This window comes from Boleophthalmus pectinirostris, unplaced genomic scaffold (assembly GCF_026225935.1).
Source record: "Boleophthalmus pectinirostris isolate CB_2022bp ecotype Guang Dong unplaced genomic scaffold, ASM2622593v1 HiC_scaffold_22, whole genome shotgun sequence".
Lineage (NCBI taxonomy): Eukaryota > Metazoa > Chordata > Actinopteri > Gobiiformes > Gobiidae > Boleophthalmus > Boleophthalmus pectinirostris.
The window spans coordinates 29986708-30118648 of record NW_026571190.1 but is presented as its reverse complement, the minus strand read 5'-3'; the positions used below and the strand labels follow the sequence as shown (position 1 = coordinate 30118648).

Sequence of the window (131941 nt, the reverse complement as noted above, 5' to 3'; positions counted from 1 at the left end):
ATACTACAATATTAATACTACTACAAAAATATGAGGAAAAAGTGCTCTAGCAGCAAAGAATAGAATTTTCTATTTTTTATTGAACGATAAGTTGATAATGAAATTAAGGATGTAACAGTTAATTCAATATTTTGATAATCATTCAATTGTGGGATGTTTCATTGTATTTTAATCCATGTTTGAATCAAATTTATTAATCTAAGGTGTGTAAATGTCATTTTTAAAAGTAATGCAAGTAATGTTTCATTGTAAATTACATGTGGAAATAACTGTTATTAAACACGTAATTCTTTGGATTGTGACCAAAGGCTTGTCAAGGCATTTTAAAAGGAAAAAGTAGCATATTCACAATTGTGTTTGCCTCCACAAAATATTTGCAATTAATACACCTTATTAATGAGATGTATACTATGAAAATATTGCACTTAGAGATTTGGATATCGTTACATCCCTAAATAATAATCATCGTGACTAGCTGCAGTTTGTTGAGTTTGGATGTTTTTTCTTGAGAGGGACCATCTGTGTCCCGAGAGGCAGCAGAGACAGAGACTTTCCCACTGTGGCCTCATCCAGGGCCTCTGCTCTGCACATCTGCATGACCTCCGGGTTCACAGGCTCTGACCCTGCTTCACAGACACAAACTAAGGCTGGTGCTGCTACAACTGGAATATTCATTAGGAACTGACCATCAGAGAGTTTGATTCTCGCCAATGTTGATACTGAAGAATACAGTAGAATCCAGAGAAGATGACTGAGACTGATAAGCATTATTATTATTTTGGGAAGATATATACAGCCACTTTTGTTTATTTGCCCCAACTACACACTATCAGTCAAAAGTTTAGACACACCTTCTCATTTTTCTAGGTTTTATATGTTTACTACTTTGTACATTTTATATAAATACAGAACACATCAAATATGTGAAGCAACGTATGGCATTATGTAGTGAAGAAAAATTGTTTATTATTTATTTATATATTATTTTATATTCAAATCCTCAAAGTGTCCACCCATAGACAGTGGCTGCAAACCCTTGGCCTTCTCTCACTGAGCTTCATGATGAATTCTCCTAACATGATTTTCACTTCACAGTTGTGCCTCGTTAGGGTCAACAAATACAAAAAGTACAAAACAGGGTTCAAAGCAAAGGGTGACTATTTTCTATTTTAGTTTAATCTAAAACAAGTTTTGAGTTGTATGTTTTTATTTATTAAACAGCAATTTTAAATTTGCCAAAGTAAAATGAGTTCCTTATGTTTATTGGTTCTGATAATTGAATAAGGAAGTGGCGGGTCCTAGAAAATGCAGTGTGGAGGCAGACGTTGAGACTGTTTGTTCTGTAACAAGATACTTAAAAAAAATGAGCTTTTGTCCTTATCTGACCCAGTTTTTATTCTTAGATTTTATATAGTTTAAGGGCTGTGCAATTAATAAAATTTTAATTGAAGTCCTCTAATTTTTAATTGCCAGTTACATACATGTTTTTAATAGATTAAGGGGTTCACAATCCTCTGTCAGTAAAAGCATCAACTTAGCTAAGACTATTTCTCATGTTTTGTTAAAATTATGTATTGTTTGATATAAGATATATTGAAAAAAAAAAAAAAAAAAAAAAAAAAAATATATATATATATATATATATATATATATATATATATATATATATATATATATATATTATATATATATATATATATATATATATATATATATATATATAGGCCAGTGTAAATGCTGTAGGTTAAAATCAAATTGAAAACTGTGATTGAACAAATTGAGGAGGAAGAATTTATTTACTTTATGGTTGTCATATCTCCAACCCTAGTTATCATACAGAATTAGTGACTGATTATTGTTATTTCTTATCTGTGCTGTTTGTGCTTAATACTGTGCAGTGATTCACCAGTGATTTGGACTTTTTACTCTATGACTGCAAACCAAACACACTCTTAAATTCTCCTTTGTCCATTTATTTTACCAAAATTAACTTTTCCTTTTGTTTTAGTACACTGGAAAGACTGAATAAAGGTCCTATATTACCCAAAGTTGACTCATGCAAGCTTTTAGTCACATTGTATTGTTTTTACCAATTCAAAAACATACATTGAGTTGTGTTTGAGTAACCCTTTATTATTAGTCTGTGTACATCTCTAAAGCTCAAAATGCTCTGTTTCACCTTGTGATGTCACGTAGCTGTAGTTTTCATGTTATCAGCTACTTTTTACCTTTAATTCAGTAGAAATTTGCAATTCCAAATGATCCAAATGATTCTAGTGAAGATGTATGGAGTTTAAAAACATAATGAAGCACCTCCTGTATTAACGCATGACATCACAAGGTAAAAAGAGTGTTTTCGGTGTGAGAGAAAAAGTCAGCCTAAATATGCAGGGTTTGTGCGTTAAACATGTGAATGAAACTCCAGGTATGTCTTTGATGAGGAAACAACATTATAACATGGATCAGAAAATAGTGTAATATGAACCCTTTAGGAATGCTTGCAAGGTTAACCAAGTGACAAATCTGAAGCAAAAGCATGCCTCAGATAAAGCTGCCAAAACACAGTGCAGTCTGCTCTGGCTGTGTGTCAGAGGTCTTACGAGGCAGCCTGTTCCTAATCAAATCCAACTAGAGCCGAGAGCCATTCCCAGCGCTCCGAAAAGGTGATGAAGAACTCCAGCTACAGAGAGAGAAGATTCTACCAACAGTGAGCGGAGAAAGTCCACGAGGCAACGGCACTGAAGGCATACAGTGTGTGGTAGGACAGGGGGAGGGGGCTCCTTGGATGTGAGTCAGACGTCCTGTCCACAGAGCTGGGAGGGGACCACGCTGAGGAAGAGCTCCAGCAGAGGAAAGCAGAGGTGGAGAGGGGGAGAGAGGAGAAAGCCAGCCCCTCTAGCACAGCCACCCTTCGCTCTGTGCTCTCAGCGTCAGCAAAAACCTTAATGTGATCAAGATGGAAGTGGTGCGTGGACTCTTCACCGCTCCCCGGCTTCTCCCCTGCCACTGGCTTCTAACATCAAGGCGGACACAGCTCACAAGATAGTCTACAAACTGAGAGGACGACCAGCCACTGACACCAAGACTAACCTTTTGGATACAACATGGATTAATCCTTACTTCTTACTTCTTAATCAGATGAATGGAAAGACAACCTGAAGCTGCATTTGTTGCCAAAGAGGTGGATTACAACTTCATGTCTAATAACTGTAATTCTGTTTTTAGATTATAGGGCTGCACAACGCACTCATCGTTGGAAAATTTACAAGGCATTTATCAAAATGTATTCAGCTTGTCATTATAACATTAGCAGGGTACATTTTTACAAGGTAAGAAATAAAGTTTAGATTAGCTGCCATAAAATTTTACTTGGCGATATCCAAGGCAGACTTTATTGTGTTTGGTATAGGCTTAAGGTTGTTGTCATTTGAAAATTCACCTTTGACCTCTTTTCGTCATACAGTGGTGCCATAGCTTTGTCAGAGTGGCAGATGTTTAGCTCACTAAGGGGACATCCTGCATGTTTGGTCTTTATGTTCTCAGTGTTTGTGCTGTATGGTAAAACAGAACAGGAAAAGTCCCACAGTGTTGGAGTAACTGCTATAGTGTTTAAGACTAAATTCTACTTTGCGCTTTATGCTTTTACTAAAGGTGCACTGTGTAACTTTTCTGGTTACCATTAATTTTTTTATTAAAACTTACTAACTTACATTCTTACTGTGAGTGGGCTTGCCTCTCCGCAGATTTGACATGTAACTTGGCCCTATGTTGTCAACTCCTGTATCCGTAGAGATAAATAAGTGTAAATGCCATACTGTGGAACATTTCAGGAAGTATCTCTATGAAAAGTAGTAGGTGATGAACCAAAAATGTTACATAGTGCACCTTTAATCACCTTTAAATACAGACATTTATAAGATATTAGATACTGCAAAATCAAATTCATATCATTCATAATTTTTTTATGCTGTCAGTAATTAGGAATCAGATTTGTGCAAAATAATGTAATCTATGTAATGTTTAAAACTGTCCACACTTATTCTTACAGATCCTCCGTCGTCAACTACTAAAGACTACGCATAGAGGCAGTGTGTATGTGTGTATGTGTAGAAAGAGAGATGTAAGATATGACAGGATTGCTGAATCAAGATTGAGCTACATTATTTGCACAAATCTGATTCCTAATTACTGACAGCATAAAAAAATTATGAATGATATGAATTTGATTTTGCAGTATCTAATATCTTATAAATGTCTGTACTTAAAGGTGATTAAAGGTGCACTATGTAACATTTTTGGTTCATCACCTACTACTTTTCATAGAGATACTTCCTGAAATGTTCCACAGTATGGCATTACACTTATTTATCTCTACGGATGCAGGAGTTGACAACATAGGGCCAAGTTACATGTCAAATCTGCGGAGAGGCAAGCCCACTCACAGTAAGAATGTAAGTTAGTAAGTTTTAATTAAAAAATTAATGGTAACCAGAAAAGTTACACAGTGCACCTTTAGTAAAAGCATAAAGCGCAAAGTAGAATTTAGTCTTAAACACTATAGCAGTTACTCCAACACTGTGGGACTTTTCCTGTTCTGTTTTACCATACAGCACAAACACTGAGAACATAAAGACCAAACATGCAGGATGTCCCCTTAGTGAGCTAAACATCTGCCACTCTGACAAAGCTATGGCACCACTGTATGACGAAAAGAGGTCAAAGGTGAATTTTCAAATGACAACAACCTTAAGCCTATACCAAACACAATAAAGTCTGCCTTGGATATCGCCAAGTAAAATTTTATGGCAGCTAATCTAAACTTTATTTCTTACCTTGTAAAAATGTACCCTGCTAATGTTATAATGACAAGCTGAATACATTTTGATAAATGCCTTGTAAATTTTCCAACGATGAGTGCGTTGTGCAGCCCTATAATCTAAAAACAGAATTACAGTTATTAGACATGAAGTTGTAATCCACCTCTTTGGCAACAAATGCAGCTTCAGGTTGTCTTTCCATTCATCTGATTAAGAAGTAAGAAGTAAGGATTAATCCATGTTGTATCCAAAAGGTTAGTCTTGGTGTCAGTGGCTGGTCGTCCTCTCAGTTTGTAGACTATCTTGTGAGCTGTGTCCGCCTTGATGTTAGAAGCCAGTGGCAGGGGAGAAGCCGGGAGCGCGGTGAAGAGTCCACGCACCACTTCCATCTTGATCACATTAAGGTTTTTGCTGACGCTGAGAGCACAGAGCGAAGGGTGGCTGTGCTAGAGGGGCTGGCTTTCTCCTCTCTCCCCCTCTCCACCTCTGCTTTCCTCTGCTGGAGCTCTTCCTCAGCGTGGTCCCCTCCCAGCTCTGTGGACAGGACGTCTGACTCACATCCAAGGAGCCCCCTCCCCCTGTCCTACCACACACTGTATGCCTTCAGTGCCGTTGCCTCGTGGACTTTCTCCGCTCACTGTTGGTAGAATCTTCTCTCTCTGTAGCTGGAGTTCTTCATCACCTTTTCGGAGCGCTGGGAATGGCTCTCGGCTCTAGTTGGATTTGATTAGGAACAGGCTGCCTCGTAAGACCTCTGACACACAGCCAGAGCAGACTGCACTGTGTTTTGGCAGCTTTATCTGAGGCATGCTTTTGCTTCAGATTTGTCACTTGGTTAACCTTGCAAGTATTCCTAAAGGGTTCATATTACACTATTTTCTGATCCATGTTATAATGTTGTTTCCTCATCAAAGACATACCTGGAGTTTCATTCACATGTTTAACGCACAAACCCTGCATATTTAGGCTGACTTTTTCTCTCACACCGAAAACACTCTTTTTACCTTGTGATGTCATGTGTTAATACAGGAGGTGCTTCATTATGTTTTTAAACTCCATACATCTTCACTAGAATAATTTGGATCATTTGGAATTGCAAATTTCTACTGAATTAAAGGTAAAAAGTAGCTGATAACATGAAAACTACAGCTACGTGACATCACAAGGTGAAACAGAGCATTTTGAGCCTTAGAGATGTACACAGACTAATAATAAAGGGTTACTCAAACAGAACTCAATGTATGTTTTTGAATTGGTAAAAACAATACAATGTGACTAAAAGCTTGCATGAGTCAACTTTGGGTAATATAGGACCTTTATTCAGTCTTTCCAGTGTACTAAAACAAAAGGAAAAGTTAATTTTGGTAAAATAAATGGACAAAGGAGAATTTAAGAGTGTGTTTGGTTTGCAGTCATAGAGTAAAAAGTCCAAATCACTGGTGAATCACTGCACAGTATTAAGCACAAACAGCACAGATAAGAAATAACAATAATCAGTCACTAATTCTGTATGATAACTAGGGTTGGAGATATGACAACCATAAAGTAAATAAATTCTTCCTCCTCAATTTGTTCAATCACAGTTTTCAATTTGATTTTAACCTACAGCATTTACACTGGCCTATATATATATATATATATATATATATATATATATATATATATATATATATATTATATATATATATATATATATATATATATATTTTTTTTTTTTTATTTTTTATTTTTTTTTTTTTTCAATATATCTTATATCAAACAATACATAATTTTAACAAAACATGAGAAATAGTCTTTACTGACAGAGGATTGTGAACCCCTTAATCTATTAAAAACATGTATGTAACTGGCAATTAAAAATTAGAGGACTTCAATTAAAATTTGATTAATTGCACAGCCCTTAAACTATATAAAATCTAAGAATAAAAACTGGGTCAGATAAGGACAAAAGCTCATTTTTTTAAGTATCTTGTTACAAAACAAACAGTCTCAACGTCTGCCTCCACACTGCATTTTCTAGGACCCGCCACTTCCTTATTCAATTATCAGAACCAATAAACATAAGGAACTCATTTTACTTTGGCAAATTTAAAATTGCTGTTTAATAAATAAAAACATACAACTCAAAACTTGTTTTAGATTAAACTAAAATAGAAAATAGTCACCCTTTGCTTTGAACCCTGTTTTGTACTTTTTGTATTTGTTGACCCTAACGAGGCACAACTGTGAAGTGAAAATCATGTTAGGAGAATTCATCATGAAGCTCAGTGAGAGAAGGCCAAGGGTTTGCAGCCCTGTCTATGGGTGGACACTTTGAGGATTTGAATATAAAATAATATATAAATAAATAATAACAAATTTTTTCTTCACTACATAATGCCATACGTTGCTTCACATATTTGATGTGTTCTGTATTTATATAAAATGTACAAAGTAGTAAACATATAAAACCTAGAAAAATTAGAAGGTGTGTCTAAACTTTTGACTGATAGTGTAGTTGGGGCAAATAAACAAAAGTGGCTGTATATATCTTCCCAAAATAATAATAATGCTTATCAGTCTCAGTCATCTTCTCTGGATTCTACTGTATTCTTCAGTATCAACATTGGCGAGAATCAAACTCTCTGATGGTCAGTTCCTAATGAATATTCCAGTTGTAGCAGCACCAGCCTTAGTTTGTGTCTGTGAAGCAGGGTCAGAGCCTGTGAACCCGGAGGTCATGCAGATGTGCAGAGCAGAGGCCCTGGATGAGGCCACAGTGGGAAAGTCTCTGTCTCTGCTGCCTCTCGGGACACAGATGGTCCCTCTCAACAAAAAACATCCAAACTCAACAAACTGCAGCTAGTCACGATGATTATTATTAGGGATGTAACGATATCCAAATCTCTAAGTGCAATATTTTCATAGTATACATCTCATTAATAAGGTGTATTAATTGCAATATTTTGTGGAGGCAAACACAATTGTGAATATGCTACTTTTTCCTTTTAAAATGCCTTGACAAGCCTTTGGTCACAATCCAAAGAATTACGTGTTTAATAACATGTAATTTACAATGAAACATTACTTGCATTACTTTTAAAAATGACATTTACACACCTTAGATTAATCAATTTGATTCAAACATGGATTAAAATACAATGAAACATCCCACAATTGAATGATTATCAAAATATTGAATTAACTGTTACATCCTTAATTTCATTATCAACTTATCGTTCAATAAAAAATAGAAAATTCTATTCTTTGCTGCTAGAGCACTTTTTCCTCATATTTTTGTAGTAGTATTAATATTGTAGTATTGTTGTATTAAATCTGAGCTGTAAATAATCTATCTGTGACACATAGGTACAAAAACTAACTACGAATTTAAGTGTTTTTACTTGTACATATACATTTATATAATTATGCCTTGTTTGACACCAGTCTCTTGCTATTTTTGTAACTTATTTAGAATTTATTACACAGTTTCTATTTGTTATTATAAATATTCTGTGAGCTACTGTGTTGAAAAAATTTCCCTTGTGGACCAATAAAGTTTATGTAAGTCTAAGTCTAAGTCTATTTATGTTTTGCTGGCCACATTTACCATCCTGCTTTAGCGCTTTGGCTTCAGTGGTAGTGACAGACCCAACTGCAGCCTCACAGTATCACATGGGGCTCTCCACTGTAATGAAAAGCAGATCCGGACAGTCCCAGCTTCCACGTGCACCGAGAGGGTACAGGGCATGACTCAGGATATCCACTCATTACCACGGCGACGCAGCCAACATGAGTCTATAATTTAAGCCCCTGCTCCAGCCCCCTCAATCAGCGAGCATGGGGTAAAGCTCTCTACGTCACAGGGCCCTTCTTGTTGGTGTAGGATGACGTCCAAAACACAAGTTCAATCAGCAACATGTGTGAGAATATGTCCGGAGGCGATCTATGGAAGTCTTAGTTGTGAGCTGCAAACATTATAATGGCTGCAATAAAACAACGTGGGACTTGTTCTGAAAGGCCTCGAGCTTTTAGTTTACTACGGTTCAAATCCATTACTAAAAATTATACTGATTTAAAGCAAATGCGAACATATACATAGGGATCATGAGACTAGCCTCGACGTACAAAGATGAGTATTGTAAAACGTTTGAGAATGATTTGTGAGGAGAAGAAAAATAGAAGGAAAAATTCAATGGCAAAAACACATAGGGCTGAAACAAGTGTATCAATTAATTGCAACTAATCAAATATTTAAATACTTATCAACTGATTTTAAACTGAAAAATGTTTTGTAGTACTAAATTTGAGCTGTAGTTATTTAATTAAATGTCCCAATTTACATAAAATTGACTACTGGGAGCTTTAAGCCATGCCAGAATGTTGTTACCGCTTTAAAAACATAACCAAAACAAAAGTTGTGTTTTGTTTTATTCACAAATGTCTGAGTAATTATTATTAGTCTGTCTATATCACCAAAGCTCTAAATGCTGTTCCACCTTGTGATGTCATGAAGTGGTGGTTTTCAAGTTAATAGCAACACTTTTATCTTTTGTTTGGCAGAGGTTGGGGATTCCAGGGCTGAAATTATCCAAATGATTCTAGTGAAAGTGTATGGACTTTAAAAACACTGACTAAACATTGAAATAATCAGTGTTTGGTCAGTTGGAGTTTCAGTGTCTCCTGAAACTCCAACTAATTTAGTAATTGAATAATTATTATCTGGGCTATTGGGTTGTACTCCAAACACGCTATGTCGTGAGAGATTAGTTTTTATAACAGTGATGACACTGGAAATGGAAACATTTAGTTTATTTTTATATGTCTGTAATTGTACTCAAGTGGCATCACTTAGCAGGGTTGAATTTAGTAAATATACCACATTCACAGGCCTTTTGTGATTTAAACAACTAACCGACTACTGGAAAGTAAAAAATCACTAGATCAGTTAGCAAAATAATCATTAGTTGTAGTCCTACAAAAACAGTTACTACTGCTTTCAAATTTGCACATAAATTATATAAAGCAATGTTGAGTGAATTTTATCAAGAATGAATGAAATCAACTTTTTTATTGCATTGAATACATTTGGGTTATAATTACACTGTTCTACGAGAGGGGCGTCCTAACTTCTGTTGCCCCTCAAGTCTCCAGCTGAATTGGCTCAAATGGTAATAAACAGAACTTTTTACTGCACATATAAGTATTTTTATCACTGCAACTTCAACATTTCAATGCATTATAGTACTGTGGCTTTGTCAAACCTACAGTATGTAAAATGCATCAATCGAAAGACTTGCTGTACTGAACACCAGTGTGTGCTCCTTCACCACCAATATGTATCTACTATATTTGCGGCCCTGAAAAAAGTTTGGACACCCTTGCTAAACATTGGTAAAATCCAAGCCTCAGATGATTTAGTTTTTAAATAGAACTTCGGACATGAATGAACTCCATATTTCCTGTACAGATATAAACAAAATGATTAATAAGACAGAAACTCTTATGCAACAATACACAAGAGGCCATGCACTACCATGCAGGATCAGGAGCAAATGCTACTTTTCTTAAAGGTGCACTATGTAAATTTTTGGTTGGGGGTCTGTCACCTGCTTGTTTCTATGGATACCTCACTGCTCTACCTGGAATGTTCCACAGTATGACATTAAACATTTCTACCTTACATTTATTAAATTACAGTTGGTTTTCTAGATCAAAAATACCTAGAAAAGCAGGTACTCTGACTTTGAGCGGGTTTTCCTCTCCATAGATCTGACCTGAAGATCGAAAAATGTAATGCCATACTGTGAAACATCCCCGAGAACATAATAACATCTCCACGGGGAAAAGCATTTGACAGACCCTCCACCAAGAAATTTACGCAATGCACGTTTAACCAAATCATCACAAAATATTACTCAATCTTATATCTTGTATCTTCTGTAAACGCCTACATTTTGTGACAGGATGCAAAAATTATTTCACAACACTGAACATTTGAGACATGTGACTGATTCCAATGCAAAAAGATGAAAAGTGAAAGTGTCTCTAGTCACATGTCTTGAGCAATCACATAGAGGAAGCATAAAAGCCCTATTCATGATGCACCCTATAATTCCCCACTGTTCAAACTCATATGTCATTCATTCTTAAGGGGAGCGATGTGGGCCCAAAGGAAACAGCCTCACATTCCTTACTGATATAGTTTATTATTGGAAAAATAAGCCAGCCTAAATCATGGGCACTGAAGAACACATAATGTTTGCCCATGGAAAATAAGTAGGCGACGCTTAAGTGAGTCATTTAAGTCCGCATATACACGTGAATTGCTTTAAAAAATATTTAGCTGAACCTTAAAAGACTTCAAACAGCAATTTTCTCAAATACAGTAGTTATGTGAATCACTAGAAATTGTAATTTGCATTTATATGAACATTTTAAACTGTTGCATCCCATTCGGAGTCTTAAAAATAACATTAGCAAACCACATCATGAGCCTCAAATCCTTCTCTGTCACTTACTCTGCTTTGTGGTTAACAGCTTCTTTTGAAAGGCCAAGAGTCATGGTGCTTTAAATAACACTGCTTCAGCCTTAGTGGAAACATAAGCTACCCCAATTTAGAAGAATTAACAAGCCGATGTAGACAACGGAGTTTGGGATTCCAATACGGAGCCAAATGATGTAGTTTTAATTGAAGGAAATCCATGAAGCATCGGCTCATTTGTGCTCGCTTTGATTGTGTGGATCAAAATGTAATAAATGGCCATGGGAGACGCTGAGGGGGCCTGGGATGGTGACTGCTACTGTGGGAACAGGAAGTGACTTATTGAAGATACAGCTCTTAATAATCCCCAAGATAATGTAATCTGTCTAATCTTCTTATATGAGGAGGTTTGTGCGCCCTTTGGTGAAGAGTTTTTACATTGTGTAACTCCAATTTGAAATACATTTGTTTACTAGATCTTGACAACCCCAGAGCAGAGGACAATTTTTCCTCGAAGTAGGATTGTCAAAAGTAAAACCAGCATCGAAACTAGATCCTCATTTAAGCAGATATCAATACTAAAAACTGTCACATTCATAGGGCAAAAATTAACCTTTCCTGAATATCTTTAGAATCATCTTGAGCTGTATCAGAACAAATATAAGAGCACACAGACTAGAATACGCCCATGGACCACTACCTGGAACCTACCAGGACCCAGAGGTTGGGACTTGCAAGTCGGGACTTGGACTCGAGTCAGACTTGAGTCACTATTTTTAGGATTTGAGATTTGACTTGATAAAATGGGCTAAGACTTGGGACTCAACTTGGACTTATTTATTTATTTGATGAGACAGGGACAGTGCACAATTTTTACATAAAAATTAACAGGAGAGATGCATTGTACCAGGTTGTAGCACCAGTGATAATTTCCGCCTGTAGTCCCTGGGCAGGTTCACTGATTGATTGTATTTAACTGACCTTGGCTATCAACTTTACTTCATGGAGACCTGTGTAGCATGTTTTGGGACTTTGGGACTTGAAGGTCAATGACTTGGGACTTGACTCGGATTTGAGAAGACTTGAGAAACACTTTTAAATCTGAATTCTTTCTATTCTGACTGTAATGATTAACTCTGAGATCTTGTCAAGACATTTAAAAAGGAAAAAATTGCATTTCTACTACTCTTATATACTCTCTAAATACACATATATACCATGACTTTTTCTAATTTAGTTTAAAATCCAAATAATTAGCAAAAATCTAAGCTATCTTTGGTACTTTGCTTTAAAGACTTGAAATGACTTGAAGCTCAAAGCAGATGACTTGGACTTGACTTGGATTTACGGGCCAGTGACTCGAGATTCGACTTGGACTTGCCTGTATTTAACTTGGGACTTGACTCAGACTTGAGGTCAAAGACTTGAGACTTACTTAAGACTTGCAAAACAATAACTTGGTCCCACCTCTGCCTAAACCACTGAGAAATTACACAGATATATAAGGCCACATGAAAATATAAAAGGAAGTACTATTATCTAATGGTGAAAATGACATTCTGTTATCCAAAAAAAGTGTTTTTATAATCATCATGGTATCAGAATCAGTATTGAGTTTTGAGTATCAAGTCTATTCATTAGTATCAAAATTAAGTCTGAAATTTTCATGACAACACTACCAGAAGGGACAATAAAGTGTATCATACTTTAACAAAAAGAATATTTAGTTTTTTGTATATATATTTTCAGTATTTTAACTCAAAACACAAAGTGCAGACTGTTCAAAGTATAATGACAAACAAAACTCGTTAAACTGAATATAAAAAAGAATGAGGTAGGCATAATTTTAGATTTAAGATTCCAACAAAAGTAATGAATCTACAGAAGAAAAGGGAAAGAGAAAGAGAAGAAATAAGTAGTGTTGGAACAGTTGCTTGGGTGATAAAGTTTTAACAGTGGTATAAAGTTAAAGGAAACTATGTAAACTATTTAATGAACTGAGATGTAGATTAAATGCATTTTAACAAATTATTTTGTTGGCCATCCTTTGCATTCTCTTTTTATACAAATTTCCTTAAGTGCCCAAATGTTTATAGATCAGCTTTGTTGAAGTTTATCTTTGTTTATTTTATGACCATTGTAATACGTTGCTTGCACTGCCAGCGTTAATCTGACTCATTTGGGGTCTTACATTTTAAATCCAAACTGTTGATAAACACTGAAGATCTTTTCATTGTGTCCCATCTGGTCTTCATTTCTTAGCGTCCGTGGACAGCATGTGAAGGGGCCGTTACGCAGATGACAGCTAGAGGGCAGCGTTTTAATGTCAACAGTGCAGTAGAGGTCTTGGAGGTTATCATTCATAACATTGCACTACACATATTTCACACAACTCTACACCGCTGGGACCAATAAGTCGGCGGCGTTGAAAACATCTCCATATGAGTCGGGGCAAAAGAGACCACAGCTGGAATACATTTGAGTGCCTCTGGTTTTAAAGCGCATGCCACAAAAGCCTATAAATACATGCATCCAGGCGCATTCTCACACCTCTGTGCTCCACATTAGCTCCAGAAAATACGCAAGCAAACAGAATGCTTTTGGTATTTCTATTTACAGCAGGGGACTGAGGATGGAAATTAGCTTTGGCTAGAATCCTTTACAGTTACATCATTTTTAAAGATTTTTATTTTGCATTATGTTGTGTTTTAACATGCATTGTCACTTTAATAAATATAAACAAAATACAAATTTCAGAAGCAATGTAAAACAGAAGTGGAAATAAAAAATAAGTGGATGCCTTTAGCTAAGATATTCTACTCTCTATGCACAGATTTTTTAGAATATTTCATAAAATAAATTGCTCTGTATTATCTTTAAAGTGCCCATATTTCACTATTTTCTGGTCTATGTTGTTTCCTCATCAAAAATATACAGTAACTGGAGTTGTGTTTTGTTTCATTCACATGGTTAAAACCGAAATCCTGCCTATTTAGTCTGAGTTCTTCTCTCAAACACTCTGTTCCACCTTGTGATGTCATGTGGTAATACAGGAAGTGCTCCACTGTGTTTTTAAACTCCCTACACCGGGGGCCTCCAACCTTTTTTCTCCAGTGAGCTACCTTTACGAAACAAAAATGAAAGAGCTATCAACTTCAGCAGTCGCAAAGAAACTAAGTAAATATAAGAACGATGGCGAGCCTTAGATTAGGAACATTTAGATGGTTATAAAACATAAACCATTATCCATTTATCAGTGCACCAAGTTAGGCATCAAAATGACATATAATGGTGATTAATTCAATTTTACTTATTATCCACAATACATATAACTCAGAAATTGCTTGGCAAGCTACTTGGGAGGGGGTGGAGAGCTCCTGGCAGCTCCCGAGCTACATGTTGGCGACTCCTGCTCTATGCGTTGATTTTTAGAATATTTAATAAAATAAATTGTTCTGTATTATCTTTAAAGTGCTCATATTACACTATTTTCTGGTGTTTGTTGTAATGTTGTTTCCTCATCAAAAATATACGTGGAGTTTTGTCTTGTTTCATTCACATGGTTAACCCTGAACACAAAACACTCATTTGGTAATACAGGAACTGCTCCATTGTGTTTTTAAACTCCATACACTTTCACTAGAATCATTCGGAACTGCCAATGTTTACTGAACTAAAGGTAAAAGGCAGCTGTTAACTTGAAAACTATACCACTATGACATGACATCACAAGGTGGAGCAGAGCATTTTAAGCTTGGAGATGTAGACAGACTAATAATAAAGGATTACTCCAACATGTGTGACTGAAACAAAACACATGTATGTTTTTGATGAGGTAACAACATTTGAACTTGGCTCAAAACTTACAAAAATCTACTTTGTATAATATAAGAAGGACCTTTAAGTATTTTAAGTTGATCATATTAGTTGTCATAATAGCTGTGTTTCCAGTCATTACAGAGGCATTAGAAGAGGTAGTAGCCAAATAAACCAAGATTTTCTAAAAGATTTATTATTACAAGCCAAGAAATCCACTACTTAGACTGAGTTCGTCTCTCAAATTGAATTATTTGGATAATTTCAGCCCTGGAATTGCTTATCTCTCCTGAACTAAAGGTAAAAGGAGCTGTTGACGTGAAAACTGTACCACTATGACATGACATCACAAGGTGGAACAGAGCATTTTGAGCTTGGAGATGTAGACACACTAATAGTAAAGGATTACTCAATGGGTGAATGAAAACACATGTATATTTTTGATGAGGTAACAACATTCAAACTTGGCTCAAAACTCACAAGAATCCATTTTGTGTAATATAGGAAGTTTAAGTATTTTAAGTTGATCATATTAGTAGTCATAATAGCTGTGTTTCCAGTCATTACAGAGGCATTACAAGAGGTAGCAGGTTTTAGTAGCAGCCAAATAAACCAAGATTTTCTAAAAGATTTATTATTACAAGCCAAGAAATCCACTAGTTGTTTGTGTGCAAATAGCAACAGATCAGAAACTGTAATCACCAAAATGATCTATGATGTAGTTGCATAATTTCTTCATGTAAATACTCAATTGTCTCTAGAGAACTATAATGAGCAAAATAACCACTTTGCCCCATGCTTAAAGAACCCCAAATTACACTGTTTTCTGATCTTTGTTATACTGCTGTTTCCTCATCACAGACGTACATTATGTGGAGTTGTGTTTTGTTTCTTTCACGCATGTTTAACACACAGACCCTGCATATTTAGGCTGAGAATTTGGATTATTTCAGTCCTGAAATTTCCCATCTATACTGTTAGTAGCTGTTAAAACTACAACTACACAACATTGTGAAGTGGAAAAGAGCATTTTGAGCTTTAGATAGGCAGAATAAAAGGTTACTCAAACATGTGTGAATGAAAAAAACACAACTCTAGGTACATTTTTGATGAGTTAACAATATTCTAACATAGCTTAAGCTCACAAGAATCAATTTAGTGTAATATAGGACTTTTAAGTTTTTTAAGTGAGCAAGTTGATGTTGCGTTAGTCATATTAGTTTTCACAATAGCTGTGTTTTTAATCATTACAGTGACTTTACGAGAGGTAGCAGGCCCATTGTCTTTATGTTTTATGATTTCTACTACTTGTTTGTGTGCAAATAGAAACAGATCAGATAATGTAATCACAAAAATGATCTATGATGTAGTTGCATAATTTCTTCATGTAAATACTCAATTGTCTCTAGGTCTCTAGAGAACTATAATGAGCACTTTGTCCCATGCTTGAAGAACCCCAAATTACACTGTTTTCTGATCTTTGTTATACTGCTGTTTCCTCATCACAGACTTACAGTATGTGGAGTTGCGTTTTGTTTCTTTCACGCATGTTTAACACACAAACCCTGCATATTTAGGCTGAGTTCTTCTCTCAAAAATAATTATTTGGATAATTTCAGCCCTGAAATTAACTTGAAACTACCACTACATAACTTTGTGAGGTGGAAAAGAGCATTTTGAGCTTTGGAGATGTAGACAGAGTAATAATAAAGGATTACTCAAACATGTGTGAATGAAACAAAACAGAGGTACATTTTTGATGAGTTAACAACATTCTAACATGACTTAAGCTCACAAGAATTAATTTTGAGTCATATAGGACTTTTAACTTTCTTAAGTGAGTAAGTTAGTGTTGCGTTAGTCATAATAATTGTCGTAATAGCCATGTTTTTAAATATTATACTGCCTTTAGAAGAGGAAGTAGGTCCATTGTCTTTATGTTTTATGATTTCTACTACTTGTTAGTGTGGAAATGGCAACAGATCAGATAATGTAATCACCAAAATGATCCATGATATAGTTGCATAATTTCTCCATGTAAATACTCAACTGTCTGTAGAGAACTATAATGAGAAATATTACCACTTTGCTCCATGCTTAAAGAACCTCAAATTACACTGTCTTCTGATCTTTGTTATACTGCTGTTTCCTCATCACAGACGTACAGTAAGTGGAGTTGCGTTTTGTTTCTTTCACGCATGTTTAACACACAAACCCTGTATATTTAGGCTGAGAATTTGGATAATTTCAGCTCTGGAATTGCTTATCTTTACTGAACTAAAGGTAGAAGGTAGCTGTTAATCTGAAAACTACAACTACACGACATGGCAAGGTGGAGCATTTTGAGCTTTGGAGAATGAAACAGAACACAACTCCAGGTACATTTTTGATGAGTTAACAACATTCAAACATGGTTTAAGCTCAGAAGAATCATTTTAGTGTAATAACTTTAACTTTCTTTAATCATTATAGTGCCTTTAGAAGAAGTAGCAGGCCCATTGTCTTGATGTTTTATGATTTCTACAACTTGTTAGTGAGAGATTAGTACATCATGGATCATTCTGGTAACGCAATTACCAAAATGATCCATGATGCAGCTGCGTAATTTCTTCATATAAACACTCAATTTTCTAGAGAATTACAATGAGCAAAACAGTCACTTTGCCCCATGCTTAAGTGTCGCAACATCTTACATTACATATGTGTTTTCCTCCCCAAACAAAAACAACTGACTATCTTTTTCTCTTGGACCACATTAACACCCCCCACCCACATCTCTGCTGACCATATGCTGTGCTGGCGTTGAGCATCGCATTATAAGACCCATGTAATCTGTTGTCGTTAGATACGGTTGCCATAGCACACTCGTCACTTGGACCACCACTCGTTGATGTGAAATGGCCAAAAAGTGGTGTCATGACTTGATCAGAAGAAGACATGCTTCCGATCTGTGTTCATTTACAATTCGAGTCCAACTAAAACCACCCAACATCTGCGTTCACTCTTGCTCACAAGTAACATTCGCATCAGATTAAGGTGCAAATGGGCGCCATGTGTTGAGCAATGTTTTATCCCAGTTTTTGAAGTTTACTTTCGTCCTTAGCAATGAAATAAATGCTACTTAAATACTGAAATAACTCGTTATAAAAAACACAATAGATAATAAAACACAATCCTCTCTTTGGAAAACACGGAAAAGGCCTGAAAATGTCAAACTAGACCAAAATAGATTTTATATGATACTGTTCATTGTGTTTCAGATGATTTAGGGTGTTTCTTATAGGTTTTGTTTTATTCTAACAGTTTAATCTAATTCAATTTGTGAAGTATAAATATCACTTAGTGCCTATATTTAATCTTTTTTGAGCAATGATGTTTCAAGTTTATGATGATACAATGAGCAACAAAGTCTAATGTGACTGTGACGATACATAATCCAGGTTATTTTAGTCTACAGGGGAATATTTAAGTCAAAGGGAGAAGGTTTGTGTGTTTTAATACTTAGAATTTCACTTACGTGGTTATTCTTCCATTGATGTGGGTCATACTGAGGACATTTTTGGAGAGCAGTCATCTGTAACCGTCTTTCCGCTATAAATAATCATAAGACTATACTCAGGAAATTCGTAGGAAATGTTTTTGCATTACATTTTAGAGGAAAAAAAACCTCACATGACTGCACGATTCAACCAAAGTGGCTCAGCTTCATACATTCAGTTGCACAATCCTTAAAGAGCCTGTATTATGCTATTTTCTGATCTGTTATAATGTTGTTTCCTCATAAAAAACAGACCTGGAATTGTGTTTCGTTTCATTCACACATTTAACACACAAAACCTGTACATTTAAACTCTGTTCTTCTCTCGAACAGAAAGTACTCTGTTCCACTTTGTGATGTCATGTGGTAATACAGGAAGTGCTCCACTGTGTTTTTAAGCTTCATACACCTTAACTAGAATAATTTTGATCTTTTGACCCTTGGCATTAACAATCTGGTAAAAGGTAACATGAAACATAACATAAAAACTACTACTTCATGACATTATAGGGTGGAACAGAGCATTTTGAGCTTTGGAGATGTAGACAGAGTAATGATAAAGTTACTCAAACGTGTAAATGAAACAAAACACAGATCCGGGTCTGTTATTGAGGAGGTAACAACTTTATGACATAAAAGTTTGCAGAAATCAGTTTTTACATAATATAGGACCTTTAACATAAATTTGGGCTCTCTGAATTAAGCATATTCTTCTGAGGCACCTGTTGAATGAATCATGAGCTATGCATGAGCTAAGTGTATTATTACGTTACACAAACAGATGGTGGCGACAAACCCCCATAATGATTTGTGTAATGCTAGTAATGCATTTAAAAAAAAAAAAAAAGTTGTTATTTTCTGTCAATATGTTGTCACCATAGACTATGGTTGTCACTTTGCTTGGATACAATAGGTATGATCATTTCTTAATCGGATATAAACATAGCAACATTATTAACAATAAATTGCCATGCATAACGCGAAAATAAACAACATATCTTACCTTATTGTCTGATGAACAAATTGTGCAACATCACCAAAATAACATAACATTTTGTGCATTTGTGCATGTGCAAATTCTACTTTTTTTACCTTTATGAAATCAACTTTTCAGTAAAAATCAGAGGCAAGTCTTCATGTGACCAGTGCAGGGCGACAAATCCAACACGTGTTAAGCAAGTTAGCCAACTTTCAGAATTTTAAGGAGACTTATTTTTTACGTTTTTATTTATTAAGATGTGTACTTTTCTAGAAAAAAATGGCGTAACTTTCTCTGAAATTGCACGATTATTGTAAATTATCTTAAAAATGCCGAACCAAAAAATGTTAAATAATATATATAGTGCGTTTTGAGTGCTGTTTAGTATTTTCCCATGACACTAGAAGGCAGCACCAGAACATTTCCTTCTTCCGCGTTTACCTGCCCTCGCCCCGAGACTCTAATGGGCGTAGATTATAACTTTAGCGCGGTATAAACAAAGTTGGATTAAGCTAATTTCTAAAACAATTATCACTTTCGGAATCCGGTGAGTGAAAGAGAAGGGCATGCGTCTAAGTCGAGTCTGAAGTTTCGTTTACTTGTGAGGAGTTGTCCCACTTTTGTTGCGCATAATGGGATGTTGTCAGAGTAAAGAGGTAAATTAGTGCAAAAAACTACTAGTTGTATTCGCTTTTGTGCACGATTATTGTTGTTATGTAGGAGGGATCTGATTTTCTTGGCGTGTTTAGGGCAAACGAGACTGGAAACCGCTGGAAGATCGCAGCTGCACAGACATACCATGGCTGCTCCTGTTCATGCTTTTCTGTTTGGGGATGGTGAGTGTTTACAGCCGGAGAAGTAGAATAACAACAGGCTTATGTGAGCTGGAGCTACTTTATTTAACATTTTATAATTAAAGAAAGCACAGCATATAGTCTCCATACTTGGAAAGACATTCAAAACATATACATTTACTTAAGAAAGGAGAAAAATTGTTAAAAAGCATAGTGTATTTAATCCTACCCCTATTTTACAATATTCCATCTACATGATATTCTTTTGTTTGTCATCACTTGTAAAATATTGTCAGCAATCACCATATAGTTAAACCTTCACCGTACATTATAGTGTATCTACAAATATTAGAGAAATTAGATTTTTTTTTAAAGAAATATCATACTTCTCTTAGCACTTTTGTTTGTTTGTTTACTTGCAAAGTAATGTCAGCTTTCACCATGTAGTTAAACCTTCACCATACATTATAATGTATCTCTACAAATATGAGAGAAATTTGGGTTTAAAAATATATCTTGTCTTAGCACTTTTGTTTGTCATCACTTGTAAAGTAATGTCAGCATTTTCCATATAGTTAAGTACATTATAGTGTATCTTTACAAGTATTAGAGAAATTCGATTTGAAATATTTAAATATCTTACTTCTCTTAGCCCTGGCAAAGGAGAAATTCAATTTGTCAGTTGGACAAAAGTTCATTTGGTTTATTTTGTCCAGCTGACAAATTGAATTTCTCCTTTGCCATGGATTCTATCTGGACGACTGAGGGATTTTTCACACTTCTCTTAGCAGTTTTGTTTGTCATCACTTGCAAAGTAATGTCAGCATTCACCATATACTTAAACCGTCACCATACAGTTAAGTACATAATAGCGTCTCTTTACAAATATTACAGAGATTAGATTTTTTTTTAAATGAAATATCTTACTTTTTCATCTTGTTCTAGAACATAACAAAACTAAAATTAAAACTTTAACTTGCTTACTCACTTTTTCTGCATGTACAGATAAGTAATAAGAGTAATGCAGTGTTTCTCTTAATGTTTAAGATTATGGTGGTATTTTCATATGTTTTGTCTCATTCAATTTCTCAGGTATAAATGTCACTTACTGCCAGTATTTTAGATAGTCACATTTGACCACCATAGTCTCTTTTTATTTTTGTTATGCCAATGTAGCCTAAGTTTGTTTTTAGATTATGAGGAAGAATATTAGACTATGGGGAAGCGCTGCAGTTTCCTTTATTAATGGGGAAACTCTGGTAATGGCATATTAAATCTATATACTTTATATATACATATTCACTACAATTTTACTTGTTCTTGCGTAGGTTAGTTACTTTGAAGTATCGTGTTGTATCGTTTTCTTTTCCATTTTCCTCCTCTTCAGTATCAGCTATGGAGATCTTCCATGGTGCCATTATCACTGATCCAAAAAATGTCCAAACAAAACACATTTTTTCTTTTCTTTCTCCTCTTTTGCAGTTGTGTATATGTGGTTTTGCTATTTTTACCGGAGCGGCCTCCAGACTTATCTCCGGATATGACAGTTATGGTAACACCTGTGGACAGAAGAACACCAAGATCGAAGGAGTGGAGCTGAGCGGTCAAGACATGAGAGAAAAAAAGTGAGTTTTAATAACATGCAATATCCCTGTACACTTTACAATAACAATATGCATTTTTAATCATTGAAAACAGTGCAAGCTATTTAATTACATAGACTTAGATAATCTTTTTAATCCAGTGAGCGTTACTTGGATACAGTAGGACACACATTACAATATTATAACAAATGCAAAATAAAAACAATAATAATTAGGTTATCCTGGTAACTAATGAATATTTTAAGACATCAGGAATAAAATATTATGAGTTAAACTAAGCTAACAGTATAAAAACAAGCCCTGATGAAGCTACCTGGTCTTCAAAAGTAAAAGTATGTCCATTTGGTTTAGTTTAACTTGCTGGTGTTATTCTGTCAACTATAGAGAACCCACAATATCGTTCTAATATTTCAGTAATTGATAATCATTATGAAAAGCCTTGTTTTGAGAGTAGATTTTATTGTGCTATAGCCTGGTTCTGCTGAAACAATGGGTCATGTTTTAAAGATGGGCCGATTGCGCATGAACGCTTTGAACAAAAGACGTTTCTGCCACAAAGACGGGTCTGTGAGTCTGGGGAGTAAATGTCACCAGGCTTTATTTTGGTGCAGACTGCCATGGTAAACACAGAGCAGCTGATGTATGGTTGAACAGGCTTTAGTTATTATTTGGAGAAATTAATACTTTTTTTTTTTTCTTTCAGTTATGTTTTCTTCCTAGAGCCATGCAACTTTGATTTGATCAACAGAAAGATCAAGTCTATAGCCCTGTGTGTCTTCCAATGCCCTTCCATTCAGCTAAAGACCTACTATGATATAAAACAGTTTGCACTCCAAAATGGTAAGAAATGAAAAAAAATCACATATATATGTTCTCAAGATTTGCTTCAATTTATAATTAACGTCATTTGTTATTACACTCTACATCTCCTCTGTACAGATAAACATGTTGAATCATCATTTAATCTTTCTGTGCAACGTCACTTTTAACTGTCACTGTAATCTAATCATGTATTTAGTGGGTCACTGCGCTCTTTTATCATTTATAGCATTATTACAGTAATTGTATATATTTATTTACTTTAAAGGATTGTATGTAGCCTCCACTCTTAGTTTTAAAATCTTACTACCATCACAACCTGCCTTAACCCAGTTGCCACTGGCAACCGAAATGACTCATGTGAGGCTCATTCTGCTTTCTGAATGGATAATTATCTTGAGAACCAAAACAACAAATTATAACCTAAACAACTTGGCCATCATGTCCAATGTTTCTGTAAGCAACAATAAATCATTGTTACAGTTGTTATCAGAAAAAGTGATTTTGGATTTTAACATGTTTACCTCACATTAGGCCATGTTTAGTGAACCAAAGTCTTACATACAATGTTATTCCACGAAAACACATTTTTGTGTCTTCTGGATTTGTCTAATTGCGCATTTTCTTACTAGGTTCACTTCTAAGTATTACAAATAACTTTTTTTTTTTACATTTTATTACAAGTACATTCCTCTACAAAACTAAAATGTTTTTCTAAATATATATTTTCTCTGTTCACAGGATCAGAACTTTGCACCTATGACATTACTCCTGCACGATACACGAGTCACTCAGAACGGGCGACTAAGTGTCCCAAACTCCCAGTACATGCAAGGTTTTTTACTTATTGATTTATTAAACATAAATTATGTGTCTGTATTGTATGTGTTGACATTTTTCTCTTCTTTCCATTTGCAGTAAATCAGTCCCACTCTTTCATCGGTGTATTCCTGTGGAGATTGACTGTTACGCAGAGTTCATCCAGGCGTTTGTCACATTCGTCAGTGACAACAGCGTTTTACACCGGATTACAGCCGGGGTGATGGCCAGCAAGGAGATCATTATGGGGCTTTGTTTGTTGGCATTGGGTATGAACTCTCCTTTTCTTATATTCGCATTTCTCACTTCCTTTGTCCAGGCTTTAGGACGGCAATCTGGAGAACAAGCTATTTTTATCCTGAGAATAACAGGAAATGTCTGTTGAGTCACTTTAATATGTAACAACAGGCCAGATAAGCAGGCGTTTAGTTTGAAACCATATGAAACTCATTTGTAAATAGAATATCTTAGAATAGGGGTGGGCGATATATCGATATTTTAAATATATCGAGATAGTTTTTAAACTCGATATGAATTCTGACATATCGTATATATCGATATAATGCTTATATTAAATTCTGATTTCGCCGCTTCACTTGTTTACCTTCTCTCTCGTCGCCCGCGCGCCGCCGCCTCCCTAATTTTGTTCGCTCGTGTCTCCTTCACTTCTCACTACCGCCATGAACGCCGAAAGTTGGTGCCAGTGAAAAACTTCAAGCACCACGAACCTTTTCCACGATTTGCAGACAAAACCATCAGCAGCACATCCTCATATTCCACCGAGTCGCGACCTTTAGCCCGAAAGAAGCTAAACGAGCTGAGCTGCATGAGAAGTGCGCTGTTTATGCAAATGAGCCATGCGCTTAAGTTTCGTTTCTGTAAAATGTAAACACACGTGCGCAAAACTGCATTAAACACATTATTATCGCAAACGGGCTGATGTGGCTCTATATTCGTTATGCTTTATATATTGTAAAGTTTAGCAATGTAAAGTTTATTTATGCAGAATATTTTAATTAATAATCTGCTGCAGTGTCACTTGTACAATAGTGTTTGGAAACGTTGGGTTTGATCTGCAGTGGATTGTGGGATTAAACCTCAGAGCTCCTCACTGCTGGATAATAACATGGATCTATTGAAATAAGGAACATCCTGAGCTTCTTCTGCTAAATGAGCTCATGGTTCTGGTTCTGGTTTGGATAACAGAGTTAATGCAAAGATGAGCTTGTTTTGAGTTGTTTTATTTATGAATGAAAAGAAGGAAATATGTATTATTTCTTTTATTTTACAGTTAAATTATTATTTATGTAATTAGGTTTTTTTTGTAATCTTAAATGTTCCTATATGAACTGCTGACCTCTTACACTTCAATTTAAAAAAAAAAAAGGACCTTGTGGAATTTGGCAGATTTGTTTTTGCAGTTTTCAGTTTTAGGGGGTTATTTTTTCTTGAACATATATCGAGATATATATCGTATATCGAGATATAGCAAAATATATCGAGATATATTTTTTGATCCATATCGCCCAGCCCTATCTTAGAATATACTTTTTTAAATGTCATATATACATTCAGTCTCTTTATTAGTTTTCAAACAAAATGTAAGGACAAGAACGTCAATGTCAAATATAAAAGTAATTGTTTATATGTTTGTTTGTTTTTATACTTCTATGTAACTTCACGGCAACAAACAAAAATATGAATCAAATTTACTTTATTTGTTGCTTTTATTTTTACATCAAATGCATTTTCTTGTCTGTAGCGTTGTCCTTGGCCATGATGGTCGTGATTCGATACATCTCCAGAGTGCTGGTGTGGATCTTAACAATCCTGGTCATTATTTGCTCCATAGGTAATTTTTATCCCATAATGTTTATTAAGGATGGGACAAGATCTCACAAGACAAAACTGACAAAACATGATGAAAATGATCTTGTGAGATTTTCTTTCCATGCATCCACATTTCGACTGGACAAAAACATTACATGCTCGTCACTTACACATACTTGAGAGATATAGTTCAAAACATAACACTGTAATGACAACAAACGTAAGTAATCTTTGGCCAAAATTCTGAACTGGATTGGACGATTTATTTATTACAAATATTTCAAAAGCTCGCCTTGTCTCATTCTCCTGGACCCAATCTCGTGTCTCGTTTTGTCTTGTGGGAATTGTCTCATCCTATGCCTATATTTTTTTAATGTCATAAAATACAATATAATCGATAACTGTACATTTGCAGGTGGCGTTGGTGTTCTCTGGTGGTTGTATGCCGACCACAGAAAAGCTCTTAATAGTAATACAACAAATGTATTTGGGAAAGAAGTGGAAGCAGACAATGTGAAAGCCCTGCTCATCTACGCCATCGGAGCTACAGTTTTCACGGTAAGACAGGACAACTGCTCATTCGGCATAAATCTTGAAGGTCTTATATTACGCAAAAATTGACTCCTGTGAGCTTTATGCCATGTTAGAATACTGTTACTTCATCGAAAACATACATGCAGTTGTGCTTAGTTTCATTCACACATGTTTGAGTAACTTTTTCTTATTAGTCTGTCTATATCTCAAAAGCTCAAAATGCTCTATTCCACCTTGTGATGTCATGAAGCAGTAGTGGTCAAGTTAACAACTGCCTTTTACTTTTAGTGTAGTGGAGACAGGAAATTCCAGGGCTGAAGTCATCCAAATGATTCTAGGGAAGTCGTAAGGAGCACTTCCTGTATTATCACATGTCATCACAAGATAGAACAGAGCCTTTTCAGTTGAGTGAGAGAAGAACTCAGCCTAAATATGCAGGGTTTGTGTGTTAAACATGTGTGAAGGAAACGAAACACACCTCCAGGTCTGTTTATGATGTGGGAACATTATAACATAGATCAGATAATAGTGTAATATGGGCCCTTTAATACAAAGACTGTATTACATGAGGCTGTTTGTCTCCTCCAGGTTGTGCTCTTGCTTGTGATGTTCTTCATGAGGAAGAGAGTTTCGCTCACTATCGCCCTCTTCCACGTGGCGGGGAAAGTGTTCATCCACCTGCCTCTGTTGGTGCTGCAGCCTTTCTGGACCTTCCTCTGCCTCATGCTCTTTTGGGTTTACTGGATCACTGTGCTGCTGTTTCTCGGGACAGCAGGTCAGATTATTGTTCTACAGAAATATTTTACACCAAGGTTTCAATGTAGTGGTTTATTGCTTATGCTTATATCAAAGAAGGCCTGTTGTGTTTGTGTCTGCTCTATATTTTTAATTGATTACACCTGTAAAGCATTATGCATTAATTTGGACATTATTCATCTCAAACTTGCGCTTTAGAAAATTGTGGTGCCCAGTGGGAGTGAGAGCTGTGCAGCTGTAGCCATTTATTTTTCATTTGTACCAAAATGACTACGTAACGCTGACAAATCCTACGCATATCACCAGTTTAAGAAAATAACAAAGTTGGTACAGAGCAGTGGGCATATGCTGTTGGCGGTGAAAACAGGGGTTGATCCACAAAATGACGTCTTGAAAAGAAGAGATTAAAGATTGCTCTAGTATGCACGAATCACTCCAAATACAACTTCAGATGAGGAAATGGTGAGGGAAAACAACTATAACATTGTTAAAAGCTCACAGTTTTTTTCTGCTTTAAATAGTTTCCAAAATGAAGATTGCATCTGTTTCTTGTGACATTGTGACGTTTCTCAAAGCTTGATTTGTCTCCCACTTTTGGAATATTTTGCTTGCCTCGTGATGGGGGGAGGATGCCGTCAGTGAACAACTTCTCTCTTCAGCTCCCACTTCTGTTTTTCGGCAGCAAATTCTTTGAAGTTTCTTTTTTTTAGAATTAACTTACAGGATTGTTTAAATATATTTATATTATGTGTATATTATATATTTTATATATGTATCCTTGTAAGCTTTAAGCCAAGTTATACTGTTTGCATATCAAGGACATGATGAGTGTTTTGTTTCATTCAAACATGTTTGGGTGATCTTCTTATTATTAGTTTGAAACCAGATCTCAATATACTCTGTTCCACGTTGTGATGTCATGTAGTGGTAATTTTCATGTAAACAGCTACCAGAATGGCAAACAGAGATTGGCCATTCAGGAACTGAAATTATCCAAATGATTGTAGTGAAGTGGTATGGAGTTTAAAAACACAGTAGAGCACATCACAAAGTAGAACAGAGTGTTTTCAGTTTTGAGAGAAGAACTCACCTCAGGATTTTTGTGTTAAACATGTGTCAATGAAACAGTAAAACTCCAGGTCTGTTTTTGATGAGGAAACATCATTATAACATAGAAGTGAAAATCGTGTAAAATGGGCCCTTTAATGATGTGCAGTGCCAGTGTTATGAATTTTTTTGCACCCCAAAAATAAGCATAGCTCTGGTATTTTATAACGTGTGAAATATTTTTTCTTCCTTAGGAACACCGAATTAAGAACAATTCTACCAACCTTGTTGAGTATAAATTGGCGGGCCCTCTTCAGTACATGGTGTGGTATCATGCGGTGGGTCTCATCTGGATCAGTGAGTTCATTCTGGCCTTTCAGCAGATGACCGTAGCTGGAGCTGTGGTCACCTACTACTTCACCAGGTACTAGCAGCCAACAGCACTGCAAGTATAAATGTGTACTGTATTGGTACTTTGCAGCTGATGTCATCAACTTTCCCTGGGGTGTGATGCTAACCGGAAGCACTAGTCTGTTAAGGAAGTTACACTTAATCTGAGCAGAACAGAATCGGACCACTAAAGGCCGACTTGGTTGGAGCTAAACAGGTGAAATTTAAACAAGTCTCTCACACAGAAAATTAGTCAAACAGTTTATTCTCTCCTTTTTTATTGAAAATCAAACACCTGAACAGGACCATGAACGCTCGTATTGACCAGAGGCTCCTGAAAATTTAGTGTAAATACTCATGAAAAAGTCCTGTCTAATCTGTCTTAAAAACATTTTTTTGTTGGCTAATATGTGCATTGTTTCACCATGGTAACTGCTGAACATTCCGCCATTAGAGATACATGTAGAACACCTCCAGCATGATGTCACTACAAAGCATCAATATGTCTACAGTTGCTATAATATTTATGAAGTATTGCGTGTGAGCTCCAGTCTTTAAATATCATTTTAAAATTGTTTTTAAAGGAACAAATCCCAGATGACGTCCATCCCAATTCTCAAAGCAATGGGCCGTACACTTCGGTATCACCTGGGAACGCTGGCCAAAGGTTCATTCATCATCACTCTAGTTAAGATCCCTCGTCTCATCCTCACATATATCCACACCCAGCTCAAAGGAAAGGTGAGGACCATGTTGTGTTAAAGGTGCATTGTGGAACTTTTCTGGTTGAGGGTCCGTCAGATACTTTTCTTTCTTGAAATGTTGTTGCTTTGTCTGAAACATGTCTTCATGGAGACCAAACCAGACCAAGTTAGGCAGAGAAAAGAGATATCCATAGAAACAAGCAGGTGACGGACCCCCAACCAAAAAGTTACATACTGCAGCTTTTAAAGTGGATAATTATACATGCCTGACATCACACTAAATGGAAATTATGTTCTTAGGAAAATGCCTGTGCTCGCTGTATGGTGAAATGTTGCGTCTGCTGCTTGTGGTGTCTCGAGAAGTGCCTCGCATACCTGAATCAAGTAAGTATTATTCCATCTTTGTGTTGTTTTCTCCTTACAAATAGATCTCTCAGCTATATACAAGAGGTCGCATTATTATATTTATGTTCTTTTCTTTTTTGTTTTATATTTACATAATTATGCCATATTTGACATCAGTATCTTGTTATTTTTGCTACAAATTTATTACTACCATTGATATTTATTTTTTATTTTCTCTTTGTTATTATAATATATTGAGATGTGTGAGCTGCTGTGTTCAAATTAATTTCCCTTGTGGATCAATAAACGTTGTCTAAGTTGAAGTTGTAGATCAAGGACACATCCGTCTTGGACATTATTCATTATTACATTTCTTTCCTGTTACAGAATGCTTACACTGCTACAGCAATTAACAGCACAAACTTCTGCACTTCGGCCCGTGATGCTTTTGTGATCCTGGTGGAAAACGCCCTCCGTGTGGCAACTATAAACACTGTGGGAGACTTTGTTCTCTTCTTAGGCAAGGTAAAGCAAACATAATGATGGTTGTGAATATAGGTGTGTCAGAGGTATTGAAAATCAGATCCTAATCAATATTAAAACTAGTATCGAAACTAGATATTCATTGGAGCTGCTTCAGTACTAAAAAGTTACATTCACAGGATAGAAATGAACCTTTTTTTTAATCGCTTTAAAATGATCTTGAGCTGTATCAGAACAAATATATAAGAGCACGTCTACCTGGACCACTGAGGAATTATACAAATATATGGTCAAATGGTATTATAAAAGAAAATACAATTATTTAATATTGAAAATTATATTCTGTTGTCTTAAGAGTCTTTATTATCATTGGGGTGTTGAAATCTGTATTGAGTACCAAGTCTATTCCTTAGTATCGAAATCCAGTTTGAAATTTGACTATCCTGACAATATTGACACAAAGATTAAGATGTAAGTTTATTTATATAACACTTTTCACAGTAACACAAAGATGCTTCGTAATAAAGTAACACTAAACCAAGGACAGGGCAGATAAAACAGTAATGAGTCACGTGTGGGGGTTATAGACAAGAGGAAATGGTGTGTATTGAGCAAGTTAAGACCACAAAGTGCTTTACGGGGAGCAGGTACATAAAATCAGCAAGTAAAATGGGATCATAAGACTGAGTTAACCAAAAACTGTCAGCTGCTTTCGGTCACACGGAGAGAAATGGACTGAGCGTTTCATAATTTTGGATGTAAATTGGCCAATAACTCTTAGGGATGCAACAATATCGTCAGAGGTTTCAAAATAATATCGAGGTCCGTCACAGTATATCGAATTACAAGTGTCTTTTCTTAAATTAATAGTTATGGTGCAGCAATTGCTAAAAAAAAAACAGAACTACATAGACTAGGGATGGACATTCGATGAAATTTTCTTAATCGATCGTCGGAAGAATTAAGGATCGATTATCGATTAATCATTAACGTTTTTATATTAAAATTATCATCATTATTACTATCTGCACTACTAATCTGCATAAATAAATTCAACTTTACGACATATAAACATAACGACTCTAGAGCCACATCAGTCCATTTGACATTATAATGTGTTTAATTCAGTTTTGCGCAACTGTCACAGAAACGAAACTTAAAACCGCATCGCTGATTTGCATAAACTAAGCAAGACTAAGATAAAACTACAGCTCTTGTGTCGCTGATGTGGTCAGTTTCTGTCGGATTAAAAGACACGACTCAGTGGAATACAGGTTAGTGTGACCATATTCAAAACCAGGACACCGTACAGGGGGAGGGAGGTGGTTCCTCGTCATCGACATTGCGCTACTCTCACCTGGCAAATCTTTTTCCCACTGGACACCGAAACATATGTTCCTGCTTTGTACACTGTGCACATGGACTCACACTTGTCCCGAACGCAACGGAAAGCGTGGAATTTCTTGTACAAATCATCGTTAAATACACATTTGTGCTTCGGTACATTGCAGGCGTGCTGACTGTTTGTGTTTGCTCGCTCCTTCTGAGTGTCAGAGAGCTACATGTACGGACCCCTGTTTGGTCACGCTACGCACAGCAACCTACATTCGGTTTGTCGATTAAAATGAACGTAATCGATGAAATTCTTAATGATCAATTATCGATTAATCATGCCTATCCCTAACATAGACCATGATCCTTTGCTCCGTTTCAGTGCAGACTAGATGAAGAAATAACCGTTCTAAGCACTTTTTAAATCTTAGTTCTTTGGATTAAGTTTTTTTAGCCTTCAGAAAATATCACAATTCATATCATACTGTGCGATGTCCGTCCATCCATTTTCTTCTGCTTTATCCGTGGCCGTGTCGCTGAGGCAACAGTCTAAGCAGGGACTCCCAGCCTTTCCTTTCCACACACACACTTCATCTAGCTCCTCCGGGGGGACTCTAAGTCAGCATTCCTAGGCCAGCCGAGAGACATAGTCCCTCCAGTGTGTCCTGGGTCTTCCCCAAGGCACAGAACAGGCACCCAGGAGGCATCCAGAGCAGATAATAGTAATAATAATAATGTATCAGTTTTACAGAGCTTTACAGAGCATTATTCATTCATGGGGGTCGAGTGTAAAGAGGACTAGGCGGTGGTCGAGTTCAGAGGCCTCGACAGCCTAGTCCAGAGGCACAGAAACATGTGAGATATATAAAGTGAAAATAACATAACGAGAGATTTGGATATTGTTACATCCCTAGTATCTGTACACTGTATTTTGTCATCACTCATGTTTTGTTTTGTTTTCATATCTCTGTGTCTTCCAGGTGCTTATAGTATCGTGCACAGCCTTTGCCGGGGTCCTGGCTTTAAACTACCAGAGAGAGTACACAGTTTGGGTCCTTCCTCTGCTCATAGTTTGTCTGTTTGCGTTCTTGGTGGCGCACTGTTTCCTGTCTGTTTTTGAGAATGTTGTGGATGTGCTTTTCCTCTGCTTCGCCGTGGACACCAAATACAATGACGGCAGCCCTGGTCATGAATATTACATGGACAAAGCCCTAATGGTGAGTCACTTATACAAGAGTACACTAATGCAGTGGCTTTAAAGGTGCAGTGTGTAACTTTTCTCATGGAGGGTCTGTCTAATGCTTTTCTCCGTGGACATGTCATTGATCTGCCTGAAATGTTCCACAGTATGACATTAAAGAGATGTACCTTACATTTATTCAATTACAGGTCATTTTATTGCTCAAAAATATGTTCAAAAAGGCATTCAGACTGTGAGCGGGGTTGCCTCTCCACAGATCTGACCTGTAATTTGGTCTGGTTTGATTTCCATAGAAACGTTTAATACCATACTGTGAAACATCTCCACAGACACCAGCATTTGATGGACCCTCCACCAGAAAAGTTCCACAATGTACTTTTAAGATAATAATAGAAGTTTCAACTATCATCTTCTTTATTTACAGGAGTTTATTGAGAATAGTAAAACGGGGCGCTACAAATCAGGTGGTAATGCAAAAGAAATGGAGTCTATGGTAAGTTAATTATTTGCTTTATACTGGCTAATTAAATACAGTTATTTTAAAGGGGCAAACACTAACCAAGTGACCTGTTTTTCCTTTTATTTGTAGACGCATAGAGGAGGGACGGTGGCCTAACCACAGAGTCAAGAAAGTCATTGAAAAAACAAACATACTGAACCATTGAAAGTATTTTATATATGCTTAGAGCTAACAAAATAATGCAGGGATAAAACAAGTCTGGGCGCACAGTCAGCCCTTACTGTAACTATTTGTGCCTTTACATAAAAATGGTGCAGCAGAACAAGTTTAACACTAAGAGCTGTTTTTTTACTATTGTCTTTAACGTATTGTGTGTAACAGTGTGAAGATGTTTGGTTTTATAATATAATAGAAGCTTTAGTCAATATTTTATTAATATCTTGAAGTTTTCAATAAATGAAAATGTCTTTTGAGAAACATTGGTTCAGTGTGTGTGTTTGCATGTTTAGCCACCAGAGGGCAGCAAATCCCACAACATGAATCAGTGGCCCTAGATCCACTTAGGTGTTGGCAAACAGCTGAAATAAATTAGAAATAATAAAATAAACTGCATATAATATGTGCCTCGTAAACCTTAGGCATCAATAACCCGACACAACCTTAACCTTCAGAACATAAAACGAGGTGAAATGGGCTAATTAAGGACATGACGTACACTTCACACTACAAGCATAGACAGAGACTCGTCTTTTCAGATGTAGGTAACAATACTAACATTATCTTTTTTTTTTTTTTTTTTTTTTTTTTTAAAGTAGTTAAACCGCCACCCGCCCGAATTTAATTAAAATATAATTTTTCGTCACGTCATCCGCGGTACCCGCGGATTAACCGCGGATTCCGCGGTTGTAACCGCAATCCGCGCATCTCTAGTGGCTGGTGACTCAAACTCAAGATAATTATCAGACTTTTAGAGCTAAAAATTATTAAAATGAAATGTAAACAGCAAAGTCATTTGATTTTCTGTCTCATCATGATCTCTCTAATTACTCAAATCAAATTGTGCAGTTTGCATGTCCTTTAAGTCATTTTAAAGGTTTGCAAATCAGATATTAATCAGATTTGTTGAGCTTGTAACTGCAGCCACTGTCTAATTCACAGTGTTGTACAGTCTTGTAATCAAATTGAGCACTCCTGAGTCTTAAGGGTCCATATTGAGCTATTTTCTGATCTGTTACAATGTTTCTCATCGAAAACAGACCTGGAGATTTGTTTTGCTTCATTTACACATGTTTAACACACAAACCCTGCATATTTAGGCTGAGTTCTTTGCTCAAACAGAAAACACAACTCCATGTATGTTTTTGATGAGGTAACAACATCTTAAAACTTAAAGCTCACAAGACTCCATTTTGTGTAATACAGGACCTTAAACAATTTCACATTTTGTTCAGTTTAAATGCATTTGTATATTATACGCAGATTTTGTTTTGCCATTTTATTTTATTCAAATGCCTTTTCACTATATTTGAGCCTTCACCTTGTGTTTAAGTGTGTTTTTGTCTTATATAAAAGCTTTTGAACACACAAAGCGTTGCAACTGGCTCATCACTATGGCGACAGGCTGACATGCCATAAACTTGTCCAGTGAGTGTACTACCGTGTGCTGGTGTATAGATCTGTTTTACCCCCCGCAGTTTCTTTCCTGTCAGCCATTGACCGGACAAGCGCCCAGCCACTAAGCAGTTAGAGCTTATTGATGAGAAAGCTCTGCACTGTTTGCGGCCATAAAACTGAGGAATCCGGAGAAAAGCTGCTCTGTGGCTGGCCACACCTCACCATTTCCACAGTACTTAAGAAAATATGTTCCTGGAATCCTTTGTGCTTGGACAAAAAGATGGGAAAACGCTATGCCCATTTTTACAGGAAGTTGTAAGCTTTGTTCATTATCACAGGTTGACATGGATTTGAATTTGTGTTGAATTTGTTCAGTGTTAAAGACTGAAAGAAAGATGCACTGTGTAACTTTTTGGTTAGGGTTTCATCACCTGCTTGTTTCTATGGATATGTCATTGCTCTGCCTTGAATATTCCACAGTATTTACCTTACATTTATTAAATTACAAGTGTTTTTATGGCTCAAAAATACTTAAAAAACAGGCATTCTGACTGTGAGCGGGTTGCCTTTCCACAGATCTGACTTGTACCTAGGTCTGGTTTGGTTTTCATGAAGATAGGCAGGTTTAATGCTGTACTGTGGAACATTTCAGACAGAGTAATAACATCTTCCATTTAAAAAAGCATTTGACAGACCCTCCAACAGAAAAATTACACAATTTAACCTTTAAAAGAGGAAAAAATTATAATATAAAGTGCCAAAAACAAGTGTTCCCTGCCAGTCACTCATCACAAGAAGGGAGGAGTGATTAGTTTGTCCAGTCTCATAACTCTGTGTCCTTGTAGATAACTATGCGCACAGGAAACTCACAAAAATCACAACAATTAAACACACTTAAAGGACTTAACATGGACTAAAGTTTAAAATGTGACACTAGGTCCTACAGTGTGCAAAATTTCCTCCTGTGAGCTTTAAGTCATGTTCTAATGTTGTTACATCATAAAAAAAACATACCTTGAGTTGTGTTTTGTTTCAATCATGTCCGAGTAATCCTGTATTATTGATATTATTAGTCTGTCTGCATCTCCAAAACTCAAATTGCTCTGTTCTGCCTTGTGATGTCATAAAGTGGTACTTTAAACATAACAGCTCCTTTTTTTTTTACCTTTTGTTCTGTAGAAATGGGCAGATCCAGGGTTGAAATCGTCTAAATGATTCTAGTGAAGGTGTATGGAGTTTAAAAACACAGCAGAGCATTTCCTGTATTACCACGTGACATCACAAGGTGGAGCAGGGTGTTTTCTGTTGTGAAGAACTGAACCTAAATAAGTAGGTGTTGTGTATTAAATGTGTGAATGAAACAAAACACAACTCCGGGTCTGTTTGTGATGACGAAACAACATTATAACATAGACTTTTTTGTATATATTTTTTTTTAAATTGGCATAATGTAGGCCTTTTAATGTGTTTTTAAAGCTCTATTCTGTAACTTTTACATCTGAAAGTGTCTCTCTCTGCCCTTATATGGACTGTTCACGCTGCCTGTAATGAATTTTAAATGAGCACACAATCTCTGACTCACCGTGCTCTATAGGTGGATATTTGTGTTGTGTTTTCATTTATTTATTTGATTCAATATTTATGTGAAGGGCATGAAATAATGATCAGGGGCTCTTCATCAGACCCGGTTGGAGCTGGACGATGGGAGACACAGGGTCATAAAACTATATGGCGTTGCTGTGTGGATGTCTGTGTTTGAGCTGACTCAGGACCCTGACCCTCTTCCTCCTCTGAGTGAGTAGCTGTAAGTACTGATGAGCGCAGGGCTTTGTCTCTGCACTATTACGAATCCTGTAAGCAGAAATGATGCTGTGAAGTCAAATATAAACTCTATAAATGTCTAGTTTATATGTGTGAGTCAGTGTTGGGAAGTGCAATGATGATTAATGATTTTGCTTTATTTGAGTAGTTTCATCTTGACAAGATAAGTGTGTTTTTCTTAATTCCAGCAACATTTTGTATCTTATTTAATGGGTATTTTCTTTTCTTAAGCGCAGCAAGACATTTTTCAAATTACGAAAAGTCTTATTATTATTTATGTATTTATTTTGGGCAAGCAGAGATTTTCATTCTTATACAATGGAACATATACCATAAGTAAAATCATAATAGAAGTAAAAATAACCAGAATACGTATTTTTGGTTTTATGTATTCCTTACTTACTTAATCTAAAATCTATCCAGGTTAAAACTTTCTTAATTCAAGTAATCTTATTGTAACGTATCCCTCTGATTGAAAACTCACACTTGAACTGGCCATTTTTAGATTTAATGGAAATAAATCCTCCAATCTGCAGTAAGAGCTAAAAGGAATACAAAATAGAGTGTAAATACGCATACACAAAACTCAATGCAAGTTTGATTATTATTTACATTCATCTTGACAACATCAATCAACAATGATAAAAACTAGAGACACAAAGTTATTCAAAAATATATATATTTATATCAATAACATACCTTTGTACCTCTTCAAAGAAAATACAAAAAAAAATACGTGTATACATTTGCTCCGTATGACGTTTTTCCCTTCTCGTTGTCAATTAAATGAAACTAAACCCTTCAAAATAAAAGCACTAAACATAAACACGTAAGTTAATGATTAACAACAGAAAATAGTGCAATATAAAAATAATAATTAAAAATGTCACAAGAGATTTTAACCAAGACAAATGATACTCAAGGTTATTTACACTTCTCATGATTTCAGTAAATTTCACTTGACAAGTAAAATTATCTAGGGACATTTTTTTTGTTGTGGTTATTTTTATTTCTATTATGATTTCACTTATGTTATATGTTCCACTGTATAAGAAGGTAAATCTCTACTTGCCCAAAGTAAATACATAAATAGTAATATTTTTTTTAAAAAGTCTATCAATGGAACAAGACTTTTCGTAATTTGAAAAACACGTCTTGCTGCGTTTAAGATAAGAAAAACTCTTTGCACAATAAGAAACAAAATCTAATGTTGTTAGAATTAAGAAAAACACACTTATCTTGTCAAGTTGATGTAGTAAGTACATGTACCAAAAATACATATTCTAAATAATTCAGAGTTATTGTATTCAGGTATAATTACTTTTTCATTTGATAATATTCAGAATACAGTTACTTTTCTAAAATCAAAGGAATACATTACGTTATTTGATCATGTAATTTTGACTTCAAACTGCAGACAGCAACAGAATCAGTGAGAAAAATATAAAACTCTGCTCTTGTGGTGAGGCATGTGTGATTATTACTATTTTTTTTTTTAAAGCAGTGAGGCGAATATAAAGCTGTTTACTATGTTGTGCCTTAATTTAAAAGCAACATGATGCAAAAGTGTTCAGAATACAATACTCTGATTGGCCCATGTATCAGAATATGTTACAAAATCCAATATTCTGTAACAAAATACATTTTCAAAGTATCCTTCCCGTCACTGGTGTTAGTGTCACGATACTAACATTTCAAACTCAATTTCAGTGCTAAAGAATAGACCTGATACTCAGTACTGATTTCGATACCTAAACGATCATTTAAAAAGCTCTTTTTTTCCAACAATACTGCATTTTTTTATTCAGTAATTGATATTTTGCAGATGGTGTCAACAATATTCCCTGGTGATATGAAGCTCACTGAAGGCAAAGGCTCTTTTCAGAAGCTCTATGAGACTTTAATCTGAACAGGTGAGATCATTTGGGCTGTTAAACAACTCTTCCACACATATAATTGCACTCACAAGTTTAGTTTTTCATTTAGTTACTCTCACCTTTTCTCTTGAAAATCATGCACCTTAACAGGAACACTCATTTTGATCACAGGCTCCTGGATTTAAAATGTTGTTCAAATCCATTTAGCATTTTTTTCATGAGTTTTCAGGTCTTAAAACTTTTTGTCAGTGCTTAATAATTGTGTCTCCATGGTAACTGCTGAACATTCTACCATAGAGAAACACACATAACACAACTATCATGATACCACTGCAAAGTATCGTAGTATTTGTTTATTGTTGCACTAGTTCTGATAAAAACTTAAGTTCAAACTGTCCAGGAAAGATCAAATTTTTCTTTTTTTTTTTTTTTTTCAATATTGATACTTACTTAAATGAGTATCTAGTTTCAAGATTAGTTTTAGTTTTGATTTTAGTACAGATTTTTTAATACTTTTGACTATTGCTGTCATGCGATTAAAAAAATTTAGAGATTAATTAATTATGATCTGTAATTAATTAATCTAATTAATCTCATTTTAATCTCACCTAAAAATTGCTGAGAAAAGCTTCAATTTGAGGTATTTTCATTTAAATTCATTATTACATTATTGTGGCAGATCAAAAGACTGATATAGATTTAAAAAAGTGACTTTATAAAAGTCATTTATTGTTTAACAAATCTCTCCAAATTGGCTGTTGAGCCCAAGTCTCCATGAATAAGAAACTGTTTGTTGTAAAGTAGCAAAGACGAGGAAATCTGAACATAATAACTTTTGTCGACTTAAAGACAATAAAAAGTCCAGTCTTTCCTTAACCATGTTAAAAAAATTATTATTGATAGAGAAATGCTTTATATATGAGATCACTGGTTTTAGTCCTGGTTTAGACCTGCTTTAGACCTACTTTAGTCCTAGTTTAGTCCTGGAATGGATTAATCCTGGTTTTAGTCCTGGTTTAGTCCTGGTTTAGACCTGGTTTAGTCCTGGTGTTAGTCCTGGTTTAGTCCTGGTTTAGTCCTGGTTTAGACCTGGTTTAGACCTGGTTTAGTTCTGGGTTTAGTCCTGGTTTAGTCCTGGTTTAGTCCTGGTTTAGACCTGGTTTAGACCTGGTTTAGTCCTGGTTTAGTCCTGGTTTAGTCCTGGTTTAGACCTGGTTTAGACCTGGTTTAGTCCCGGTTTTAGTCTTGGTGTTAGTTCTGGTTTAGAGGCGCACAGGAGGAAGCGCGGTTTACGCCGCGTACGCGAGAAAACACGATCCACACGCGGCTCACGGGAGCACAGCGGTGTCCACGCAGTAACTACGGAAGGAAACGTGGTCCGCGCGTTCTCAGGTTAATGACGATGATGAAGGTGTGTGTTTGTTTGTGTTTGTGTGTGTTTGTTTGTGTGTGTTTGTGTGCGTGTCCCCTCATGTGGCAGGTCACTATAGGACAGTAGTGCAGACATCATGAGCCTATGCAGGTTGTTTTCAGGCGATATTATATTTGTTATTTTCTTTTATATTTCACGTCGGGAGAATAATTTCCAAGACACGAATGCGTTTTTACCTGTGCACTGCTGCCTCTGTTCTACTGGCTCTTCGACCTCGTCCATTGTGCGACTGACGCCGCCAACGTTAACATGATGTTTACATCGCTCTTACTGCGTTTTGTGTGGGTTTCCGGCAATGAGTGGAATTACCGAAATAAAAAAATGTATAAATGTGTTTTGTGTGTGTGTGTGTTGTTGTCCCAACAACACATAAAAACAGGTTTTATAATAAAGAAACTCACATACAGAAACAGTAAAGTTAGAGATTAAAAATGAGATTAACGCGATTAAAAAACATAACGCGCTAAATATGACTGTAATTAATTAATCACAATTAACGCGATAATTTGACACCCCTACTTTTGACAACAATGTGTGTATTATGTATTGTGATATTGAATGTTTTCTGGTTTACATAGTGGATTAGAGCATTTTTTAGCTTTGAAGATGTACACAACTTAATAGAAAAAGGATTAAATGTGTGTGTGAATGAAACAAAACACAACTCCAGGTCTGTTTTTGAGGAAGTAACAACATTCAAATATGGCTTAAAACTCACAAGACTCTATTTTGCATAATATAGGCTCTTTAAATAAATGAACATTAACCTAAAAACTACACATGCTCTACAAAATTAGACTAAAATATTATAAACTGCTACTTATTAGTCTATAATTTATTAGAAAAAAATGTCTTTCTTATCAACAAACCCTCACTTCCAAAACATCACAACTGCTTCCTGTTTAAAAGGTCAGGGTTAGGTTGTCTCACAATTGCACATTATTATTTGTTTGTTTAGATACTCGTCCTTCTGCACTCGGCTTAAAACGAGACCACACGGAGCTGTTATCTTCACACCATGCCCGGCTCGTGCAGGAAGAGGAAAGCAGCCGGATACATTAAACATATTTACCCAGTCACTTCCTTCTTTCCGAAGATAAGAGAATTTTTGGCCCAAGCTCAATTGATAGTTCGCAGTGACATCAGGCTGGGAGTGTTTTACATGTGTCTCTATGGTGGAATTTTCAGCTGTTACCATGGAGACACAATACACATTAGCAAACAGTGACAAAAAAGTTTTAAAATATAGTCTGAAAGCTCAAAAAAAAAAAAAAAAAAAAAAAAAAAAAGCACACACACACACAAAATGGATTTAAACAACACATTTTGAGGAGCTTGTGATCAATATCAGTGTACGAGCTGTTTAGGTGTTTGATTTTCAACAAAACAGTGAGGAAAAACTGTGTTCAAAGGCCCATATTTTGCTTTTTTTCTGGTGTTATAATGTTGTTACCTTATCATAAACATACCTGGAGTTGTGTTTTGTTTCATTCACACATGTTTAACACAAACCCTGCATATTAAGGCAGAAATAAACACTCTATTCACTCATGTGGTACTACAAGAAGTGCTCCACTGTGTTTTTAAACCCCATACACCTTCATAACAATCACTACATAATTTCAGCACTGGAAATACTCATCGCTAGCCAGGCTGGCACCACCTAATGCCTCCACTCAATTTCATTTCTCTCCAGCGACTAGGTCAGGAATGAGAATTACACTAGACGGTTCACAAAAAACCCGGAAGTGTGAGTCCGGGTATCAGCCAATCAGCAAAGAGCCATACATTTTGTGTTGGCAATGATTCCCGAGATCGAGAATTTAAAACCGGAACAAAGAGAATGTTCTGGTGAATTTTATCAAGGGGAAAGACATTATTGCCCTTCTTCCTACAGGATTTGGGAAAAGCTTAATACAGCAGTTAGCCCCGTTAATGGAGCATTACATATGTCACGACCAAATAGCAGCAATTGGTTAAATGAAAAAAAGTACCTGCCTACCGTCGAGTGAACACATTTTAACACTGCAAGGTCAGACAGCTTTCATTAAGTGAAACTGGCTGATGAATCAGGCTTACTCTTCGCTACTATTGTAGAAGTTTTCAGCTTGTCCAAGAAAGTGTGGAAGTAAAAGGCTGGAGACCAACTGGATGTCTAAAGCAGGAGAAGCTTATTTACCATCAATAATACAGGCCCGGGGGGGACGTGAAAAGTCAACCTAGTATGATTTCCAAAGGGGACATTGTATGATCTTTGAGTGTTCAAGCCCCTTGACTTTGCTTCCAAAGGAGGAGGTTTATAAAGCAAGTGTGGTGAGACTATGAAAGCCAGTAGGCACCAGTTAGACAGCAATATACCACAATTTACATCAAGGGTGTCAAACTCAAATTCACAGAGGGTCAAAATTAAAAACTGGGACTAAGTCATGGGTCAAACTAAATATTTACTGAAAATTTTCAACAACAGCTGCATGTTTCCTCTTCTTTTGAGATATGTAATGTTAAACCTTTTCTCGTTAAAACAAATGTTTAATAATAGTTTAAGCATAATATAAAATAATAACAAAATTTGAAATAAATGATGTCTCTATAGCCTATCTGTAGCCACCAGGCCAGATCTAATACATATTTGATATAATCATGAGGGCCAAATATAATTATATCGCAGACCAAATTTGGCTCCTGGGGCTGACTTTGACATGTCTGATTTAGATAATGGTATGCCAAGGGAATATGAACATGGTGTAAATATAGCTTTTGTGAGTCAATGTTAAACTAAGAGATGTACGTGGAGGATAAAATACTTAAATTCTCTTACAGCTACAAAAAAAAGGGTAAAACATAGCTGTTAACTACCGCTTCATGACACTACAAGGTGGAACAAAGCATTTTGAGCTTTGGAGATGTAGACAGACTGATAATATAAGAATTACTCATGCATTAATGAAACAAAACACAGCTCTAGGCATGTTTGTGATGAGGAAACAACATTATAACACCAGAAAATAGCGTAATATGGGCATTTTAACACAGTTTTTAGTTAGTCATTCTCACCTTTTTATTGAAAATCAAACACCTAAACACCTCGTACACTCATATTGAGGACAGGCTCCGCAAGATGTGTTGTTAAAATCCATTTTGAGTGATGCGTTTGTTTTTTTTTAGACTATATCTTTTTTGTCACTGTTTGTGTCTTTATGCTAACTTTAAATTCCACCATAGAGACACATGTAGAACACCCCCAGCATGATGTCACTGCAGTTACGCACGTTAGAACATGGCTTAAAGCTCACAAGAGTCAATTTTGTGTAGTATAGGATGTTTAAACTAAAGCTCTGATTAAAGTCTACCACGAGTAACAGGCTTTTAACAGAGCAGTGCTTCCGGTTAGCTTCACACCCTGGAGAATGTGAATGACATCAGCTGCACAGTATCAATACACAAATACACAAACGCGACCTCCTGCAGCCATTTGTGACAGTGTTTCTCCCGCACAAAAGAGCCTCAGTGTGCAGAACTAATTCACTCCGTTAATTCGTTTAGTCAGCCGTGTTCGGTCATATGCAAAGTCGTTATGTGGGCGTGATCAGGGCTCATGAAATATGCATGATTTCAGCCTCTAAATAATGCAGCAGTGTTTTTGTACAATCCACCCCCAACAAACAAACAGCAGGGACCTCTCAGACTCGGATCAGGTGAAATTTAGGCTAACACGAATTCAGAAATACAGATACAAGTACAGTATACACTCATATTCAGCCAATATTTAAGTATTTGTAGTAATAGTGGTTCAAATTTGTAGCCTAGTAGTAGATTATTTGGTCATTTTGCAGCACTACAAAAGAAAACAAAACAAAACATAGACTACAACCCCATGGATTATGACTGAAAGGGTATAAGCTTAAGTAAAAAGTACTTATAAAGCCAAACCCTATTAAACAATGACAGACTTTCAAGAAAGAAAAGCAGCGTATGAACAGCAAGTTTACATTTACAATTCACTTAAGACTTGCTGTTTATATAAGAGACAAAAAATCTATTAGACTCTTAAAATCAAAAAAATTGTATGCATAATTCATTGATTCCAGAGTGCTATATCTTTTAAAACACAGTGCTTTATTTTCTTTTAAATCATCACTCAGATTGTTTCATATACTAACCCCTCAAACAGAAATACAATCACTTTTTTCTTAGTTCTTATCTTCATTTTTTTAAAGATGCAAGTTTTTTTGTTTAGTTTTTTCATTTATGGTCATACAAACTAATAATGATGATAAAGAAGGCACAAAATGTATCGTTTATGATCGTATCAAAATAAAAGGTGATGTTAAAAAAAATGTAAGGATTTTTTGTTTTCGTTTGCGGTCGTACAAACTAATAATGACGATAAAGAAGGCATGAAATGTATCGTGTAAGATCGTATCAGAATAAAAGGCGATGTTGATCATTTCTATAATATATTTAGAAAAAGAGAAAGGGGACTGTAATTGACGTGCTGTGTCAATGTACGATATATTTTGTTCCTTTGTTTCCAATAAACTTTAATGCAAAAGAAAAAATAATAATAAAAAGTGATGTTAAAAAAAAAAAAATTCAAGAAAAGCATGGATGCCAATGATAAACCACAGTCCTATATTACGCAAAATTGAGTCCTGTGTGTTATTACCTCCTCAAAAACAAACCTGGAGTTGTGTTTTGTTTCATTCACACACACACGTTTAAGTAATCCTGGTTTATTACTCTGTCAACATCTCAAACGCATACATTTTGATCAATAGATTGGAAACTAAAATTATCTAAATTATTCTAGTGAAGGTGTATGGAGTTTAGAAACACGGTGGTGCGCTTCCTGTATTACCACATGACATCACAAGGTGGAACCGAGTGTTTTTCTACGTAGGATTTCAACGCCAGGTATGTTTTTGATGAGGAAAAAACATAATATGGAACCTTTAAATCACATAACAATTGGACTGTGTAATGTAGCCAGTCCATTACTTAGTTAAAAGGTAAAATGAGGAACTGAAACAAAGTTTTAGAAATGTTTATTGAAAATTTATGTGCAGATTGAAGTTACCTGTAAAAGAAAAGGAAAAAAGTAAAAGTGCATTTAAATCGAAGTAATTGTACTTACCCTCTGGTGTGGTCTGCCTCAGGTGCTCCGGCCAAAAGAGTCCCCGGGGAGCCAGAGCACCTTAAGAAGGTTCCGGGGCAGCCAACCATGTGTTTGGAGGAGGGGAGCACAAATTTTTAACTGGTTCTATTTAGTATTTTAAAACATTGAACACTGCTAATTTAAATAAAGATATATATATTTTGGTAGTTGATGTAATTGGATGTTATTTGGGCACTGTTTTGATAGTTGGTTTTTAGATATTAAATGTACAAATTATTGGTGCTTACCTGATCGTTAAAGTGGGCTCACCCAATTAGGACAGGGCCTTTAAAAGAAGCCAGCCTCACCTTGTTCAGGGAGAGGTGCTGTGTGAGCGCAGGTAACCGCTATGCCTGGTTTTTAACCTTTTTGGAACTTTTGTAAATAGTTTTTTTGTTTTGTCTTTAATAAATGTACTGGGATCTGCACTGTAAACTGGCTCAACTTGACTCTGTTCCTCCTAAAACCGCTAAGGTTGCCACCAGGCTATTACAGACTGCAAAGTAACAAGAGTTTTCTATTATACTAATACTATGTTTATTTTCTCATTGAGAGTTAATTGAGTTATGTTTGAGCTTTTTCTTTGTCCTGCTTTGGGAAAACAAATTGAGTTGTTTCACTAATGTGTGTGCGTGTCCTCCTATTTCAACACATCCAATTCAGAGCTTGTTTGCAGTCGTGTGTAACAGTAGTAGTGGTGTTACAGTAGAATACCTCATAGCACTTAGTAAGAAGATCCCATGTTTATTAAGGCTACACAGTATATCACAGTTGTATTGACACTGCAATTTGAGGAGCTGTTATTAAATTAAACCAAATTATCAACTTATTTCTATAGATGTCCTCTCCAAAGAACCAAAATATCCAGGAAAAATCTTGTTGTGCGTGTAGTTTAGACCTCTAGAAGCTTGTTCTAATGAAGTAAGTAGGATTCTTATTAGTTTATTTTGTTCATATTTCAGTCTTCTTAAATGTTCATGCTCCTGGAGTTGACTCGCAATTGCACTTGAAACAGGATCTGACCTTTTGCGCATAATTTGCAAATCGAACCACATTTGTATTATTATTACTATTATTTTATTTTATTTTTTTCACAAGTCCTAACATATACTTTTCTATCTCTGTGTTTCTTTTCTGGAATTTCATACTTTTCTTCTAGGTTGATACTTTGCAGTGTCACCACGCTGGGGTGTTTTGTATGGATATCTATGGTGGTATGTTCGGCACAAACACAGCCTGATTTTTTTCAGAGGAATAGTAAAAAAAACCAAGATACAAAATGGATTTAAACAACACATTTTCTATGAGGAGCTCTGTGATCAATTCGAGCGTTTATGGTCCTGTTTATGTGTTTGATTTTCAACAAAAAGATGAGAGTGAGAGCTTGTGATTAATTTTATTTTTTTTATTTTATGTGTGAGAGGCGTGTTTAACAGCACAAATCAGCTCAACAGTTGTACCTCCAGCTAAATCAGATCTTTCTGGTCAGATCGTGTTAAAACAAAGCTCAGATTAAAGTCTAATTTGATAAAGACAGAGCAGTGCCTACATTTAGCTTCACATCCCCAAGAAATATTAATAAAATCAGCTGCAGAGAATCAGACAACTCTAGTCTAGATTAAAATCCTGTCTCAGATCTGCAGAGATGGGCCCAAGTCGTTGTTTTGCAAGTCTCAAGTAAATCTCAAGTCTTTGACCTCAAGTCCGAGTCAAGTCCCAAGTCAAATACAGGCAAGTCCAAGTCAAGTCTCGAGTCTCTGGCCCATAAGTCCAAGTCAAGACCAAGTTGTCTGCTTTGAGCTTCAGGTCATTTCAAGTCTTTAAACCAAAAGTACTTTAAATTTTAGACTTTTAAACTAAACTGTACTTTAAATTATTACTATTCTGTGGGTTTGCTCTTATTTTATTTGACTGGTTTTAATGTTTTCTAATATGATTAAATCTATATTGTATCATTATTAGTGCTGTCATGCGATTAAAAAAAATTGAGAGATTAATTAATTATGATCTGTAATTAATTAATCTAATTAATCTAATTTTAATCTCACCTAAAAATTGCTGAGAAAAGCCTTCAATTTGAGGTATTTTCATTTAAATTCATTATTACATTATTGTGGCAGATCAAAAGACTGATATAGATTTAAAAAAGTGACTTTATAAAGTCATTTATTGTTTAACAAATCTCTCCAAATTGGCTGTTGAGCCCAAGTCTCCATGAATAAGAAACTGTTTGTTGTAAAGTAGCAAAGACGAGGAAATCTGAACATAATAACTTTTGTCTACTTAAAGACAATAAAAAGTCCAGTCTTTCCTTAACCATATTAAAAATATTATTGATAGAGAAATGCTTTATATATGAAATCACTGGTTTTAGTCCTGGTTTAGACCTGCTTTAGTCCTACTTTAGTCCTAGTTTAGTCCTGGAATGGATTAATCCTGGTTTTAGTCCTGGTGTTAGTTCTGGTTTAGTCCTGGTTTAGTCCTGGTTTAGTCCTGGTTTAGTCCTGGTTTAGACCTGGTTTAGTCCTGGTTTAGTCCTGGACTGAATTAGTCCTGGTTTTAGTCTTGGTGTTAGTTCTGGTTTAGAGGCGCACAGGAGGAAGCGCGGTTTACGCCGCGTACGCGAGAAAACACGATCCACACGCGGCTCACGGGAGCACGTCGGTGTCCGCGCAGTAACTACGGAAGGAAACGTGGTCCGCGCGTTCTCAGGTTAATGACGATGATGAAGGTGTGTGTGTGTTTGTGTTTGTGTGTGTGTGTGTGCGTGTCCCCTCATGTGGCAGGTCACTATAGGACAGTAGTGCAGACATCATGAGCCTATGCAGGTTGTTTTCACCAGTGACATTTAAGTTGTAGGCGATATTATATTTGTTATTTTCTTTTATATTTCACGTCGGGAGAATAATTTCCAAGACACAAATGCGTTTTTACCTGTGCACTGCTGCCTCTGTTCTACTGGCTCTTCGACCTCGTCCATTGTGCGACTGACGCCGTAAACGTCGCTCTTACTGCGCGTGTTTTGTGTGGGTTTCCGACAATGAGTGGAATTGCCGAAATTAAAAAATGTATAAATGTGTTTTTTGTTTGTGTGTGTGTTGATGTTGTCCCAACAACACATAAAAACAGGTTTTATAATAAAACAACTCACATACAGAAACACTAAAGTTATAGATTAAAAATGAGATTAACGCGATTAAAAAACATAACGCGCTAAATATGACTGTAATTAATTAATCGCAATTAACGCGATAATTTGACACCCCTAATCATTATATTATTTTTGTTGTTAGTACTGTATGCAGCACTTTGCTTGTGTTTGTTTGTGAAATGTGCTATATAAATAAAAAGGATTGGAGTGGATAAAAAGTCATGGTATATTTATGTATGAGTATTTATAAGAGTTGTAGAAATGTAAATTTTTCCTTTTTAAAGTCTTGTCAAGATCTTAGTGCGAATCATTACGGTCAGATTAGAAAGTTTTCTCAAGTCACCTGGCTCAAGTCCAGGTCAAGTCCCAAGTCAATGAGCTTCAAGTCCAAGTAAAGTCCCAAGTCTTAGTCTATTTTCTCAAGTCAAGTCTCAAGTCCTAAAAATAGTGACTCAAGTCTGACTATAGGCTCCATACTTCTACTAAAATAATGAGTAATATTTGATAGTGTATTTAGGTAAAAGTTTCCCCACGACAAGGAACAAAAGCTTTATGTTGACAGTATTATATAATTTACTAATTTTTGTGGTCTATCGTTTGAAAATGTAAGATTTTGTTCATTATTTAAAATTTTTTTTAACTTCCAATTGCATTTACGGAAACTCTTTTATCAGATGTTATGTCCAATTTTTCTTAGTAATTTACGCAAATACTCTTTCTTGAGTAATGGATCACTACTTTGTACTTCTGAGTAGTATTATTTCATAATTTGTAATTTATTTGAGTACAATTTAACTTTACCCACTTGCATCCCGTCGGAACATCCCACCAAAGTTCAGTAGTCATAATGTTATGTCTAATTGGTGTAAGTGGGACAACAAAACTGTATTAAAACCAATATCGATCTAGTATCCACAATAAAAAGCTAATATAATCTACTGCAATAATGAGATTTTTTATTACACTCCCCAGCATCAAAAAGGCAAACCTCTCACCATTTGAAGTCCAAATTGAGTCTCAAGTCTTCAAATCAAGTTAAAGTCCTAAAAATAGTTTGACTCCAATCCAAGTCACGACGTGCAAGTCGAACCTCTACAGATCTGGAGAAGTAGGACCACCCCACAAACACAAACTGAAGTCCGTTTTCATTTGTCAATATAGCTTTTATTTCAGCAAATCATACGTACACTGTAAAAAATGTAATCTGTAGCGTAACCTAACGCTATCCAAAGTGATGACAGAGTGTGTGATTGGAGTGGCTACAGTGTCTGAGGTCATTTTCAAACCGTTTGTTATTACACACAGGAAAATAAAATAAATCAACAAAAATACGAGACTTGAACTGAACCTGGAGGCGGAGCTTCAAGTGCGGCGAAATTCCAAGTTGAAGGCGCACTGTGTAACTTTCTGGTGCTTGGCTTCGTGGAAATCTTACTGCATTGACTAGAATGTCCCACAGTATAGCATTAAACTTATCTGACCGTGGAGACAAGCCACCAATTCCTCCAGTCCAAATGAAAGGTCAGATCTGTGGAGAGGTAAGCTCACACACTGTAGGAATGCAAGTTTTTCGCAACACAGTGTTCGCACGCTTTTCACTGACAAAATTTCAAAACTTATCCATGATTTTTTGTGACCTAAAGTGAATTTTCCATGACTTTATGGCACCCTTCATAAATTTAGCAAACTTTTAGGGCTAAATATGAAATGTTAACCCTTTCCACTCACCTTAAGGTTTGGCATTATAGATTTTTTAACATTCAAAATACTGTCAATGCATTTATTGTCATCTCTTTTAAAAAAAAAAAGGCGCATATGTTTACAAATTTATCATAATACCCTAATGATAACTTAACAGAATGCTGTAACTGAGTGAAAGAGACACTAAAATTCCAAAAATGTCATTGAATTTACATATTTCCATGACTTTTCCAGGATTTCCATGACCGTGGGAACTCTGACAGTATTTTTGAGCAATAAAACACCCATAACTGGACAAAAGCAACATACAGTAGATTCGTTTAAGGCCATACTGTAAAACCTTTTGGGCAAAAACGATAATATCTCCATGGAAACAAGTTTGTGGCGGAACACCTACCAGAAAAGTTACACAGTGCGCCTTTAAAAGAAAGACACTAGATCTACAGGACATTTAGATGGCACTTCTCAACATGGAATCTCTGAAAATGTTAAGTGAATGTATTAGTATAGAGGCTGTCTCCGGATCTGTATGTGCAGTCCGGCGATCAGCCCGTTTTACATTGAATTACACTAAAAGTCATTACAGCATGTACAAATCAAATCAAAGCAAATGTCATTGTAACATAAGCAGCTCTTTTCTATCAAGCTGTAGAAACCAAAGCTCACGGATCTTAGCCAATGTGTGATATAAAATCCAATATAATCCACTGTTCTACGTCTTAACTGTGTCTGTCTGTGCTTTTGTCCCACATGTAGCATCCCGATATTAAAGTGATCTGTATTATGTAACTGTACACCTTGTAGAGATAACATTGTGACCACCTATTTTTGCACGCTGGTCCATGCTAAACTCATTTTCATTTCTTGGTCTGGATACGCAGAAATTATCAAAAAGTTTTTATTTTTGTACTGAAGTTGGTGCCTAATGAGTCCATGACACGACGCCTACATTTTCTGCCCCAATTCCAATTTCTTCACTTAAAAATTTTCAAATTTCATAATAATTCACCACGTATCTGTAGTACCTCTGACCTCCAAGAAACCAAATATTTTTTTCCAGAAATCATGATTTATTATGCATGTTTGTTGTACTTAAATTGTTAAAATGCCATGTGGGCGACCATCTCTCATCTCTATCTCTTATCTGCTGATTTTTAAACCTCTTTAAAATTACTCTAAATCTAATCAAATTATTTTCTTTATTTTTTGGCATCCAGAGATCCAGAAGTGGGTATTATATTTACCACTGGCAGTGTTAACAATTTGGGGGCCCGAGGGGAACTTGAGTTTGGGGCCCTCACTATAATACAGTTTTTTTGTTTTGTTTTTAATATATTTATTGTCTGTTTTTCCCCGTTGTTCTTGAGACATGCACATCTTTATTTATGTGAATTATGGTGGACTGGAAACCTCAGGCATTAGTGGCACTCAAATCAATTGGTTGGGGGCCCCTCCAGGTTTGAGGGCCCTAGACAGCCGCCTACTTTTGCCTAATGGTAGTGCCGCCTCTGGCATTTACATATTTTTTCTGGTAGTTTTTAGGCACCATACTTCTACTAAAGTAACAAGTAATATTTGATAGTGTAACAGTTCTCCTATTTAGGTAAAAACTTTATGTTGACAATATTATATAATTTACTCATTTTTGTGATATATCATTTGAAAATACAAGATTTTGTTCAATATTTAATGTTTTTATACTTAAATTGCATTTCCGAAAGTCTTTTATCAACTGTTATGTCCAATTTTTCTTACTAGTTTACGCAAATACTCTTTCTTGAGTAATACATCACTACTTTGTACTTCAACTTGTGTAGTATTATTTCATTATTTGTAACTTTCTTGAGTACAATTTAACTTTACCAACCTGCATCCCGTCTGTAAATCCCACCAAAGTTCAGTAGTCATAATGTTATGTCTAACTGGTGTAAGTGGGACAACAAAACTGTATTAAAACCAGTATCGATCTAGTATCCACAATAAAAAGCCAATATAATCTACTGTAATAATGAGTCTGTTTACAAGCTTTTTCATTACTATCCCCGGCATCATCGAAAAGGCACACCTCTCACCCCTCGTCCCCCACAAGCATTTCCATCAGGTCTGTATGGTCGCGCGTACATGGGTCTATGACATGTGCAACATAATTATTTTTTTGCATCTCTTACACTGCATGTTCAGATACACGTTAAGACTCTAAAATAGAAAACTGAAAAACATCAACACCATAAGAACAATGAGATACGGATCGCCGACGCACTGGTCAGCAAACGTTTTGATCTCACGTGTTTTGAGGCGAGATTCTGTTTTTCGTCTCAAGCTACAATATATTGAGTTCCATAAAGGTTTTTTTAGGCTCTACAGAAAGAAATATTACACGGTATTAAGACATGCTTTGACAAATCTGTTTCATCTTTCATATTCAGTAGATTAGAAAAATAGATCGATTTTGCTCCGCCATGTTTTTTTCTTTTCTTCTCTAAAACAGTAATTTGTCTTTCTTTGCTGCCAGAGCCTTTAGAGATTATTCAGTTTGATTTGTTTTTCACTAAAAGCAGCTTGCATGTCTGTTCTGATTGCTACACTGCCTTAGTTCCCCTAATAAATCCTAACATTATCTGCTTGTTCCATAGAGTTACAGACACAAGTTACAAATTATAGATCAAAAGAAAACTTCAAGAGTGCAATAATTCCTTATCTACATCTGGGACATCCCACCTATAATACACAGGAACACTGGCGAGAAAGGGAGGGGGGGTCTTTTAAAACAGCGTGCCTTGGGGCGTCAACATACCTCTGCACAAGGACATAAAGAAGAAGACAAGGGCTGTCCAATCAGGGGAGAGCTTTGCCCATGTGACCGAATCCAAGGCTCTGGATTGGCTGGTCTTTGAGAGTCCATCATATACACACAAATAAACAACAAAAGTGCCTAGTCATATTGAGATAAGATCAGAAATTATCAATCGCCAGCAATATTTCTTTTCTTTTTTTTTTTTTTTTTCAACAAACAATATAGAGAGAAGTCTATTGGCTGTTAGTACGATTAGGTTTTGTTCCTGGCGGGTCACCATGGTGCGTGCAGTTTGAGCAGTTAAGGGGTCTCGTTTGCTTTTGGGCCAAAAGATTACGACTGGTATTCGTCGCCAGCGTCGTCGTCGTCCTCGTCTTCGTCGTTGTACTCGTCGTCGATGACCGGGTCAAGCGGGGGCAGGTAGTCATCGTCCTCGTCGTCGACTTCGTCGTCGTCATCTGCGTCCACCGGGGGGTCTCCGCTGCCCAGGTCTCCAGACGACTCCAAAATCACGCCTGAAAAACAATATCATCAGTAGAAAACATATTGTTAATAAAGAAGCCATGTACAGAAGCCATGAATACAGATTTGTAAAGTACAGAGACATGGTGAAAATGCTAGAAATAAACATATAGATGGGTATCCTATTGGCAAACATTCGGAGATGTGCACGCAGCCGGGGAGCAAGAGGTGCTAAGAAAAACAGTTTTCTAGTTGACTGGCCATTGTAGACATGGTTTGTGTACTCTTGCTGACACCCTTTAGAGTAACATATCATGTAATGTTTGGATCTTATTTGTTTAATATGCTCTCATAATAACATTATATTCTGTAGCCGCAGGTAGACTAGCCAGTTATGTCTCAGGTTGCACCAGCACCTTGTTTTACCGTTACTGTTGTTTATTCACCTGGTGCTTTGTCATGTCTGAATATTATGTCAAAATGATCCACTGATATAAACGCTTAATAAAATTATGTCTGTGAGTTTTGTGTCTGCTTTTCATTTGCATCATTATAGCGGCTTGACCAAATGAGCCTATGCTACCAGTCAGTCACTTCATCCACAGAATTATCAAATGTGTGACAGAAAAGTTTAAAATGAATGAGCGATCTGAATGGTTAGCGTTTTATAGGATGCTGACATCATGTCCAACAAATTTGTGAAAATCGCAATGTTTTTATTGAGCTGCTTTATCATCTTATTAACAGGAACTTAAGGTGAAGTAGCTCCAATATTTACGACAAATTAATTTACGACATGTCAGAATTGGCTACTATACTGCACTGTACTTGCCTAAACATACTATGAGTATACAGTACACCAGGGGTCTCCAACCTTTTTTTCTCCAGTGAGCTACCTTTACCAAACAAAAATGCCAAAGAGCTACCAATTTCAGCAGTCGCAAACAAACTAAGTAAATATAAGAGCCACGGCTTTAGATGGAGAACAGTTCGACGCTTATAAAACATAAACCATTATCCATTTATCGTTGCACCAAGTTAGGTAGTAATTAATCAAATTTCGCTTATTATCCACAATACGTAGAATTCAGAAATCCCTTTAGCTACTTGGAATTGGATGGAGAGCTACCTGTACCTCCCAAGCTACAGGTTGGAGACCAATGCTGTCCACAGTACAAGAGGCTAAGTTTGCTAGTTTAGGATGGCAAGCATCACAACAAATTACATAGAAACCCTGAATAGTTGTGGTCGTGCCGGCTGCCTAAGTAAGTTGGTCCTCAGCAGTGGGCACCAGCTGCCTGATCCATAAACTATTCTCACTTCTGTTTGTGCAATTAACAACACAACAATTTTTCATTGTAACATGGGGAATGCTGCTGTCTGTGTCTTTGTCTGTGTCTCTGTCTGTGTCTCTGTTTGTGTCTGTGTCTCTGTTTGTGTCTGTGTCTCTGTCTGTGTCTCTGTTTGTGTCTGTGTCTCTGTTTGTGTCTCTGTCTCGGTGTCTGTCTCTGTGTCTCTGTCTGTGTCTCTGTTTGTCTCTGTGTCTCTGTCTGTGTCTCTGTCTGTGTCTCTGTTTGTGTCTCTGTCTGTGTATCTGTTTGCGTCTGTGTCTCTGTCTGTGTCTCTGTCTGTGTATCTGTTTGTGCCTCTGTTTGTGTCTTTGTCTGTGTCTCTGTCTGTGTCTGTCTGTCTCTGTCTGTGTCTCTGTCTGTGTCTCTGTTTGTGTCTCTGTCTGTGTATCTGTTTGTGCCTCTGTTTGTGCCTCTGTTTGTGTCTCTGTCTGTGTATCTGTTTGTGCCTCTGTTTGTGTCTTTGTTTGTGTCTTTGTCTGTGTCTCTGTCTGTGTCTGTGTCTCTGTCTGTGTCTGTCTGTTTGTGTCTGTGTCTCTGTCTGTGTCTCTGTCTGTCTGTGTCTGTGTCTCTGTCTGTGTATCTGTTTGTGCCTCTGTTTGTGTCTGTGTCTCTGTCTGTGTATCTGTTTGTGTCTCTGTTTGTGTCTTTGTCTGTGTCTCTGTCTGTGTCTGTGTCTCTGTCTGTGTATCTCTCCTTGTATCTGTCTGTGTATCTTTTGCTCCTCAGTTGTGCGTGCAGCTTTTCTGAGACGTCGCCCAGAAATCCATCTATATGGTGGGAAAAATACTAAAAGGAAGGGTCTATAGTCTGTGCCCTTACTCATTAAAAAAAAAATCTTTATCACAACTTTATCTGTGTTGCCAGTGCCTTGAAGGACTCATTTTATTTTATTTTCTGATCTATATTATAATGTTGTTTCCTCATCACAAACATATCTGGAGTTGTGTTTTGCTTCATTCATATGTTTGACATGCAAACCCTTCATATTTAGGCTGAGTTCTTTTCTCAAACGGAAAACACTCTGTTCCACCTTGTGATGTCATGTGGTAATACAGGAAGTGCTTATTGTTAGAAATAACAATTCTTTTTGTCAGACAGGGGAGTTTGTTTACTTGCTTTACACATTTTGGCTAATTATTGCTTCACTGTCTGATATAAATAATTGTGATTTATATGCTTATGATTGAAGGTTGTTGAAAAAACAAAACAAAACAAAAAAACAGAAAAAGAATAGAAAAGGAAGAATAGAAAAAGAAAGTAAGACAACTCATTCAAAGTTTCTCAGCAAAGTTTCTCATTTTTTAAAAAACTATTTTAAAATCTGTTTTTCAGCCATCCGCACTTTTCAGCTGGTCTTCAGATATAAAGCCTATTATTATCATTATTCAAAAATATAATTAATTCAAAATACTGGCAGCTCTGCAGAAAACCACATCACTGTTCATCTTCGATGGAGCGTCTATTGTAAGTACTAGACCATAATTACACATCGGAAGTTATTTATAACTTAGTACAAACAAAGAAATGCTGAAAGGATGTTATTAGTGAATGACCTACCGCAGTCGGCAGGTCCGCGGGTACGTGATCCGGCCACCTCATTGCCATAACGATCCACACACCAGCACTGCCCGCTGCTGCTGTGGCACTGGTGGGAACTGTAGTAGCCCTCCTCATCGCAGGACGGCAAGTACTGACCTACAAGCACACACAAACACTCAGAAGTTGACGATATGATACATACCTCGATACATAAGCCTCATAACAATACATATCTCGATACTGTGAGCTTACGGTGGGATACAATTCAATACGATATATTTTAAATTGATTTGATATGGTTCAGTAAAAAATAATGGCTAAATCTTGACTGTGATACTAAAAGTCTTTGTTAAACCACTTCTTGTGAAAAGTTAATGTGAAACACATCCATATTAATCATCAATAAAGTGGAAATGTCAAATGTGTCTCATCAATGAGTTCCCTTCCTCTGAATGAGCAACAAAACTGTAGTGCTGTAACAAAATAATTTTGTAAAATACATATATTGATACAGCAGCCCACGATATCGAGGCTGTATCATCACATTAAACAATACGATATCTATTGATATTTAAATATTTTCATCATCTTATTATCTCTGCACTGCTTTTGACCTCTTATAAAGCTGAGATATATTTGTATTACTATATTTCTATATTTTATTTTTACTTGTTCATATAGATTTATATAATTATGCCTTATTTGACACGAGTCTCTTCCTAATTTTGATATTTATTTGGAATTTATCATTACCATTTATATTTTGCTGTTTGTTATATAATATTGTGACATGTGAACTACTGTGTCCAAATAATTTCCCTTGTGGATCAATAAAGTTTATCTAAAGCAGCTGAAATTGGAAGCATTTGAAGAAATGCTTCCAAAAGTCTGTATGTGACATTGTAATCTGAGTCACTCACCGAGCAGCTTCTTTCCCGACTGCTTTTTGTTGATGCTGGACAGTTCTGCTTTACACGGGGAGTCTGCAGAGACGGGACAAAGGGAGAGCTGAGAAACTGCTCAAGTCGGCTGGTTTTTCCAAGGTTTGTGTTTGTGCAGCTTTTGTGTGGACTTTCTGCTTTTGTCAGTATCTTTGTTTGGTGAGTCATCTCCAAAGACACAACTTCATAACCACAAAACTATGTCGTACGGTGGTCTACAACAGTGGGGTTTATACAGTAGACAGCCATTTACCCCACACAAGAGCGATAAGTCTGTACAGAATAACATGTTTGAGTAATCCTTTTATTATTAGTGTGTCTACATCTCCAAAGCTCGAAATGCTCTGTTCCACCTTGTGATGTCATTAAGCCGTGGTTAACAGCTATCGTTTACCTTTAGTTTAGTAGAGATTGGAAATTACAGGGCTGAAATTATATAAATTATTCTAGTGATGGTGTATGGAGTTTAGAAACACAGCGGAGTGTTTGTATGGCAAGCCAAACTGTTCACATTTACGCCTATTTTTAACACGTTAACACCTTATTGACACGTATTATAAGCTTATTTGAAGCGATAAGCTCTTTTTTGACACGTCAAATTGTTATCTGATAGATGACAATTTATACAGTGTATGTTTTATTTCATATTTCATATTTCAAGAGTAAAGAATGTGCTCGGAGAGATCGGAGTTGGACTGTTCTGGACTCTTGTTTTGATCAGTGATTGGCTGAAAACACTTTAAATTCATTGACTGATTCATATGATATATCAAATAACAATATGATGCTTATAGCTTCAAATAAGCCTATAATACATGTCAAATAAGGTGTTAATGTGTTAAAAACAGGCATAAATAAGAACAGTTTGGCTTGATATATGTTTATGTAATACCACATGATATCACAAGGTGTTTTCTGTTTGACAGCACAGCTCAACTTAAACATGAAGGGTTTGTGTGTTAAACATGCGTGAATGAAACAAAACACAACTCCACGTATGTTTATGATGAGGAAACATTACAACAGATCAGAAAATGAGATCTTCAAATATTTGAGCAGATTATTTTTGCCGTAGAGGGAGATAAGTGAAGAATGTTGTGTGTTTGGTATTTTCCACTCATTACAGCTAACAGACAGCTCATGTGATTAGATATGGGCAGATCATGAGTCACCAATTCACCTAACACAATTACATTCAAACACAGAAGAGGGCTAACCACTCTGTCACCAGGAGTTTTAAAGGGCCCATATTAAGCTACGTTCTGATCCACGCCATAATGTTTCCTCATCAAAACCATGCCTGGACACATGTTTAACTCATGAACTCTGCATATTTAGGATAAGTTCTTGTCTCAAACAGGAAACTCTCAGCATTTTGAGCTTTGGAGATGTAGACAGACTAATAATAAAAGGTTACTCAAACATGTGTGAATGAAACAAAACACAACTCCATGTATGTTTCTGAGGAGGTAACAACTGTCTAACATGGCTAAAAGCTCACAAGAGTGTATTTTGTGAAATATAGGATCTTTTTTATTGCGCTTTTCCAAACAGTACATACCTGTGTATCTCTGGAAGCACGTGCACCACTCTGAGCTGGTTATGACTTTGTCCATGTGTGTGTCGCAGGATTTGAAGAAGGCATCAGAGCACGGTTCGTTCCTGTCCATGTACAGACTCTTGATCTCTGACTGGTCGAGCTGCATGTCGAAGTTTGTGTCGAGGCGGGAGAACATCCAGCCAAGAGGGTCCTTACAGATGGGTGACGCGCCCACTTCAAACTCTGCAAGAAAAACACAAAACTTTATGTAACAGGGCAACTCTGGTGAAGGTGTATTTGAAGTAAGGCTGTGCAATTAACTGAACTCTGATTGCTATTTTGATTTGTGTGTCAAACGATCTCCAAACTCATATAATCGAGTTGAAACAATAAAGCTTATCAAAGTTTATTTTGGGATATTTTTTATATAAATCAGTATATTTATTTTATTTTTTAAATATAGAGATTGTAGAACAGCTGGATATATAGTTTATTTTGGATATATATGTCTTTTTATGCCTTATTTCATGTTCAGAGTATATTTTATTCATTTTGTGTTTTATACATCGCAAAACTGCTCTAAAGAACATATTTGTAACCTATATTTATTTTCAGTTTGAAAGAAAATTATGAATAACAAAGTGTTTTCTTTGAGAGTGAAATGCTGAATAAATACATCATGTAACTAAAAATAATCATTTGAATAATCGTGATTTCAATATTGACCAAAATAATCGTGATAATGATTTTTTCCATAATCGAGCAGCCCTAATTTGAAGTAATGTTAAAGAGCCCATATTATGCAGTTTTCTGATCCACTTTATGATATAATGGTGTTCCCTCACCACAAACAGACCTGGAGTTGTTTCGTTTCATTCACACATGTTTAACACACAAATCTTGCATATTTAGGCTGAATTCATCTCCCAAACAGATGTCATGTGCTAATACAGGATGTACTCTATTTTCAAACTTAATACAGGTTCACTAGAATCATTTGGAAAGATCAGCTCTGGAATTTCCTATCTCCATTGAGCAAAATGTAAAATGTAGTTGTTACTGTGATATGAACTACCACTTCATGACATGACAAGCTGGAAAAGAACATTTTGAGCTTTGGAGATGCAGACAGATTAATAATAAAGGGTTACTCAAACATGTTTGAATGAAACAAAACACAACCCCAGGTATGTTTTTGAGGAGATAACAACATTATAATATGGCTAAAACCTCATAAGAGTCAGTTTTGCATAATATACCTGTAATTTAAAACTTACTGTTCTTCTCTGGCTTCTTGACCGCCTTGTGGTTGCCATTCTCGTGTAGCACTCTGAACCAGTCCCTCAGACGATTCACCACCTCCTTCAGGTCAGTCTCACTGCAAACTTTGGGACAGAAATTAAAAAAAAATATTAGTCACACGTTTTTCTGCCCACAGTCATTAAGCTGCATGAGACTCTGATGACTAATAGAACTTCTTAGGAAGTGTTCTGTTTTTGAAAGACAAATAAAACAGACAAAATCAATAAATGTTCAACTATTTTGGCTTAAAGTTACGTCAGCTGACAGTCACGCCTACTCTGACTGAAAAAGGTCAACACATTTGGATGCTATGGTGAAAAAATATGATCATTTAGGTTAATTTGTTCTGACATAAGATTTGACATAAGACTTTTTTGCCAGGATCATTTATAGATTTTAAAGCAGAATTATGCAACTTTCAGCAACAGAGCTTTCACTGCAGCTCCCTTATGAGAATAGACTGTTCGGAACTAAAAAAATATTCATTTTTTTTAAGTAGGCCTGTTATTAAAAATACAATACTATGGTTGAATAAGTTACTTTTAATTACTGGTTCATTCTGTTACTTATGTTGCTGCTCAGGCCTTTTAATGATACTATCTATTTAAAAATGTTATATAAGGTTGTATAATCACATAAAAAACTAATAATGTTGTATGTAAAAATATATGTAAAAAAAACAGATTTTCCCAGGTCAACTCTCTTCGAGTCATGTCAGCCATCTCGCAAGGTTAGTTTTCCGCCCAGAGACAGCGGAGACATGCTTCAAACTCCATAAAAATACATATTTAGCCATTACATGACTTACAAAGTTGTTTAATGAGGTAAAAATGTTACTTATATTTGCTGTTACCATGAGCCAGATCAAACAAAACATCTGCAATCTGAAAAATATGACTTGGGCAATTGTCATATAAACCCAAACTATATTTATATCCTTCAGTCCTTTAGTTCCAAAAAGTAGTGTTGCATTTTGTACTGGATACCTCTTTTCTCTGTTGGCGTTGGTTTGGGCTGAGATGGGCAGGGGCACATGCCAGGACACTTGACGGCAATCTTCTTTCCTGTGATGCAGGCTTGGTACTCCAGTTTACACTAAGCAATACACGGCAATGAAACCAAAGATTACACATAGAGGAACTGAAGTTAGGATGTGAAAGACCCTTATAGAGGAAATGAAAGTATGTCATATATGTTTTTGTAACAGTAAGGTCATGGTTTTGCTGAATTGCATGTTTCCACCGTAGACTCACGACTGATTTAGCATGAGGCGGAGTCTTAGAAACGCTGTGAGTCAAACATTAGTGAAGAAAGCTGCCCTCTTTGCTCATTGGTCTGTTGTTAATGTCTGGACCAAATAGCAGAAATAAAACCCCAGGATCATGTAGAGTGGGTTACAACAAACGTTTTAAGACCAAAATGATGACACAGACAAAGTGAAGTGAAAAAGCCAGAGTTGACGCACCCAGACACACACCCATGCTCACTTCCTATTTAGAACACAGTCTTTGCTTGGTACGTACCTTGGTGGAGTATGTGTGTCCGTCGGTTCCACAGACGGGAGAGGGGTGCACCACTGGACAGGGCGTGCACTTTGACCCTGGGCTCTGGTACAAGCTGGGATCCTTGAAACTACAAAGCAGAAGTGAAACACATTTTTAGCTTAGTCTTTGAGAAGCAATAGAAGAAAGTTAAAGGTGCACTATGTAACTTCTTTTGGAGGCCACCTGCCCATCTCCTTGGATGTGGTGGAAACCTCTGCCACCACTCCACAGTGTTAGTCTTATTTCAATTCATTTGCAAGTTTATTTAAGTTAATTACAGCACACATGATTGAATTTAAGTCCTTTATTTAGACTTATATTTTAATTTGTGTGCACACTCTTTAGTTATTGAAAGTCTGAATCATTTACTTACACTTGTTCTTTTCTTTTTTTTTTTTTACTTCGTTCATTACTAAGTTCGTTTGTCTAGTTTGTTTAAGGTCACTTTATTATCACCTATTATTTTCTGTATTATATTGTAATTCTCGCCTTGTGTTCAGTTTTAGTTGGTCCTCATGTATTTAAACACTCCTGTTCTTTGTCTGGTTGGGTTACTTTAGTTTGATTTAAGTTACTTCAGTTGGGCCCGGCTCCTCCTTGAGCCCCTGGTAGGAGGAGCAGGGGAAAGCCTGGAAGGTGAAGGCATCAGTGGTGCCCGTGGTGACTGGAGCACTCCAGATACCAGGAAAAACCACAAACATCTAAGTCCAGAAAAGTGCAGTACTGGGAACAGCAAAGATACTGCACAGAACTCTCAAGGTCCCAGGCCTCTGGTAGAGGACCTGAGCTGGATGAGAGAGAGAGACCTACCACCGTGGAAGGTGAGGAGCAAATATTCCATAGTATGGTATTAAGGACCCATATTATACTATTTTTTGATTTATGTTGTAAAGCTGTTTAACACACAAACCTTACATATTTTCTATTTGAATTCTTCTCAAACAGAAAACACAGGAAGTGCTCCACTGTGTAATTGGAATTGCCTATTTCCACTGAAAAGGTAAAAGGTATCTTTTAACTTGAAAACTACCACTACATGGCTGAATATAGGATGTTTAATACCAAACTGTGGAACATTCCATGCAAATCAGTCCTTGCGTCTTTGCACTGGCTTCCTGTTCATTTTAGAATTGATTTTAAAATTTTATTGTTTGTTTAAAGCTTTGAATGGACATCCAAATTTACACCCTGAGGTCCGAGAGCCAGTTTCAGCCCATGGTGCCTAAGACTAGACTTAGGCATTTATTTTATTTATTTTTAATGTATTTTATTGGCTTTATATATGTATTGGTATTCTATGATTTTGTTCTTATTTAATTTTACAGGTTTTATTATTTTAAGACTAGTATGATTAAATTGAGTGTTTATTTCGTCATTTTATTATTGTTGTTTTTATTATGTATTTGTGCAGCACTTTGGAAACAGTTTGTTTGTGAAATGTGCTATATAAATAAAGTGGATTGGATTGGAAAGTGGAAATCAATAACATCTCCATGATGACCAGCAGATGGTGAACCCAAAAGCAGAGAGGTTACATAGTACACCTTTAAAATTTGAGATCGAAAATACCTTTTAATAGTGTTAAACTATTGCACAACCTGCACTTGTTTTACTGCATTTCTAGAAAATTCACTCTTTTGTCTAGTTCTTTCTCACACTTTCAGTTCTGTGGCCCATGACATTTAAATGGAACTCTTGAAACCTCCATTTTAATAATAACTTTTAGCAACTTCCACTTCCACTTGGTAAATACTTTCTCATACCAGCTCTTCTTCTTTTCCACCTCCAAAAAAACTGAAGAAGTTATGATTCATTTGACATTAATCGCAACCTCCATCCATTAAGCCGGCTACGCTCGAGTCTAGCATTGGCCAAATGCTTTATGTCAGAACAACGTCATCTTATTCCTACTGCAATTTCAAAAATGAAGGATTGTAGGATTTCAGTGTGATTATTTGATGATTTGCTCGCCTGCCTGTGCATTAGTAATTGTCCTGTTGCTAAGAATGGGAATGAGGTCATTGTGGTGTTACTGTTCTGGTCCAGTTGATGGTGTTTGAGACTGAAATACGCACAGACATAGAAAGCCCATTCATATGACTTGGCAGGACTCGTTGTTCGTTAAACTGCATTGCCAGAGTTGGGAGTTAATTGGATTGAACGTTCATGTCACAGGAAAGCAATGCATTGGTCGGAAAAGCTGATCATTTTGGACAGTTGGTGATTCTCGTGTCTAGTCACTGATATAACTGATCAGGTTCATCATTTGTGAAGTTACCTTTTGAATATTTCATGGCAAAGTGAAATGTAATTAATAGGAAAAGAGAGAATGACATGTAACTTGCTACCAGGCCAAGTTACAGGTCAAATCTGTGGAGAAGCGAGGGTGTCGCAAAGTAAAAGCATCTCCATGAAGACAAGCAGGTGGCAGACCCTCTACTCGAAAAGTTACATTCAGTTTAAATGTTTTTCTCCAAAACAGTGTAATAAAAACATAATATTTTCTGCTTGGTCATTGGGTCTTACAATAAAGGATCTCAGCCTCTCATGAAGTCCATTTCATTGTCAAAGTCACAGTAGCAGTAATGTGATCTTCAAAACATTTGTGTAGTATATTAGACGGAGAGAAGTGAAGAATGATGGACCTTTGGTACTTTCCGCTCTTCACAGCTAACAAAGAGCAGCTCATGTGACACATACAGATAGATATGGTCAGATCAGATGGTCAGATACCAAAATTAAGAAGTGAGACAAGAAAAAGAAAGAAGTAAAACTCTATCTGATTTCCACATAATCTGCTGCCGTGTGCGTTTCATTTCTGGTTAAGTTAAATACTGAGAACTGAAAATAAGGACAGACTTAAACTTTCTCTTTTGAGCTTTAAGAAATGTTATAATATTGTTACTTCATCAAAAACATACCCGGAGTTGTGTTTTATTTTATTAACATACAGTATGTTTGAGTAATCCTTTATTATTAGTCCGGCTACATCTCCAAATCTCGAAATGCTCTGTTCCACCTTGTGATGTCATGAAGCAGTAGTTTTGACAGCTTTAACAGCTCCTTTTACCTTTAGTTTAGTAGAGACTGGCAATTCCAGAGCTGAAATTATCCAAATGATTCTAGTGAAAAGCCAGAAAATAAAAGAAGGCCTTGAGATGAGACATAAAGCTCCACTGTGAGGCTGTTTGGACGTGGGGGGGCAGAGAGTTCCAGAGTTTAGAGAAGGTCCTGTTTCCCTGTTTTTAAGTCTCATCTTAAGCTGGAGCTGGCCCTGTTTGTATGTTACACTCTGAGCATGTGAGCCCATGTAAACTGCTCTTACCTAATTCTCCTCTGGCTCACACAAGTGGCCGTTTTGTAATCCTCAGCCACACACACTTTGTGGCGACTGCACTTGATCTTCAGACAGGGATCTTTGGCTGGATCAAGAGCTGGAAACATAAAACAAAACAACAACCAAATGAATCCAGTGTGGGCATTTCTATCTCTGTATGTACTGTATACGTACATTTATACATACACATACATGACTACATTCAAAACTAGAAAAGCACTCAGAGAGCGCAGACCTCCGCCAAGGACTACCCCCATTTTTTATATAAATTGCGATAAAATCAGTCTTCTGGATCAGATCCGGATCAGCCTTTGGAATATGAAAGAGGATCCCATTGTCCATCCCTGAGTCAAATTTCATGGGGTTTGGTCAATAATTAACGAGATATTGAGAAACAAAATTTTTGACCCCATTTACCACAATGTTAATTAAAATTTCAAAGTGATCCAGAATCCAAGATTTCTTCCGGATCACCCCCAAAATGAAATCACTTCTTCCTTTTCACATTTCCAACAAATCCTGAATATTTAATCAAAATCGGTCCATAACTTTTTGAGTTATGTTGCTAACAGACAAACAAACAAACAAACAAACAAACAAAAACAGACAAACGCCGGCAAAAACATAACCTCCTTGGCGGAGGTAATAAGCAATATTTTAGTTAATGTTATGTCAATTAATTTGCTTTAAATTAATAATGTCCAGGTAAAGAACATTTCTATGGTATTTCTGATTGACCGAACCAGGTGCCTTCTCACTCACAGGTCTAAAATTACCATTATTGTTTAATAATACTCATATTATTACACAAATTTATAACTAAAACACAAAATAGACGTCAATTTTTACAGATTGAAATGATTTACTCACTAAAAATCTAAAATGTAAGCATAATTTTTTAAAATTATTGCCTTAAAGACTTGGGCCAGACCTGGTGCCAACATTGGGCCACTCATTAAGTAAAAAAAAAAGTCTAGACACGCCGCTGTCCTGATCTATGTAGTCATGTAGTTAGTTACAGAAGTGAAAGATAACTATACAGGTATATGAGTCTTATCTTTAAGTCTTTATGCATATTGGTTATTGATTTGCAAACTGTAAAACCTTATCTTTTTTTCTTTTAAAGGAGTCTGTGTGCTGGCAGTGGTACCCATATTGTTTACAAAGTCTAACATAATCTTTGGACATTACAAGGGTCTAATCTCTCAATTCAGCGCGCATGTTTTAAATCTTCGCAGTGGTTCTTTGGTATAGCCTGCTTCTAATGAACACAAGGTTAACACACAAGCATCCACAGATCTAAAAACAGATGGACATAGTTAGCACGGCTTCTTCTGGTGTGACATCCTCATGAAGCTTAATTGAATCTATCCTGAAGCGCCTTTCAAACTGATCTGGTATCAGATCCGACAGCGTACAGAGATTGCTGATCTAAGGTCTGACTGTCTAGCTCTCCTCCTCCTCCGCGTATGTCCAAAATCTGATCCTGGGTCTGTATTCTGTGTATTTCCTGTGCACGACATGCTTGGACCAGTACAGATCTCGGAACTGTAGCGACTAGCCAGTGACCTCTGCCTCCAAAGAACCTTACAGTAATCCCTGAGCAGCTTTGTCAGATAATCTCCATTTGATCCCACGTGGCTAAACCTATTGTTTCATGATATGGGCGTGTGTGTGGACTTGCAGTGATGCGGTGGAGGATCTGGTGGTGATGAGTCAAAGAGTGAAGGTGCTGCTGTCCTGGTTTGCCTCTATGTTTTAGGAGATTATCACTTGCTACGAATTAACAAAGAAAGAGAAACTGCTGCAGCTGCTCGGGCTGGATAAGAGAAGTGATTTTTTTTTTTTTGGTTTTGGATCGAACGTCTTTACAAAACATGATTTTTACTGTTCGTGCTCCAGGTGGTGACAATTACTCCTATTAACACGGCTACTGCTAATGCATTAAAACAGAACAAATCATGTTAAACTGCAATTTTCGTGAGACAGGCTTTTCTATTATAACCATATTCTAGCTAGAGAAAAACGGACCATTTTTTCCCAGTAGCTCGGGCTGTGTAGCGCTCTTACAAAAACATAATTTTCATTGTTAATCCTCCAGGTGCTGTCAGTTATCCACTAGTTAATAACAAGTGAGGCTACGGCTAATCCATTAAGACACAACTGTTCTCAATTTTCCCTCTCTATTTTCAACAAAGAAAAAAAATGTAGGTATGTGTGAGAATGTTTTCTACAAAAGAAAATAAAATGGAGCTCAAAAGTGTCCGCCCACTAAATTTGTCATTTATTTTTCCCAGTCATGTTCTGAAATAAAAAAAAAAAATTAAAGTTTGCAAGGTTGCTCAAGGCTAATCAGGTAACTAATGAGTACAAGACCAATCATTTATTAACTTTTTTTTCTGAAACTATAAACCGCCAAGTTATTAAAGCATTTTTGCCAGATCTTTAAATATGCTTTTTGGGCTTAAAGGGACAGTTCAGAATTTTGGACATAGGACCTCATTTCCTAGTGAGCTGAGTGAGTGTTGGAGACGTGTGGAAACACTTTTTAAAATATTCCATCCAGTCCTTTTATTTGCAGAGGTCGCTAGTGCTTGGGTAGCGCAATGTCAATGACCATAGTTAGTCTGACACTAAAAACTGTTTTACCCACTCCACAAAACACCTGAAGCAAAACATTTATTATGCCAGACTATCGATGTAAATGTCTGTGTTGATAGAATAATTTTAAAAGTAAAACCAACCTTGGATTTAAAGGATTTATGTCTGAGCAGCAGCAGCGAGTTGTACTTCCTGATAGAAAGCTTGGCAGCGGCGGACTGATATGTGAGAAAATAGTCCCTCAACATGCGTCAATTCATGCGATGCAAGGTTAATTTTATTCCAAACATGATTCTATCAACACAGACATTTACATCGACAGTCTGATGTAATAATAGTTTTGTTTCGGGTGTTTTGTGGAGTGGGTAAGACTGTTTTTAGTGGCAGGATAACTATGGCCATTGACATGTGCTAGCCTAGCACCAGCGACCTCTGCAAATACAAGGACTGGATGAAATATTTTAAAAAGTGTCTCCACACATCTCCGACACTCTGGCTAACTTGGAAATGAAGCCCTATGTCCAGACTGTCCCTTTAAACCGACTGTGTTTTCAAAAAGTCCATGGGCACATAGGCCTGTCATGACAACACATTTTGAATTACGATATACTGCTAAGGAAAATATAGACGATAAACGGTAATATTTAAACAAATTTAACCCACTGATACAACCAAAAACCAGGATTATCTCCCCAAAACGATTCTAAATGTACAATAAAATTACAATAATATTAGCTCCAAAATATCAATAGCAGAAGGAAATACTTCAGTAGTAAGGATACATTTCAAATAAGTCACATAAGTTATTTAATCAACCCTATTCAGCTAAAGGTAGTACAGAAAAAAAACACAAAAACTCCCCCACTAGTACAAAGAAAAGTACCCACGATAAATATTGACCCCAAAAATAACTGTTCTATCTTTCAAATATCGAGCAACAAGTTGATATAGTAATTATCGTGACAGGTCTAGCACATAAAAAGGTTTCTTATGCTCACCTTGGTCAAATGGTTTTGGAGGATTCCATGCTCTTGGCTCCTAAAAGAGACACATTTTAACATAATTTATCAGTTAAATGTTGGGGTTGATGCAAATTTATAACATGTGTTATACAAACCTCCACTTCCTTTAGCAGAAAGCATTATGAAAACAAAAAAAACAAGAGAAAAATCCTCTTTAGTTTTTCTCATGGCAGAACACATACACACAATCATTACAAAAAGGTGTTTAATAAACCATAACAAAACCTTTTTTAAATTTACCTAGCAACCGTAATGTTAACAAGGACCAAAGCTTGTCTAAATTATGCAATAGTAATGATTAGACTAATGAAAATAAAAAATAACAACTTTTTTTTAGTTAAATAAAGTTTTTCTCTGTCAGAAAAACACCTTCCTTGCACGTCAATTGTCCCTGTATTTTGGAATTTTCTATGTTGATTTTTGTACTTTTCTTCTCAACTTCTACAGCTTCCACTTAATTAAACCTGTTGTATTCACTTTAAACATGACGGACTATTTATATTTTGCAGCGACATCAAGCAGGGGGTGTTCCACATGTATCTTTATGATGGAATGTTCAGCAGTTACCGCAGTGACACAATGTACAGATGAGCAAACACTGCCATAAAAAGTTTTAAGATCGTCTGAAAACTCAAGTAAAAATGCAAAATGGATTTAAACGAGGCAATTTTTCAGGTGCCTGCGATCAATGTGTGCTTGATGCTCAACAAAAATGTGAGGTGATTAACTGAAAAACGGCTGACAAATCCATCTAGCTTGTGACAGACTTGTTTAAGAGCACTAATCAGCTCATCTGTTGTAGTTCCAGTTAAATCAGCTCTTTCTGATCAGACTGTGTTAAAATAAAGCTCAGACTAAAGTCAAAATATATCTTTTCTGACAGAACAGTGCCTCCAGTTTGCATCACAACACCAGAGACATGTGACATTCTCCACACTCAACAAAAGTTCAGTCTGTATTGTTTGGGACTTCTCATTTCTTTGAGGCTACAGAGTGATACTTGAATCTCGTCTTGACTGTAAAATGTGACTCATTTGCATCCATTAAGCTTTCGTCTCTGCTTGAGTCTGCACTGTTTGTACTTGAAACAGGTACACTGAGGTGAATGCTTCTGCTTTTAGACACCAAATGAGCTGACACACCCATGGGTGCTAGCCTCTGATGCAAATAAAAGCCGTTTAAAACAGTGAAGCTCTGAGAGGGTCCTTTAAACAGACTCTGATCTCACTGTCTGAAGTAAATCCACATAACACTCTTCATTCTCACGTCTGCTTGATAATGAAAGATTCATTCGTATGTGGCTTTCACTGAGATATAAAGGACCATTGTTAAAAGGGAGGGAACAGGATGTAAGTGTACCAAAGCCAAACACGGCAACGCACAAACCAGACAAATTTAGTTATAATATGGGCTGGGTACTGTTTGTTTTTTTTCAGTGCCATTACTTTAACAATATCTGCTATTCGATCACAGTTCCTGAACAGTTATTATTTTTGGTGCCTGTTTTTTATGTAAATTAATGGCCAATATTATTAAGAAAATTACATTATAACTATGTTCATTGATATTTTAAAACATAGACTATATGATACTCAGTTATAACTCAAAATAAATGTGCATGCAAATGAACCAGAGCACAGCTGATCCCCACTTCGACTGACTTTGGGTTTCACTTTTGTTTTCGCTGCACACGGCACTTTATATTAAAGGCAGCGCTCGGAGCATGTGCTTTTTGTTTTGATAAATAACTTTATTCTTTTATTGCGTGGATACCTGGACAAAAGAGGAGGGTATACCCCACATTTATTTGAGAATCGTGCTTTTACCAGGACTGACGAGGAGGAGATTTTGGAGTTTGGTTCATATAATCTATAATAATTTGTTTTTTCGATACCAGTATTGACTGGACCTTTTTGGTCAGTTCCTACTTGGAATGGAGTTTCAGTAACCAGCTCTAATTATAATGTAAAATAATGCAGTATGTATGTAATATGTAAGTATACATGTTTATAAAATGTGCACATGCTCCATAGCTGTCTGTCCCAATGAAAAAAAATCTGATAAATTGAATTATACAGAGTTATTATTACTGTATATAGCTGTAGTATTTATAATATATTACTAAGGGTAGTCAGTGTTACCAATGTAAGTTACTCAGATTCTGTGATTTGCTAATACTTAAGGGTCTTGCTGTCTGATTGAAGTCAGTGAGCTGATCTATGTACAGTGCAGTTATTTTACAAATTATTTCAATTTAAGATCATCATTTTAAAAAGTCATTAGGTTTCAGCCTGTGTACGTAATTTGTTTGCTCTTTATGTGTCTGTATTGGACGCAGCGTGCCTCCACAACAAACCCACTCTAATATTATTTGTTGTGTTTATTCCTCCACATTAAAGTTTTTTTTAGCTTCCTACCATGTTATAACGCTCCCAAAAACATGCCTAAAGAGGTTTTTAGATGTCAGCCATGCATGTTTGAGTCTTTTAGTGATCTCTCCCGGGCCCTATTCAAACCTTTCTCACGGTTCGCTGTAAGATTCTGTGCAATGGTCAGCTCACATGTCTACATCGCCCATGCTCCCACACGACCATTCTCCATAAATACACAAAAGCATGAGACAAAACAATACACTACATCGTCACTGATGCGATGTGCAGTAGTCTCATTAGCAGGGTGCACGCTGATTGTGTTGTCATAGTGCTCTGAAGGGAGAGTGACTTAACACGGGATGCAAAGAGAGGGAAGACTCAGAGGATCAAAAACTGAAATCAAACTTATAAAAAATATGAATATGTCGTTATCTGCAAATACATCATTTTCAAAACAATGAAAGGTAACGTGGTGATCTAAGTATATGTGATAGCAGCTAATACCCCATAGAAGTGAAATACCCCCTCTATAAAGATTAAACTCAGCCTCCTTTCTCATTTGTGACCAGATTAAAAACACTCAGGTCTAGATCTGATAGAGACAGGAACCTGAGGAAGTGCAATTCTTTCCTATGCCAAGCACATAGCACACCCAGTAATGAGAACATTTCATTATAGGGGCCAGGGCCGTGCTTTGGACAAGTTAAGACGGCAAAAGTCCTTGAGGTCTGATTCCTTAATGGCATCGCATGTGCAAACACACACACACACACGCACAAACATACACGCACACACACAATAGCAGTGTAAACAAACAAAACCTGAGCGCCATAGAAAGTGTGGCACGGGAATCTGTCATCAACTCACAACATCAAAGAAGTGAATGAGCTACGCTACTCACGAAACTTGCTGCTAACACAAACAACCTCACAATCATCTCAATATAGGCTTTAGTTCCAGCACAATTTATGGTAGATCTGTTAATACTACTAAGAGGAAAGCTCAATGCTGATTTCAATACCGTAATAATAGCTTCCGATCTGGGTTATAAAGTCATTTCCTCATCGCAAACATACCTGGAGTTGTGTTTTGTTTCATTCACACGTTTAACACACAAATAGAGTTCTCCTCTCAAACAGAAAACACTCTGTTCCACCTTGTAATTAGTCTGATTCTTCAGCTGGTTTCACTTTGTGGAAACTGTCTGATCTCGCAGCATTAGGATTCGTTCGCTCGACGGTAGGCGGGTGCTTTTTTTATTTAACCAATCACTACTATTTGGTCGTGACATATGTAATGCGCCAAATCCTGTAGGAAGAAGGGCAATAACGTCTTTCCCCTTGATAAAATTCACCAAACATTCTCTTTGTTCCGGCTTTAAATCCTTGATTTTAGGAATCGTTGCCAACACAGAATGTATGGCTTCGTCTACATTCATCTCGACTGCTTTGTTTACTGTTGTGCTGTACCACAAAATGGACCCAGACAGGCGCTTGAGTTTGACGTCATTGCTTCACAGCTCTTCGCTGATTGGCCGGTGTGCAGTCTACAGTTTTTGGGGTTCTTGCAAACCGTGTAGTGTATTTCGATTCCTGATCTAGTCACTGGAGAGAAATGAAATTGAGCGGAGACAGTAGGCGGTGCCAGCCTGGCTACCTTGTGATGCCACGTGGTAGCCTAGTACAGAAAGTGCTCTACTGTGTTTTTAAACTCCATACATTTTCTCCAGAACCAGCTGGATGATTTCAGACCTGGAATTGCCAATCTCTTCTGAACAAAAGGTTAAAAAGTTGCAGTTCATTTAGAATCTACTGGGCTAATAATTGATAATGCAGGATTACTCAAACATGTGTGGATAAAACAAAAACACCACTCTGGGTAACAACATTCTAAGACAGTTAAAGACAGCTTTTTTTTCCAACACTCTTTGCTTTGCTGACAGTGCTGCAAACCTTCGCTCTTCTCTCTCATGAGCTTCCTAATGAAGTCTCCTGAAATGGTTTTGAAATGCCAAATGTGCAATCTAGGGTTCAAGGCAAGTTTAGGTTTTTCTAGCTTTGTTCTGTTTGCTACATTCTGTGTGTCCATTCCTAGTTTTGATGCCTTGAGTGAGAATCTGCAATGCAAATAATCATGTAAATAAAGCAGAAAAATAAATGGGAAAGTGTGTCCAAACTTTATTAACAATCCAGGTACTTTAGCGTCCATTTTTAACACATTCCTTTTCAGAAAATTGACTTCTTTCACTGTTGTAGGCTACATCTGAACATTAATTTTCAAATATTTTCAAATCTAATTATAATCAGGATTTGCCCTTCAACCACGAGCCGCCCTGCCAACTTCTCTCTCTCTCTCACTTTCTCACTTTCTCACTCTCTCACTTACACCTTGTTTCTTCACTTTGTTCCTTCCTTCCTTCCTTCCTTTAGGACCTTGCTCCTTCTTTTCTCTATACATGCTTCAGTCGTAGTGCTGGCTATGTCTTGCTCAAGCTTGTCACACATACACACACACACACGCACACACACATGTACACACTTGAGGTGCTTTGAAGTGGAAAAGGCCTGGAGCTTTGTACCTTCTCTACATCTTTCACCCTCCACAACACAAACAGTATGGAGCAAACGCAGCCAATCAGAACGCACAAAAGCAGAGGAGTGGAGCATGCTAATCTTTTATAATGAGGCTAGTCAAAACAAGCTTTAATTCCCATGTTTTCAATGTAACACATTGTATTTGCTGTCATGACATCAGCTTACAGTAGCGTATTGGAGTTAGTTGGTTGGTTTGGTCGGGTGGGAGTCCAGGATATGCAGGGCCCGGGGCTGTTGTGAGTGACCATTTTAAGTGGGACCTACAGTAAATGAGAAGCCAGGGCTGTATCTAGTGCACTTAGCTGGACCCACTTACTGCTTTCATGCCTCAAGATGAGAGCCTGCGTACATGTCTCGAACGCCCTCCGCAAGTAATGGAGTTTATGAAGAAGAAAGTTAGCACGCCTTGCACCGCCACACGAAAGGTTTAGAGTAAAAGTGGGCGAAATGCCAGAAAATAAAATAAAAATAAATAAATAAACAACCAAGAGTCTCACTTTTTCCATCTAAACCAGGGGTGGGCAATTCTTTTTTCCATGGGGCCACATGAGAAAATATTGTGGAGGGACGAATAAAAATGTGCAACTAAATTCTGCATAATATTAATTGTATTTCTTTATAAAAAGCAGAAAATAGCACTGTTTTGACAAGCTGGTAAGAGTTTATGTTATGACTAAGCAATGAAAGAGTGACGTTGCCTTACAAAAAAATGTCATTAAATAAACACCTCTAAAATTAAAGCAATGCAGCTTTAATCCATGCATGAGGTAAAATGATAAAACACGTTTATTTTGTGATTCCAAATGAGCTTAAACAGGCCAGTCAGAGTCAACCAAAGGGCAGTAAGTGGCCCAGGAGCTGCACAATACCCAGGTCTGGCCTAAATAAAGCCCTGGATGCTCATATTGATCACAGGCTCCTGAAGATGTGTTGTTTAAATCCATTTTGTTTTTAGCGAGACTTGATGTTTTCATTTTTGTCTGCATTTTCGAATGTGTGAATTGTGTCACCATGGCAACTACTGAACCTTCCACAAATAGAGACACATGTGGAACACCCCCAGCGTGATGTGTCTGCAAAGTATCAGTTGCCTTGAAGTGGTTACTTAAGTCTTCGGCGTCTGAAAGTTCATTGCAGTTTGTGAAATCCACCTGCCACTAACAATAGAAGGTGTTATTTGAGGATACAGCTGCATTCAAGAGTTGAAACGCGAAATGGAGAATTTACCTAAAAGCAAGCCATCGCAGCAATGAGATCATGTTGTTTTTAAGGAAATAACTGTTTGATAATGGGCCAAAGAGCTAAAACCTTTTTTTCATGACTACCAATCTTTATTATACTTTGACATACTAATGGATGCCAATCTATACAATTTGGATTGAGCACAACTAATGTGAACTAAATAACACAGTATTTTTGGCAGAAGCAACATCGAAACAAACTTAACTTGTAATCAAATCTTGTAATGTCAGGGTCAAAACATTTTTTATTAAACCTTTTTTCAGAATAGTTTTTAAAAGATCTATGAGTCCACAGGGTGATATTAAAGAGGAGGGATTTCACATCTGTGGGGTATTAATCGCCAGAGGTGGACCCAAGTCGTCGGTTTGCAAGTCTCAAGTAAGCCTCAAGTCTTTGACCTCAAGTCCGAGTCAAGTCCCAAGTCAAATACAGGCAAGTCCGAGTCGAGCTTCAAGTCATTTCAAGTCTTTAAACCAAAGTACCAAATATAGCCTTGGGTTTTGCAGTTTACATGGATTTTAAGATAAACTGTACTTGTACTAGTCATAGTATATTTATATATGAGTATTTATAGAGCATATAAGAGTTGTAGAAATGCTATTTTTTCCTTTTTAAATGTCTTGACAAGATCTTGGAGTGAATCATTACAGACAGAACAGAAAGAAATGTGCTGTCACTTGCCTCAAAACCGAGTCAAGTTCCAAGTCATTGACCTTCAAGGCCAAGTCGAGTCCCAAGTCTTAATCAATTTTATCAAGTCTCAAGTCCTAAAAATAGTGACTCAAATCTGACTCGAGTCCATGTCACAACTTGCAAGTCCCCACCTCTGTTCATCGCTAATACATAACATATTTAGATCACCATGTTACCTTTAATTGTTTTGAAAATACTATTTTAGCAGAAAAACAATGTATTATCACATGTTATAGGTTTCACTTTAGTTTTTGAAGCTCTGAGTCATTCTGAGCCAAAATCCCAATCAGACGGATGACGTAGGTTTGCGAGTGGAGCATTGCACAGAATCTTAGAGCTAAACATAAGGAGAGTTCAAATAGAGCCCGCAAGGCTAAAATAGTCAAACATGCATGGATGACATCTAAAACCTCTTCAGGCATGTGTTTGATGAGTGAACAATATTATAACATGGTAGAATTTTTGCATAATACCCCTCTTTTAAGATACTAGCCATACTTTATGTTGAAAATGACATTGTCCATAAAGGGGTGTGACAAATGGTATTGTGCAAGCATATTCCTGATCAAAATCAACTCTCATTTCAGTCACATTTCAGTCTCATGATACCATTAGTCAAGTTAAATTATAAATGTTTAATACAGCAGATATTACATGAGCCTATGCACAAAATGAAATATATATTGAGCGTCAGATTAAACACAAGAAACGACTTCAATCATTTCCTTCTTCCTACTATCTCCCCTCTCTCTCCCTCTCTCACTCTCTTTCTTATCTTTTAACTGTAGGCGATATAAGTCAAAGTATCTTAAGTAACCCAGCCCACGGCCAATCAGAGGCGTTCACGCTGACACTTCATTTGCATAATCCAAATCCTTCTCAGGACAGGCGTTAGACCAAAGGTGTATCACATGGGTCCGGGGCACAGATTGGCTCTCGTGTGTCTCTCTACGCGGCTGGGAAAGTTATATAAAAAAACATCAGTCACGGGGGAGGTACCTGAAGTAAAAAACATGAAAGCACCAAAAGGGGGTTTCTCTCAATCATAAATCAGACTGTTTAAATATAGAGGAGTGTTACATTGACAGGGGGAGCTTTGGGGAGCTCTAGAAAACCTGTTTTAATAAGAATGTGTGCATGTTATCATTGGCTTTTCATCTATAGCTGATAGTGAATAGGCTTAATTTAGGGTGCGTTGATACATGCATATATCAACACAGAATTAGGAATAAACTGGGGCTAAAACTGAAAATAAACCCGGACTGGACCAGGATTAAACCAGGATTATAACAGGACCAAACCAAAGACTACCTCAATAAAGACCTATTGAATAGCAACGTTTGTGTGGGTCAATACGTAAGATTATGTTGGGGTTTTGTCAGCAAACATAAAGCAATCTCCAACATAAACAATGACAAAGAGCAGGGCAACCAGGGTTTACCATAGACTAGAAAATACAGACCCAAAAAGAGAATGTTCACCCTCCAAACGATGCTGTCTGGGAGCCTAAATCCTGCGTTTAAACCCACTAGGTTCAGATGTTATGTGAGCAGCGTTTACGTTTGACTAAAAGCTGAAATGACAGTGCAGATGGCAGGTGCTTTCTGTTCAAAGTGCAGGCCTAGTGCTGCGGACTCGCTTCGGTCTACCTGCCTGTAATTAGGCCCCATTCGCTCCCTCCACCGCCACACGATGCTCTTTTCGTAGCCCGTGCTCTGATTTATGAAACACACTGGCAGACATGATGGCGGTGTATTTACTGTATCACTGGAGCGGGTGATGAACGTGTGACAAACAGCACAAGCGACGGGCTCCGTGACGCGTCGCTTGACACAAGGAGAAAACGAGCGGCGCATGATCACAGCGCGGTGTGGACACAGCGAGCCCCGACTGAGACAACACAACATGCTGCCATAACAAAAGCTCACAACACCAGCGTGGGCTACTCACGTCTCTGAATTTGTCCCATCTCTCCGTCAGCCATTTATCATCCAAAAAATTGCCGTTGTCTGAACGAGCCGAGACGTGTCCAAAGGCGACGGCGCACAAGCACAGCAAGGCGACGCTCAGCATCTGCGGACACAACAACAGAGCGGTGATCGGACACGGGATCAGGCTGGAGGACACGACTATTCCGGGGAAAACAGCTCAGTGATGGGGGTATTCCAGCAGAAACACCGCCTATACACAACACAGACCCCAAACAAGAAAAGAAATAGCATCTTTTCCTACCTTGTCGCATCAGTTGCTCTCCAGACTCGATGCTCGCTGCTGTTTTCTGTATCTAGTATTAGCAGCGCGCTCTCCTCTCTCTTCTCTCTCCTCTCTCTCTCTCTCCTCTCTCTCCCTCCTCTCTCTCTTTCCGCACGACGTGAACGCGCGTCCCACTGTGCGCGTTCCCTACCTCTGGTCCATTGAATCTCAGGAAAAGTCTACTCTACTGCAAAAAACTACAGCCATAAAATCACTTCTTTGTTATAGCAAAAAATGTCACATAATATTATTTACGTCTGACAGAACAGTGAGTTTTATGTTCTAATTTCAGACCTATAGTCAGGTGTAGCCAAATAATTGCCCAGGGCTGTAAAAAGTGGATTTTTCCTCACATTCCCCGTTCAGTGGGGTGATGTGAGGACTGTAAATCCACAGATGACATGCTGCGTGGCGTACAGACAGTGTGACAGCAGGTACAGGTCTGTATGATTTGTGAAGGTGCAGAGGAGTACACTGTGGGCTTTGGTGGCTCAACAGAATCTCCTCATATAACAATCATAACATTCACACTCATAACAGTCTCATAACATAAACAAAAAAGGACCAGTCTTTTATAATTTCTTGTAAATGTCAGCAACTATCCTCACCCATGGCAAAAATGTTATATAATATTAAAATATGATTTGGTCTATTTTCAGGCAAAGAATAAACAAGACACAGATATTTAAGTTATTAGTGAAATTAAAGAGACAGTTTGGAATTTTGGACATAGTACTTAATTTCCTAGTTAGCCAGAGTGTTGGAGATGTGTGGAGACAATTTTTTAAATATTCCATCCAGTCCTTGTATTTGCAGAGGTCGCTGGTGCTAGACTAGTGCATGTCAATGGCCATAGATATCCTGACACTAAAAACCCACTTACCCACTCCACAAAACACCCAAAGCAAAACAGTTATAACGCCAGACTGTTGATGTGAATGTCTGTGATGATAGAATAATTTTAGAAGTAAAACCAACCTTGCATTTGAAGAATTTATGTCTGAGCAGCAGCAGCGAGTTGTACTTCCTGATAGAAACCTTAGCAGCGGCGGACTGATATATGAGAAAATAGTCCCTCAATATGCGACAATTCATGCAATGCAAGTTTAGTTTTATTTCAAACATTATTTTATCAACACAGACATTTACATCGACAGTCTGGTGTAATAATAGATTTGTTTTGGGGTGTGTTGTGGAGTGGGTAAGACTGTTTTTAGTGGCAGGATAACTATGGCCATTGACATGCACTAGTCTAGCACCAGTGACCTCTGCAAATACAAGGACTGGATGGAATATTTAAAAAAGTGTCTCCACACGTCTCCAACACTCTGGCTCACTAGGAAATGAGGTCTATTAGAGGTGGGGACTTGCAAGTCATGACCTGGACTCGAGTCAGATTTGAGTCACTATTTTTAGGACTTGAGACTTGACTTGATAAAATGGATGATTTGGGACTTAACTTGGACTTGAAGGTCAGTGACTTTGGACTTGACTTGGATTTGAGGCCTGTGAGTGAGAAGACTTGAGAAGCACTTTTAAATCTGTATTCTTTCTATTCTGACCATAATGATTCACACTAAGATCTTGTTAAGACATTTAAAAAGAAAAAAATAACTAAATCAATTGCATATCTATACTCTATAAATACTTATATATAAATATACTATGATTTTTAAAGTACAATTTATCTTAAAACTCATATAAATTGCTAAAAAATTTAAGCTAAATTTTGTACTTTTTTGGTTCAAAGACTTGAAATGACTTGAAGCTCAAAGCAGACGACTTGGACTTGACTTGGACTTATAAGCCAGTGACTTGAGACTCGACTGGGACTTGCCTGTATTTAAATTGGGACTTGACTCAGACTTGAGGTCAAAGACTTGAGACTTACTTGAGACTTGCAAAACAAAGACTCGGTCCCACCTCTGAGCCCTATGTCCAAAATTCTGAACTGTCCCTTTAAGTGTATAATTTAATAGATTATATGAAATGTATCTTCTATAACACAATGGAAAAGAGTAACCAGTGAAATGTTGGGACACGAAAGCAAAATCAATCAAACTTTATTTACAAAGAAGAAAGAAATGTATTCATATAGCACAATCATACAGAAACTATAGCGCAGTGTCCTTCACAACAACAAAGACTCAAAAGACAAAAGACAAAACTACAAGATAATTAACCATACAGAAGTACATGAAATAAGGTTGAATTTAAAAAATCTATGGAAAGGAAAGCCTGAACAGATATGTCTTTAATTTACTCTTAAAAAGCTCTTTCATACAATAAATATATACGCTCATTAATAACAATCTCACATGCCATTCCACCCAAACACCTCTTCACAACTGCACAAACTCACAAAACCAAACAACCCACACACACACACACACACGCGCACACACACACAATACATGAGGCTACGTACATATTTATATACTGCTTTTCAACCTTCAAATCACTCAAAGCGCTTTACGTCAAGGAACCACTCACACATTCATACACCAGTGTACACAGACACTAGGGGTGAACTGTTTTGCCCAAGGACACAACGACAGGATTCATATGGGAGCCGCCAACCTTCAGATCAGTGGACAAACATTCTACCAACTGAGCTACTGTCACTCTGTTGTTTGTTATGTTTTTTATTTGTTATTTTTCATGTTATCACCTTATTTACATGTGTTTTTTTCTGAAATATTGTTGAGCACTTGTTGATTTGTTTTCCAATAAATCCCTATAAATGCAAAGAAGGCCAACCGCTTGAATCGGCGGAGAAACCCGAGCCCGTATATTGTATAACATCCCAAACATCTGCGAGAGGAAGAGAGAGCGGCCGGTCGTCAGGTCGGTCAAGTCATCACTATGCACAGTTATAGCAGAAATCCACTCTGACCTCTGTTTCACATCTTCATCTTCACTGAGGGCTTGTGTGTGTGTGTGTGTGTGTGCGTGTGCATGTGTGTGTGTGCGTGTGGGAAGATCAGAAGGGGCACATGCATTTAAAAGTCAAATGAGAACTATGAAGTAGACCAGCCTGCGTTTCAGAGATATATACGAGGGTGGACCGGGATTTTAAATGGTCCGATGCAACAGCTACCGGGTCCAATAGAGTAACAAAAAGGTGTTTGATGCAATGTTTTCTATGAGACAGGAAATGTGCAGAGAGTCAACAGGAAGGTGGCAGCAGAGAAAAGCATTGTGGTCGATGGAAGTGGTGTGGTAGGTTTCTTTGAACATTGCTTTGTAGTCCTATCACACCAGAGTGGTAGAGTAGCTGTGAAATTATATACAGAGTTTGTTTGTGTCTGTGCAAATGTCTTACAATATGCAAGAAGTGTAATTCTGTCAACATTTTGTGTTTGTTTGCGTATGTTTTTCTTAAAGCTGCATTGTGTAATGTTTCAGACATAATACTTAGCCCCAAGGAAATGCTGCTTTGTATACAATGTTTGCAGTATGACATTAAACTTTTCTAGCATCATGGAGACCAAACTAGGTCAAGTTACTAGTCAGATCTGTGGAGAGTGGGGATGTAACAATATCCAAATCTCTTGGTATGATATTACCACGATATGCATCTCACGGTACGATTTATTGCGATATTTTGGAGATGCTGATATAATTTTTGCTTTTAAAATACCTTGACAAGATTTTGGTGTGAATTATTTCCATCATAATCCCAAGAATTCAAGTAAAAACATATTTCTTCATGTTGTCTGCATTTAAATGAATCATGGGACATGTAGTTCTCAATGTTTGTAAGTTGTTGCTACTATAAAACCATGTATTTAAGCAAAGGAACTTGTGATTCGATATATTGTGAAAGCCCACGATAATATTGTGAGACGTTTGATGATACGAAATCATGATATTTCGGTTATTGTTGCATCCCTAGTGGAGAGGCAACTCCGCTGACAGTCAGAATGCCTGTTTTTCTAGGTATAACAAAAGTTTGAGCTGTAAAAACACCTGTAACTGAATAAATGTAAAGTAGAGCTGCTTAATGTCATACTACGGAACATTCCAGGCAGAGGAATGACATATCCATGGAAACAAAAAGGTGACGGACCTCTAAAGCAATGTCAAATACATCAATCAATCAAACTTTATTTATAAAGTGCTTTTCATACATTTTTTATACATTTTTTTTTATATAGTTATCAACAATCCCACATTTCCTTCCACCCACGTACCCAACCCCCACAGCTGCCTGACCCCACACAATCAAACAACCCAGACACACACACGCACGCACACACGCACAAACACACACACACACACACACACACACGCACACACACACACACACACACACACACACACACACACACACACACGCACACACACACACACACACACACACACACACACAGTACACTACTACACACTACTAAAATGTGAGGTTGCATAAAGGTGAACCAGTTCAGAAAGCACCATCAGAGGAGCTGTTTCACCAGGAGCAGAGAGCCGTCTACCATCACCAGGAACCGCCACAGGGCCCAGGGAAGAGATGAGGCCCAAGCACCATCCCTCCCCCACACCAGGACACAGGGTTCAGGCGAGAGATGAGGCCCAAGCACCATCCCTCCAACAGGAGCTCACAAGACAGACCCTGGCAGCCGAAGCCGACCACCGTTCCTGGTGCAGAGAGCTCCTACAGAGGAAACACTGGCAATCCTAAAACATGATAAAAGAACATGAGCTCAACCTAATAGTACTATACCAGGAGCAAAGAGCCATCCACCGCCACCAGGAACTACCACAGGGTTCAGGAGAAAGATGAGGCCCAAGCACCAACCTTGCACCAGGAGCCCACGGGACAGACCCTGGTAGTCGCAGCCGACCACCGCTCCAGATGCAAAGGGCTCCTACAGAGGAAACACTACAAACAAAATAAATAAATAGAATAAAATAGGTATAATAAAAACAAGTAAAAGTATAAAAGTTCAATCTGAAAAGGTGGGTCTTGAACCTACTCGTAAAAACATGAATGTTCTCTGCAGCCCTGAGGTCCTCCTGAAGACGCCTCTCCTTGAATGATCAACAAGGAGTGAGCCTCTACACACTGGTACAAATCAAATACAAATAAAAATATGGTCTTATTAGAAAGGATAATGAACACCCCAGACACTATAAGGAAAATTGCAAGTCATTATAGGATGCTACATTAAAAGGCTCATATTGCACTATTCTCTGAGCAACGTTATAATGTTGTTTCTTCATCACAAACATGCCTGGAGTTTGTTTCATTCACACATGTTTGAACACACAAATCCTGCATATTTAGGCTTGAGATTTGGAGATTTGGAGATGTAGACAGACTGATAATGCAGGATTACTGAGACATGAGTGAATGAAACAAAACACAACATGATTTGTGTGCATGATTTGAAGAGGTAACAACATCATAACATGTCTTAAAGCTCAGAGGAATCAATTTTGTGTAATATAGAACTTTTAACATGCAATAGTGACACTCAAAACTGAAATTTGAAACCCTAGAGACAATCATTTATTCAGAATCCACTTTAACTTGCCCAAATCCCACTCAAAATGAAATCTTACAGTTACATATACGGTACATTGCCTGATCTGTAAATTATAATCTGATGCTCTGGTGGCATGCTGAGTTGACATACCAATGAAATGACCTATATTTTGACGCATGCATGACTTAAAATCTTAAATCAGGTTTAGCTATGAGGTTCAGCATGGGAGAGCATTAAGTCATTAGCTGCCCTCGCAAATATAGATGCATAAACGCGTGTGTTCTAGGCCAGTGAGCCCATGCATTATTCAAACATGGACATTAAAGATGTAGATGTGGTCAAAGACTCACACGGGATTCACAAGAGTCAGGACGTGACAGCGAGCCCATTAAAACTCAGCTGTAGTCTCTCTTTTAAGTAAAGTCACAGTGTTGTTGACTCAGGGGCTGTCAGCTGATAAAAGGATTTGAGAAAGGATGTGAAAAAGATGTGAAGAGAGGGACGAAAACAGTGAAGAGAAGGACAGTCTTGAAGCTTGTTTCGAGTAGTGGAGATTTTACAGCTCAGTGGTTTTGTCGCTGTGCACCTGCTCAACTGAAGGTACATGAGAGGCAGAGATGGAGACTGAAGAGGGAGTGGCCATAAAAAAGAACAAATAAGGATTAATACTAGGTTTAAGTCTTATATTATGCAAAATGTGTTCTTTTGAGCTTTAAGTAGTTTTAATGTTGTTAAAAACAGACATGGAGTTGTGTTTAGTTTTATTCACACATGCTTGAGTAATACTGCATTATTATTCTATCTATCTCCAAAGCTCAAAATGCTCTGTTCCACCTTGTGATGTCATGAAGAAGTTAACTTTTCAAGTTAACAGTTGCCTAAGTTAACCTTTAGTTCAGAATAAATAGGCAATTCCAGGGCTGTAATCATCCAAATGAGCCTACTGAAGGTTGGCCTGATCAGACTGTTTCATTTCGTGGAAACCGTCTGACCTTGCAGCATTAGGATTTGTTTGCTCGATGGTATGCAGTTACTTTTTTAATTTAACCGGTCGGTGCTATTTGGTTGTGACGTATGTAATGCACCGCTAACAGGGCTAACTGGTATATTAAGGCTTTCCCAAATCCCACAGGAAGAAGGGCAATAATGTCTTTCCCCTTGATAAAATTCACCAAACATTCTCTTTGTTCAAGCTTTAAATCCTCGATCTCGAGAATCGTTGAATGTATGGCTTCTGGATTCGTTTCCATCCATCTCGACCGCTTTGTTTCCTGTTGTGCTGTACCACAAAAAGGGACCCAGTCATGGCTTCACAACTCCTCACTGATTGGCCGGTGCACAGTCTACAACTTCCAGGGTTCTTGCAAACCGTCTAGTGTATTCCGATTCATGACCTAGTCACTGGCTAGTCACTCTTCACATGGCTAAGTGAAGGTGTATGGACTTTAAAAACACAGTGGGGCACTTCCTGTGTTATGACATGACCTCACAAGGTTCTGTTTGAGAGAAGAACTCATTTTAAATATGCAGGGTTTGTGTGTTTAACATGTGAATGAACATGCTTGTCAAAACACAACTCCAGTTTTGTTTTAGATGAGACCAGAGCATGTAATATAGGGCCTTTAAGTAAATGGCAGGATTTGACTGTATATTTTACTGAGCCTATGTTAATAAAGAGTTACTGTCTGAATGTATTTGTCATGTAACGTGTATCGTTATTGTGTGTACACCTGCCCAGAGACAGGAAATCAGGCTATCAGTAGCTAAATCTGACATAGATGTTTTTATTTGCATACTGGTGGTTGCTGACAGATGACAACAAACATATAAAGAAAGCAATTGAACTGCATGTAAACCACTGAATAGACCATGCACTATGAAAGAATAACAACAGAGGGTGAAACTGCTAAGACAAGAAAAAACAACACCAAATAACCCTCACTGAAAAACAAAGCAAAGAATGAATAAGCAAAAATGACAAATACAAAATGCAAGGGCAAATCGAGTATTATTAAGACACCGTGACTGCCCTTTTTGTTGTCTGGGCTATAAATATCAGCAGTGGCATCCCAATTAACTTATTGCATTTCCCTCATGATATAGGTGCAGGGTCTTATGTGTAGAGGTCTAAAGGGGCCCTTTTATCTGATTGGGGACAAACTGTTAGTCACATGGGACACACTCAGTTGATGCACTGCCAGTCAGAAAGGCACGGAATGTTAAAGCTCCTATATTATATGAAAAAAAAAAGATTGTAAGAAGCTTTTAGTCATGTTAGAATGTTGTTAATTCATCAAAACATACCTGGAGTTGTGTTTTGTTTTATTCACACATCCTTAATAGTCTGTTTTCATCTCCAAAACTCAAAATGCTCCTTTCCACCTTATGATGCCATGGGGCTTTTTCAAGTTGACAGCTACCTTTTACCTTCCAGGGCTGAAATGATCCAAATGCTTCTGGTGAAGATGTATAGAGTTTAAAAACAGAGAAAAGCAGGCCCTTCATTAAAATAGCAGCAGTCCAAAAACGTATTTGGCAAAAAACTCATGTTATTCTTTGGAATGTAATGCCGCCTGAGCATGTCAGAATTTCCGAGTAACACACACTCTAAAAGATATTGATCTATTAATTATAATTTGAAGCTTTAACAGGACAAAACTAACATTTCAGTACAGTGTGTAGTCTCCACCTAGTGGTCACATCTGGACATTACATAATTGAGTAAGGTTTAGTCATAAACCATAAATCTTTGCCAAACTGATTAACTGGCATTGGTGATATAACCAGACCAGACGTGTTTTTTTGTTTTTGTTTTTTTACCACAACAAAACTACAAGCTGTTGTGCTGCATTAATAATAATAAAAAAGAACAGATGACAAAATGTATGAAATAGGCTAATAATAATTAAATAAATTAAATGAATAGTCTAAATAAGTATAAAACTCGTAATCGTCTAAATTATTTTGATGCATGCTGTATTCGGCCCTCACTGACCCAAAGGCCATATAAATTAGTTGTGGCGTGAGTATCCCTCTTGTGGTCACTTTTGATCATTACAAGGCTTGCTCCTTCTTTTTTCATTTATTTATTCTTATATTTTCTTTTATTTAATCTTATATTTTATAGATCACCGTAGTAATTAACAGTTCTAATCAAAATCTATCTTTTGAATGGGCTAAAATGTTCAAATGTCTATGTAAAGAGATTATTCAAATCCATGATACGGTCTGGGTCTGTTGTCTTAGAAAACTCGCTCACGCAACAGATCGAGTTTGTCCTTTCTGACAGAGTTTTACACATCCCCTTCTTTTTGTTTGTCCCACAAACACATCAGAGCAGGAGCATAGCACTTCTCACTCCGCGCTGGAGGGTTCGGTCATGCTCTGTAGATTGGGTGTCCCGGGGTGATAAACAATTGATACAGAGCTCAGGTGACACACCTGATATGGGGGCAGAGGGAGAAAGGAAGGGGTGAGGGGGTAGAAAAGAGAGAGTGGAACAAAGCGAAAGAGAGCAGCTCTTAGACACTGATAGATGAACGGACCAATGTCTGCATCCACTGATGAATCAGAGCATACTTGAGAATGAAACAGGAATGCAGGAAAATTAAGTGTGGATGAGCAGTGAGAAGAGGGCAGCCCACAAATAAACAGCCACTGGTGTGTCTTTACCATACAATGAAGACTTCATGCTCAAGTCCAAGAGCCAGTGTGCATTTAACTGTTTACCATGTAAACATCCAGATTGTTAAGTAGGTCCACCTCAGTCAGCATTATCACTATCCAGACTGTTCTCCTCCAGATAAGATCTGTTTCTAGAAAACAGCTGTTCACTTTGGGTAAATTAAGGTGAAACATGAATTATTATAATGCTGGACTACAGGCTGATGTATAAACTAGGCGCAGGGATTGTTGCTCCTAATTGCCAAATGTAATGCCAAGTAAGTTTCTGTCACAGTCACGTTGTGTTCTGTTGGGTTTATACCCATGTCCGTACTGCTTACATTATCAACAGTACAAAGTCACCAGCTGAGAGCCAAAGTGCCTGAGACTCCCCACCTGTCCGTGCGTAAAACCTCCACCCTCATCCCATCCTGCTCCACCACTCGGATGGTTTCATGCCCTCGCCACTCCCTTTACTTTCCATGTCCCAGCGCCTCTGGTCCCGCCTCCTCCGCCCTGCCCGCCCGGTCCCACTCAGAAAGCCTCTGTTAGCTTGATGTGCTCTCTGGTGTCCTCAATTCACCAATTTAATCGAACTTTACCTGTTTCATGTGCTGACTTTTGCATTTTTCTAGAGCCTCTGTGCTTTAAATTCACGTCAAGATTCTCAGGACAGCGACGTTTTTCCCGCACCTCTTTGGAGCAACAGTCAAATTAAGGTAAGGCCAGTACAGTCTCACAACAGGTGTCAGAGTTAAACAAGCTCTGAAACTTTATCTGGAAATGTTACTGTATAAAAACATCAGTGTTAACCTAATTCATTGTGACAGTTGTGGTTAATCTCTGGAAAAAGAAAAGTGTCAGGTGCGACAGTCGAAACCAGAAGCGGCAGGTGTAGCCGTGGTGCGTTCACGGTCCTGAATATGCAGTTGAGTAATACCATTGTAAGAGCGGTCAGTTTCCTACACAGTCACAGAAAAGGGAAATGTTTCAGCCCAATTTAAGCCCAGTTTTGCGAAGCTTCTCGATCCATGAGGTGTCAGTTCACTTCATGCATTTTAACAACAACAACAAAAAAAAAAGGCATACAATTTCACAGCAGCTAACGTCAGGCTAGTTAACTTTAAATCATTTAGCATTTTTGTGCCATGCTCTTTGACATTTCCATTTAGCTAATCAGTTAATGCTCTCTTTTTCACTGTCCTGATGAAGAAGTTTGTATCCACAGATCTTTAAAAAAAAAAGTTATGTATTTAACCTTCATATCCAACGTACAATAACCCACTTTATGGTTATGTCCACGTTAGAAATGACCTATGGAATGTCATATAGCACAGGGCTGAGTGGTTCATGAGTAACGTTTACTAGGACTTGGTTTAACTTAGCTCAGGGTGACCAGACTTCCCCATTTACCCGGGACAGTCCCACTTTTGAGCCCCGTGTCCCCTGTCCCAGCAGATTTATCCAAAACCAGTGATTTGTCGCAGTTTAATACAACAACTGTCCCAGGTGTCCCTGTTTTTGACCAGTCTGAAACCTGCCAACAGTAAAGAGAGGCATAAATTGTCATTTGTTTAGGTAAAATATAGAAAAGCTGCTGTGTGGTTCATGAGTAATGTTTACTAGGACTGGGTTTAACTTAACCAGGGTAACCAGATGTCCCTATTTACCCGGGACAGTCCCAGTTTTGAGCCCTATGTCCTCTGTCCCAGCACATTTAACCAAAACCATTTATTTGACCTAGTTTTATACTTTTTTTTCTCTATTTTTGACTAATCTGAAACCTGCCAACAGTAAAGTGAGGCATAAACTGTAAGCTGCTTAAAAATGACAAAAACACAAAGAAAATGTGACTATACAGACTGACATTAGTGTGAGTGTTTTCCTTAATTACGCACTCGTTTCACAATTTTATTATTACGAACCACCACAAATCAGGGATGTCCCAGTTTTTTATTTTGAAACTTAGCCAAAAGTATCGAATATGAGTAGCCTTTAGTTTAGTTTAGTTTACTTTAGTTTAGTTTAATCATGACGAGAAAGGGCTCTTAGGCATAGACTTAGACAAACTTTGTTGATCCACTTGAGAAATTATTAGGACACAGTAGCTCACACGTCAGTATAATACAATAACAAAGAGCAAAAATGTAAATGGTAATAAAAATTCAAAATAAGTAGCAAAAATAGCAAGACACTGGTGTCAAATAAGGCACAATTATATAAGTGTATATGTACAAGTAAAAATATGTTTGTACAAGAGACTGGTGTCAAATATAATACCTAGCTAGGGTGACCAGACGTCCCTATTTACCTGGCCCTGTGTCCCCTGTCCCTGTGGATTTATCAAAAAACAATGACTTGTCCTAGTTTTATACAAGAAATGTGCCAAATGTCCCTATTTTTGACCAGTTTGATACCTGCCAACAGTAAAGAGAGGCATACATTGTAATTTTTTAGGTAAAATACAAAAAAAAATTGTTTAAAAATGACCAAAACACAAAGAAAATGTGACTATGTTGGCTCACATGTTAGTCATGAATGGTCGCTGCATACCAGTTTTTCTTAATTATGCACTCTTTTCACAATTTTATTATTACCAACCACCACAAACCAGGGATGTCCCAGTTTTTTTATTTTGAAATTCTAGTCACCCTACAGATACATAGATTTTGTTCAGGCTTTTATTTGAAAAAAGTGTGTTCTTAACCTAGTTGGTTCAGTATCAGAGTTCAGGGCTGTCTGGTTTGTTACTGTGTAAAATAAAAAGTAGAAGTGGCATTTTTGGAAGGTCTTACTGCTCGTCTGTTTATCAATCAAATGGTTGGCTGTAGTTCACTGACAAATGTTTTGTCATAATAATGGGTTTTCCAACGAGCTTTTCCATCAAAATGCTGATGAAGCGTCACATAATAAGGGTATCACAATGGTCATGTTGCCATTATAAACATGTGTCTTTTGTTTCTCATGTGAAAGTTAAAGGTGCACGGTGTAATGTTTCTGGTAAAGGGTCCGCCACCTGCTTGACTCCATGTTGTTTTTTTCCTGAAATGTTTCACAGTTTGGTATTTAATTTAATTACCTCTATAGAAACAAGCAGGCCAAGTTACAGGTCAGATCTCTGGAGAAGTGGACCTGCACATAGAAGTAATGAATGCTTTTGTGTAGTCTGAAAAAACAAAAAACAAAAACACCTGTATTTGAATAAATGCAAGATATATTTGTTTAATGCTACACTGTGGAACATCCCAGACAAAGCAATGGCATCCCCTTGGAGTCAAGCAGATGGTGAACCCTCCACCACAGTGCACTTCTAAGTGTTCTGCCACTTTCACTGTGCATGAATCACAAGTTGTAATGACTGAAATAAAACATGATTCATTACGCAGTTTATTACAGATTTCAAGAACGAGTTTGGCCTTAGATTCCCATTCAAACATTTCTCCTTCATTCAGTCTTGAAAGTGCAAAGTGACTATAGGCTGTATATCTTTGTCTCACGCTGATAACCTTGCCTTTTCATAAACTTTTGTTTACTTCATTCAGGTACTTTTAGATATTTCTGTATTGCCAGGTGTAAAAATGCTTTTGTGATAGAGAAAAAAAAACTTTTTAGATAACATATCAGGAGCTAAAATAGATTTGACTGCACACCTGACTGTGACCCAAGTGTTAAGGTGAACTTGAATTCAGACCATCACGTATGACCATTCTTCCCTTTTGACTAAGTCTGAGCACTCAGACACTACATTGTGCTGTTGGCAAATACAGGAACTCACTGACAGCATGAAGTCTGGAGCCAGAGCCTGCAGCTCCAGCAGACTGCCCTGATGTGGTCACACGCTAGAAGATCTCTCTGCCCTCTCTTTATTTCAGGACTCCAACATTTTAGAAGATATTGTTTGTTTTTTTCTAATTTCATATTAAGAGACTCTAGATACATAGGAGTAAGAATGTTGTATTCTACTTAATAAATGTATATGCTTTATATTACTGAGATATTACATAATTTTAAGATTATGATTATAAAAATCTTTCATTGCATAATGGATAAAGGAATACTCAATAGATACAAGCCTATCTGAAACATTACACTGAATATTTGGCTTCTATTTCTTTCAGTCATTTTTCAGTGTTTTTAAAGAGTATAATTTTGTTAAAGTGCTGAGTATCATGATAAAATGTAAACATCTGTGCCCCACTGACACAATAACCATGAAGGCCAATCCCAAACTCTTTTTGTAAATATATTTCTGTTAAAATAACATAATTTAAGTAGTAAGCTGGCATCTATAATGAGTTATAAGAGTTCAGCACTCTAAAGTTCAAACCATTTAGTACACCAACAACTTCCCCAGTCGAGCACAGCAATGATCATATTAAATATTGTCCCACCTTGAATTGATTACACATTAAGTTAATTTAGCCTTTTTTATTAGTACAATTAATACATAACATGTGTATAGTCCTTTTCATGTCGCTCAAAGACTCTTATTGTGACACGCCTCCCTTTTACTTTTGCATATTCCGACGCAACATCTTTTTATGATGCCATCCACCTTTCAGATTGAACCTGTGGAATCCTCACGTGCTTCTGTCATATTGTGTCCCATTATTGTCTACCTCAGCTGACCCAACCCGTTTTTCTTATTCTGTTAATTCATTTAATCAGATAATTCCCCAGCCCTCCCTGTGGGCACCGTAACCAGACTCCTTTGTTGGTAACTTTAGTCATGATGCACCACAGTTCTCCGTAGACAGCGGCTGGTTTCCATGGCTACAGTCAACAGTCTGGCCCGCGAAGTGTTTGTAACGCTATATCCTCTGGACATTGCTAAACAAGATGGCGGCTACCGTGAGTCTCTTTTCAGATCACAGCTGTTTGTGAGAGTCACCGGACGCAGATGGTCAATACACCACATAATCCTAGAGAAGATATCGTCTCCCAACAGAAGACAATATGCACAAGAGTCTATGAAAATGCGAAAATACTGAAAAACATACTTTATAATGTGGCTGTAAGATGTAAAGTCGATTCAACAACTGTAAAGACGTTTGAAAAGTCTTGCTGTAGTTATGACCTACAAACATTTGGTTATATATAGCAAGATTTACTAGTGATGACGAACCAGTGTGCTATAAAGCTGGGCTGTAATTCTGAGAATATCATCTGATAACATCTATTCTGTGTAATAATTCACTGTTTTTTTTACTAATGTGACAGTTAAATTGCCCTCATACGCCCAAGCTGTATACAGATTGTCACTGGGGCCTAGCAATAAGGGAACAAAAACACTACATTGGTTTTTCCTCATATTCATCAATCTCGATTTTTGATTCGATTTTGTTTTGTCTTTTCAAAAACAAAATACTAATAATATTGATTTCATGGATATAACTAGGGGTGAGTATCATTAAGAAGTTGCCGATATGATACATACCTCGATACAGTGCACTATCCATTCAATACGATATATTTCAAATTGATTTGATATGATTCTATTAAAAAAATAAGGCTAAATCATGGCTGTGATACTAAAAGTTTTTGTTAAACCACTTGCAGCTTCCACTTGGAACTTCCTCTTCAACTTCCACTGCAAAGTTAATATTAAACACAGACATTTTAATTCTCAAAACAAGGAAAATGTCAAATGTGTTGCATAAACAAATTTTCCTCTGAACAAGCAACAAACTGTAGCACTTTAACAAAATAATTTAGTAAAATATACCAATGAATACTCCTGTTGATATATATTTCAATATTTTTGCACACCCCTAGACATAAGCAATACAGACAACTAGCCCTGTCACTTACTATACTGATTTATCGTTTAATATATGAAAGATGGAGCAATATATTTTTGAGCTCAATATTTATCGTGTACACAATTTCTATGCAAAAGTGGAGAGATTTTTGCCATTTATATGTAATGGAGGTTATATTCGAGCTGTAGAAGGTTGAATAGGTGACTATGGCGCTATTTATTTGTCACAGCTCAGGCCTTTAAATTATACTGTTGATTTAAAAACTAGTCTCCTGGTATAATCCTGCTTTGTGTCAGAGGCATAAAGTACTTTCAGTTCTGTTGTTTATCTCAATATTTCTCTGTTGTGATTTATCATCCTTCAATATGTGTTATCATTACAGACCTACAGACAATAGTACTATACATTAATCTGTGCCATTTAACACAACAAATAATCAAACTTCTTCCTTCAAAGTCTGAACTCTGCTCCAAACCACATGCTTTTACAGACAGAAGACTGAAAAAACCCAACCTTTTCATTGACGATTAGACATGTCTGGATCCTGATCTTTCTATTAATTGCCCAGCCCTCTGTTATTTCGGTCAGTTTCCCAAACATTCTGCTAAGTCTCTGGTGGCACAGGTGACCTTTATTTGAAAACATTTATTTATTACAGTTTGTTGGAGTAAAACGTGATGCAGTGCTTCTCACTGTAAATGGTTCAGTACATTTTATGTGATATTGTGAATACTAAACAAGCAAAAAGGCTGATTTGTAATAACAAACTACTGTTTAGCTTGTTTTTAGACTGTGGGTGAGAAAATCCATAATCTTCTCTGTTAAATACTTTTAGAGTTCAAACTGATGTTGCTGAATGTATTTCAGCGTATGTGACACTTCTAACATAATGGTGATATAATAATTAGGGCATCCTGATAAGGTCTCTTTGTGTTGTCTTTGTGAACAGAGGCAGAATGACGCTGGTGCTGCCCACACCAGTCCAGTGTTTGCTCTGCTCAGACTGAGCAGCCACACAGGCCTGAACACAGAGGCTTATTTGACAAAGGAGTTTTAATACACATACTGTACAATGTATGTGTTGTAATACAGATAATTTTTCATTCCCTGTTTAAACATCAAAGCGAGCATGTGTAAATAGTAATAATATTGATGATGAGTGTCTGAGAAAGTGCGCTGTGCGTAGCTCATTACAGAGATCACAGTGTCTTGCTGCTGTTTAACATGAGTGTCGTGTTTGTGATTACAGCCATGCGTCTGCCTTCACCTATGCTGCTGCTCCTCGCCCTGCTCCTGTGGGGTCCCTCATCGTGGGCGGGGAAAGTCATCGTGGTCCCTCCCATCATGTTTGAGTCGCACCTGTACATATTCAAGACTTTAGCCACGGCTCTGCACCAGGAGGGCCACGAGACCCACTTCCTGGTATCAGAGGGTCGAGAGATCCCACCTTCTCCTCACTACCATTTACAGCGCTACCCAGGGATTTTTAACAGCAGCACTGCAGACTCTTTCCTCCAGTCCAAAGTCAACAACATCTTCTCAGGCCGCTTGACTTTCCTGGAGCTCTTTGACATCCTGGATCACTACTCTCAGAACTGTGACGCGGTGGTGGGCAGCGTGGAGGTCATGACACGCCTCAAAGAAGCCCAGTTTGACCTCCTGCTGGTGGACCCCAATGAAATGTGCGGGTTTGTGATTGCACACATTCTGGGCGTGCAGTATGCTGTGTTTGGGACAGGCCTGTGGTATCCAGCTGAAGCGGGCGCCCCAGCTCCTCTCTCCTATGTCCCAGAATTCAACTCTCTGCTGACAGACCGCATGACACTACTGGAGCGCATCGCCAACACAGCCGTTTACCTCGTACAGCGAATCGGGGTGCAGTACATAGCTCTTCCAAAGTACGACCGCATCATGCAGAAATACGGCGTGCAGCCTCAGGTTGCCATGAGCGACCTGGTGCAGGGCAGTCGCCTGTGGATGCTGTGCACTGACCTGGCTCTGGAGTTCCCCCGGCCCACTCTCCCTCATGTGGTCTACATCGGGGGCATCCTCACCAAGCCCCCCAGCCCCCTGCCCGAGGTCAGTGCTCACACACTCTCAGCAAACATGCATCTCATTGGACAAAAGCTGGGATCACATGCCCAGTTCCCACACATCTGCATACACTGGAACTGGAAGCTTATTTTTATGTTGATGCTTCTGGCTTCCAGTTGAAATACATCATTTTATTGTCACTATTTTGTGTATCTTAGCTGACATTTGTTTATATTTGTAAATGTGCTGTAGATTGTTTCTTCTTATTACTTATCATTCAGTGTCCATAATTGTTACCCAGCACAAAAAGCCTCCTCTGTGAGAATGGGAGTGAGCTGAATGGACTCAGAGCAGATCGCAGAGGCGTGCTGGAGGCAGAGGCCTATGGTGATGGGCACATCCACAGCACAGGACCCTGGTATCTGCTGCGGGGGGTGCTGGAATGCCACTTGAGCCAATAGGGCGCATTGTGCGAGTTGTGTGGAAGGAGTCCTAATGGAAGTGCAGGGAAAAGGCGTCCATTGTCCTGGAGCGGGCCATGGGCACAGAGAGACACAGGCCACACTGAGGCCCTGTGTGGGGTCAGGGAGGCTGGGCTTAGAGGACACAGAGGGACAGTGTGCGTCTGCAGCTGGAGCCGGCTCTGCTTCTCCCCATTTGTCCTTTGCACATCGGCGGATCTGACCCTCTTTACCCCGGGGCACCCTTCACCCCTTTAGACTTGTGCCCTGTCTCATCTCTACGGGTTTTAGCATCCAGTACAATATAATAATGAATAATAATACATTTTATTCATATAGCGCTTTCAGGACACTCAAAGATGCTTTACAGAAGAAATATTAAAACAGTCAAAAGAGCAACCCCATTAATGCACCTTTAATGCTTTTATTAGTTATAATAAAACATTAATGGTGCATTTATTTTCCATTTATTGAAGGTTAATGAACATAATGAAGTGATTTCAGGTTAGTGCATGTGACTAACAAGAAAATGTTGTTGTATTGATCACATGTTCAACTTGGACAGGGACTGGGACATGTGCAGTTTAACAGCTCTAACTACATAACTACTAAATCGTGGCTGTGATACTGTCCAATCACTATCTGTGCAAAGTTAATATGAAGCACACCCATTTTAATGATCAAAACAGTGGAAATGTCCAAAGTATTACATAACAAAGCAACAAAATTAAATATACAAAACAAACTCTTCTAGATTTATCAATAGAGGAGCCCATAATGTCAATACTGTATCATCAAATTAAACAGTATGTTATCTCTTTTGCACGCCCATACTCATCTCTTTGTGCACCATGATACACAACTCATTTATAACAGGCATATTTCCTGGAACTTCTTAAGCTTCTGTGCATCTGGTGCTTGTGGGGACTGACACAGGCCTTTCCAGAGTAAACCACTCACGAGCAAACGTCCTCCAGGCCCACACATGCCCTAATGCAGCACTGTCATGTTTTCCCAACCACACATTTCAGCATCAATAGTATCTGTGTGTTTAAAGAATGATACTGTCTAATAATTATAAGAGGGCTTGTAAGAACACATGTTTATAAATGTAATGAAATATGGTTTGGATGGCTGTGTAAATTTCAAAACCACTGGTCCAGACCCATCATGTTTTGAGGGGAACATCTTCTTTGGCTTGGGTAACACAGATGTATTATTCTCAGATTTCAAGTGTATACATCTGTTTTTGTAAAATGATTGTCTTATCAAACCATGAAAAGAAGACGTTGGTTTATAACTTTATCTAACTCTTTCCCAGAACTAAACTCAAACCCTTTGGCACAGCGCTAGTATTGACATGAATATTTGGGTGTGTGCAACTTTAGAGCTGCTTTTTCACACCAGTCTGATTTTGTCACAAGTGCTCCTCTTGCATTATCATCTGTGAGGTTACAAACAAAGATTCATTTACACAGATAAAGTTGGTAAGTCCACATGTTAAAGGGCCCATATTACACTATTTTCTGATCTATTTTACGTTGTCGTTTCCTCATCAAAACAAGTTTTGTTTCATTCTCACATGTTTAACACAAACGCTGCATATTTAGACTGAGCTCTTCTCTCAGAAACACAGAAAACACTCTATTCCACCTTTTAATGCCATGTGGTAATACAGAAAGAGCTCCACTGTGTTTTTAAACTCTACACATGTTCACTAGAATCATTTGGATGATTTCAGCCTTGGAATTGCAAGTCTCCACTGAACAAAAGGTAAAAGATAACCTGAAAACTACCACTACATGACATGACAAGGTGGAACAGAGCATTTTGAGCTTTGGAGATGTAGACAGACTAATAATAAAAAAAAAATCTAGCAATATAGGACTATTAACACCTTGATAGCTCTTCCCAGGACCTTCTCCACACTCCACCTGCTCACTTCACCACCACAGAGCTTTCATTCACTCTGCTCTGTTGTCAGTCATTAACCCAGTTCAAATCCCTGCTCAGAACCCACTTGTTCAGACAAACTTATTCTGTGCCCCCTTTGTAAATGTAGCTTTATCTTTTAACAATTTAACATGATGTATTTTACTGTATTCTACTGTAGTTGTTTTCTATACCTTTTAATTGTGTGTTGTATTTTGAAATGTTGTACAGTGACTTTGAGTATCTTGAAAAGGACCTCAAAGAAAATATTATAGTTTAATTATTATTAACATTTTAATTAGTTTTTATTTTTTGTATTTGTTGTAAACATGTTTCCCTCTCTTGTTTGCCAGGATTTTGAGGCCTGGGTGAATGACACAGCGGAGCACGGCTTTGTGGTGGTGTCCTTTGGAGCTGGGGTGAAGTACCTTTCCCATGACATCGCACACAAACTGGCTGGAGCTCTGGCCCGACTGCCCCAGCGCGTCGTCTGGAGGTAACGCACTAGCCAAATCGTCGGCCACATCTCAGTTCTCTTTCCTCGCTTTCTTGATTTCTCTCCTTGATCTCCTCGATGGTTCAGCTGTCAATCAAATGTGTCTTATTAAATGACGTCCCAAAGAAAACAACAGAAGGAAAGAGTAAACATGAGGGAGGATTCAGGAGGCAGACATCAGAATAAATCATTATCTAGATTATTTTGGTCAACATTGAAATCACGATTTTTTTAAACTATTATTTTTTAGTTACACAATTCATTTATTCAACATTTCTCAACTCTTTGTTATTAATAATTTATGCAAAACTTTCAAATTGAAAATAAATACAGGCTACAAATCTGAACCTTAGAGCAGTTTTGCGATGTATAAAACTTAAAATGAATAAAATATACTTTGAACATGAAATTAGGCATAGAAAAACATAAATATATCCAAAATAAACTATATATCTAGCTGTTCTACAATCTCTATATTAAAAAAGTAAAATAAATATACTTATTTATATTAAAAATATCCAAAAATAAACATTGTTAAGCTCGATTCTATGAGTTTGGAGATTGTTTGACACACAAATTGAAATCCCAATCAAAATTCAATGAATTGCACAGCCTTGGTCCTCACTCATTTCCTGCAGAATCGAGGAGAGGAATCAAGGAGAAGGAAGCGAGGAAAGAGAAATGAGACGTGGCCATAGACTAAAAAATTGACATGTCCTGCTAGCTGCGACTGTGGCTCCAGTTGACTTTGTATTGGGAAAAAATGCCCCTCTCTCTGTAACACGCTGCTCATCTTGGTCTTAAAATGTTCTTATTATCCTTCTCTACATGATCCTGGTGTTTTTTATTTCGCTGTATTCCTATTCCTATACTGGCTGGAACTGGCCCCAAATTCTCCCCTATGATCGCCGGCCTCTGTGAGCTTCATTTGCCTGGAGATGAACACTATGGGTGACGTCACACTCCCTTAGTTCACCTCTTTATACTGTCAGTGAACCAAGCCTTTGTTGATTTTAACACTCTCCATTGAAATCTCTAGTGATATCGAGATTATCTTGAACTAACTTCTCAGGTTGGTCCTTTGCGACTGAAAAGTGACGTAAGAATGGCAGGTGAATCGTCACAATAAAAATCAACAACAAAAAGTCCAGATAACAACCTTTGACACCTTTTTAAACTTGGACCACTCCCGTTTGAATGAATGAATGAATGACTACACGGAGTAACTGTCCTGAACTACTTTCTACAACTGTAATTTTAGGTCATATAAACCCACGCCTTCACTTATATGACCACAAATGTAGTGTAAGTTGTGAAATATATATATTACGAAGACAGGATTGGGTGTTTATTGCTACAGTTGCAGAGTTGACAGTGATAAGTGTGTTTGAAATCTAATCAGAAGTTATAATTTACCCAGAGTTCCAAAGCCCTTAACCTATTAACACAGCACTGAACAGCAAGAATACACCTCTTAAATAAAGATTAATGAACAGCTTCATCTTAGAATCAGTCACGCTTTTAGTCACGTGTGTTGCGTTCAAGGTGGTTGGTAATTCCGAAAGCAACACCAGCAAAACAGTCATGGCGTTTCAGGCTGAACATCCCATTCTTAGGCTTATTGGTCTATAAGCACTTAGTGCCCCTGAGTTAATGTTTCATGAGGCTGGGTGCACTCTGCCTCGGCCTCTGAGCAAACAGTGAAATACAGTGATGTCATCATTGAGCTTTAATGCGCAGGTTCCCCGGGTTTTTTAAGCCCCTTTTAAAGCCCCCTCCCGCAGAATTTAAAGCCTATATTGCGTAAAATTTAAGCCATGTTACACTGTTGTTACCGCCTCAAAAACATACCTGGAGTTGTTTGAGTTTGAGTTTGAGTGAGTAACCCCGCGCTATTAGTCATCTCCAAAACCTTGTGATGTCATGAAGTAGTAAGTTTCAAGTTAGCAGCTCCTTTTACCTTTTGTTTAGTAGAGATTGGCAGTTTTCAAAGATAAAATGATCCAAACTCAAGCCTGTGTGAGTGAGGCAAACAAAACACAACTCGAGGTATAAATGTGATGAGGAAACAGCATTAAAACACAGATCAGATGATAGCAAGAGAACAATTTCCTGGTACTACATGAAATAGCAAAAAGGTAAACTCATTCATGTTTAACATGACCTTACTCAGTACTAGACCCAATGTGCTTTTCTGCCCCCATCTGTATTAATTATTATCTAACTATAAAATGTTGTGACGTGATCTGTAACAAAGAAATGGCCTAAAGTCTTATGATTATTAATTAGGGATGTAACATTAACCAAAATATCTTGATATTGCATCATCAAAGTTCTCACAATAATATCGTGGACCATCACAATATATCGAATTACAAGTCTCTTTGCTTAAATTAAGAGTTATGGACAGAGGGAACTACATAGACCATGATCCTTTGCTCCATTTCAGTGTAGACTATAATGGATAATAGAAATAACAGTTCTAAGCACTTTTAAGTCTTAGTTTTTTTGGATTAAGTCTTGTCAAGGCATTCACAGTTTTGTTAGCTTTCACAAAATATCACAATAAATATCGTACCGTGAGATGTATATTGTGAAAATATCGTACCGAGAGATTTGGATATTGTTACATTGTGAGCTTCCCTACGATATCGCATTAAATATGGTACCGTGACAATATCGTATTGTGAGACTTGGATATCGTGACAGCATACTGGGGTGTTCTGCATAGGCTTTCTACGGAGGAATGTTCAGCAGTTACCATGGCGACATAATGCACACAGAGCAAACAGAGCCAGAGTGTCTGAAAACTGAAGAAAAACATACAAAATGGATTTAAACATCATATTCTCAGGAGCCTGCGATCAATACAAGCGTTTGATTTCTGTTTTTAAGTGTTTGGGCTTCGACAAAAAGGTGAGAGTGACCAACTGAAACTGAAAAACCCGTGACTGTAGTTTTATGTTTGAGAGACTTGCTTAATCATCTGACCTGTTGTAGTTCCGACTAAAACAATTCTTTATGGTCAGATTGTGTTAAAACAAAGCTCTGACAAACTTGCGTAACAAAGCTTCAGACAGAGTAGAGCTTTCAGTTAGCCTCACACCCCCAGGGAGCGTTGATCAGTATCAGTTGAATGCATGCGCCTGTCCTGAACCCACTGTGGGCTGTTTGTTTTCTGTGTTTCTGGCCTTGACTTTAAATTCAGTGTTGCTTATTGCTTCATCTCCGTGTGTTCTCTTAAAAATCCTGCGCTCGTTTTCCACGGTCAGGAAGTGAAATGGGCGGAGCGGAGGTTGGGGACTCTGCCTATGAATTGTGTCATTGATAATCGTCCGCTTGAATGTCGGCTTTCATCGGAGGACAGTGAATTGATGCTTTGTCAGAAAGGGATAAACGTATTGACGAGTTAGGATGGAAAATGCAGGCCTGTCACGATAACAGATTGTCAAGTGAGATTTAATGCTGAAGGAAAAATAGGTGACAATGCAGAAAATGATTTATGGCACTGACACAATTACCCCAAAATAGAACTATAACCAAAAAAAAAATACTCTGAATGTGTAATATGGTTTAATTGCATTACATAAATAGTAGAATGACACACTTTAGGAGGAAGTTCATGTGTAATATAATGAGTCATAGATGTTAATTATTCAACTCTCTGTAGTTCTCATCTTATCGTACAAATATGTTCCCACTAATGCAATAAAAAGTTAAGTGATATATATCCACCTTGAAAAATGATTGTTTAATTTTTCATTTCATAACGATTACTCAGTATAGTCATTATTGTGACCGTCGTGTCTAAACGTGCCTCATATAGTTGTGAATGCTGTGAATATATTATTAGTGTGTAACTGCAGCAAACGTCATTTCGCTTCAAGGTGCGCTGTGTAACTTTTCCGGTGGAGGATCTGCTACCTGCTTATCTCCGTGGATGTGTTATTGCTTTGTCTGGAATATTCCATGGTATTAAACATATTCATCTAGCATTTATTCATTGCAGGTGTTTTTGTTGCTCAAAAATACAATAGTTCGTTATGTGAATAAGGACTCTGCACTAGGCGTGTTCAAAAATATCAAAATATCAATATATCGTATCGCTTCATGTGATGATACAGTATTGATATCGTGGGCTGCTGTATCGATATATTGCCAGGAGTATTTTTTTGGTATATTTTACAAAATTATTTTTGTTACAGTGCTACAGATTTGTTGCTTGTTTAGTGAAAGGAAACTCGTTTATGCGACACATTTGACATTTTCACTGTTTTCAGGTTTAAAATGTTTGTGTTTCATCTTAACTTTGTACAAGAAGTGGTTTAACAAAGACTTTTAGTATCACAGCCAAGATTTAGCCTTTATTTTTTACTGAACCATATCGAATCAATTTGGAATATATCATATCGAACCAAAAGTGTGCTGTATCGAGATATGTATCGTATCAGCAACTTCTTAATGATACCCAGCCCTACTCTCCACAGATCTGAACTGTGAATCTGAATTTAGCTATTGACCTAAAATCTCCAACACAGGCCAATATTTAGTTTTAGTCATATCGGTCGATCTTTAAACAAAATATCTGTTTGCTTTTACAAAAAAACTACTAAAGTACTAGGGATGTAACGATATCTAAATCTCTTGGTACAATGTTTTCTCAATACACATCTGAAGGCATTTTATTTATTGCTGCTATTGCTGGATGCCAACACAATTGTGAATATTGTGCTTTTTCCTTTTAAAATGTCTTTAAAATTCCCTTTAGTTAAGATTTAAAATTCTTAAGATTCTTAATGTAGTGTGCATTAAAATGGATCAAGGTTCATTGTATACGTAGACATAAGCAAAGAGACTTGTAATTCAGTATGTTGTTATGGCCCATGATATTACTGCGATACTTTTGAGATATTTCTGTTATTGTTACATCTCTAATAAATCTAATAAATGCCATGTGTTTCCTGTGACAACCCAAACGAAAGGGAGAAGATGAAAGACTTGATGATGAACGTCTTTTTCTGTTTTTCTTTCTGCAGATTCTCTGGAGTTCCACCTCGTAACCTTGGCAACAACACCAAGCTGGTGGACTGGATGCCTCAGAATGACCTTTTAGGTGCGTTCGTACTCACATCGTTACCGTTTTTCCAAAAAAAAAAAAAAAAAAAGAAAATAGAAGAGTTGCTGATGTTCTTTTTCAGTTTATTTTGCTGGAATTGAACCTACCTGACACTTCACCACACGTCTCACCAAACCTGATTTTAACAGTCCAGCTGCATGTCATGACACATAGCTCATATGTTTTTAGAGTAGTTTCAGATTAGGTGCAGCACAATCAACCTTTCACATTAATTTTGTAATCCATGTGAAAATAAATCATTGTTGCACAAGATATGTCATCAAGTTAAAGTCTTACACTGTTTTTATAAGCCTCTAAGTTATAAACGGTTATACTTTACAGTGACATCATATTTAAAGGTGCACCATATAATTTTGTGGTGGAAAAAAATTCTTGTAAATTATGCTTTGTTACTGTGGATTGCCTCTGCACAGATCTGATATGTAACTTAGCCTGGCGGTCACCTGTTAAGATAAATAGTGTTCATGCCAGCCCCACCTTTGTTTGTTGACACATTTTGTGACACAGCAATGTGGAAGAACAGGTACTTTTACAATTTCATCACACTTTCTGTTACTCCTCTGTCCAGGCCATGCCAACACCAGAGCGTTCCTGAGTCACGGTGGTCTCAACAGTATTTACGAGGCCATGTACCACGGGGTCCCTGTAGTGGGGGTCCCTCTGTTTGGAGACCACTACGACACCATGACGCGAGTAGCTGCTAAAGGAATGGGCATCATGCTGCACTGGAAATCAATGAGTGAAGACGACCTGTACACCGCTCTCACAAGTGTCATTAAAGACTCCAAGTATGTGCTCCAGTCTGGCCTCGTCATCTCCCACTCAGGTTTGTAGAAAAGCAGAGTGAACTAAAGCTCTCTCTCTTTCAGGTACCGCGAGCAGGCGCACCTCCTCTCCACCATTCACAAGGACCAGCCAGGTCACCCTGTCACCCGGGCTGTTTACTGGATCTGCTACATCCTGCGTCACAATGGGGCCAGTCACCTGCGCGCTGCTGTATATGACGTGTCCGTGTACCAGTACTTCCTCTTAGACGTGGTCTTCACTGTGGCCGCCGCGGGGACACTGCTCGTCTTTGCACTGTCTCGAATAAGCCGAGTCCTGAGGGGCAAAACCACACACGTGAAGAGGAGAGGAGCTGCTACCAGTGGAGAGGGGAGTCAGATGAATGGACACTGCCACAGTGAAACGCTGGTCAACGGCAAACACAAACGTAATGGTTCCATAAAAAGTGAAAAGAAGAGCAATTAATACTTCAGTCGGCCACAAGGAGCAGGAGGACGTGGCCCAAAGACACTGCTCTAGCGTCGCTTTAATGGTTTGCAAAAAGTTTGAAGACAAAGCTGCAGTTCAAAGTTCTGCGTCAAAAGGCCTCCTCCTAAATGTTATCGTGTAGGACGCAGTGCATTGTGAGGTCTGTGTGGATGTGTGAGTGAGACAAAATAAACCTTAACAGCAGCAGCTAAAGCTCCACAAAACTAATTAGGAAAGTTGCTGAGGACACAACACATGGGAGAAAAGAGTGTGTGCACTTTCTCTCTGACAGCTTCCCTGATGTCTTCTTGTTCCCTCACAGCGGAGGCAAGTTCAGAGCGCCAATCTTCTACCCTCACAAGTATAACTGGAATCCTTAGAATTTTTAACTTAAACACTGTTTCAGATCAGTAGATGGCACACTGTAAATAAAGGTGAAATCTATTTATTTCTGTACAAATGCATTTTAATGTTAAGTCTTTCTAACCTATGCTTTAAAAGAATAATTTATTTTGTTTTTCTCAGATGTAATGGCAGTACACTCCCATCTCTGAGCTCAGATTAGCATCGCTGTGTTCTGTTACAGGACACACAGATCCACAGTATTCATGGTGGTCCTCATTTCAGTTTGAATTGTCTTGTAATGAAGAAATGTTTTTCACACAGTAGTGCCAACCAGTGACTGCTTTCTAGTCACAAAAACAGGTCTGGCCTCTTACTGTGGTTATTGTTGCATTCTTTTGTGTTTATCAGTTAATCGAAAGCATTATCTACCACGGATACTGTGGACTGTTACAACCATAGACTGTACGAAAGAAGATAGACACGGTCTGTGGTTACAACCAAAACAAAATGGCCTTGAAACTAAAGCCATTTAATATCCACTCAGTAACACTCTTATTTTTTTAATTAGTGCGTCATTAGATTGCCATTATCTTGTTTTTTTGTTTTATTTCAAGTGTTAATTTAAACTGAGGTAAGACTTGTTGGAGTAAATACTTTTGAGAGTAAATTATTTCAGATTAGAATGAGGGTGTAAAATAGTTCATAAAATGTTTCACATAAAATGTCTTTTGTAATGGGAATGATTCTTGATGTAAAAGCAGTAATTTTAGAACAAATAGACATACATGAATAGTTTGTACACACAGTTTAAAGCTTGTTTCCGTAGCTTCTTTCGTCTCCTTTGCTGCCAGCGTTAAGATGCCATGTCTTAATTCTTAATGCAGATCAAGCAGAGGTGGCAAGCACAGCAAAGACGCGCTCCAATCTCTCGCCAAATGTACCTCAGTGGCTGAAAAGAGATTATCCAACACTTGAGCGTGCATGGCCACCCAAACACACACACGCACTCTACACCCACAGGTTCAGCTTTTCATTCTCTGTGAGCTGTCAAAATGGCTGAGAATAACCTAACCCAGCTGACACTAAAAGGACTTCACTGCATACTTGAATTTTCACCTCAACATCCTCAAAGACAGCTGGGAATCAGAGGTTTTTTACATCAGTCACTTAAGCTATGAACAGAGTCTCGATGAAGCAGGTTTTTCTCAGTATTCACTGTGAGCTTGTCTTGTATTTTGTTATCTTTCATTCATTTTGTCAACCTTCTTTTACATTTTGTGTATTAAGTTGACACATTTGTTTCCCTTTAGTTCTTTTGTCCTTGTAGTTTTTAAACTTGATAGCTTTATTTGCCTTTTTTAGATTTTTATTTCTAGGTTATAAAATTCCCTAAATTGATTGTTGTAAGAGTCCCATGTTGTACATAGAACAGTGTAAAAAAAAAACTAATACTGCATTAAAAAAAAACGTTTGCAGACGCCATTGTCACTTATTTTATTACACGGTTACTCATGAAAACCAAAAAACGCTTAACAAAGATCTGGAAATCCATGTTTTGTGGGCTGACTTGTTCAATATTGCACTTGAAGCCGCAGTGTCACTTTGATAGGGGATGTATAAGCTTTCTGCAGTGGGAGGTTTTACAGGTATCAAATGGTAGAAAAAGTAGCCAAGTGCAAAGCCGCATGCACATAGATAGGGTTAGCTAATGTTGTATCCCAGCGCAGAGTGAGGCGGAGTAACACAACACCCCGGCCCGCTGTTAATTATTCATGCAGCCTGCAGGGGCCCACAGACCTCTCACACACAAAGTCAAAAGCATCCAGCTATGTTTAATTTACCTTTGTGAAGTTGTTTGCTTTTGTTGTCGCCATTGGCCAAATTGGGAACTCTTTTGTTACACAAGACACAATTAGGAAAAATGTGAGCAGTGGATATTATTTATGGTATCAGACTTTTGTGATCTTCATGTGCGACAGTCTTTCTTAAATCCACCTCGAATTCAAATAGAAATGTAAAAAAAATATATTCAAATAGAAATGTCAAGATTATTTGGTTAACAAGACCTAAAGCTTGTAATTGTGAGAGTTTTTTAATCCACAGTAAGTCATTTAAATCAATTTATACTCCAAAAAAGTCAACCTAAAATGAAAAGAAGATTAAGGATTTCACTCATTAACAGCGTTTAATCATTGTAATCTTTTTCCTATATTACTCAAGGCAATGTCACATAGAATGTATTTAATGGCAACAAAAAGCATGTAAATCAGAGTTCCCACAGTCATGGAAATTCTGGAAAAGTCATGGAAATTTGTAAATTCAAAGGGAAAGTCATGGAAGTTCAGTATCTCTTTCACACAGCTACAGCGTTCTGTTAAATTATCATTAGGGTATTATGATTATTTCCGAACGTGTGCACCTTTTGTTTAAAATAGATGACAATAAATGCACTGACAGTATTTTGAATGTTTATAAACTATAAAACCAAACCATGAGGTGAATGGAAAGGGTTAACATTTCATTTTTAGTCCTGCTCAATTCTACTCATGTAGGTGCCACAAAGTCCTGGAAAATTCACTTTAGGCCATTATTATTATTATTATTATTATTCAAATAGAAATGTCAAAATTGTTTGGTTAACAAGACCTAAAAATTATAATTGTGAGATTTTTTTTTGTCCACAGTAAATCATTTAATTCAGTCGAAATTTCGAAAAGAAAATTAAGGATTTCACTGTTGTGTTTAATCATTGTATTCCTTTTCCTCAGAATGTTACACAAAAACTTAATATTGTGAAAACTGTATTTAAATTCTCATTACGCAAGGCAAAGTCACACAGAATGTATTTAATTACATCAAAAAGTATGTAAATGAATAAATACAAGATATGTTAAAGCCATACTGTGAAACATTCCAGGCAAAGTTTTAACATCTCTAGACTCCAGAAATGTCACTTGTTACATTGGTCTTTGACCTGGACTGAGTTTCTGTGTGGGTCAGCCTATATAACCTATATTTTATCAGCTTGGGAGCTCAATATTATCAGGAGCCATTGCTCAGAAATTCCTCCTTTGCACAAGATCTAAGTGGCTGAGTTGTTGAAAGTTTGACTAGAGGGTGTGCTCTAATCTCAATACAAATGTGTTTGCCAAACACAGATACTTGTGTGAGCTGCTAGTGACCTTGCTAAGAGCTATGCAAACAATAACGGTCAAACCTAAGGCCGTGTGGGTTCAGCATTTTAAATCATTGTTTTTAAAGGCTTAAGATGTGGTGAAGTGCTTAAATCAAATAGCCTATTATTTCTGTTATTGTATGTAACAAGTTCGCCTACAAATGAAGACGATAATGAACTAACTTAGATGATTCATTTTTGCATAACTGCTCTGTTTCTCTTGTTTGAGGCTATTGCTTTATCCATACCACTCACAAATTTCTTAGTGCACATTTAAGAGATTATAGGCTTTAGGCTATAGGCCTGGCATAATATAATTTAATGGGAAAGGTCAAAAATAACTACTAAAACGGCATAAAATCCTCACAGTCAATTCCATTTAACACTGTATCTAACTACATATGGCAGACTAAACTATTTAACTTATATTTCACTTAATATTTCACTTACATATATTTTTTATTGTCTTGTTTTGGTCTTTATGAGATTTCAGGTAAATTAAGAGATTGAACAAAAATCAATCGTACTTGGGTTTTTGTTGTAGTTTCACAACATGTCCACTAGAGGGTGGTATTGTTACGTTGCTTACAGTGGAGAAAAGCGTTACGTACAATTTTGACATCACTTCTCTTGTTTTTCTTGTCTCAAAAACAATAGACCTGTTGATTTAATAAGAAGCAACTCGATATAAAATCTTAGAGGAGTTCTGTGTAAGCGGCCGGTGTAATTTGGAGCGAGTTGATCCTGAGAAAACAGCTTGGATCTATTTTAAAATCTTTTTTAAAAAATATATATGCATACAATCTACTGTATCTCGTTCAAGCAACTCTTAAATGTGCACTCTAACCTTTCCAGTGGAGGTCCCTTATTATCTTGTCACCATGGAGATGTTAGGTCTAGAATGTTGCACAGTATGGCATTAAACAGATCTATCTTGCTCATATTTCACTGCCATAATTCACAATTTTGTTTATAATAATTGCGCTTGCTCATTTACAAAACAATAAGGTACATACAAGTTGAAATAATTTTAACATAATACTGTGCTTACAAAACTTGTGTAATGCAATAATAATAATAATAATAATAATAACAATAATAATAATAATAATAATAATAATAATAATAATAATATAATAATAATAATAATAATAATAATAATAATAATAAATAATAAATAAATTAAATTAAAAAAAAAACAGTAAAAAAAAAAAAATAATAATAATAATAAAAAATAATAAAATAAAATAAAAATATAAAATCACAAATCTGACCTGTAATTTAGCCTGGTAACATCTTAAGTCTAATGCCATGCTGCAGAACATTCCAGGCAACAGCGAAGACAGGCGACTCTACAAGAAAAGTTCCATAGTGAAATTCTGTTTCATGCCAATACCAAATGTTTACAAAAATATATAATTAAAACCTATAATTATTATAGGGAAGTGGGGAATTTTAACTGGTCTAATTTAAGTAAAGAGAAGTATACATTTTTAAACGGCCATATTACTCTATTTTCTGATCTATGTTAATGTTGTTTCCTCATCAAAAACAGACCTGGAGTTGTGTTTTGTTTCTTTCACATGTTTAACACACAAATCCTGCATATTTAGGTTTCTGTAGAGTTCTTTTCTCAAACAGAAAACACTCCACCTTGTGATGTCATGTGGTGATACAGGAAGTGCTTCACAGTGTATTTAAACTCCACACACCTTCACTAGAATTGTTTGGATGCTTTCAGTCTTGGAATTGTCAATCTTGAGGTGAATCTAAGGTGAAAGGAGCTGTTATCTTGAAAACCACTGCATGACATCACATTTTGAGCTTTGGAGAAGTACACAGACTAATAATAAAGGTTTACTCAAACATGTGTGAATGAAACAAAACTCCAGGTATGTTTTTGATAAGTTAACAGCATTATAACATGACTTAAAGCTCACTATTTGTGTAATATAGGACCTTTAAAAAAATCATGCAGACACAGACAGCTCAAATTGCCTACATTTGTTAAAAAAAAATAAAAAATTGGACTGGTGAATTTTATCTACCCTAATTTAAGTGAAGAGAGGCATCCATTTCCTTTTAAAATCCATGCAGAAACCAGCTCAAGTTACCTACATTTGTAAAAAATAAAATATGGGCCTAAAGGGAAAAGATAGTCCTCCAAACCCGGCAAATCCCAAATAAATATTTAAAATGTCATTATTATGATGTGGTGAGCTGCTCTGTGTCCTACATGTGTTGTGTATCTGTGTGTCAGAGCGTTTGGGATGGATGGAGCCCTGTCACCGCGTCGCCATGGAGATAAGAGAAGCCTGACAGCCTCGGCGGGAGAATGACAGCTTTTATATCAATCATCCCGACTCGTGTGTGCACGTGGGTGTGTAAGTTATGGGCTGAGGAAAGGGTATTAGGCCAGAATCAAAAATAAATCAATGTCATGTGGCCAGCCTGTCAGCAGCTGTTGTCAGTTTGCCTCACCTCAAGCAGTAATCTCTAAACTGCACTGACCACACACACATACACACACACACACACACACACGCACACACACGCACACACACACACACACACACACGCATATGCAACACACAGGCCTGAGTGCACCTTTATTTTAGGCAGGTGATATAATGATACTTAAAGGAGAAGTATTGTCTTTGCACTCTTTTGAAACACACATGCACACACACACACACCCCACACACACACATGCACACACACACACCCCACACACACACATGCACACACACCGTGGATCTATAATAAGTTATTAAGTAATAATAATATATAACAATTATATAATAACCATAACAATAAGATCAGATGTTATTAATTGTATGTCCATGACACACACTCTCATGATGAGGTGACACACACACACAGTCTCCCTCATGGTGCAGTGACACAGGCACACAGGCGCACACACACAAACACAACACACACACCCACACGCACACACTGTCATGTTGTGGTGACACAGACACACACACAAACACACACACACACACACACACTGTCCTGGTGCGGTAACACAGACACACACACAAACACACACACACACACACACTGTCCTGGTGCGGTAACACAGACACACACACAAACACACACATAAACACACACACAGTCATGGTGCGGTGACACAAACACACACACACACACACACTGTCATGGTGCGGTGACACAAACACACACACACACACACACACCACACACATTGTCATGGTGCGGTGACACAAACACACACACACACACACACACACACACACACACACACTGTCATGGTGCAGTGAGACAAACACACACACACACACACATGTCATGGTGCGGTGACACAAACACACACACACACACACACACACACACACTGTCATGGTGCGGTGACACAAACACACACACACACACACACACACTGTCATGGTACAGTGAGACAAACACACACACACACAAACTGTCATGGTGCGGTGACACAAACACACACACACACACACACACACACACACACACACACACTGTCATGGTGCGGTGACACACACACACCGACACACACACACACACACACACACACACACAACACTCTCTCTCTCTCATGTTGCGGTGACACAGACGCACAGATGCCCACACGTCTCACCCGTGTCTAAGAGTCTGGACTGTGCCCAGGAGAAGCAGGCCGGCCAAATGTTGCTGTGGCACTCTGTTCCACTCAGTTTGTCCTTCGCTTAAAACTGTTAAAACGTCACTAATGTGTTTAGAGAAAACACGAGATGTAAGAGCAATAATGTCAAGATGCTCAGCTTTCACAACATATTATCAAATCAAAACACATTTAAGGTGCACTGTGTAACTTTTATGGTAAAGGGTCCACCACCTGCTTAAAAATATAATGAAAAACAGATATTCTTAAGATTAAATTACAGTTCTGTGTCAACTTGCCGACGTCAGTTTTGCTTTATGGATCTGTGTCGAGGTCTATGCACTGCAAAGTAATTCACCGCCACAATGCTGGGGGGGAGCTGAGTCACGACTGAGGTTTTTGCCGATCTTCCTCCATGAATTACTTGACATTTGGCTCTCTTTGTAGCTTTTGGAAGAGTAGAGGTGATTATATTTCCTCACCTCTTTGATCAGTATGTTCCTCTGGTTGATTCTTCAGAGGAGGATTTAAAAACAGCGTTCGTGTTTACAAAATGAAGCAGGAATGCGGGGTACCGGAAATGTATTTAAAGCAGAGGTAGAGAGGACCAAGCACAGTCCGTATTGTGTGTGTCGCTTCCCCTCACTGTCTGATTCAGTTTGACCCGTAGTTACAAAATTTCGGAGGTGCTTGTCGATCGATGCAGACGCTTCATGGAGGGGGTTCACGGTGATGCAGACTTTTTGTGTCGAGACGCAGACGATTTGTAGCCTGATTCATCAGCCGGTTTCACTTCGTAGAAACTGTCTGACCTCGCAGCGTTGGAATTCGTTTGCTGGACAGTAGGCGGCTACTTTTTTTATTTAACCAATCGCTGCTATTTGGTCGTGATGTATGTAATGCGCTGCTAAAGGGGCTAAGTGTTATATTAAGCTTTTCCCAAATCCCGTAAATCATGCTGGTAGGATTGGATATTTTTGTATTTGTATTTTATTATAACACCCTCCAGAATTTGCCCCACTCATTTTGCTACTCAACTTATTTTAAGGTGACCAGACATCCCTATTTACCCGGGACAGTCCCAGTTTTGAGCCCTGTGTCCCCTGTCCCAGCAAGATGTATCCAAAACCAGTGATTTGTCCCAGTTTTACAAGAAATGTCCCAGGTGTCCCTATTTTTGTAGCCTTATTCATCAGCCGGTTTCACTTTGTGGAAAACATCTGGTCTCGAAAGCATTAGAATTTGTTCGCTCAATGGTAGATGGGTACATTTTTTATTTAACCAGTCACTGCTGTTTGGTCGTGATGTATGTAATGCGCAATAATGTCTTTCCCCTTGATAAAATTCACCAAACATTCTCCTTGTTCCGACTTTAAATCCTCGATCTCTGGAATCTTTGCCAACACATAATGTATGACTCTTTGCTGATTGGCTGGTCTCCGGACTCGCACTTCCGGGGTTTTTGCGAAGTGTCTTGTGTATTCCGATTCCTAACCTAGTCGCTGGAGAGAAATGAAATTGAGCAGAGGCAGCCTGGTTAGACAATTTGACGCATGACCATAAATTGGGCTTTACATACACTGAGTTGCCTCTCCGTAGATCTGAACTGTATCTGGGCCTATTTCTGATTATCTTCATGGAGATAGACAGTTCCATGGAGACAAGCAGTTTACAAACCCTCCCCAAGAAAAGTTACACAGTGCATCTTTAACATGACATAGGTGTAAAACATTTATTTGGTCTGATTTCTGCAAAGATTCTTAAACTGTACATTATATTCGATAAGGCAAGGGCATATTTAATGTATCGCTGTGTTACGCTGGTTGCATATTTAACATTGTCTGTGCGTAGGATTTGTATAGGTTCCCCTCATCACATTCTTTCTGCAGATTCTGTTTATGCTGTGAGTGAAAAATATCTTTGCAGTTTTTGAATAAACTCAACTACTGAAGTTACACAATGTTATTCTGTACACTGATATTTGATTTTGTCCTCATAGAAGACAGGAGCCTGATCATTTGAGCCAGATATGGAGAAGTGCATCACTGTTTGTTTTTTGTTAGGGTGACTAAATCATCAAAATCTAAAACTGGACCAGACTTGGGTTGGGATGGTTGCTGGTATAAATAAATATGTGAAAAGAGCGAGAAACATCACCCGTGGGTCTGTGTACAGGGACTTCAATTGGTCAATTTTTTTGCCTGATGGTCATTTTGAAGCTCGGTTTTCTGTATTTTAACAAAACAAATGACAACATATTCCACTGTTTACTACTGGCCAATATTCATCCATCCATCCTGAAAACTAGGGACACCTGGGACATTTCTTGTCTAAAACTGGGATGAATCAATACTTCTGGATACATCTGCTGGGACAGGGGACACAGGACTCAAAACTGGGACTGTCCTGAGTAAATAGGGACATCTGGTCACCCTATATTTGTTAGACTTTAATCTAAGAACTGATTTAGCTGAAACTACAACACTTGAGCTCCTTGATGATGTTAAAGTCTCTCACACATAAGAAAGATCAGTGTATCCCAAACTTTTTTTCTGGGGACCCATATTTTAAAAGTCACAAACCTAAATCACAAAATAAGTTGGATTTGAGCATTATTGAACATTAATGAGGATATTTTACTGCTGACTGAGTGATCGTGTCTCTTGAACAATTAGTATTATCATATTTTTTTGGACTATAAGGCGCACCAGATTATAAAGCGAAACAACCGGACGACACTTGAGACTTTTTTCTTTCCTACAAAGAAGACTCAAATATACATTGAGTAATAATGTGTTTGATGCAGCTTTGTGCACATTTGTTTACGTTTTACTGAAACAAAACTGAAAACCACATGGCTAATTTGCATAAACTATAAATTGCTCCTTGTGTGCTGATGCAGTCAGCTTCTGTCGGACTAAAGAACACGACTCAGTGGAATATATGTGAAAGTTGGTTTGAGGTCAGTAAGCACAACCAAAATTAATACCTAAGCGCACTCTCGATTTATGAGAAAATTAAAGGATTTTAAGTGCGCCTTATAGTCCAAAAAATATGGTACTCAAGTTTTAAACAAGAAAAAACAGTAATCAGTTTTTCCCACAGAAAATTGGTTAGGCAAGACAGTGCTGCCAAAAAAGTGAGGAGCAGGGATGCGTGGAGATGTATGTATATGTATATTGCAGACCTATATGCAGATGGTGACAAGGCGACCCCCAAAAAATCTCTTGCAATCCACCTGCATCTGACCCAGTGTTTGGGAAACGATGAGCTAGATAGTTGTATCAAAGAGTTTTTCAGTCATTTTCACATTGTTTTTTTTTTTTTTTAATTGGAAAACAAAAAATGAAAATATTTGTATGTATGTTAAAGCCATTTTGTATCATTTTCTTGAATTTTCTGACTTTTTTTTTTGTTTGCTTATGTGTGCATTCTGTCTCCATGGTGACTACTAAACCTTCCACCATAGATGTACATGTAGAACACCCCCAGTAAGATGTCACCGCAGAGTGTTTATATGCCTCTGGTTATCCACTATGCTGAACTGTTCTTGGTCGTACTGTGCGCGTGCAATGAAATTAAAGCTGAACTGAATCTAAAGACAATTAGGAGTTAGTAATTAGGTTTACACACACAGCAGCCCTGAAAGTAACACTGTGGTTAAAAAAACACAATCTTTTACAGCCGGGGCTAATTTCTAAAGCTCTTGGATCATTTCAAAAGGGCAACAGAAAATTGCGATCCCCCATCCCCCCACTGCATCAAGCCTCTGCGCCGCTAACTGATGTGGCATATCTGTGAGGAATGAGGAATTCAATTGTAGAAAATCACCCACATATTTAATTAAGTGACTAAATGAATCTGTGTGGGACTGTGTGGCCACTGTTTACTTCGCTGGAATATAGCAAAGCAGTAAACAGTAAACAGACACTAAGCAAACACGCACATTATTATAATACGGGATTCAAACTATAGACAGTATAAAGAAGTGGACTAAAGGAGTGTGATGTTGCTCATAGCATTCAGCTCCAGTCAAATGAAGCTCACCGAGACTAGCAGTTGGGCCCGGTCAGGCAGAAGTAAACAGCAAGGCCAAAAATTCAAGTTTATGCATCTGATATATAAATGTTTTCAACAGATAACATATGTACTCTAGTTTATGAAACTGTTTACCTTTTTTCTGTACCATTTTTGGTTCTAAAGTTACATATGTTTTAAACAGACCATGTATGAAACATGGAACAAAAATTATTGCCCAAATTTCAAAGACCTGCAAATCATGTAAATAAATTGATGTATTTCATCATATCTTGTGTTATTCGATCTTTGAACTGTTGCTGAAGGTACATGATTTAAAAAAAAAAAAAGTATTTAAAATGATAAAAATTAGCTTGAAAGGACTGACATATTTTATAGAAATAGTTTCCTTTCATTTTGAAGTAATATTAAAGTATTCGGAAGAAAAAAGATGACAAATGATGTAAAATCATGCACCTTCTACTTGCTTGCACAATTTTCCCTCTGTTACTTTTCCCTCCGTTACCATGACGTTTCTTAATAAAAATCTCATTGCTCAAAAAGTAAGAGGTTTTTCAACCTAATCTTGTACCATATGGTAGAAAACTATATTACACAAATATTCAAACCAGTTTGTTAAGGATTTGTAAGTGAGAACCGGTAGTTATCGCTGTTTGTATTTATTGCCCAAAAACTGCTGCACATTTCATTCCCTCCGTTACCGACATGAGTTTTACATTTTTTGTCAACAACTTGAAAGAATATCGCAGGTTTAACTTTACCCTGTTGGAGTGTTTCTAATATTCTAATACATTACTTATTTCAATAGTCCCTCTAGTTTCTGAATAAGAGCTATTTAAATGTAAAAATCTGCCCCTGTTTCCCTCCATTACCGCTTGACCGGACCCAGTTATAGAAGTGAATTTGGAGCCAGGTCCATATTAGCAGATTAGGGGAAGGAATTTATTAACGGACAAAAATAGCAAAATAAAAACACCAGCAACATGTAGAGCAGGGTAATATCAGTTTTTAAGTAAAAGTATAATGTAGTGGTGTTATATTTTTCTTTGCTCAAACTAGAATGTGTTAAAAATAAACCCTCTGCCATTTCAGCAGGTCTCAAACAATAACAAAAAACAATTTTACTTTTCAGAGCTGTTCAAAAATGTGGTGGAGCAGAAAGTACAAATACCCGCTCTCAAATATAGTCAAAAGTAAAAGTAAAACATATCCACTTTAAGATGTACTTAGTAGTAAAGCACAGATACATAAAATGGTCACACAACATTTTCCCACCTTCAAGACTCAAAGCGCTTTACAAGGACCCACTCACACATTCACACACACATTCATATACGAGTGAACACAGACAATAGGGGAGAGGTGGGTTAAGTGTCTTGCCCAAGGACACAACAACAGCATTCATCTGTGAGAGCTGGAATCACACCGCCAACCTGTGGGACTCCTCAACCTCCCCTGAGTGTTGGAGCTTTTAAGGCAGGACAGGCAGCTTTTAAATCAAGGTTTGAACATAGTTTTAATCTTTGTTTTTAACACTGGTCTGTCCTTTTATTGTAGGATTTCGTCTGCTACTGTTTCGCTTTACGGTTTTGTTTTTTGGGTTTGATTTATTGTATATTGTTAAAAGTTATAATATATTTTAGCTCTCCTGCACCTTTAAATAAACATGTTTTTTATTGTTGCATCCCTGGGATTTTAGCTTTTAGTTCTAGTTGGTTTAAGTCGCACTTGGGAGGGGTTTAGCCCATACTTTTGTGCTTGCACTTTGGGTTTTAAGTTATTTTCATGTGATTGCGAGGTAGCACTTTCCATTTTGTTCTGGGTGGGGCTGCCCCCTCTCGAGTCGTCCTTGTTTGGTTGATTTGTAACATTTATTTTTAGTTTTGAGGACCTGGTTCCTCCGCTCAGGGGCTGCAAGGTTTTATTCTTATTTTAGTATTTGATTAATTTTGGCCATTTTTATCATGTTATTCACCACTTGGCATTTTTGTAGAATTTTATTTTATTTTTTTACATTTTCACTTGTCCACTTTTTTTTAGTCCTTCAATACATTTTAATTACATATTTTAAGTGTCTGTCATTTTTATTTACTTACCTCTGGTCTTGGTGATTTTATGTGTTTAAAACAAAAGTTCACAGTTGTATTTTGTAGTTTAGTTGATTATTGATAAATTAACATGAAATTAAATGAAAGTAAACAGAGACAAAGGTGCTCTTTTTCACTGTCTACGGTTCAAACATGAAAACCAGCCGCTTTTCTTTGGACAAATCCTCTCTATGGACGCTTTCTGGAGTGAGAGCCTCGAAATGACTTCCCTGATGTGAGAAGCCTCGGTCCTGAAGCGCATCAGAGAGCTGAGATGTGGAGATAGAGATAGGAGGGGACTTGGGAGATAGAGCGATACAATCTAACCTCCACTGTGATTAGGCACTGACCTCGGAGGCCTGCTGTTTGTTCCGATAAAGCAACAGGAAGCAGCCATGCACACCTCCCCATCGCGGCTCCTATTTTTCAACTCCACACATCATTTGATCCTTATCAGATGTTCATTTCATTTCTCTCTCCTCTATGCTTCCCCCTGGGTTTTCTTGCTTTTCAAATTCCCATCTATTCATTATAATCTTGCTATGATCTCCCTCACCGCTTTCCTCAGAAAAATGCTCACTTTTAAAGTTCATGTGGGGTGAACTTGCCATAGGACAGACTTGACTTGGTGGAGCACATTTGCTGACTCATAAATCCACACAGAGCAGACTGATTAAGAAGCATACCAGTTTGTTACATAATTAAATACTTTCTCATACACTCAGTTATACACCTAATTACAAAAAGTGGATTTAAAGAGCTCAGATTACATTATTTTCTGATCTATGTTATAATATTTTCTCATCAAAAATGCATCTGGAGTTGTGTTTTGTTTCATTCGCACATGTTTAACACAAAAACCTGGCATATTTAGGCTGAGTTCTTCACTCAAAAAACACTCTGTTCTACATTGTGATGTCATGTGGTAATACCGGAAGTGCTCCAAAGTGTTTTTAAACTCCATACACTTCTATTTTCACTTGAATCATTTGGATAATTTCAGCCCTGGAATTGCCAAACTCTACTGAACTAAAAGTAAAAGGTAGCCCATAACTTGAAAACTACCACTTAATGACATCACAAGGTGGAATAGAGCATTTCTGAGCTTTGGAAATGTACACAGACTAATAATAAAGGACTAATCAAATGTGTGAATGACACAAAACACAACTCCAGGTTTGCTTTTAAAGAGGTAACTTGACTTAAAGTTCACAAAAATCAAATTTGTGTAACATACGACTTTTAAAACTAACTTTTCTTATCCTCCTTTTCCAACTAATTAATTAAAAATATTTTAATTAGTCTATTAGTCTAACATTTATCATTATAAAACATATAGACTTACTGCAGAAGGCATTCGCACTATACTTAATTACGGAGACAGAGGTTGCTAAGAGACGTGGGGAACGCTGACGTGGACATGCAGAAATAAATTGGCTCCCAGACGCCTGGCACCCATCGAGTTCAATACAAAAACACCACAAAATACAAAATCAATGTTTGTCTTTCAAAATTGATGCAAAGGGAAGGTCGAGCCAAGGTCAAGTCCCAGTGATGGCTCCTCCCCCGACTGGAGAAGGTGCTGATCCAGGCTGCCCACTGTCCCAGAGGAGGAAGTGACTACGGAGTGAGATGGATGCTTGGGACCAGAGGTGGGCGGTGGTAGTGAGTCACATTTAAAGGACCTATATTAAGCAAAATGGACTCTTGTGAGAATGTTTTTACCTCCTCAAAAACATGGAGTTGTGTTTTGTTTCATTCACATGTTTGAGTAATTCTTTATTCATCTGTCTACATCTCCAAAACTCAACATGCTCTGTTTCACCTGATGATGTCACGAAGCAGTAGTTTTAAAGTTAACAGCTCCTTTTACGTTTTGTTCAGCAGAGATTGGCAACGTTTAAAAACACAGTGGAGCACTTCCTGTATCACTGCATGACATCACAAGGTAGAGTTTGAAGAAAGAACACACTTTAAATATGCAGGGCTTGTTATGGTAGTGTTATATGCGCCCTTTAATAGATTTAATACTTTTTAGCATCACACTGCCCTACAAAGGCAAAAGACCTTAACAACCAGAGAAGCAGAGTGTGAAACTGAGAAAAATTACTTCAAAGTTTCTGTTTTGTCCAGACAAAAGTATATTAAGTAGGGCTCCCAAAATTTGACAACTAGTTGCTATAATAAAGAAATATTCATAAAATATATGCAAAAAATATTGAGCTCAAAATTGACCTTTGACCCTTATTTGGCATTTCCTGTACTCTGCCTTTGTATCATGTGTCAAAAATAAGGAGTTGTGCAAAGGCAAAAAGCAGTAACAGTGTCGTTACTGTCTTTGCCTTTGCACGACTCCTCTCAAATAAGGGTCAAAAGTCAATTCTGAGCTCAATATTTTTCTCGCTATTTATTCACATGATAAAAGAGGTCTCAAATACCCCCAAAATGACAGTACCGTATTTTTCGTACTATAAGGTCGCAATGGACTACGGACACTTTTTTGAGCAAATTTATTTTATAAAATTAGAGACCAGGAACCAACATTTCATCTTGAAAGACAAGTTATAGTAAAAATAACAGAATAGAGAACAACAGACTGTTAACATCACATATGAACACTTATTCAGATAATTAGAGCATAAACAACAGAACAGAACAAGTTTATCTAAATCCACTGAATTCTTCTGAGCAACTCCACAACCTCCAGAGGTAAACGGAGCGCCGCTTCCTCTTCTGTGTATCTGTCGTCAGACTCAGCATCAGTTCCAGTTAGAATTATTTTGGCCTTTCTGAATCCCGACAGGATGGTTTTGGTGTCACTGAAGTCCAGGCTTTGTCAATTCATCCAATGATTTCCAGGAAAATTGCATGGTGCATCCTCCTGGTTGTCATAAGTTTCTCGCTCACTTCAAACTTTCTTTCTGCTGCTCGATTACCATTTTCGGCTGAATATTTCACTACTTGCAGCTTGTACTCTGCAAAATATGATTTTTTTTGGGGGGGACATTTGTGTTCAGTCTTCTCAGTTGTCTCAGTTTGATTAAATGTAAAATGTTCAGAGTTACAGAAGTAATGGTGTGATCGACTGACATGATACAGACAGGACAGAGGCTCTTTCTGCAGGAGACATGCACAGTAGAGCGACATGACAGTGGTACAGGAGTAATAGGAGCAGCAGATACTGACACACAAGCCTAGAGCGCCCTCTCATGGCTGTCAGTGTAAAAATTTAATATATAAGTCACACTGGTTTATAAGTCGCAGGACCATCCTAACCATGAAAAAAGTGTGACTTATAGTCCGAAAAACTCATTTTTAACTGAATATGATGTCGCTACCTATTGCCTTTGTAGGGCAGATGCTCCTACTTGAGTCATATTTTTTTACTGAAGTACTCTGATTTATGTAAGTAAGTCTACAAGCTTTATTTTGATCATATTAAATTATTTGAACATTTGTGTTTCTTGCATTGCTCAGATATAACTTTCCTGAGCCTATTTTTCTGTGTCTATCCTAAATTTTGTGCATTATTTTACATTAACTTCGTATTATAAATCAGATGTTATGACCTGACAGTGCAAAGTATCTATGTTGGATTTTGTTTACTGGTGTCTTAAAGGTAACTTATCTTTGCAGCGTCTACTTCTTTCTTGTCTTGAGTGATGTTATTGCTTTGTCTGGAGTATAAATACAAAGGGGCAAGTAAATATGATTTTGTTACTGTATATGAATATTTATTTTTTATCTGGATACAGCATTACAACATTGCTCTGAGCTTAGAGGCCCTGCAGCTGTAGTTTGTGTTATAAAACGCAGTCAGGTTGTAACTCTTTTTGCACTTGCTCCTCTAATGCTTATTCTGCCAAACTATTTTTAAAGTAATGTGCACTTATGGCCATTACATCGCGAGGCTTCACTGGTTAAAACACATCTCCATAAATCAACAGTCTTTAATGTTAGCTTGCCTCCACTTGGCCACCAGTGAGTTGGACGCTGACTGATAGCTTTCCACCCGTGATAAGACATTCAAACTGAGTAAACTCCGCTATGTACTCTGCGCGGAGGCTGCACTTCTCCTGAAAGCTTCATCTCATGTCAAATAAGTGCGTTAGAAGACTTGTCAGGGCTAGAGAAATCAGATAGCCACACTGTCAGCTATAACTCATTTTAAAGTCTGACTTAAAGCGTGTGTAATACTGTTATCCCCTCCCATACTGTATATTGGTGGTATTCAGGGGGGCGTGCGCATGTGCAGGGGTCCTCCATCACTGCCAGCCGTGTGCCCGCTCGCTCTTTGCTTGGTTGGGGCTTGATGGATGAGACCTGGCTGAGCTGTTCTCTTAAAGCGCCTCTCTATCAGGCTGTAGCGGCACGGGCCCTCACGTTTGATTAGATCCCAGTGGAAGCCGGTTGCTCCCTGTCACGGCGTACGCAGCGGCGGGGGGACCCAGACGGAGGACCCGGACGCAGCAGGGGGCCCGGTGCGGCAGGGAGGGCATTTAGGGGCAAAGGGAAGGTTGTAATGCTGCTCATGTACGGCCGGGTCTCACACAGGTGCAGTGTGGAGCAGGGCTGGAAAGACTCAAGGGGAGGATTTGAGGATGTAGTCAGTGCTTTCAGATGTTTATGTGGTACAAATCATACATGACTCTAGCTCCTCATGGACTGAATGTGGAGTTTGATTTAAGATGTTTTTTTTGTGAGACGTAAACTATTTCTGTATTTTATAAAATGTTTTTTATGTAAATATCTAAACATCTAAACTGTTGTTTCTTGTTGTAGAGTGGGCTGAACTCACTGGGTGACCTCACTTTGGGATCCCCTTTCATTGAAGGGGTGTATGGGCACCTGGGCTGGCAACCATTTTGTGTGCTGTGGTTCAAGACAAGAAAAATGTTTGATGAAGGCTTTTTTTTTGCTGAAAAGTTATTTTGTTAATAAAAAAGCTTTTGGACATCGGCCTACCGAGTGTGCTATGCATTTTTTCCCACAAATCATACATGGTCACACACATTGATGTACACTGTGGATGATTTGAGTTAAGTGTCTTGCCCAAGGACATAATGACAGTATACATCTGTGAGAACTAGACTTGCTCTGCCAACCTGTGATGTTTTTGTCAACAGCGGGATTCGAACCATCAACTTTCAGATCAGCGGACAAACACTCTAACTGTGAGCTTAAGCCGAAGTTGAGATTGCGGTCTCTAAGGATTCGGATTCAGATTTTTTTGTGAAATATGATTTTTTTTGCAAGGTCGTTCACATTTCCAATTAAATGCAACCAGTGTGAACTTTAAACATCCCAAAAGTGTCCCGCATGCCCAAACATGGACGCGAGCATTGAGCACCTGGCGATTTTAAAGTTGCTGTCGTACCGGAGCCAAAACATGTACAGCTTATTTGTTTTAAGGAGGAGACTGACGAGGTTTTTGGCCATGACGTTTTGTGAGGCAGGAACGTGTGGGTTCGGAGTCTCAAAACTCGCAAAATTGGTGGGAATGCTCTGTGCTTAGCTACTTCACTGACCCAGAGTTCATACACAATTTTCATATGACGAGAGGTCAGAGAATGTTTGTGTGCATTTGTGAGCGCCTACTTGTACCACTCTTGCAGGAGGGAACATGTCTTCGGTGGCCTATTTCAGTGAAGAAATGTGTCGGCATTGGACTGTATTGGCTCACAACAGGTGCTTGTTACCGCACAGTAGCTGGCCAGCATGCACCTTGGATCTTTAGACTGAAGTCGCATGTCAAAAGATCGGATATGTATGGGTGTGTATATGTTGGAGCACATATCCAAGTGGCCTGGGTCACATTTGAAAAAATCAGATCTGTGTTGTTCAGACTGTCATTAAAAGATCAGATACAGGTCACATAGGGGCAAAAAAATCGGATTTGGGTCACTTCAGGCTGCAGTCTGAATGTAGCCTAATTGAAAACAATTTCCAAAAATCTACAATGTTTTTTATTTTGTTTGTTTATTAAAGGATGCACATTGATGGCATGTTTTTTAAAGTTAGTTGAGGACAAACAAGCTTCATGTAAGGAGTATGAGAATAAGTCTGTTATGTCCTAAATAGGAATATTTATTAGACCATTTGTTGTTGCCAAAGTTAAGTTGTCACAGTACAGTTTCATGACTACAGTTGTTGCCTGACCATGTATTGATCACTCTGTTTGACATGAACCTCACACCTGTTGTCCACCACAGTGTATAAAACTGTCCGTTGCTGAGACTCACTCTCTCTGTCGTTGCATGTCGGCAGTAGAGCCAGAGTTCTGTGTGCTTATATAAACCGTCAGAAAACACTCTTGCGGTCCTCACCTCTTCTCTTATACAGCGACCAGAAACTCATGATATCAGACATTAAATGAGGTTTTAACCATGTTATAACTCTATTTCTTCATGTTTCACTTTTAACTCTCAGTTGTATTTTGATTGATTCATGCATGTTTGACTCATCCTATTACTCAATCCTATGATCCATTTGAGGTTTGAATGTTCTGAATTTTTTTGTTTTCACCTCTAGCTCAAATCTCTGCCCACTGCTCTACGATTATTTAGACAAAATTCAGACCGACTCTGTGTCATAAATGTCAATTTTATAATAGATAATGATATCACTTCTATAGTGCTTTTCATGACACTCAAAGACACTTCACATAAATCAGGACAGACACAAACATGAAATAAACAGATCAACATGAGATGCAGTTTTTTAAGAGAAAATAGATCAACAAGGCAAAACCATTAAGGCAGAGAAACAGATGGATAAATCTGACATTTTACTTACAGTACATGTGAAAAGGAAATAAAAATATGTGAATGAAAATCCACAGCTCGCTCTTGTGAATTACCACTAATACTGCTGCGGTTTAAACAGGAACTCGATGTACCCATTTTTATAACAAAGTCATAATACAAAGTACATGAAAAATCATAATGTGTTTTCTTTGAATAAAAAAAACAATCTAGACTCTTAAAACCACATGTGGGTGTGAAAATGGAGTTATAAGCCCCATTTGATCTTTTTACATGTAGAAGTGAAATTTGTAGATTAGATTTCATTTTACATGCGCCGCTAGACCACTCGTTTCACTAAAACAAAGTTAAGATCATTATATAGAAGACTCTACTACATTTTTTTACACTTTGGACTTTTTTTTTTAGGTTTCAAGTTTTACTTCTGGTTGTAAATCGTGACAAGACTCCATAACCATTACAAAACTCCTCTAATGTACAGAAATTATTCTATGACAAATGCAATTATATATATTTTTTTGGCAATATTTAAAATGTTAGAAAAAATGTGTGTAAATTGTGCATAAATTTCAGACAGAATTCTTCCTTGTGTGATACCAAAATGGAACTCTGTACTTTATATTTTTTGTATCTTTTCTTCCCAAATTGCTTCTTGATTGGTGTAAAACTATAATTTATATTTTCAATTATCTCACCAAATGAAAACAAAACTAGAGAATGATCAGAACCTGTCATGCGCACTTTAAATCACATGACTGCCACTGTGGAGAGTCGCCTACACTCACAGCATCGAGTGTGAACTGTCAGAAAAAAGAAAAACAAGTGAGACAATGATCCTTCACACACTGAACTAAACTATTCTAAATATGTTACAGAGATTTACCTTACTGTACCTTTCTTTACCTTTAGTCACACGCAAATGACTAATGTGCAGTGGTGGAAGAAGTACTCACTTATGTTACTTAAGTAAAAGTACAGCTATTAGAAGTAAAAGTATCACATAAAAATCTACTTAAAGGTGCACTATAACTTTTTGGTTAGGGCTCCATCACTTGCTTTTTCTATTAACATGTCATTGCTCTGCCTGGAATGTTCCGCAGTATGACATTAAACAGCTCTACCTTACATTTATTCAATTACAGATGGTTTTATTGCTCAAAAATACCTAGAAAAACAGGCATTCTGACTGTGAGTGAGGTTGCCTCTCCACAGATCTGACCTGTAATTTGATCTGGTTATAGATAGAAAGGTTTAATGCCATACTGTGAAACATTCCAGAAAAAAACAATGACATCTCAATGGAGAAAGGCATCAAAAATGTAAACACAATGCATCTTTAAGTAAAAGTATTAAACTATCTGTTTAAAAATTTACTTTAAGAGTAAAAAGTAAACATATTTTGGGCTGATTTTGAGAAACCTTCAAATGTAGCGATGTTGATGCAGATTTGTGCTGAATTTTGTTCAACAGAAACAACTGAATTTATCATTTTTTTTTATTTTTCCTAGCTGTTTCTCTTTGTAGATTCTTTGGTTTGCTCGCTCAAACTATGAACATTTTAAAAATAAACCCCTCAGTCTCAGACAGTAATAAAAAAAAACTCTTACTTTTCAGTTCTGTTCAAAAATGAAACACTGCTCTCAAATCTAAAAATGAAACACTGCTCTCAAATCTAGTGAAGTAAAAGTAAAAAGTATCCACTGTAGAGATACCTAAATATATACTTAAAACCCTTTAACACCCTTTATATAGATGAATATAAAAATGTTTTGTGTGTGTTTTTGCCTTTAAGTAGATGGTAAATTAAGTTGAGATTATTAATTTGACTATAGAAAAAACAAAAAACTAAATATAAACTTGGGTATATTGACTAGAAACAAGCGCTTGCCAAAGGTTCCTAGGAAGGGGCATGGGGGAAAGCAGTCGCTATCTCAGCTTATGTCTTGATCCAAATAGTCTGTCGTGTATTTGTGACGGTCAGCGTTAAGAGGTTATGTACAATGCTTTACTACTTTTACTTCATTACGTTCCACCACTGCTAATGTGTATAAAACAAATATAGAATTATACTTTGACAAATGCATCATCAAACCCTCACAATTCCCATCACACAACAACAACGGGCTGACTGAACCAAACCCAAAGTCATTTCCTCTCATATATTTAGTAAAGCATTATTCAAACTGGTATTAATCACACTGCAGGTCCGCCCCTCGTTGAAACCGACATACCTGAATGTGAATCGGCCCCATTACTCCGCACAGCTCCGAAAGCGTTCTGTCTCATTTGTTTTTCTGCCTCTAAATGTCTCTTCTCGCGCCTCGCCTTTGTCACTATTTACATGTCAATGACTTCCGTGTAAGTGCCTTTCTTTTTCTTTTGTCTCTCCTATTTACATGTCTTTTTGTCTCTCCTATTTACATGTCACTGCTTTTTCACTGCTTGATGGCGCCGCGCCGAATTGAAAGTCATTTGCTCGCTGACAGTTGGGACCATTTTACCAGCTATTACGCTCATCCATTCTGGTCAGTGAATACAGATGACAATGCGAGAGGAGCAGTGAAGAGAGAGATTCCTCGGGTTTTTGTATTAGTGACGCGGCGCAGGCTTTCAGGTGCTGACAGGCCTGTCTCATTCACCTCTGACAGAGTGTTTTTACATACGCTCCTGCTGTGCACTCGCTTTTGTTTTCTCTGAATCCCTAATTGCTTAAAATAACTTTCAAGACAACAAACTATTGTAGTGTTCAGTTGTATTTCAACATAAATTATGATGAATACTTTGGTGAAACTCTGGCTCCCGAACACCTGTGCAGACAATGTGATGAAAGCGAGGACAAATAACTCAAGCCTGGCTGTAGAAGAGGACGCAGTGTGCAGCAAGGAATGTGATTTAAATTCAATGCATGAAGATTTGCATGTTTATAAAATAGTGCGTGACTGCTTGCGGTGTTCTAATTTAATGTGTTTTTTTATTTGTGATTTGTGACTCATGTGAATCTGTTGTTCCATAGCAGAAGGTGACGACTAAGGCCCCATCCACACTAGTACATATTTGAGTCGTTTTCGTTGTGGATGTAGTGTTCGTCCACACTAATCCGAAGGAAAATGGCTCCAGAGACGGAACAATCTGGTGCCGCCAGCTTCCATGAATTCGATCGGGCACTGTGTGGACGCCTGAAAACGTTGATACGCAGACGTAGGAGCTCTAGTTGCTGTCCTTTTTCGACCACGTCATTGTGATTTGCACCTTCTCGACTCACTGGGTTTGTGGCATCGGTCATGTGACGCTATTGTGGAAAACAGTCTAAAGAAACCATAGACAAAAGGGAAACAGCCTAGCTAGAAACTACTTACAGAGAACAGACTCGCCATTAGGAGAACACCCCTTTGTCACATAAAAAACACTCATATTTCACTGAGTCGTGTCCTTTTTAAGTCCGACAGAAGCTGAACCGCATCAGCGCACAAGAAGTAAGCTGTTTTTTGAGCGCTTAGTCTATGCAAATTAGACACTTGGTTTTACGTTTCCTTTCTGTAAAACCTAAACAAATATGCTCAAAGCTGTGTGGATAGGGAAGGCTTGTGAACACAGAAACGACGTATCTGGACCCAAATCGTTTCCGATACAGTGACAAGGTGATTTGTTTCAGTGTAAATGTAACCTAAGACTACGTTTATATGATACCAGTCTGAAGAGAAGACGCAAAAGTGTTGTCGCGTCTTCACTTTTTATTTCGTGTTTAGACAAGCGTTTTCGGGAGGAATTTGACTGGGTATGCATGCCATTCAACGTTTGTTTCTGTGTACTGTAAATATGTGGCGTAAACACGTATGTGATGTGAACAGATTTGACCAGAGTTTTGTGTCCTGGGCAGTGTAGATGGAAACGCTATGGGAGAGCGTATTCAACTTTTCCACTCTGGAGGGTGGTTTCAGATTTTTGCGTTTTTAAGCCCCCAAAATGGCATCACCATCTAAACGAAAGGCACTTCCGATAAAATATTTTGTTGTTTTTACCCGCAAGTGTTCTCGTGTAAACAGGCCCTAAGGAAGCTGGTGGTTTTGCTGCTCTGGGGAGTTAAAAAAGTAAAAGGGAGAGAGTTTAGCTGAAGCTCCAGTTTCCTTCCTCTTATTTTGCCATCGACTCCATTTTGATGGACAGTGATCTTGTAGTGTCTGTGTTTTGCGGTCACAGTTTTAATTATATTGTCCTTTTTCGTGTTTGAGGTCCTGCTATGCATGAATAGACGCTATATCTTTGTTAGGCAACTGACTCAGGTCTGATTGACGGCTTGATTGCTAGCTGCTACAGCCCTCGTAAAAGCCTCTCTCTGGAACGTTACAGTGAAGACTTCTGACATATTTACTTTTATGATGTGGCCTTTCACGCCTGACAAAGGACCATGCAAAGTGCGCCAGTGTCTTCATGTGTCTGTAGAGAATTATAGTTTAGAAGTATGGAAATTCTGAGGAAATATTTTCTGAACACTTGACAGTATTCTATTCTAATATTTAACACACACTCCTAGTTTGAATAGTAAGGAACCAGTAGACTGTGTTTATATGATGACGGTCTGAACAGAAGATGCAAAAGTGGCATCACATCTTCACTTTTTATTCCGCGTTTAGATGAGCATTTTCAGGAGGAAATCTGTGTACATACGGTGATGCAAAAGCGTGTGGTATTCAATTGGGTATGCATGTACTTAAAGCAACAAGCTCGTCTTTTGACATACGGAAGTTTTCACTCCATGCATTTTCATCAGCTATTCCTTCCACAAAGTTATCTCATCATCGACTGGTTCTCTAGGTCTCGTTCATATCCGTCTGGCTCGCCTGGACGAACTGGTGCATCCAGAATTTGACAGAGGTAATTGCAGATCCTTCTCTGTTCACTAATAGTATCTCTGCATATTCTGTACATTTGTTGGGATGCCTCCTGTAAGTTTATTAGAGCTGTCACAGCAGCTTGAAGGTCCGACGCATGGAAATGATCCGACATGTTTGTTTCTGTGTACTGTATATATGTGATGTAGATGCGTATGCCACGTGAGCAGAACTTTTCCACTCTGGAGGGTGGTCTCAGATTTTTGCGTTTTTAAGCCCCAAAAATGTTGTCACCATCTAAACGAAAGGTACTTTTGATAAAATATTTTGTTGTTTTTACCTGCAAGCATCTTGTGTAAACAGGCCCTTAGTGAAGAGTGAAGGTGCTGAGTGTTCTTATAGGTAACAAACAAGCCTATGTTTTACAACTCAGAATCATTGGGTCATTCTCAACTTTCTTTTCAGTATAAGGATTAAAAATTATAAGATCTCAGTCGGAGAAAACATAAAGAGCAGTTCAGTTTTCCATTTATTTAACCATTGATAAGAGCAGAGCATCAAAGTTCTGTGAACTTGCAGTAATCTTTAGTACAGCCTAATACAAAACCGCCTCTTCAGCGGGACGTAGGAGAACTTCCTAATGAAGGACTTGCCTGGAGATAAGTCTGGACTGATGATGCGCTTTAAAAATAACCTCACTAATTTCCTTTTAATCAGCGCCACTGAGTGCTCTGGCCCTGCGCTAAATCAGTGTTGCAGAAGTGATTTGGGGGATTGTGGAGTGAGATGTGATCGAAAAGCGCTGACGGCCAAGGGACCAACCACGGCTCTCATGTCTGCACGCCGCACACACGCTACACACACAGGCCACACACACTACACACACGCTGCACACCAACACACACTCCACACATACGAGCTTACATCCGCTACACACTCGAGCACACACACGCCACACAGTCTGCACACACGCCACACACACAAGTCTACTGTTGTTCTTAAGAGTTCCGCCTGACATTAATGATTTAGTCTTACAGGCAGGACAGAAATACGACTGCTTATGACTGAAATATTAATGTGGCTCTATGAATAATTAATGGGCCTGATTTCTGGAATAAAGATGCAGTTGACTTACTGTAGACGGAGGTGAGCTACTGTTTGGTGCTGTGCTGAGGGTGCAGATTTCCACCAGGAAATGTGGCGTCAAGCTTTATGGACAGAAACGAAAAAAAAAAGTGATGAAATTTGCGTTCGCCGTCATTGAGATTTGTCATTGAGATCTGAGAGCAGGTCACACGTTTAGTGGTGTGTGATTATTATTTAAAAGGGATACACACGAACCAAGGTTGTTAGACGAAGTAGTGTTTCAACCATTAACCAAAACTGTTCTGAAAGTCCTTCATGTCTGTGAAGCCGCCAGACGGATTTCCTTTGGCACCACGGTGAAAAATGTCTTGGAGCAGATAAACACTCCATTGTTTTGGTACAACAAAAGCTTGATTGCTTCATCAATTTTTTACTTGATTCATTGAATGTTTAAAAAGAAGTTCCAGGTTTTACATTCAGTACACACAACTGAACACCAACAAAGTCTGAATTTAGGTTTGTAAGCAGCTAAGTTGTGCTGTGCCTGAACTATTAGTAATTCTGAGTAAAAAGATTTAACAGAAGTGCTACCATTAAATGTGTGAAAGCAAATACATGTACTTGAGGAAGGCAAAATCCTGTAACCATGGTTATATTCTTATTGTAGCTCCACATTTGTAATGAAAAGTTAATTATAGTGTATGGTAGGGATGTAACAAGATCCAAATGTCACGGGTCAATATTGTCACGATATGCATCTCACGGTACGATATTTATTACAATATTTTGAAGAGGCTGATCTAATTGTAGATGGGACACTTTTTTTGCTTTTAAAATACCTTGACAAGATTTTGGTGCAAATTATTTCTGTCATAATCCTAAGAATTAAAAATAAAAAAACATTTCTTCATGTTACACTGAAATGAATCATGGGATATGCAGTTCCCTGTGTTTATAAGCTGTTGCTGCTATAAAACCATGCTTTTGACACTAAGATATCACGATATTTTGGTTATTGTTACATCCCTAGTGTATAGTTAATTTGAAAAATCATAAAATAAGTCTCTTCTAATGTCTTCATTTTCTCCCACATACAGTACACTATATATAATGTTGCGTATTGTTCACATCTGGGTAGTAATTTGTATTCAATGTAAATGGTAAGTGGGCCAAGAACAGATCCTTGTGGGACTCCTGTAGTGTTTAAAAATTGATGATATTTCTGATCCAAGACTTTTCATAATAAGACACAGATATTATTAAATATACTCAGTCTTATTGTTGTATGGCAAAGCATGACTTATTGATTCGGTGATGAATATTCATGCCTTAAGGGGAGTTCTACGTTCCCTTAACTTGTCCGTACAGATTCAAACTTTTTAAATATCTTGTCATGTCTTTCAGTATTCCCAAGTCTCCATGGTTTTTCCACAGGCCTCGCTGTGTCCTCTCCCAGCGTCTTACTCCTCACACAAATTAGTGGAGCGTCAGATTGATTCTCCCCCTGACGTTTTATCTTTCCGTGACTCCCCGCTGAAGCCACATTGAGATTTTTTGGGTTAAATGTATTAGATAGATAGTTCTGGAGTGTTGGAGCTGGAGTTTGACTTGACGCTGGAGGCGAAGAAGACATTAATACATGCTAATGACCCTTTAAAATGAATCCCTGGAGGTGCAGACAGGACAGAAATGTGCCTGTGTCTGACTCTCCAAATATAAAGTAAGATATTTGAAAGCTCGTAGGTCACACGGACAGAAACGGGGGAAAGTGGGGACAGATCCTATCACACGGCAGGAAACTGAATGAAACAAAAAAGGTCGAAATGCATTTTGTACAGAGATTGGATATCTATTCTTTCAAAAGGATGATAGTGGCTTAGTATCTCTTCATAGTATTGGCAAAATTGCAGAAAAACTGACTGCATGTTTTTTATTTTTTTTATGTATTTATTGATTTGACCCAGACAGTGCAGAGTGTAGTGATAATTCTCAACTCCTGTCCCTGGTTGGGTGTGGCCCCTCACTAAACACGATCTATAAACACATTTTTATAAGAGTGCAGTTTTACTTTTCAGACATTCATACACACACAATGAAAAGCTAAAATGCTGTAAAGGATGTTCATAGATTAGCCAGGATCTATCGCTTGAAGTTTGAGGCTGTGAGAAATATAAACTGGAAGTGATATATCTTGGAATATTATTGGACGTTCTTGGAAGCTGTGTATGTTGGCTATGCTTTGGTCCCAAGCCGCTCGCTAATGGTTTTCATGGATTTATTGGCTACACTAAGGCTTACTTGGTTTTATACTCGTGAGACATCATACAATCTGTTATCTATTCAAGCAGCTGACTGACATGAGAGCTAAAAGTGGAGTTGAGAACAAACCTCTGCATCGCAACAGTGAATCCAGACTGTTTTTCAGCCACATGGACACAAGGTGGCAGTAGTGATAATGCAGGAGATCAACATGACAAGAAGCTTTTGTGCTTGTATCAAAGTGACACAGAGGTCAGTCAATGACCCGCCCTGCCTGACCAAATAAAAAATTATTCCCACTTCAACCAAAGCCAAGAAATATGCAAATCTGCAAAACAAATTAGTATTCTGCAACTTTTCTTGTGTAATTAGTTTCCCTTCACATCTCATTGTTTAAGTGTACAGGCAGATCATATTCGGCTTTA

General features: G+C 37.5%; 3 protein-coding genes across 3 annotated transcripts; 2 read left to right on the top strand and 1 right to left on the bottom strand.

The window, feature by feature from the left end:
* The first annotated feature begins 20030 nt into the window (after window positions 1-20030).
* On the top strand, window positions 20031-33209 carry LOC110165323 (choline transporter-like protein 1). The gene is made up of 16 exons (XM_055158393.1): window positions 20031-20270; window positions 20364-20450; window positions 21891-22033; window positions 22716-22852; window positions 23573-23666; window positions 23750-23919; window positions 25413-25502; window positions 25896-26038; window positions 26603-26794; window positions 28078-28241; window positions 28792-28948; window positions 29212-29295; window positions 29644-29781; window positions 32052-32288; window positions 32697-32765; window positions 32862-33209. The coding sequence occupies exons 1-16, from the start codon at window positions 20247-20249 to the stop codon at window positions 32886-32888; spliced, it is 1956 nt and encodes a 651-aa protein (XP_055014368.1). The 5' UTR covers window positions 20031-20246; the 3' UTR covers window positions 32889-33209.
* Window positions 33210-48924: 15715 nt separating this feature from the next.
* On the bottom strand, window positions 48925-77183 carry spock3 (SPARC (osteonectin), cwcv and kazal like domains proteoglycan 3). The gene is made up of 11 exons (XM_020930476.2): window positions 77051-77183; window positions 76769-76891; window positions 67894-67933; window positions 64283-64391; window positions 60937-61045; window positions 60400-60508; window positions 59389-59496; window positions 58133-58354; window positions 56551-56613; window positions 55649-55786; window positions 48925-52792 (listed from the first exon to the last, which is right to left on the bottom strand). The coding sequence occupies exons 2-11, from the start codon at window positions 76889-76891 to the stop codon at window positions 52611-52613; spliced, it is 1203 nt and encodes a 400-aa protein (XP_020786135.1). The 5' UTR covers window positions 77051-77183; the 3' UTR covers window positions 48925-52610.
* A 9572-nt stretch (window positions 77184-86755) lies between these two features.
* ugt8 (UDP glycosyltransferase 8) lies at window positions 86756-105124 on the top strand. Its single transcript, XM_020930503.2, has 6 exons — window positions 86756-86945; window positions 93238-94067; window positions 96769-96911; window positions 101948-102024; window positions 102617-102836; window positions 102918-105124. The coding sequence occupies exons 2-6, from the start codon at window positions 93240-93242 to the stop codon at window positions 103297-103299; spliced, it is 1650 nt and encodes a 549-aa protein (XP_020786162.1). The 5' UTR covers window positions 86756-86945; window positions 93238-93239; the 3' UTR covers window positions 103300-105124.
* Window positions 105125-131941: the final 26817 nt, after the last annotated feature.

Coding starts and splice junctions, on each gene's coding strand:
- LOC110165323 (XM_055158393.1), top strand. CDS start 20,247: ATGGGATGTTGTCAGAGTAAAGAG. Junction 20,451..21,890: donor TGCTTTTCTGTTTGGGGATG/GTGAGTGTTTAC, acceptor CCTCTTTTGCAG/TTGTGTATATGTGGTTTTGC. Junction 29,296..29,643: donor GCCTCGCATACCTGAATCAA/GTAAGTATTATT, acceptor TTCCTGTTACAG/AATGCTTACACTGCTACAGC.
- spock3 (XM_020930476.2), bottom strand. CDS start 76,891: ATGCTGAGCGTCGCCTTGCTGTGCTTGTGCGCCGTCGCCTTTGGACAC. Junction 67,934..76,768: donor GATGGGACAAATTCAGAGAC/GTGAGTAGCCCA, acceptor TGTCTCTTTTAG/GAGCCAAGAGCATGGAATCC. Junction 56,614..58,132: donor GTGCTTCCAGAGATACACAG/GTATGTACTGTT, acceptor CCGTCTCTGCAG/ACTCCCCGTGTAAAGCAGAA.
- ugt8 (XM_020930503.2), top strand. CDS start 93,240: ATGCGTCTGCCTTCACCTATGCTGCTGCTCCTCGCCCTGCTCCTGTGG. Junction 94,068..96,768: donor CCCCCAGCCCCCTGCCCGAG/GTCAGTGCTCAC, acceptor CTTGTTTGCCAG/GATTTTGAGGCCTGGGTGAA. Junction 96,912..101,947: donor CCCCAGCGCGTCGTCTGGAG/GTAACGCACTAG, acceptor TTCTTTCTGCAG/ATTCTCTGGAGTTCCACCTC.